Consider the following 125,401-nt stretch of genomic DNA (forward strand, 5'->3'; position numbering starts at 1 on the left):
TTTATATGCATTGAAAATAGAATTTGGATTTTCCATATTGCTGTAGACTTACGTATACTTACGATCATAAATAATTTCGAAGCTCTTAATCCCTATGTTGTCTAGAATTCTACTGTCATAAACTTTGCGTTTTGATCTTCGAATTTTTAAAAAGTTTCGCGCGAAAATTTACTGATAATTGTTGATAATTGAATTATATTCGTTCGGCTGGCGAATTATTCATCCGTTTGGCATTTGGAATTGCATTAGTATTTACAAATATATTCTATTAGCTCTTATTTTCGCTGCCCGCGTCTCGTTAGAAAGCTTGATTGCAATAATTGTCTACAGAGCTCCATTGTAATTTATATTGAATGCTCGGGCGCGATGGTTTTTCTTATTTAAACGGAAAACTTGCTAATTGAACGTCTCGACGAACTAATTCATTCGCTGATTTCGAAATGTTACGACCATCCGTGAAATCTCGAAAATTTCTTGTAAACGTAAATTACATTCACTGCGACTGTGAGGTAATTGAATTATGCTGTATGGCCAATACGTAATCACACAAAGATACATACAGTTATCTATATAAACTTCATGAAAAATACTTTTTACAAGAAAATAATAGCACTTTCGGTGGTAGCATAGTTATACTTGGTATAATAAAATCAATGAAAGAAAAACTATATGATATAATATTAATTATAAGTTTGAATTATTAACTTATCAAGGCATTTAAAAAAAGAGCGGCATTAAAATCCAAACATACCAATAAAAATGTGACAGTTCGACAATTAAGAATCAATGAAACTAATAAATTTCCAATATCATAATTTAAACGTCGCTACAACATTACGCAAGTATTGCTAGTCATTATTGAAAAAAGGGTAGGAATTGTTTTAAATCTCTTGGTGATAAAGTTGTGATCGAGAGTTATAATTAAACATGCTTATAGATCTTATACTTTGTAACTAAACCGTTCGACTGCTCTAATTTACAATAACTATGTCATAGAATGCCATTTGCCATCGAAAATAGAATGAATGTAAAAGAAGAATTATGTAAAATAATGTAAAATATGAACATTTAACATGAATAAAACTATATTTTTGTAAATAAATGAGTATGAGCTTATAAGACATATATTATACAAGCATGGTATAGAGCATACAGAAATATTTTTTAGATTTTGATTTATTTAAAGATACGAAAAGTAAGTAATTAATAATACATGTTTACCTTTATTTTGAGATTTTCTTTCCAAACAGTCATGTTACATGTCTGGAAACTACAAATAAGAAGGATCTGTATTAAAAGTTACTTCACTGAAAAAATTATTCGTTTTTTTCTCTTATTCACTATTTTGTAGACCTGTATTTTCAAAAAAGTGACATATTATTTTGGAGCATCAAAATTTGTCTTCATAAACTATGGAATGGTATCTAAAATTATAATTGAATCTTTATTAAATTTTCAACGGAACCGTAAGAATAGTTTTTATCAACATTCATTGAAAGAAAATACTTTTTCACACACCTGCATTTGTTTCAAATTCTAGAATATAATTTTAAGTTTTTTAAATAATTCGATTATTTTTACCTCGTCAGTTCTCTTTCAAAAAATGAATGTGCTAAATAGCGTAAATAATTTTGAACCGACTCAGTTCCCGTGTACATAAGTGAATCGCTATTAAATTGTCATAAACTTGATGGGTTTAATGAGTTATTAGTTTTCGATTATTTTTTTATTAATAATGTGCTTCAATTTACTCTAAAAATTTTTGGATTTTTTTTACTATAATGAGATAACATTGGAGGCGGGAAGTCGAACACTTTATTGAATTGAAAAATGTACAATCTACCATGATCCATGATCCATAGTAGGAGTGTACGATTACCCGAAAAAACTCGACTACATTGAATTTTCTTTTGAGTTCCCCATTTAAAAAAAAGAAAAAATCCATTCGACGATCTATGACCGGGTTATGTGTAGAAGCAGCTTAGCTGCAGTGTCTCTGTATTATTTCTACTTTCTCTTGTGCTTCCTCTGCTGACACCTGAATTAGAATTCATCGAATTCGGTAACAATTAAAAGTGTAAGTCTAGCGAAGTAGCGAAGCGGGCGTGGCCTGTGCTTAGCCATCTGCTACTGACGCTATAGCATTAAACGGCCTTCGCTATGCTAGATTTACGCTTTCTAATCATTACCGAATTCGATATGACTCTGACTGCACATAGCTACTTTGATCTCTTGTAGCTTCACCTACGAGTTCTTAATTCTCTATACAGATCGTAGTGCATGTAAAAAAGATCAGTACAGGTTACGACGCTGCAACGTGAACATCAAACAGATATAGTGATACTCGTGAAAAAAAAAATAGTAAAAAACATTTCATAAGTTAGAAGTGATTGTGAATTGTGTTTGAGTTCAAAGATGGAAAGTTTAGAGACATTGAAGAGTTTGCAAAAAAATACCAACTGGGAGATCGTAGATGAGCGGCGCAAATTTATCCGTCAAGTTTATCCTTTATTAATACAATGGTACTCGTACGGCCGATCCCCACGTGACGTTTTTCGTTCCGAAGACGTCGAGCGTCTTGCCATGGATTACATCAACTTTTTTGACAAAGACAAAGAATATATAATGAAACTTGGAGTGTTCATTAGAGTCGTGGCTTTACTTGGCTACAAAGACGAGCCCGAGCTCGATGGAGACGGCAAGCCATCATCGCGTCGCACAACACCGGTGCATCATGCGGTGCATCATGCGGCTAAACAAAATTTTTACTCAATAATCAGTCAACTATTTGAGATCTACAACCGATACGACGTAAATTACACCGACGAATCTGGACTGTCGCATTTCCATGTGGCCTGCAAATATGGCTTGGACAATGAAATCAAGAAATTCCTCGAGCTCGGCCAAGATCCTAATTGCCTCTGGCCAGAAACTGGAGATTCACCGCTACACTTGTATCTGAATGGTAAGTATTACGTGGACAACACGGAAATGATTGAAGTACTGCTCAGAAAAAGTGCTGATCTTAATTTGGCCAACAAGAACGGATTGACGCCACTGCACTTGATAAGCAAGAATTACATTTTTGATCCGGCAAAGTTTTCAATTCCTGACGTAGCGAAGTTGTTATTCGAGATCGCCGACGAAAAACAACAGCCGTTGCAGGTCGATGCCCGTGACAATTACGGTAACACACCATTGCACTTGGCTGTGCTCCACTACAACGTTTATGTAACTGAAATGCTGCTGAGAAGAGGCGCCGATCCGAAATTGGCCAACGACGAGGGATCGACACCTTTGCACCTATTTTACATGAGAAAGATTTATTATGATCGCGAGGATGCATTGGAGCCATTTTTCAAGATCTGCGACGAAGTCAATCAGTCGGTGCAGGTCGACGCTCGAGACAAGTTGGGTCGGACACCGCTGCAGTTGGCCGTGGCGAATCTCTGGCCAGATTGCATTGATATTCTCTTCGAACGTGGCGCTGATCTGTCAATTTTCATTTTTCCCACTGACAGTTATTCCAACGAGAGTTACAATAAATTAAGTAATGAAATTGCGTCCGATTACAGATTGAGACTAGCGTCCGGCGTGTTGGCCGTCGTCGAAAAAATTGAGAATAGAGGATATCAACTGAAGCGAAGTGACGCCTTGGCGATCATGAAATTTTTCGCTAAGTACAAATTGTTGGCGAATTCAGCAGATCTTGATAAATTTTGGTACGACAACGAGATGTTCATAACTGAAGCAAAAGAGATACAGATACTTCCGGGTCTGTCGCTCGATAAAGTGGTTCGACTGCGACCCGAGGAGGCGGCAAAATTACTCACATATGAGGACTACTGGAAGCTTGCTTGCTCATTTGATTTGGGTTTGCAGTCCAATAAGTATCGGGAGCTTAGTACTGATAATCTGGTCGAGAAAGTATCGAGAGGATTTTTTCGGAGTTGGGCCCTGGATCCTTTCTGGGAGCTGATACATTACCGACTGCCACTTGAGTGCTGTGACATGATAACAGAGGAATTGAAGAACGAGGATTTATATAATATTTGCTTGGCTGCTGCAGGAAAAAGCTCGTGATGTCAACATCAGCTTTTTTGTAGTATTTTTTTATATTTATTGTAATTAAATGTTGCTTTGTTTACATGTTATTCAAATAAATAAATAAATTTGAAAGAATGAGTTTCGATTTTGCTTTTTACAAAGAGGAAGCTATGTGATGGGTTTGAATATGAGTTTCTGAACCAGACCTTGTAGGACAATCTGGTTTATATATTTGTAAACTGGTGGCAACAATTGTTGCTAAAGCTGAGCGAACAATTAATTTTAATAATTACGATTAAATACTTTACTTATACATCAAATGTAAAAATTTTTTTCAATTTTTTTTTCAATTTCAAAAAAAATTTTTGTTGTTTCTGAGACGATAATAAAATCTGGTGATAAGCCTTTCCCTTAATTCCCTAGTGTAATCTTCGCTCTTACTTATTAAGAAGGTAGAAAAAAAATATTATTTTTTTTTATTTTTAACAACAAGTAAAAACCATCTTTGGAGGTTGCTCCTTGTCAATAAATTGACAGCGGTTTTTTTTAAGTGTAGATGTTCTAGAAAGTCAAAATAATTCTTCGAAGAAATCGTCGACAAGTTGGGATTTGAAACTGGTTCAAATATTTTAAAAATAAAGTACAAGCAGATTAATCGGTAACTTAATTGTAAACAATACGACCATGAACGATTTTGACATAGTTTGAAACACTGATCATGTTTATAATGAAAATTTTTCATTTCTTGATGAAACAAGCTGTAGTATCGGAAGATAAATTTTACTCATTAAGTTTTCAAAATAGAAGAACCCATCGTTTGATAAAAGAACGAAAATGGATAAAAGTGAGAAAAAATCTGAAGAAGCTGCTTCAAGAAATAATTTAAGTAGAGTTAACATCATTATTTCAGACGACAAACAACATATTAGTGATATTTGTCTGGAGGCCTTTACACCAGAATCGAGCATGATAACACACCGTAATACAATTCACAATAAACAAAACGATTTTGCATGCGTCAATTGCGAACAGAAATTTGAGTTCCGAAGTCATCTAAGTAGACACCAAATATCAGAACATAAACGCCACAAAGATTTTGCATGTGACAATTGCGAGAAGAAATTTGTGAAAAAATCAAGTTTGCTTACACACCAAAAACTAGTACACAAAAATCGCGAAGATTTCTCATGTAACAAGTGTGAGAGAAAATTTGAAAATAAGTCAACTTTACTTAAACACAACAGAATATTCCACGAAGTTTTCAAAGATTACTTATGTGAAAAGTGTGCGAAAAGATTTGGAAATAAACAAAGTTTACTTTTGCATATAAAAACAGCCCATGAGCGTCGCAGAGATATCATATGTGACAAGTGCGAGAAAAAATTTGAATTAAAATCGACTCTGCTCTTTCACCAAAAGACAGTCCATGAAAGTTGTGAAGATTTCACTTGCGACAAGTGTGAGAAGAAATTTGGGAAACGAGGCAATTTGATCAAACACCAAAAGACAGTCCATGAGGGTCGGAAAGATTTTGCATGCGACAAATGTGAGAAGAAATTTGGACAAAAAATAAATTGGCTTCGGCACCAAAAAACAGTACACTATGGTCGCAAAGAATTCATATGCGTCAATTGTGTGAAGAAATTCGGAAGTAAATCAGATTTGTTGAGGCACCAGGGAACAGTTCATGAGGGTCACAAGAACTATGCATGTCACAAATGTGAGAAGAAATTCGGACAAAAACCCCATTTGCTTTTCCATCAAAAAACAGTTCATGAAGGTCGCAAAGATTACGCATGCAACAAGTGCGATAAGAAATTTGGGGCAAAATCGAAGTTGAGTCGACATCGAAAAACAGTGCACGAAGGTTGTAGAGATTACGCATGCAATAATTGCGAGAAGAAATTTGGGGAACGAAGCACTTTGATCAAACACCAAAAAACAGTTCACGAAGGTTGTTACAACGATTACGCATGTGACCAGTGCGAGAAGAAATTTACACAAAAACCGAGTTTATTGTATCACCACAGGACAATACACGAAGGTCGCAAAGATTACGCATGTGACAAGTGCGAGAAGCAATTTGTAAAAAAATCAAACTTTTTCATTCACCAAAGAAACGTTCACGAAGGTCGCAAAGATTATGCATGTGACAAGTGCGAAAAGAAATTTGGACAAAAATGGAATTTGCTTAGGCACCAAGAAAGATATCACGAAGATTTTGCACATGACAAGTGCTAGCAGAAATTTGGACAAAAATCAATTTTGATTAAACATCAAAGAACAGTTCACGAATATCGCGAAGATTTTGCAAACGAGAAGTACGAGAAGAAATCGTGTACTTCATCTTTGACACCAAAAAACAGCCCATAAAATACACAGAAACTATCTATCGGACAATTCTCGAAATTTGTTAAGTTTACGTCTGTGATAATTGCGATAAAATTTTTGTGTACAAACGCAATTTAATTCTCCACATCTGATTTGCTTATCAGGGCAAAATTTTTGCATGTTAATAGACGAAAAAATGTACAAAATAAAAATCAACTCCCGTCATAAATAAGTTCATAACCAATTCGCATACTCAGTAACTTTTTATTAAGCCCCAAGCTTACTGAAAAAAATGAAATTTCTTGAATGCAAATGCTAGTAGTAGTATATTCCAGAATTATTCCAGAAGACTTATATTCTAGAATATATTGATTTTTGAAAGATTCCTGATCAAGTTCAGTAAAAGTTCCATAGGAGATCATTTTTTTACCACTATATAATAATCATGTTTATCATGATAGTACCCGTTTTTCACAATCGTTTGCTTTGCTCGTAACTCTTATCGTTCAAACGTTTTTCTCTCATAACTCTCACGTCAATCTCACGTCAGATGATAATCAAGTTTTTATGTACAATTTATTTTTCATACGAATGACTCGAACTCATTGCAATCACATGCTTAAAATAGTTCTTTAAAGAATAATGTACATTTTACCAGTAAAATAATTTTCTTGACAATTGTAAATATGTGTAGATATCTGCACATATGTTTTTTAAAAGTTCAATAAAAATTATGCCAAAATGACTTAGTCTTACCTAATATCAACTATCATTACACCTATGTAAATTGTCATTGTGGCGTTTTCAGATTTCGCGTACCATCAATTACAACTCTCTGTTCATTCTTCGGTTACTCGATTTCTCCAACTATTCAAGCAACTTCAGCTAAACCAATTAAACATGCACCAGTGAAAGATTTTGATCAATTTGCCGACCGTGATAATTTCTGTTAAAGGAGATGTAATTGGTAATAAAAATAGGATCTTACGGAATAAATCAACGTGAAAACCATTGAACAATTTTATTCAAACCAAAAAATGTTTTCTACATATCTTCAAAATTTATTAGAATCGCTGATGATTGTTTCATTCTTAATTACCTTGGTATTTTTATCTATTCACCATCTTATTTTGATACTTCGAATTCAATTTTTCGAGTTTTAAAAAATTGACTACTTTTAGAAAACGCGGCAAATGAAAGTTTGCGCGGGGGTGGCAGTTTTACTAATCCACAAATGATTAGAGATACTCAAAATATTATTATGAATGAACATTTTTAAATTAGCCTTCCAAACGTGTATGCTAAATTTTATACATTCATTAAGTTTTAATGCGTGAGAGATGCGCCGAATCAATATGGGCTTTAAGTTTATACTTGTATTTAAATGCCTTACTGCATGTATCTCATTTATAAGTGATGCTTTCATGTATGTCTTTGATGTGTTTTTTGAGATTGACCTGAGATGAGAATGTCTTTCCGCATGTATGTCATGCATGTTTGATACCATTGTGCTTCTTATCAATGTGCCTTTTGACACTTACTTTATGTAAGAACTTCTTTCCGCAAATATCACACGCATGTTTGATACCATTATGCATTGAATCAATATGGATTTGAACATAACTTTTAGATGTGAATTTTGATTTGCATATATCACATGAATATGTGACACCCATGTGCTTTGCTTCTATGTGGGTTTGGAGATCACCCTTTTGTGTAAACGTCTTTCCACAAGTGTGACATGGGTGATTGATACCGTTATGCACCGAATCGATGTGCCTTTTGAGACTACCGTTTACTGTAAATTTATTTCCGCATATATTACAAGCATGTGTTATACCACTGTGCTTCGCATCTATATGAACTTGGAGATTGCCCTTTGTTATAAATTTCTTTCCGCATATATCACATGCATGTTTGACACCGTTGTGCATTGAATCCACGTGGAATTTGAGATAACTTTTTTGTTTGAATGACTTTTCGCAAATATCACATGAATATGTGACGCCATAGTGAATTGAATCCATGTGAATTTTGAGATGATCTTTTCTTGAGAATTTATTTTTACATATTTCACATGCGTGGCTTGTATTATTTTGCATCGGAATGATCCGAGTTTTGAGCCTTCGCTGGTTGTTAAACTTCTTTGAAATTCTTTTTTTTTCGTGTTGTTCGATAGTTTTACTCAAATTCGATTCTTCAGCAACGTCACCGAAAAATTCCTGCTTTACTGTCCCTATGGGCTCCATTTTATTTACATTTTTAGTCTTACAACTATCGCTATCTTCTATACTCCAAAAAGAATTTTGAGAATCTTCTTCAATTTTTTTGGTTACCAATGAATTGATGTTAGGTTTGACGTCTTCACATTCAACGACTATTTCCACTTCCTCATCAAGCTCACTTTCAAGTTTAACGTCACATTTTCGAAGTGTATGGGTCTGTTGAAAAATAAAATCTATGTAAAAATTGCCATAAGAATACAATAATATAAGTACGCATAATTATTAACTCTTACTGCATTTCCTTTCAGAAACGGTGAGAGATGGAAGTTTTCAAGATCAGGTTTCTCGTCATTCATTTCACTATCATTTTCACTGTTCGGCACGTCACCAGGTTCCTTTTTCGCCCTGAAATAACTTGAAAGAGGTTAAGTATTTTGTTTCGATGTCATTATTTGATTCTCATAAAACTACCTGACAGCACTTTTAAATAAATCACTGGATTCCATCTGTCAGTTGGAATTAGCAAACCATTAATTAACGTTGATCAGGCCAACTGAACGGGAAAACTGAAAAAGAGCCAAAACTGCGCTCTGCCTATTGTGTATTGCGTGGCATGCAGGACCTCTCCGTGCGTCGCACTGCACCGCAAGGTGTTTGGTTATGCACATATATACCATTGCGATATCTCTAGCACATCTTTTCAAAATATAGCCGAGCTCTGCACAGTTCTATTCGGCAGTCTTTTTGCCATACAAAGCGCTTTGCGCGCCTAAAACTTGTTCTACATTCAAAAATTCATAACAATTTTTCTAATGCTGGATTTGTAAAACATTGCGTGAAATTGACATTAAGATGTGATTTTTTAATGCATTTAACTCATCGTGATTTTTAATCTTTGAATTATTTATTCCAATTAGACCCAAATTTATAAAGAGTGATTCCCATCTAGCAGTGTTCTAACTTTCAATAGTACAGCTATGTACACATTTGGTGGTGCTTGTCATTAATCATTGAGGAAATTTGTAAATAATAATGAAAATGTTTATTTTATACAGAATTGATTGAACAAAGGTGTCTAAACCCTTCTCTTCTGTACAAGAAAGACATAATATTTACAAATCGCGAGTTAACATTTCAAATATATTAACGCAAACGAAGTCATTAAAATTATATCTATTGAAGACATTAAATTGTGCATCTCATGACTAATGAACGGTAAAAATTTTTTTTATCAACAATATATTATTACGTTAAAATAAGAAATGAAAACCGAGTACTAGTATAATCTAAAATACATATATCATATGCAATATGAACTAGATTAAACTATGAATAATAGGATTAAAATTTCACGCCTATCAAAACCTTACATAGCTGTAAAGACCCGAACGTAAATACAGAATTCCTTTTTACTTTTTCTTTAAAAAAATCCTGAACTATCACGCTCTTCTTTGTTTTCCATAATTTTTATTAAAAAAAAAAAAAAGTGAAAATACAATTTTCGAAATGTAACACCCATTTAATGCGGTTATCTCGCTGCTTTATTTATTACACTACCGGAGTCCCTTGCTAAAGTCATAAGATAATACTTTCTTAGTATGTATAATAACAAAAATATCTATATGAAATTATAAGCATTATGTGCATTATTAATCAGGACTATTGTGCAAGCTACTTTCCAGGAATAAAAGGGGTGCTTCAATTCGACTCGAGGAAGGTTTTGTGTTACTTTTTTTCAAACTAGGCTAGATACATATTATATAGGATTAGAAAATATGAATTTCTTTGAATTCCCGCTCATTTATTAATGCGAAACGCGCACATTTGCACTCGTGCTAGGTGGCGCGCTTGCCCTGTGTGTCCGTGTGTACGTGTGGGTGTGTGTGTGCGGGTGCGCGCAAGCTCTCCTTTTTACACAAGCGCGCAAATAATAAAGTTCATAATAGCGGACTCTTGACAAAGGAATCGAATTTTCATAAACCGAAATGGATGTAGGTATACTTGTGTGTATAATCACGACCGATCGATATCAACACTAGCGCGACTCGCCGCGGCTGACCCACCGAGTTTAATAAATTATGTCGAGATCATGAAAATAAATAATTTATAATTTTCACCCAAATCCTTTGGAATCGATCATACGGCGATGAAAGCACGAGCTCAGTGTACAGGAATCCGATTGGAAAAATTGATGAAAGAGGAAAAAAACAGCTCGTGAATTCCCGTGCAGTGATTTTTCGTTCGAAACGCATCGCGCTAAATATCAAACGCTTTTTTGAATTATGCATCTAGCCCCGGCCAAAGAATGTACACTCGCACGTGTAAGCTCTACTCGATCTCGAGACTGCGCGTACGCGCTCGGAGCCCCCTCGTCACTCTGCTTTTTTTTTATATACGCGGAGCTTACAGGTTCTTTCTCGTCATTCTTGTTGCTATTGCTTCGTGCGTTTAATCGGTCTTTCTCTCTCTCTCACTCTTGAATTCCTCATTTTCATTATTTACAGAGCTGCCTGGAAAATCCTCAGTGATTTCGAAAACTGTTGCGTTCATTTTTTTTTCCTGTGAATGCACAGAATGAAAACACGAATGCTTTTGTTTATTTTTAATTAATTTACAGGCAAACTTTGCAGCTTGACACTGCAGAAATGAAATACTCTTGGTCAGCCAACTTTCATGTTTTAATAAGCTGTATATGGAATCAATGATTCAATTCATAATTCGGCTTTTCATTGCTGAATTCATTAACCGTATCGTTGATATGTTGTTTTCATTTACTGCCTTTTTATTTTTGAATCTTTTTCAAAAATATCGTTTGCTCGTATGAGAAGTACGCGTGTACGACGAGGTCTTTTTGATATTGATAAAATTTTCGCATATCAAAAATAAAATAAAATTCAAAAATTATTAATTTTGACTCAGACTTTTGTATTTATTATAAAAAGATAACGAATGGAAGATAGTAGATTTCACGATGCACATATGTTCGGCTAGACTAGCTCGCCACATTCAGTGATATTACTGCTCGTGTAAACGTGCGTCCAACCCTTTAGTTGAAAAATTGCAATGAATTTCATTATTTTACTATGAAAAAATTGAAATCATCTTTTACTCAAAATCGAAACTCCGAATTCGTTTAAAATATAAATTCCGGTGTTTACATTTTAATAAGTGAATGGTGTCGTATTTTTTCATCTTCAAAGGAATTACAATATGACCGAAATTAAACAATACAATAGTACAATTTGCAAATTGCTTTTAAGCAACATTACCGAGTGCAACTTAATTCTAGAAAATGATGCGATTCAGGGCAAGCCTACGAGACCTCCGCGGGTCAATGATGTTGACACGGACCTAATCGTAAGTACATTTATTTTTTTTTCTATTTGAATCTTAAAATTATATTTTGAATTTTTATTCAGTGGTGGCATCATCGGCTCTACCCAATCGTCTTGTTTGGACTAGCGATTTCTTTTATCACCCTATTTGTTTCATTGTGTATTTTCATCAGTCTTCGGTAAGTTGATTATTTATTTTATTTAATCCATGCATTTGTAAAAGCCATTTTTTTTGGTAAAGTCGATTGCAGAACACGCGCGTGAGAATACACATCAATTTCTTTGCTGCAGTGGCACTGGAGTCATTAGCTTGGCTAATTCTACTTTCCATTTTTGGATACGAAACATTTTTAATCAGCATCACCGAAGATTTACATATTGACGATGATATTGTAAGTATTGATCATTTATGAAATCGATATATTTATGAAAAAGATAACTCCATCGCATCGATCGATAAATCATTAATCGAAAAATTTCAACGTTCGAAACAGTCGGTACTTTGCAGAGCCCTCATGATCTTTGGAAACTATTTCGAGTTGAGCAGTTTCACGTGGGTTTCGATGGAGAGTTGGTACTTTTTTAATTTCATCTGTAGGACTCCTTACAAAGGATTGACATCCATAAAACCTCTACTGTTGCCTGGCTGGGGTAATTTGAATCGGTATTAAAATTGCCCAATCAGACGAAACTAATATTATTTTTTATTTTCTTCGAGGTGTCCCGTTAATTATCATAACAACTTACGTAATTATTTATGCATCTGCGGTCGATACGAATTTCTGTTGGGTCGACGTCGATATAAAAATGAACATCGTGGCCATACCAGTTTTCATCATGGTTTTGGTAAAATTAAAAATTGTCATGAACAAAAAAAGTTTTCTATTTTCCCTGCTCTCCTCGAATTCATATATACATTAATCTATTTTTAGATAAACGTTTGCTTGTTCTGCCTGAGCGTCAAAGTCCTGTTCTGCAAGCTCAACTGCAGCGTCACTCATCAGAGACAAAAAAACTTTTGGAAATGGTTTAAGTCAACACTCATGCTGGTGCCATTGTTCGGGGCTTACTACATATTTTTCAGCATAGAGCCTTGGTTACAAGATAAATATGTCAAAGCCTACTTCGTCAATGCTCTGCAGATCGTTTGCTCTTTCCACGTAATACAATCGAAAATAATTAATGAGATCTCTTTTGTTACCGTGAAATATATATCCTATACACGCTCTGGTTATTTTCTTTTTTGCAGGGCTTTTTAATAGCCACGTTGTATTGCTTCATGAATAACGAGGTAAAAACCGAGATCGCGAGGGCCTGGAACAATTGGAGATCCAAAAAGGAAATATATTGCAAGCACTGCGAGCGCTTGCGAGAGAGGCGCAAAGTCGCGAAGAAAAACGAGCGCAGCGGCAGCAGCAGCGACAAGTCGGAGTCCGTAACTTTGAGCTTGATAAATAACGTGTAAAAGAATTTTCACCACAGAGCATTGAAAACGTCATAACAATTCTAATAAATACTTTGAATGCAATGTGTTGTTGGTGATTTTTGTGACTCGAGAAAAAAAAATTGTATGCATGTATTCGGTTAGTTTGAATAGTTGATTCCCGGCGAGTTCCTGGACAAGCCGGACTCGTCGTGAAACGTCCTGGACGCTGGAGCAAGGAGTCGCGTAGATTTATGTATATTACATATATATGCATATCTCTCTCTCTCTCTTTGGGAGAGCGTGCGGTCACGGAAAAGGTAATTTTGCCTCGGCGCTCAAAGCGCCAACTCGATTACACACACTACACAGCAGCAGCAGCAGCAGCAGCAGTGGACTGGACGCGAGGACCAGTGAAATCCAATCATCCCGCAGCACTACTGCTCGTCGTCGTCGTCGTCGTCTCTATCTCTCTCTGTGCTCTCTCTATGTGCTCCGTTGCGTGTACATCCCAGCGTGAAATGCGCCCCGCGCGCACGCCTGTATATTTATGGATGTATAATATACAGGCAGTGGCGCGCATACCTACGGCGGCGGCTCTCACTCGACGAGCGAGCGAGCGAGCTGGCACTATTTGCATTCGTAACGAATACGCACATACGAGAATTAGCCTACGAGCAGTAGTAGAGCACTCTTAATTTCATGCGGAAAAATGATAAAATCGACGCGCGATGCAACGCGTGAGAGCTTTCGCGCCCGAGCTTGCGCGCAAGCTCTCGTGTACTCGAGTAAATGGCTTCTCTCTCTCTCTGCATAGATTACAACATCGAGTGTGCGACAACTTCAAAAAGATATCAAGAAAAAATATCGTAGAAAAATAAATACTCGATCGCGATTCACGCGCGCTTGCGATGCGCGGAGGAATTCGCACGGAAGAAAGTATTATATCGTATACACGACACGAGTTTGTATTAACGCGTGCTCACATTTTCCGCTCACTCCTCTCGTGCAATCTCACGGTACAGCCGCAAGAGAATCGGAAGCAGTAATAGCATAACGCGGAGAGAGAGAGAGAGTATGTAATATAAGTTAGTCCCCAATGGACGTGTGCGGGTGTATATGCTAATGCATAAATATACACATATATAAAAGCGTATATAGATTGTAAGCTACATACATACATACATACACGCACGCATTATACGTATAGGTATATGTGCTATATATATGCCAACTCTCTCACTCACTCGCTCACTCACTCTCTCTCTATCTCTCTCGACGTAAAGCTGCAGCGAACAAAGTCGAAGCGAAACTCGCGTCCCCAGGCTCATGGACTATTCATGCTTCATTATCATAGCGAATCACGAGCCATCAGCTTTTGATTGTCCAGCCCCAGACCCGTCCTCCTGCTGCTGCTGCTACTGCTGCTGCTCTCCTCGTCCTCCTCCACCTCCGCCCTCCTTCCCTTATTCACCTCACCGGGCTAATGTGCTACGTACGATACGTGTACGCTCGATTTTCTCTCTCTCTCTCACTCGCTCTTCATCTCTCCGAATCAGCACGACGTGTATATATATATGGATGATGGCACGATACGACGTTGCGTGCGCCCAGGACGTTTTCGACCATTATTCAGATCAGCGCGTGCACGGAAGTTAAAGTTCATCAGATCAATTATTTTCTGTATTCTAAGCAATCCTTACCCGTGAAATTGCTGTTATTTTGCGCCCCAGTTCTTTATTCTTTAAATAATATGGCAGACGTGATACCTTCTTCAATTATTTTTTGCTTTGACTTATACAATTATTTCGACTTGGCCACTTGCAGATTTAGAAAATAAAGGTACTCGCCATCTAGCGGCGAAGACTTCAAGTGGTAGAAAACTGGTGGATATTTTTTGGAACAGAGACATTTTCATCGGCAGGTCGTTTAAAGTTTAACATTTGCAACATAAGTGTGACAACAAGGTCGCCGAAACAAGCCAAATATTGTTAACGTATCTTAACAACTTTCAAATGGTCAGTTTTTTTAGCATTAGCTCATTATTAATATTCAGCCTTTTTACCTGGGTATTGATAAATTATTCATGCGAAATTTTCTGTTCATAAATTTGGTCGAAAAAGATCGCTCCGAGCTTTGGAAAAGCTTTTTGTCGGATTTTTTAAGAGTATCGTTGTTCTAAGCCAACGCAAATCAAAATTCACCTTAAACAATCAGAAAATGCCTTTTAAATTTTAAAACTATTGTTTTTAGCATAATTAAATGTATAGAAGTGACGTACGATCGATAACCGTTGGAACAAAAAAAAAATAAGCGAATAATTGCTCGAACTAGTTGAAGAGTAGTCGAAAGGTAACAAACTTGAAAAATATGTCCCGAGTGTCCCCAACGATCTAGCTCAAAATCAGATACTGATCTCGAGAGTCGCGTGCTCCGCTCGGAACAGCAAGGGAGTACTGCAGGGAGTATACGCAGCAATGCTTGCCGAGGTAAGGGCAAACCCGCGCGCATTGTGCGTATACAGTGTATACACAGTGTGCGGGCGCGCGAGCACAAAAAGAAAGGGGGAAAAAAAGCAGCGGATGAGAAAGTGATTTTCCTCGGTGAAAGGAGTATAGAGGTAAACGAGCTATTTGTTAGCCGGTGCTCTTATCAAAGTCGACTTTGTCATCGCGCAAGGATATACCAATCGTGCGTAAGGTGCGTATACGTGGAATGAAAGAAAAATAGTTAAAAGGAAAATCCAAGAGCGTAGGATACGAAAGAGTAAATAAACTATGGAAAAAGAGGTTTAAATGTACGAGTTGTCGTGCACCAATACAATGTACAGGATGCACAGTAGGTTGTCAGCTGTATATCGGTAGAAAATAGAAGCTTTTGACCTTTCTCGAACGTACATCTATATACATCATCAACTTTACAAAATTTTCATCCAAGTGCGCGCTTTACGAGGAACGAGGAGGAGCTTAAAGGGTGGCGGCAACTTTTTGCAAAATATTCATCAGAAACGACGCAAAGCCGTGCGTTTGTAAAATTTCACATATTTTGCACGTTTGACTCTCGCTGAAGCTCTTGTTCAAAGCCAGAGAACGCGCAAGAATAGCTGTAGGTATATACGCGAGCGGCGGGAGATTCAGCACTCGCATCCGGGCCAAACGCTTAGCCGTATTGTCTCTCTCTCTCTCTCTCTTCTGCGCTGCGTCGGAGGCTCTTGAATCCGCAAGTTTCACTCACTCACACACAGGCGCGCGCCTACGAATTCGTGCGTCCGTCCGTGTGTGCCATCCAGTTGTTCTCCTCTTCTCGCTCGCTCGCTCGTTTACCGGTACGGCTACGAGCTGGTGTGGTGGCACCATTTTGCCGTTATATACACCTACACAGCGTAGCGTAGTAGCGTACAGCCTAGCGTACACTCACATATATACAGTTTGGGAGCGCCAAGCGCGCGCAGAAAGCGCAATGCGAGGCGAGCTTGCTTCTGTAGCGCGAGAGAGAGAGAGAGAGAGAGCGAATTTCCGACGGGTTGCCAGGCAACGGCCCTTGCGCTCAGCTTCATTTATAATTTAACAGCCAATGCGGGCCACGCGCTCACGCTCGCTTTCCTCCTCGCAGTGTGGCGTATAGCTGGCTACCACCCCCGCACACACACACGCACACACACACGAGGCTCCTCTCTACCAGCACTACTACCAACCCCAGGTGCTGCTGCTACTGCCGTCGCTATGCTGCTGCTGCTGCTATTTCTTCGCACACGCAAGCTCACCATCATTGTGCGGAATTGCACCTAGCAGCAGCAGCGGCAGCGGCATTGAATGGAATTAGTATACGGCTTTAACGGCGCGTATACAAAAAATTTCCAACTCTGCGCAGTACGCACGTATGATATGTGTACCGTACTTGTATGTAAGCGCTGTAAATCTCCGAGTTGAGTGAAGCTTTTTCAACTTGCCATTCTTTTATATATCGTTGTTTATGTGCGCTGCTGCTGCACACCGAGAGAGAGAGAGAGCGAAAGATTCACGCGCAGTCGGAAAACGGAGAGAAGCCTACCCAAAGAGATATTTTGCAAGGGTTATATAACGCGATCGAGTGACTTTAATGCTCTCCGTATATGGTTTTCCTGCAACGCATTATTTTATTCATAATATCCTCAAGGATACAATAATACTTATTATGCGAGAGAGTACAATAATATTTTGGCAGCGCGTGTAGCGATACGGTCGTAAATCGTGCGAGCGCACACATCCCCCGTTAACTATTCATTCGTAAACGCAGCGAGCACATCGAGCATTGAATAGTAATGATTGTTAGTAGTGCAATATCCCGATCGTCGCGCGATGCTTATTATATGGATGAAAGCCGAGCTGTAACGCTAATTGTAGATTTCGCGTTTTACGAGAGTTGGGTTTGGATGATTTTTATTGACTTTTTACGAGAATTTTGATTTGAAAACGAGTGAAGTCGAGTGTTTCGTTTATTAGTTAATGTTATATTTAGTGCTAAGATTGTGATTTTTACTATTACTGATATTACAATTTTACACTCTTAGTATTTTTATTATTTGAACATTGAAAAATGACACCTGATAGGTGATAAAGGCTTTCCAATCAATCGATATTCATTTTTCTTTTGCTATAATTGTTAATACAACGTCCAAGTTAATACTAATTTATTAAAAGTAAATAAGTTTTGAAAATCAGTTCAGACTTTTCTAAAAATTTACAGAAATTTTTTCACATAAACAATGACAATGACAAAATATATCACGTAAGTCTCAATCATTTTGACACAATTTTCATTGAAATTTTAAAAAATACATGTACAAATATCTATACATATTTAACATTGTCAATTATCATTTTTTGCAACCGTCATAAACTGTTGTTTCGTGTTTGAACAAATGCGCATTTGGTCTTAATTTTTTTTTGTATTTTTATGTTACTCTTGTATACTGCTATTTGGTGCCTAATCAGATTTGGTTTTGCTCCAAATTTTTACTCGAAGCCTTCACGTGCAAAATCTCTATCGTGGACTGTCTTTTGGTGAGAGAGCAAATGATGTTTTTGTCAAAATTTTTTTCACACTTGACACATGCGTAATCTTTTCGACTGTCTTGTATATCACTTTGGTGCCTGAGTAAATTCAGTTTTTGGGTAAATTTTCTCGTGAACTGCTTTTTGGTGCCTAATCAAATTGGATTTAACCCCGAATTTTTGCTCACAGTTATCGCATGCGAAATCTTTGCGACCTTCGTGAACTGTCTTGTGGTGAGAGAGTAAATGGGCTTTCTGTCCGAATTTCCTCTTGCACTTGTTACATGCGTAATCTTTGCGACTTTCATGTATGGTTTTTTGATGCAAAAGCAAATTTGATTTTTGTCCAAAATTCTTCTCGCACCTGTCACATACGAAATATCTGCGACCATCATGTACTGTTTTTTGGTGGACAAGCAAATTTTGTTTTTGTCTAAATTTTTCTTCGCACTTGTCGCATGCAAAGTCATAGCCATCCTTATGGACTGTTTTTATGTGAAAGAGCAAATTACATTTGTATCCGAATTTCTTCTCACACCTGTCACATACATAATCTTTGCGACCTTCATGGACGGTCTTTTGGTGAACGATCAATTGCGGCTTATATCCAAATTTCTGATCGCATTTGTCGCATGCGTAGTTTTTGCGACCTTCGTGTACTATCCTCAAGTGGACCAGCAAATGCTGTTTATGCCCAAACTTACTTTCGCACTTGTTACAGACGTAATCTTTACGACCCTCGTGTACTATGTTCTGATGGTCGATCAAATGATGTTTACGTCCAAATTTTTTCTCACATCTGTCACATGAGAAATCTTTACGTCCCTCGTGGACTACCCTTTGGTGCCTAAACAAATCCCATTTACTTCCAAATTTTTTCTCGCACTTGTCGCATTCGTAATATTTGTGACCATCGTGAACTGTTTTTTGGTGTTTGATCAAAGTGCCTCGATTTCCAAATTTCTTCTCGCATTTGTCGCATCCGTAATCTTTGCGACCTTCATGGACTGTTTTTATGTGTCTGTTCAAAGTACTTTGTTCCCCAAATTTCTTCTCGCATTTGTCACATACAAAATCTTTGCAACGCCCATGTACTGTCTTTATGTGCGCGAGCAATCTGTGTTTATTTCCGAATCTTGTGGCGCACTTTTCACATAAGTAATCTTTGAAAACTTCATGGAATATTTTTTTGTGATTGATCAATTTTGATTTATTTTCAAATTTTTTGTCACACTTTTTGCACATGAAATCTTTGCGATTCTTGTGTACTGATATTTGGTGTCTACTCAAATGACTTCGAAACTCGAATTTCTGGTCGCAATGGTCACATTCGTAATTTTTTTGTTCATTGTGAATTGTGTCTCGGTGTTCTATCATACTTGATTCTAATGTAAATGCTTCCTGACAAATATCACAAATATGTTTTTTTTCGTTTGAAAGAACAATGTTAAGTTCACTAGCATTATCTCTTGAGATAACTTCGTCGAATTTCTTCTCATATTTATCCATTTTGGTGCCTAAATTAATTAATCGATCAATCTATTTAGTGTCACGGAAATTGAATGAATAGAATTTATCTTCTGATTTTATGGCTTGTTTCATCGGGAAAGGCAACATTCAAACTAATTTTACTTTACTCATGATGAGTGTTTCGAAGAACTATGTCAAAAACGTTTATGATTGTATTGTTTACAATTAATGTACCGACATACATTGGTTTATATATTATCCTTGGAACAATTTAAAATTCCAACTTAGCGACGATTTTTCGGCTTTGCCTCGGCGCCATTATCACTTGCATGCGGAAGTTTCATTTCTCCCCCTTGTAAGAAAATTTACTATTTTATCTCAAATGAGAATTCCATTATTTCAAAAAATTTGAATCAGATTTCAATCACTTGAAGTCTTCACCGCTAGATGGTGAGTATCTTTATCTGTAAATCTGCAAGTGGCAAAGTGAAAATAAGTATATAAGTCAGAGCACGATTATTTAAAAATTTATATAAACGATTATTTAAAAATGCTTATAGCTAATTTTATGATTTGAGTAATCCGTGGGACGGAGGAGCTGACGGTTGGGCTAAGAGAAATAGTTGAAATCATCTATTTAAAAAAAACTTAAACACTAAACAAATAGAGAAAATATTAAATAATTAAGTATATTCAAAAGAGGCACTGTCCTTCTACTATTCTCAAATAAACAATTGACTCGATTCTAAGTCTCGGCCTCGCTGTGAATGTGAAGTGAGAGAGAAAGAGAGAGAGCCAAGTCACGATAGTATCCGAACAGGTACTAACAAAAGAGGCATCGGACGGGGTCCGGGTGACTCGCTTTGCCTCCCTCACAGTCAGGGTACGCGTGATTCTCGGTACTCACTACTATAAAGAGGAAATAGTTAAAAATTGTCATTATATAGCAAAAATGCGTGAAATATTATAATATGGCCAGCAAACTTAACACTTTTGGTTGGTAAAAATCAGCTTGTAATGATCTTTTTATGTCCAAAAAACTTTTTGATTGGCCATGAACTAGCCATTAAATATTTGAAATTTTTACGAGGGTGCACTTTAGAGTGAAGACGAGTGATAACAAATCTAACAAAAAGATTTTTTAAATTATCCATTGAAATACTTTTGTCTTCTCAATCCATGTGATATTCACAGCAGATTTATGATACATGTATCAATTAATCATTTCATAACATTTGATAATACTTTTAATAAAAATGAATATGAAAATGAAGTAGCTTTCAAAAATTTCAGAAAAATGACGCAAGTAAAGAGGTCGCTACATCTTTGAAGCGAGAGTTGTTGAAATGAACAGGACATGGATGACGTGAAATAGCAGTGTAAGAGCGATTACATATTAAAATGCCCATCCAAATGCACAATCCATACAGCCAAGGCAACGGCAGCAGCAGCAGCGGAGGCATACGATGCGCGTAGCTGCCTTTGTGCATGAAAATAATGAGCTTGACAATATAATCTCGACAAAGCTTTGGTTGGGTAAAACCCGGTACTGCACGGAAAACGATGCAAATTGAGTTAGTTTTGCCGTTAAAGTAGGCGACCTTATCCGAAAGTACACAGGATGTCAAATGCGAAGCCTTTGAAATAATCATCTTTCGTATGCTATATCGCGGGACGAAACGCGCGCCCCGACTCTTGCCTATACGATGTAAACAACGAAAAAAGCTTCAAAGCTTTTTTGCATAAAAAAGCTGAGTGAAAAAAAATACAAGAAAATAATACGCAGAAGAGGTGAAAGACAATGAAACTGTGATGGAATGGAAATTTTCATGTTGCATCATTGACATTTGTTGATGAAGGCATAATTTTATGAGTTCAGCGCATTTCACCTCACTACATGATTTAATTTCAAAGTTTGAAATAGTACTGCAACATCCCACTAACAACTTACAAAAAGTAACAGTAATTTTAAGACTAAGTTGACTTATACAATTATTTTGACTTTGCTACTTGCAGATTGACAAATAAATATACTAGCCATCTAACGGTCGAGGCTTAAAGTAGTACAATCGTGTTTAAAGTGGTTGAAAACTGATCTAAATTTTTGAAAACAATAAAATAGTCATTTTTCGTTCATTAAGCCGTTATTGATAATGAGCATTTTTACCAGAACATAGATATTAAACTAATATTATGAATGAAAGTGATAAAACACGATCTTATCATCTTAGGAAACATTGAATTCTGGACCCAGGATTGTTGATTAATTGTGACAAATTCATGAAGGTAACTTTTAATTTTTTTCAGCAATTTTTCCAAGAAAAACTGATAAGAGCTTTTAGTGTATCTCACAAATAAAAGTCTTCGAATGACCACAAAAATACCCACCTACACTCGAGTACAAGTCTGGAGATCTTAACTCAAAAATATTAATGGTCAATATAATCAGATGATAAAATTTGCATGAATCGTTAAAATGGAATGTTTAAATAACAATGTCAAACCAAATTACGCACTAAAAATACTTATCGAGTCAGTTAAATATTTTTCAGTGCCAATGAAAAGCACGGCTTTTTAGCTTAGCGATGACTGCGACATTGCTATTTTTCTTTGCGCATTATCTCTTTCGCTTCGTACCGAATCCTTTTTGTCTAGGTTGAAGCTACGCTGAAATACTCTAATTTTCCATCACTTCATGTTGAAGTACACATTATTTACTCGAATTAGCACAAATAAAGCGTATAAAGCTCGAACCCAAGAGCTTGCATTCACGAACTTTATCGTATCGCGATTTATTTTTCGTAAATCTTCGATACCAACGAATATCGTACCAAAACAACTGCGTACTCTCAATCTCGTGCGCGAGTATAGGTAAATGTAAATCCGACGAAACACCAGTGCGTACACAGCAGTCCTATATTCAAATTCGATCCTTCGATTGCCCTCGCCGGAAGCTCGCAGCTCGGGCAGGTACATACGACGCACGATTGTTGCGGGTGAATTCCCCAAAGAGGGTGAAAAAAAAGAAGAGTCGATGACCATAAATAACCTCCGAGGCGCGGATGATTTCGATTGTAAATAAAAGTAAAGCCGGAAAAAAAAGATCTCGATCGAGAGTCAGTTACGCTTATTTGTGTATATACCGACACAAATCTCACTTATATAATAATACACGCGTGCGTCTTTTTGCTTTAGGTACATATAGATATAATATAGATCCTTGGCCTGCAACCCTAAGCATCGCACGGCATTTTATCTCATAACTGTTATATCTCCGACATAACGCGAAAACACTTTCTGCCTGCTGTATGCATGCTTTGCGCCCCTTTCGAACGAAGGGATGCGCGCCGGTCGGTGTATATACGCACACTCTACATCGCGCGAGCGAATTCCCCGATCCGCACACTCCGAATGTAACGAGGAAGGCGTGTCGTCGCTGCTGGTGAAAATAAAGGGCAGCAACAAGCATCGTATCGATAGCTCTCCGCTCTCTGCTCTGCTCTGCTCCGCGATCGTAACATATGCGTCGCATTTTAGGCCCTATGAATAACTTTAAAAAGGGGGAGATCGTGTGTAGTACAGCAGTAGTACAGCACGCTGTATATATGAGCATAAACTGGTCTACTTTTACGCCGGCAGTGCAGTGCTTATCGTGTTTTTGCGCGGATCATTGATTTCATATTGTTTGCGTTATGCGCGCGTGTAGGTATATATAATACACGGACACAAAAGCGCAATCTGTACACTATAGAGCGAGGGCGAATTTCTTCACACCGCAGAAGCGAGAATCGAGCGTCCAACGGTGTCTAGCTTATTTGTCAATCTTCGAGTTAGGAATGCCAATTAATGAATAATATATTTACTTACCTGTCGCGCGAAAATCAGATTACACTCCACTGTCATTGACCCTTATTTCAAATTAAACGATGCGTTATTACTCATAACTTTAATTCGAGAAATCTTTTGCGGAAAGTAACGGCATTTAAGTCGTTGTACACACAATTTCCGAGTATCGATAAAACATTCGCGAGCGCGATAAATAATCAATTTAAACCCATTAATATTATCTCGTCGCGTAAAACATGTACTTACATAAACGTGCCGGCACACAGAGACGTGTATAATTTACCTGCTTGTTGGTGCCCACGTGCAGCATATTTTTTTATTTTAATATACATTCGTAACAATCACGCGTGACGCAAATAAAATCTCGCGTACGCACAAACTTTGTATAATATAATTCGAGTATCCTACTGATGACGACGAGAGATAAAATTTATTATCAAAATTTGAAGCTAATTTTGCTACACACAGCGATACATCGTGCCGCACGCTCTGAAATTCCATTTTATTAAAAGGCTTATTATGTACGTAGGTAGGTGTGTGTGCGAGGAACGGAAAGCGAAGGGTTTGGAATTAGAATCCCCCGGATATTAATATCCCGCTATTTGTACGCGTGCTATTCGGAGAAATCATTGCGCGAATAAATTATCGCCGCACTTCTTCTTCATATTAATCGTTGCGATTCTTAATGACTTATCGGTAAAGGTATACGACCCTTTCCTTCGTATAGCTGTTGTTTAATTTAACGAACTCGATTATACACGCCGTAATTTCGATCGTATAGATAGGAAAATTTCTAGAAAATTTAAAAAAATGTAATCGTGCGTTTACGATTACGACCGTGTAATTTCCAAGTGTCGAGAATTTATTTTTTGCTCGGAGAGAGAGAAGAGTCTCTCTTGATTTGAAAGCCGGCGAAAAAAAAAGGACGAGCGGAGAGAGTCGCAAGCGACCTACAGGGAAATCAAACCCAGAAAGTCGCTCGTTCGTTTACCGATATCTATATATACACATTGGCCGAGCGTCGATCGAGCTTTGCATGGCATTGGCCCGCCAGCTACACGCGTATGGTATATATCTGTATGGGCAGCTCCGAAAGTGAAAAAATTGCCACTCCGAGTTGGATTGAGGTTCGATTCGGCGGAGCAAGAAAAGCACCTGTCTCCAGAGGAGCTCGACGATTTATGTGGTCGATCTCTGCCGCGCGCTGCACCGGCGCCGGGCCGCTTCATTGTTCTCTGACGAGTTTCCGTATCGACCAGTATAGGGGCTGATGGTGAAATATTCGTCACGACTGCAAAATTTCCGCGCTTGAAATTAAAATCAATGCGGGCTTTCACTAGGTTTTGTAATTTTTATTTTAATTCATTTTTTGGGAAATCTATATCAACGATTGCAAGAGCTTGAACGTAATGAAAATATGGTTTTCAATGTCAATGATGTTTTCATCTTTTCGAACTCATGATTGGCCTCCGATGCTTATTAAAAAAAGAATAATCGATTTATTGCAAAAAGCACGATTTCAAAGCTGAAATGATGAATTTTGATACCAATTTTTGTATCAAAAGAGATTCAATCCTTGGATTTAGACTATGAGTGTACGGGTACTTGAAAGATTCGGGTCAGGCCTATAATACTCAAGTGGAATCAAGTTTTTATGAAAATTTTATTACAGAGAATATAGCCGCTAACCTCTTAGATCAATGGTGATGTTATACTAGTGGAATAAACATCGTTAACAAATAATTTGAATAGTTATTATGCCCAAAACATCTTTGACAGTAGCTTGTCCCCATTATTTCGATATCATTCAAAGGTAAAGTGCTCAAAGGTAAACAATACAATCATAAACATTTTTGACCTCGACACACTGATCATGTTAACAGTGAAAACAAATAAGTTTGAATGATGTCTTCCTCGATGAAACAGGCCATACAACCAAAAGATAAATTTTACTCATTTAATTTCCGTGACCTTAAATAGACTGATCGATAATTAATTAAGACACCAAAATGGATAAAAGTGAGAAGAAAATCAAAGAAGTTGTCTCGAAAAATAGTTTGATTGAACACGACACTGTTGATTCGGACGACAAAAAAGGCTTTGATGATATTTGTCAAAAGTCTTTTTTATTAGAATCAAGTATGATAAAACACCGAGACACAATTCACGACAATCAGAAAAATTACGAATGTGACAAGTGTGAACAGAAATTCGAGTTCCGAAGTCATTTAAGTAGACACCAAGTATCAGAACACAAAAGCCACAAACATTTTTCATGTGACAGTTGCGGAAAGAAATTTGTAAAAAAATCAAGTTTAGTTACTCATCAAAAATTAGTACATAAAGATCGCGAAGATTACTCATGCAACAAATGTGGGAGGAAATTTGAAAATAAATCAACTTTACTCAAGCACAACAAAATATTTCACGAAATTTTCAAAGATTACTTATGTGAAAAGTGTGCCAAGCGATTTGCAAATAAACGCCGTTTGCTCGCGCATATAAAGACAGTACATGATAATCGTGATCGCAGCAAGAAATTTGAACAAGAACCGAAATTGATTCGACACGAAAAAACAATCCACGAAGGTCGTAATAGTTTTATTTTTAAAGTTCATAAAAATTACTTATGTGACAAGTGCGAGAGAAAATTCAGGGACCAAACAGATTTGACAAGGCACCAATGGGTAGTTCATGACGGTCACAAATATTACGCTTGTGACAAATGCGAGAAGAAATTTGGATTGAAATCGACTTTGCTCTTACACCAAAAGACGGTCCACGAAGGTCGCAAAGATTACACATGCGACTGGTGCGAAAAGAAATTTGGATATAAACAGCAGTTACTCCAACACCAAAGGACAGTACACGAAGGTCGCAATGATTTTCCATGCAACAAATGCGAGAAGAAATTTGGATTAAAATGGATTCTGATTCAGCACCAAAAGACAGTCCACGAACGTCGCAAAGACTACGAATGCGATTTATGCGAGAAAAAATTTGGAGTTAAATCTAATTTGCTTTTGCACATAAAGACAATACACGAAGGTCGCAAAGATTACACATGTGACAAGTGCGAGAAGAAGTTTGGACAAAAAGGGAATTGGCTCTTCCATTTAAAGACAGTCCATGGAGGTCGAAAGGATAACAAATGTGATAAATGCGAGAAGACATTCGGACAAAAATCGGAATTGATAAGACACCAAAGGATCGTCCATGAAGGTGGCAAAGATTACGAATGCGACAAATGCAAGAAGATATTTAGACGAAAATTCAATTTGCTTCAACATCAAAAAATAGTTCACGAAGGTTGTATAGATTACGCATGCGATAATTGCGCGAAAAACTTTGGAAGTAATTCAGATTTGGTCAAGCACCAAAAGACGGTACACGAAGGTCGCAAGGACTTTGCATGCGACAAGTGCGAGAAAAAATTTGGACAAAAAGGAGATATGTTGAAGCAGGAAAGGACAGTCCACGAAGGTCGCAAAGATTACGCATGCGACAAGTGCGAGAAGAAATTTGGGGACCAAAGTAATTTGCTCAGACACCAAAAAACAATCCACGAAGGTCGCAAAGATTACGCGTGTGACCGATGTGAGAAGAAATTTGGACAGAAACAAAATTTGCTCAGACACCAAAAAATAATTCGAGAAAAAATTTGTGCTCAAGTTTAATTTATTCAAACACCAAAGGATAGTACACGAAGGTCGGAAAGATCATGCATGCGACAAATGCGAGCGAAAATTTGGTCGAAAAATGCTATTAATCAGGCATCAAGCGATAGTCCACGAGGGTCGCAAGGAGTTTGCATGCGAATGATAGGCGCAATAAGAAGTTTGGACATAAACAGCATTTTCTCTTGCAGCAAAAGACAATCTATGACGGCCGCAAGGATTTCACACGCGACAAATGCGAGAAGAAATTTGGACAAATTTAGACCAAAAGTGAATTTGCTCAAACACCAAACAGTTAATGACTGTTGAAAAAAATGATAATTGACCATTTTAAATATGTATAAATATTTGTAAATGTGTTTTTCTAAAATTTCAATGAAAATTTTACCAAAATGATTGAGTCTTGCCTGATATCATTTGTCATTATTCATTGTACTGTTGTTCACAATCATTGTGGTGTTTTCTTTTGGGACAATTATCGCTCTCTACTAATTACTGCTCTCATTAAATTTCTTGGCTATTCAGTTTCTAGCTCTTTGGACAACTTTCAGCCCAGATTTTTTTTCACGTCTTATTTGGAGCCGCGAAAAGAAAAAAGTTCTTACCGAAAAAACCGAAGGAGTACTGCATGCCATTTCAGCTGCCACGCGGGCTGACAAGTCGCGTTTTTACACGTTCATCGTTGTATTTTAGCTAGTAAAAATAAAATTAACTCGCTGGACAATATAAACTTCGAAGCCTTCGATCTAGACTATTTTAAAAAATCTTAAAAATACGCTTATTAAGATATTAAATGTTGAATGTTTATTTTAAAAATATTGCAGGGAAAATTTTCGAAAATCTAACTGCACTAACGAAAAACTGAGAAAATGTCCAATCGAAACCATATATTACAAAAGTTTTTGAGTGCGTTTAAGCGGTTTTCTGACGAGTTTGAAATTAAGCAATTTCGCTTAAAGGTCCCGTGTAGCTGCTGCTCTGTAGGAATTTTATATTTAATTAAATATTGTTATGATAACGTATAAACAGACAAATCGGTAAACTTTTATTTCATAAACGTTTTTGACATAGTTCCTCCAAACACTCATCATGTTTATAGTGAAAATAATTTAGTTTGAATGTTGTCTTTCTCAAGGAAACAAACTATAAAATCAGAAAATAAATTTTAATTATTCCACTTTCCGTGGCACTAAATAGACTGACCGATCAATTAATTTAGGCGCCAAAATGGATAAAAGTGAGGATAAACCTGAGAAAGTTATCTTAAAAAATAATTTAAATGGATTTGACGTTGTTTTTTCAGACGATAAAAAATACGCTTGTGATGTTCCTCAAGAGGCATTTACACTAGAATCGAGTATGATAACACACCGAGATACAATTCACAATGAACAAAAAAATTACGAATGTGACAAGTGCGAGCAGAAATTCGAGTTTCGAAGTCAATTGAGTAGACACCAAATATCAGAACATAAACGGCAAAAAGATTTTGCATGTGACAATTGCGAGAAGAAATTTGTGAAAAAATCGAGTTTAGTTACGCATCAAAAATTAGTACATAAAGATCGCGAAGATTTCTCATGTAGAAAGTGCGAGAAAAAATTTGAAAATAAATCAACTTTACTTAAGCACAATAAAATATTTCACGAAGTTTTCAAAGATTGCTTGTGCGAAAAGTGTGCCAAGAGATTTGCAAGTAAGCAGAGTTTACTCTCTCACGTAAAAAGAGTTCATGAGGTTCGCAAAGATTACGCATACCACAAGTGTGAGGAGAAATTTGGATTGAAATCGACTTTGCTCATACACCAAAAGTCAGTACACGACGGTCGCAAAGATTTTACATGTGACAAGTGCGAGAAGAAATTTACACAAAAATCTAATTTGTTCTTTCATCTAAAGATAATACACGAAGGTCGCAAAGATTACGAATGCGACAAATGCGAGAAGAAATTCGGACGAAAATCAAATTTGCTTCAACATGAAAAAATAGTTCACGAAGGTCGCATAGATTACGCATGCGTTATTTGTGAGAAGAAATTTGGATTAAAATCGGATTTGATCAAACACCAAAAGACGGTGCACGAAGGCTGCAAAGATTACGCATGTGACCAATGTGAGAAGAAATTTGGACAAAAAGTGAATTTGTTCTTGCACCGAAAGACAGTACACGAAGGTCGCAAAGATTTCGTATGCGATAAATGCGAAAGTAAATTTGGAAGTAAATCCAATTTGTTGAAGCACCAAAGGACAGTCCACGAAGGTCGCAAAGATTTCGTATGCGACAAGTGCGAGAAGAAATTTGGACATAAACATCATTTACTTGTACACCAAAAGACAGTCCACGAAGGTCGCAAAGATTACACATGTGACAAGTGTCAAAAAAAGTTTGGACAAAAGGGTACTTTGCTCTCCCATCTAAAGGCAGTTCATGCTGTTACACCAGAAGACAGTCCACGGAGGTCGGAAAGATTTCGTATGCGATAATTGTGAACAAAAATTTAGACAAAAATCTAACATGCTCTTTCATCAACGGACAGTACGCAAAGGACGCAAAGAAATACAAGACAAATTTAGACCAAAAGTGAATTTGCTCAAACACCAAACAGTTAATGACTGTTGAAAACAATGATAATTGACCATTTTAAATATGTATAAATATTTGTAAATGTGTTTTTCTAAAATTTCAATGAAAATTTTACCAAAATGATTGAGTCTTGCGTGATATCATTTGTCATTATTTTTATTGTACCGTTGTTGCTCATAGTGCTGTTTTATTTTTGAACTAAATATGGCTTACTAAAAATTATTACTATCTTCATACAAAAATTATCCGACACTCCAAGGGGCTTCACAACGGATACGTTAAAATGCATGTTAATACAAATCATAAATACACATTTAAGTATTCACAAGATTTATGTTAATTTATAAAAATTTAATAAATAATTTATAAAAACTCTATCACGATCGACGATTCGTTACTTGGTCGCTGACCTCTTTATTATTGAAATTGTTAAACAATAAAAATTACTACATGTGTAGCTATTCGAGGAGGCCAAATGTGATCATTTTTATATCTTAACTATTTTAATCCTAAAGAGGTCAGGGTCTGACTAGCGAAACGTCGATCGCGACAGAGTTTTTATAGAAGAAGTGACAGATGAAGTTTTATTAAAATTAACATGAGTCTTGTGAATACATAAATGTGTGTTTTTGATTGTTGGTGACTTGAATTTTAACGTAACGTTCCCCTTGGAGCGTTGGATAATTTTCATATAATTGATTGAACCAACCAAGAGAGAAGATATTAATAAATATGAATACTCTCCTTTCTTGAATACTTAGTTTTTTGCTCTACCTGCAACTATCAGTCCAGATTTTTTTTCACGTCTTATTTGGTGTCGCGAAAAGGGTAAACTTTTGGTTGGCTACTGGATTTTTGATAAACCTCACGTAATTATGCTGAGCGAAGCGAAGTCATTCCTGCACTAACTCCCCTGACTTTGCAATGGTTTTTTGTAGACACGGTACCATGAAAACTGCTGGATCGATCTTTTTGAAATTTTCGGAAGTTGGTAGGGGAAGTTAGACGAAGATCTGATGACAATCGTTATCTCCATTGCTCAAGCCTTTATGCACTTTTTATGCACTTTCTATGCATTTTTTTCAAATCGTCAGAATTTGATCAAATTGGACGGAATTTTTTTCGATAATATGTGATGGGTCTTGAATGTGACAGTGGTAGCATTGTTTTTTCGTTTATGCATGTGAATGCACTTTTATGCATTTTAGATGCATTTTTTCGAAATCGTCAGAATTTGGTCAAATTTCGCGGTAATTTTTCCATAATATGTGGTGGGCCTTAAATATGATAGTGGTTGCATTGTTTTTTCGTTTATGCATGAGAATGCACTTTTAGTTCTGTGCTATGTAAGAAACTCATAAGAGAACGAGAAAAGGAATCGTCTCGCCGCAGTTCGTACTGATTTCGAGCAAATGCAAACAAGACAAGTGCGTTTGTTTATAATTATATCGTATTTTAGTTAACATTGTACTGATGACAATTATATTATAAATCGTGTTTCGAGTAACATTACTGAACGAAAAATGATTGTGTTAGCTTAAAATAATATCGTGTTTCAGTTAACGTTGTACTAATGATAATTATACAAGTGGCGACTCGATTTGTAGAATGCTGAGCAATTCCAATAAACTGAACATTCGTGATGAATCATCACGATATAATATCATCACTGATGATACAAAATCATTAAATTTTTATAATAACTTCATAATTTTACTCGATATAGGAACAAGACAACGAGTAAAATATTTCTTCAAGAATCCTGCATAAGTTAAAAAACGGAAGAAGTGATGAATTAGAAAAAGTGTTGGTTTAAATGAAATTATCAAATGGTTTCCAAGTTTCTTTCGAAGTAAGATATTGTTATTACTGATCATATCACTACAACGATAATGAACAAAATTGTATTGATAGTAGATATCAGATAAACTCAATCATTTCAGTCCAATTTTTATTAAAAAATAACAAATATATACAAGGTCCGTAATAAATAAGCAAATCCCAGGAAATTTCGTAGTATTAGTTAGGGAAATAAATCGAAAACCTCATATCTGACGTATTTTTTCGCAGGGGAATCCAGTGGTGACTTTGGATTTGATTTTGAACATAAGTTCAAAGACACAGACAAACGTAAATGTTTCTGCTCTTTTCGAATCTGTAATAAGAAGCAGGGTTTCCTACTTGTTAAATCGATGTTTGATTCGCTGTAGCTTTGAGCTTATGTTCAAGGTCAAATCCAGAGTCACTATAGAAAACATAAGTCGGAGATGAAATTTTTGAATTTTTCCCCCGCTTATTGTGCGAGAATTCCAAGGGTTTCTATATTTATTCCTCATCCTGTATATCCATAAGTATCAACTCATATGTACAATTGTCAATCATAATTAGTTCTCGCATTTGTGGCATGCTTTCTTTACAACCTTTATGAACTTTTTTCTGGTGTTTAAGTAAATGCGATTTTTGTCCAAATTTTTTCTCGCATTTGTCACATGCGTAATCTTTGCGAACTTCATGGACTACCTTTTGGTGCCGAATCACTGACCATTTTCGTCCGAATTTCTTTTCGCATTGGTCACACACAAAATCTCTCCGACCTTCATGTACTGTCCTTTGGTGTTTAATCAAATTGCCTCGAAACCCAAATTTCTTCTGGCATTTATCACATGCGTATTCTCTGCAACCTTCATGGACTGTCGTTTGGTGAGAGAGCAAAGTCGAGTTGTATCCGAATTTCTTTTCGCATTGGTCACACACAAAATCTCTCCGACCTTCATGTACTGTCCTTTGGTGTTTTATCAAATTGCGTCGATCTCCGAATTTCTTTTCGCACTTGTCGCATACATAATCTTTGCGATCTTCGCATGTACTGTGCTTCGGTGCTTTAACAAATTTGATTTGAGTCCAAATTTCTTCTCGCACTTATCGCAAGAGTAACCTTTGCAACTTTCGTGTACAGTCTTTTGGTGTATGAGTAAGTTAGACCTTTGTCCAAATTTCTTCTCGCACGTGTCACATCCGTAATCTTTTTGGCATTGGTGAACTATCCTTTGATGGCGAAGCAAATGCGATTTTCGTTCAAATTTCTTTTCGCAATTGTCACATGAGTAATTTCTGAAGTTTTTGGAAGTTAAATCTTTGCTGCCATCATGTACTGTCTTTATGTGTGCTAACAAACTCTGTTTACTTCCAAATCTCTTCGTACACTTTTCACACGCATAATCTTTCTCATCATTGTGAATTGTGTCTCGGTGTGTGATCATGCCTGATTCTAGTAAAAATGACTCCTGACAAATATCACAAACGTATTTTTTGTTGTTTGAAACAACAATGTCATGTTTATTTAAATTATCTTTCGAGACAACTTTCTCGGATTTCTTCTCACTTTTATCCATTTTGTGTCCAAAATTAAACGACAGATCTTTCTATTTATTGCTACCGAAAGTAAATGAGTAAAATGTATCTGTTTGGTGTTATAGCAAAGACAAGATTGAACAGTTTTATCAGAAAGACAACATTGAAACTAATTTGTTTTCACTATTAACATAATCAGTGTGTCGAGGGACGATTTAAAAATCGTTTATGATTATATTTCTTACAATTAAGTTACCGGTTTATCCATTCATAAGTTATCCTTACTATGTTTATTTTTACTCTTTTAACCATCATCGTCCATCAAAGAACAATTCTCATTATTGCTTATCAATTTTCCCTAATTGAATATCTGAGTTCATCGAACGCGAATATTTACATGGATTTTGTCCGTTTTTGCGGTGTTTCGTCCAAATAAAATTTGAGTAACAGTTTCGAAGATGACAAAAACTTTACACTTTTTTAATGCTCGTTCAGTTGCAATGGTCTTCAACGAGTTCAAATGCATATTAGCTACAACGGCATTTTTTTTAGTTTTCGCCATTCATTCGTCGCGGTGCAATAGTGTTTACAAGGCTCAAATAAATCAGTGATCTTAAGGTATTTTTTGGTTTAAACATTCGATAATGAAGTAAATTCATTAATTTACCGAGTCAGAAATATCGTATATTTTGAAGATTTTAAATGACAACAATGCGCGATGTTTTAGCGGATCTCCGAACTCACGATTCTCGTGTATTATATACGAGGAGCGCGTGATCGACGCAGCTCGTCTGCCATACTTGCCATTCGGAGTGCGACACCGGACACGCACTCCTCGATATCGATGACATGCAAAAATTGTTTATATTAAGACAAAAAAAAAGGAATTTAGCTGTGTAGATTTATATTAAGACGAGAAAAATGAATTTAGCTGTATAACTAAAAATATTATCTAGTCAAAGTGAATTATCCACATCGGTTCATCGTGTGTTTTTGATCAGCAAGATATACCGCCAGACCTATAAGATCTCAGCAGGCCCATCGTACAATAATACCGCTCATTGGCAAATCGCGTAAATTTTTCAACGGCAACCGAGGTGGTCTCTTGCCTATGATGATGATGAATCATCACGAAATAATATCATCACTGATGATACAAAATCATTAAATTTTTACAATAACTTTACAAAAACCCATATTTAATAATTTTCTGGCGCTTGTATGAAAGTTTATGTATTTGTCAATGGGTGCAGTTATGCGCTAAAAAAAAACCATACTGCGTCATGAAAAATGTGTTGCTTGGCTCAAGAAAAACAAAAAATCTTAAGACAGGCTAAAATTTAGCCTGACACAGTGCAATAGTTACCGCGTATCTATGTGGCAATGACTCGTCAATGGGCCATCCCAACTTCGTGTCCGCACTCCGAGGTTCTCGTGCACGAATCAAGCATAAAAGTCGAGGAGATGAAACATTTTACTTCGAAAATTACGAATATGTTGTCTTCGATCGCTGTCGGAGCACCTGGGGCTCAGGTCGGCAGTCGTCTACATCCTCTACGAGACTTTTACTTAAAAATTAACGGAAATTGTTCGTTTGCAATCGATAGATTTTTTCCGGCCTTGAGAAGTTTTTTCTTATACATAGATTCATACAAAATTTAATGTTCAATCAAAAAAGAACGTAAAAATTTGGGCGAAAAATCAACTTTGAGAATTTTTTTCAGACTGTTGCGGGGAATTTTCATCTCGAAAACCATTGAATTTATGAAAAATAGTTTATAGAACAAAAAATGTCTTAGAATTGGTTGATGAACAATCTCAAATTTTTTCAGAAATTTTGGAGCGCAATTTTCTGATTTCTGGATAATTTATCGAGAGCAATTTCCCAGAATCACCTCAAAAAATTCTGAAGATATTTGAGAATGTTCCTTGATCAATTCTAAAAATTTTTTGTTTTTTTTTTTGTTTTTTTTTCTTGGTTTACTTTTTATTTTTACATCTAACTCGCGAGCACTGATAAATAAAAACATCAGTCACTGCAACCGAGCAGACTATGCGCGGCCTAGTAGAAATTCGTGCGAGTCCAAGATCGATTTACAGGTTAACGTAAACTTTGACTGTTGACACACATACACACACCCACATATGCATTTTTTGCTATATGATTAGAACACGTGAGAACTTCGGAGTGCGAACACGAAGTTGTGATGGCCCATTGTCGAGTCATTGCCGCAAAGATACGCGGTCACTTTTGTACTATGTCTGGCTGAATTTTAGCCTGTTTCAAGATTTTTTGTATTTCATGAGCCATACGACACGTTTTTCATGACGCAGTATGTTTATTTTTTTTCAGTGTGGTTTTGTGGCAAAAAAAGGGATCATGGCACAAACCGAAGGCGAATCACAGTTCTTGAAAATTTTAAATAATTAAAAATGCAAATCCAAGTAACCCTAAGTAACCCAATCGAACCCACTCATGTGTTTATTAAATGATTATGCAAGCAAACCAAGTAGCCTTAGTAATCCAGCTTATGTCATTTTTAAGAAATCAATGTTGCAAATAAAAGTAACCCCAAGTTACAGAATCAACTCCACACCAAATTTCACCGTACGCCAGTGTCCAAAAACGCTTAATGCGCACTAAAAAGTGTGCGCAAACTGACACTTTTCGCCTTTTATTACATAAAAATTTGCGCTCAGCATACTGCAACCAGAGTTGCCGCTAGTAATATGCTGAATCGATCAAACATGCCCTAGTGAAAAGGTTGATTATTACTGTTAAGAGAGACTTGATCTATAATAAAAAAAGTTTTTACCGAAAAAACCAAAGTAAAAACCAATTAATAATTTAGTTTAAAAACAAAAAAACGTTTTCTACATCTCTTCAAAATCATTAAAAATTCTGATAAATATTTTATCCGTTCCTTAGCCCTTTTGTCAATATAAAATCCTTATACTAAAGCCCTTGGAGCAATGCGAAAGCATTTGCGCTAAAAACGAAAGTTTTTGTGGGTGTGACATTTTTTCTGATCCACCACTGTTCGCTTATTTAGATAAGAAATCGAAAATAAAAGTTCATACTGTGATTCTAATATCATGAAGCAAGAAGCCGTCCTCACTCATCGTTTCAGGAATGAAGTTTTCACTGCAAAGAATAGAAAGAAAGAGAGAGAAAGTTGAGTTTTGATTTTAGCATCGAAAGTACCCGTAAGATCGACGTTAACTTACATTATCATGAATATCCCTTATGCGTAAAATTTATCATTAAAATTCGCTTGATTTTAGTGTCGATTTATGGTGAACGTTAATCATGTCGTACGACGAGAGGGTGGCAAATTTTGAAATAAATATTAAAATTGTTTATTGTACAAGTGTATATGAATCTATATACTTGATATTTTTTGTGTCAACTCAATATTGCCTATCATGAGCTTTTTTTCATATACTCAGTATAAAAAGGACAATTTTTTATCGTATATGGTTGATTCTCCCGAAGTCTGCCTTTTGCATGTCTTTATGCCATATTCTTAAACTAGTGAAGATAAGCCAAATCTGGATCGGTCGTTCATTCAATATTGTTGTGTTTTTCATGATTGGACATAAATATTTCAATTTTTTAGTGCCAGTTGAATTTGCCGTGAAGATATATATGCCAAATGTCACCTCCGTGGCATGTCTACATCTCAAAATCAACTCGATTTGCATGTACCATGCATTCTCATTAGCATCTGGCCCTATAATAACTACGAGACCAGCTTCTATACATCCAGAGTAAAGTTTAAGTCTATTATAGGGCTTTGAAAAATGTCTTTAAAAAATTTACCACGCAATTGAAAAATGTCTCGGATTTTAATCATGCTTCTGAACAATTTCAAATATACCGCCTGCTTTGGGTCGCTAATTCATTTTTGATGTCCCTAGATACGTAAATGTCAAGTATTATAACCCAGCTTTCGATTGGTGTAAGTTGCAGATTCAAATTTTACATTTTATCGATGCAGCGATCATAATTCTATTGAAAAATTCACGTGTGTCAAAAAAACCGTCACCTCCGTGGACATGAATATTTCGAGCTATAATCATTCTTTTTAACCGCTCACCCCGTCAAAAGACTCGTTTTTCATGACAAAATTTCGGGTTGAGCGGAAAGTTCTGTGCGTTTCTTATTTTTCTTACATAGTTGATCAAAGCAGCGATTTGTCACCTCCATGTGTGTCACCTCCGTAACCGAAAATAGTAAATTTTAAGCATAAAATCGAATATAGTTTTCGTAAAACGAAATCTCAAGGCCCCAGATTCAATGATTATTCATATTTTATGGTTTAAAAAAGGTGTTCGATGTGACAAAAAAATTTTAACCATTTTTTCATTTTTTATACCCGAAAAAGCAGACTTCGGGAGAATCAACCATATAAATATGTGCAAGGATCTATACGTTTAATCGATGTAACTGAATTTTCGTTGGAGTGTACGTGTCTTAGAAGGTCAAAATAATTCTTCGAAGAAATCGATGCCAAGTTGAAATTTTAAATTTAATCAAATATTGTTAGGATAACGTATAAACAGATAAATCGGTAAACGCTTACTTAATAAACGTTTTTGACATAGTCCCTCTAAACACTCATCATGTTTATAGTGAAAATAAGTAAGTTTGAATGTTGACTTCCCCGGTGAAACAAGCCATAATATTTACAAATAAATTTTACTCATTTAATTTCTGTAGCACTAAATAGTAGGATCAATCGTTTAATTGTTACCAAAATGGATAAAAGTGAGACGAAATCCGAGGAAGTTGTCTCAGAAAATAATTTAAGTGGACATGACATTGTTGTTTCAGATGAAAAACAACATATTTGTGATATTTGTCAGGAGGAATTTACACTAAAATCAAGTATGATAACACACCGAGATACAATTCACAATGAACAAAAAAATTACGAATGTGACAAGTGCGAGCAGAAATTCGAGTTTCGAAGTCAATTGAGTAGACACCAAATATCAGAACATAAACGCCACAAAGATTTTGCATGTAACAATTGCAAGAAGAAATTTGTGAAAAAGTCCATTTTGATTACGCACCAAAAATTAGTACACAAAAATCGCGAAGACTACTCATGCAACAAGTGCGAGAGGAAATTTGAAAATAAATCAACTTTACTCAAGCACAACAAGATATTTCACGAAGTTTTTAAAGATTACTTATGTGAAAGGTGTGCCAAGCGATTTGCAAATAAACGCTGTTTGCTCGCGCATATAAAGACAGTACATGATAATCGTGATCGCGGCAAGAAATTTGAACAAAAACCGAAATTAATTAGACACGAAAAAACAATCCACGAAGGTCGTAATAATTTTATTTTTAAAGTCCATAAAAATTACTCATGTGACCAGTGCGAGAGGAAATTTGGCAAACGATGCAATATGATTCAGCACCAAAAGACAGTCCATGAAGGTCGCAGAGATTATGCATGTAACCAATGCGAGAAGAAATTTGGATTGAAATCGACTTTGCTCTTACACCAAAAGGCGGTCCACGAAGGTCGCAAAGATTACACATGCGACCGGTGCGAGAAGAAATTTGGATATAAACAGCAGTTACTCCAACACCAAAGGATAGTACACGAAGGTCGCAATGATTTTCCATGCAACAAATGCGAGAAGAAATTTGGATTAAAGTGGATTCTGATTCAGCACCAAAAGACAGTCCACGAACGTCGCAAAGACTACGAATGCGATTTATGCGAGAAAAAATTTGGAGTTAAATCTAATTTGCTTTTGCACATAAAGACAATACACGAAGGTCGCAAAGATTACACATGTGACAAGTGCCAGAAGAAGTTTGGACAAAAAGGGAATTGGCTCTTTCATTTAAAGACAGTCCATGAAGGTCGAAAGGATAACAAATGTGATAAATGCGAGAAGACATTCGGACAAAAATCGGAATTGATAAGACACCAAAGGATCGTCCATGAAGGTCGCAAAGATTACGAATGCGACAAATGCAAGAAGATATTTAGACGAAAATTCAATTTGCTTCAACATCAAAAAATAGTTCACGAAGGTTGTATAGATTACGCATGCGATAATTGCGCGAAAAACTTTGGAAGTAATTCAGATTTGGTCAAGCACCAAAAGACGGTACACGAAGGTTGCAAAGATTACTCATGCGATAAGTGCGAAAAGAAATTTGGACTAAAATCTTATTTGTTAAGGCACCAAAAAACAGTACACGAAGATCGAAAAGATTACGCATGCAACATTTGCGAGAAGAAATTTGGGGACCAAAGTAATTTGCTCAGACACCAAAAAACAATCCACGAAGGTCGCAAAAATTACGCGTGTGACCGATGTGAGAAGAAATTCGGACAGAAACAAAATTTGCTCAGACACCAAAAAATAATTCACGAAAGTTGCAGAGATTTTGCATGTGACAAATGCGAGAAAAAATTTGTGCTCAAGTTTAATTTATTCAAACACCAAAGGATAGTACACGAAGGTCGGAAAGATCATGCATGCGACAAATGCGAGCGAAAATTTGGTCGAAAAATGCTATTAATCAGGCATCAAACGATAGTCCACGAGGGTCGCAAGGAGTTTGCATGCGAATGATAAGCGCAATAAGAAGTTTGGACATAAACAGCATTTCCTCTTGCAGCAAAAGACAATCTATGACGGCCGCAAGGATTTCACACGCGACAAATGCGAGAAGAAATTTGGACAAATTTAGACCAAAAGTGAATTTGCTCAAACACCAAACAGTTAATGACTGTTGAAAAAAATGATAATTGACCATTTTAAATATGTATAAATATTTGTAAATGTGTTTTTCTAAAATTTCAATGAAAATTTTACCAAAATGATTGAGTCTTGCGTGATATCATTTGTCATTATTCATTGTACCGTTGTTCACTATCATTGCGGTGTTTTATTTTTGAGACAAATATCGCTCTCTACTAATTACTACTCTCCTTAACTTTTTTGGCTATTCACTTTCTAGCTCTTTGGGCAACTATCAGCCTAGATTTTTTTTCACGTCTTATTTGGAGCCGCGAAAAGAAAAAAGTTCTTACCGAAAAACCCGAAGAAGTACTGCATGCCATTTCAGCTGCCGCGCGGGCTGACAAGTCTCGTTTTTACACGTTCATTGTTGTATTTCGACTAGTAAAAATAAAATTAACTCGCTGGACAATATAAACTTCGAAGCCTTCGATCTAGACTATTTTAAAAAATCTTAAAAATACGCTTATTAAGATATTAAATGTTGAATGTTTATTTTAAAAATATTGCAGGGAGAATTTTCGAAAATCTAACTGCACTAACGAAAAACTGAGAAAATGTCCAATCGAAACCATATATTACAAAAGTTTTTGAGTGTGTTTAAGCAGTTTTCTGACGAGTTTGAAATTAAGCAATTTTTCTTAAAGGTCCCGTGTAGCTGCTGCTCTGTAGAAATTTTATATTTAATTAAATATTGTTAGGATAACGTATAAACAGACAAATCGGTAAACTTTTATTTCATAAACGTTTTTTACATAGTTCTTCCAAACACTCATCATGTTTATAGTGAAAATAAGTTAGTTTGAATGTTGTCTTTCTCGAGGAAACAAACTACAAAATCAGAAAATAAATTTTAATTATTCCATTTCCGTGGCACTAAATAGACTGACCGATCAATTAATTTAGGCGCCAAAATGGATAAAAGTGAGGATAAACCAGAGAAAGTTATCTTAAAAAATAATTCAAATGGATTTGACGTAGTTGTTTCAGACGATGAAAAATACGTTTGTGATGTTCGTCAAGAGGCATTTACACTAGAATCGAGTATGATCACATACCGAAATACAATTCTGGATGAACGAAAAGATTACGCTTGTGACAAGTGCGAAAAACAATTTGAGTTCCGAAGTCATTTGAGTAGACATCAAATATCAGAACATAAACGGCAAAAAGATTTTGCATGTAACAATTGTGAGAAGAAATTTGTGAAAAAAACAAGTTTGCTTACACACCAAAAATTAGTACACAAAGATCGCGAAAACTACTCATGCAACAAGTGCGAGAGGAAATTTGAAAATAAATCAACTTTACTCAAGCACAACAAAATATTTCACGAAATTTTCAAAGATTACTTATGTGAAAAGTGTGCCAAGAGATTTGCAAGTAAGCAGAGTTTACTCTCTCACGTAAAAAGAGTTCATGAGGTTCGCAAAGATTTCGCATACCACAAGTTAGAAAAAAAATTTGGATTAAAATCGACTTTGCTCATACACCAAAAGACAGTACACGACGGTCGCAAAGATTTTACATGTGACAAGTGTGAAAAAAAGTTTGGACAAAAAGGTAACTTGCTCTCCCATCTAAAGACTGTCCATGAAGGTCGCAAAAATTATGCATGCGATACGTGTCATATGAAATTTGGTAAAAAAACGCATTTGCTCGAACATCAAAAAATAGTTCACGAAGGTCGAAGAGATTTCCCATGCGACAAGTGTGAGAAGACATTCGGACAAAAATCGGATTTGGTAAGACACCAAAGGATCGTCCATGAAGGTCGCAAAGATTACGAATGCGACTATTGCGACAAAAAATTCGGATATAAAAGTAATTTGCTTTCTCATGTAAAAACAATCCACGAGGATAGCAACGACTTTGCATGCGACAAGTGCGAGAAGAAATTTGGAATAAAAGAGTATTTGCTCAGACACCAAAAAATAATTCATGAAGGCCGGAAAGACTACGCATGCGAGAATTGCGAGAAAAAATTTGGGCTCAAGTTTAATTTATTCAAACACCAAAGGATAGTACACGAAGGTCGTAGAGATTTTGCATGCGACAATTGTGAGAGGAAATTTGGGGAAAAATCAGATTTTTTGAAACACCAACAGACAGTCCACGAAGGCCGGAAAGATTATGCATGTGACAAATGCGAGAAGAAATTTGGGGAACGAGGCACTTTGATCAAACATCAAAAAATAGTTCACGAAGGTCGCAAAGATCACGCGTGTGATAAGTGCGCGAGAAAATTTGGATATAAAAAAGATTTGTTGAAACACCAAAAGATAGTCCACGAAGGTCGGAAAGATTACGCATGCGACGTCTGTGAGAAGAAATTTGGAGATCAAAGCAATTTGAAGAAACACCAAAAGAAAATACACGAAGGTTTAATAAAAACTTTGCCAAAAAGATTGAGTCTTACCTGATATCAACTATCATTACGCCTTTGTAACATTGTCGTTGCGATGTTTTCAAATTTCGTAACTATACTTATTACTACTCTCTATTTTGTGGCTATTTACTTCCTGTAGCCATTGATGCAAAGATCAACCGAAACTATTTTCAATCTTGTTCAGAACTGAGAATGGGTCGAGGATTAGTTGGCTACTGTATTTTTTGATATACCTCGTGTAATATGCTGAATTGATCCAACATGCAATAGTAAAAGATTTTGATGAATATGCTGAAATATTGATTGCTTCTGCTGATAGAGATGTGATTGTTAATAAAAATACTATCTCGGAAAGCTTCCGTAATTATTTTATCCTTTTCTTAGCCCTTTTATTAATCCAAAACATTATGTTATTTTAATGGCGTAAGCGACCAATGAAAGTTCGTACTAGGGCAGTATTTTTTCCAATCCGTCACTGTAGAGCTTACTTAGATAAGAACCCGAAAAAAAGCTCAAACTGATTTCATAACAAAGGATAGAAAGAGAGAGAGAGAGAGAGAGAGAGAGAGAGAAAGTTGAGTTATGATTTCGGCATCGAAAGCATACGTAAACGATCGGCGTTAATTTACATAATCAATGAATATCCCTCCCCCCAAACGCGTAACGCAATACATTCTCTCTCTCATGCTGCAAAATCTTGATTCGCCCGGACTTCAATTATTATAAAGGCTAAAAAGATAAAGTTAACCCTTTACGTACAATTATTAATTCACGCTCTCGTCATTTCCCTCGAGGTAAAACTTGCCTGGACCATCATACTCTCTTGCTCATTCTCGCAGATGTAGCAGCAGCAGATAATTATCTTTATTTACAAAAGTCTAATATAATAAACCGAAAAGACGAGCAGCAGTAGCAGTAGCAGCAACGACGGCGGAGTTGATCGCGCGCGCGGGGCACGGAATATGCTATTATTGTATTCCCACGAGTCCGTAACGTTATATTACCCGCGGTTTACGTTTACAATTTCAACCACTGCTGCAACGCGTTATAACCCTTTCTACGTTCGCTCTGTGCTCTCGGAGCGGTCAATGTTGTTGGCGAGCTGATGCTGCTGTGCTCGACGGCCCGTACATACATACGTCGTTCTGCTGAGCGTGGAGACGTTTCAAATATTCATCGGCTATTGCATTTGGGAAAAACTTTTTTTTTTGGCATATGTACTACCGCCGACTGGCTGGTGGTCTTTCGGAGTTTCGGGTTGAATTTTGGTCTCTTTTTCACCGACTTGCATTCGTGCTCGTCGATCGAGGCTTCGCGAGGAATTTCACGAAAAGATTTTTAAAATAAGCGCCCGTGACAAAAATCATTGCTTACACTTCCAAATTGTGTCACATACAGTTGTTGTTTGTGTTTTTATTACTCTATAAAGAAGCATTAGTAATATTAAACGTTATCAATTTCAAATTTTGCAAGCAATTCGAAACTTCAAACCAGCAAAATCATCGTGCGTCATTCTGCAATTTTTCATCGCCAAGTGCTCGCGTCAATAATCGACGATCTTTATACTTGATTTACAGCTACTTGATTGTTTACAAGTGCCACCGATATTCGTCAGTTCTATACTTGAAAAAATCTCTAAACAAATAAGCGTTATAGTATATATTATTATCTATCGATGTCACGATAAGATGACGGGTATAATTTGAATTTCGAAGCTATGGTCGCGCCGCAGACGCGCGTCTATTTATCCGCAGTATAGCAGCCAATGATCGTCGACACTCTCGCGGTGTTCGGTTGACAGAGCCGCGCGAATAAAACAAGCGACAATAGTAAACACGAGCCAAGGATCGAACGAGCCAAGCGAGCCTCAGTGTCGTTTCGTTGTCCGATATACAAACAGCTAATCGCGCTAACGGTTTAGAAAGTTACTCAAACTCAAAATCATGGCTCTCAAATCGATCAATTTGACTCTCGTTTTCTTCATCGTTTTTTCGACGTTCGCGGGCCCGCGCGACGTCCAGGCCTCGCAGCAAATGGCCGATTTCGTCCAATCGATACCCGAAGATGGTAATTATTATTCACGATTAAATTTGATCCTTTTTTTTTCAACGAGGGCCCCCTTTCGAGAGTAATAACACACGTTCGTTCGACGAATTTTCCAGAGCGAGGCACCTTTTTGGCTTACAGTATCGGACTCGAGATTTTGAGGAAGCACCTCGAGAAATTCAACAGAACGAACGAGGTTGACAAGTACGGCAACGCCTGGCGCGAGACGGCCAAGGAACTTTTGGTACGTATTTTAAATTCGATCGTGTTGATAAAAATTTTTAAAAGTGCGTCTTTTGACTTACTGTCCAATTCGAATCTGTGTTTCAGAAACGCGACGACGTACCCGTCAACTTCGCCAGCGAGGCCGTCGAGTACGTTCAAACCCACTTGGTGCTTGAATCCGACGAATATAAAAATCTGATATACACTAGTGAAAGATACGCAAAAGAAATACAAAAACATATAATACCCAATGATGATAATATTAGCGAGACATGCTGTCCTTTTTAATTGTGACGTCGATTTTTTAATCTTAAGTTATTGTAATTTCTTGGGTAGTAAGATTTTTTATTTTTATACACCTATATGATTCAAAAAAATAGAACAAAAAAGACAATAACATTTTAACTCAATAAAGTCAAAATCTGTTATATTTTTACATTAAAATAGTTATTATTTATTAACTAAAGATACATATTCATAATTCTTCCTTTATTAAAACTGGTGATCTAAAGGAATTGAAGAGGAACGTTGCCCCATGAGTAATGTACGTATAGACAATTATCAAGTAGTGCTCTTCCCATTTTACCTACAAAAATCAAAAAATAACAAAAGTAGAATCTAATTTTAACTATTATTTCAATTTGATATATGTTGAGCAAGTATAACTGAGGCATAGCGAATGCACAACACATAATAAGTTCTAAAAAAATTCACATGTGTCAATACTTTACTTTTCAAACAAAATCTTCAGAATTTTATAATTAACTGGAAATTGGGAGAAAATATAATCAGCTTTGAAAGGATAAAGAATATAATTTAATTAATGTATAGAGCTGTGGAACAATTCAACTATATAAGGTAAGAAAACGCAAAGTAAAATTAATTAATGACTCAAAAGATTAGGAATTAGTTTTTTAATTGGTTTAATTTTTTTCACTTTAACAACTAATGTATGCAATAATCCTAAGTACAGTTACAATGTGAACAAGTAACTATGCAATATAGTATGGCATCAGCTTTATTACCATGCATAAATATGATTTTGAACAGAACATCTCACTTATTTCCACTCATGACCCGGCTTTATCAAGTCTTAACTATAAAATAACATTATCAATTACATCGAAAATCCTGAATCAGTTGAAATGTAGAAAGTATCATTTTTGAGACCAAATTTTCATTATGCTAAATATAAGCTCCGTATATTTCGCGAAGTTCGTAAATTTTTACATCCATATCATTAACCATGTTGTACAAGCAAACATATTTAAAGTGAGAATTAATAATATTATACAAATTTGTCACAAAATACTTAAATTAGTTGGCAATGTTTTTGTTTTGGTGTAAATTATGACAAAACACCTACGAATTTCAATACAATTTAAACTCTACAGTTTCAAAATCATCATTCGTTAATTTAGATTAGAATTTCAATTATACTGCAAAAAACATTCGATTTAAATACTTGATATATTCCAGCTAAACAAGGAGGATAAATAATTTTTACAGACGTATGAACGACGACAAAAGTTTTGGTACATTTCAAGACTTTGTGAGTACACAACGAAATGTATATTGACTCTTACATTATGGTAAAATTATTATAATATCGAGTGTTGATCATTTATGAGAATGTATTTTCATCCGATAAGTTCGCTAGAATGTAAAAGAGTAATATTTTCACGATTTACGCACTCTTACATGAACATGCGATTTGCAGTAGCATTTGAGCTGGAGAATTGTAATAATTTATTTTCATCTCCTTATCATACTCATACGTTTAGCGACGATCAAGTCCAAAATCAGTCTTTTTCTCAAAATTGAGAAGCGGTTATTCATAGTCGCTAGTATAATTATATTTTATGGTGTATAGTGGCATTTATTCACTCAAACTACGTTTTATTGTTTCTCGTTATCGAATCTTGTTTTAGCTCATCTAGTACATTTTCTACGACTGTCTTCTCAGGAACATTTTCAAGTAATATTTTGATAAAATATGTTGAAAATTACCTTATAAATTAACAAAACAAAAAATCTACAAACACACGTGAAATTCAAACAATCATATTTTAATTTAAAAAACGTAACATGAATTTATAAGGTAAAATTAAGTCAAAAATATTCTGAATAAAAGTGAAAAATTGAAAAATGTTCCATTTGAAGCAAATGCAACTAATATTCGATAATTTCGTACAAATCTTTTGCAGCAGCTCTTCACTGCGCTTTTAACTGGTTGAAACTCAACATTTTATGAAATAGATTGAAAAGTTTGATGATTTTTTAAATCTGGCATTATTAGCCAATGAATCTACACCTACGAATTCATGATATTAATGATTCACCATCCACAATTTTCACGCTTGGACAAGTTAAAAAAAATTACACAAATCACTAGACGATGTTTTTACAAAAGCTTGATTTAGATTTATATGCACATTCGTCGTAGATACAGGTAGATAACTACGGAAATTCTACCATATAGTTACTCCGACTATTTTAACGACTACGGAATTATATATGCTATTCTATGATAATGGTTTCCATTATTTTCCAGTTTTTTCACACTAACGATAATATTGTTAATTTTTGGTACCATTGACATGAGACTGTTGAGTCACTATGATTTACACAATCGTCAAAGCTTCAGTCACAATACATATGATGATCATGATTTACTAGCAAGATCTGATTCATACAAGCTATCATATTAATATTATAGCAAAAATGTTCATTTGGATGTATTCAAGAGTAATAATTTTCATTTTAAAGCATAATTTATGTGTATAAAATATACAAATAAAAAAATGTGTACGACAATAACTGTGTAATTATATTAAAAATCCGTACTAAATCTAATCTATTTTCAGGCCTGCATCAATGTTAAAAATGAAGAATATTATTAGTTTTTAGTGGCACCTTGGAATTTTGAAGTTCCTTGAATTCGTTGCAGAAAAAATTATAATGAACATTAAAGTACTTAGTACAAGATTGATGTCAAAATTAAAAGCCATGATCATGTAAATAATGTTGCAATCATCAATCAATTCTTGACTAATAAATCATAGATTTTTCTAACAATTTAACGTGTAAAAATCAGTGAGTACTTTTCGATAGTAATTGACATGGCTTATAAGATATCACGATATCATATTTATGCGATTTTTGGTGTTTTTATGTTAAAAAATAATTACAAGTATTAGAATTTAGAACCTCTTATTCAATGTTTTTCAATGATACAAGACATCTTTTACTACATCAGCAAAGGTTTGTTAAAAATGTTCATTGTACTTTTTATGCAGTCTTACGAGGCTATCATAGATTCTCAATAAATCAATTCAGATCATTCAAGCGTTCGATACTTCATGATCAGTAATTATTTTTAAAACTACTCACATCAATATTATTGTTCTTAAAAATGTAAAATAAAATTTGTAAAATTTAGTTGTAAAATTAAAAGTTTTGATACGACGCGCAGAAATTTATTCGCGCCGTAAAATAAGACCAATTTTATGTGAGATAAAAATACATTCACACCTTGTAAATATATATATATATGTGTTTATGTATAAATATAAATGTAGGCAAACGATTCACACTCTTAAAAATATGTGTAAAATAACGTAGAGAGCAAATGATGTCAAATAATTATTTAAAGTAATTATTGCTTTTTAGTCATGCACTATTTAATTATTACTGTCAAGCAATTCCTGTAGATTAATGGATAAACGGATGATTGCCCTGAATACGTGAAAGTATATTTATATTCTATATACGCGTATTAATAATTTCCATTTGTTCGATAGTGTAGAAAATTCAGCTTTTTGTTATATACCACGACGGCGAAACTACAATCTTTCTTCATCTTATTCAAAAGACATAAGATTTGCGGGTAACGGCCTTCTGCCCATGGCACCTCGTACCGTCGCACGCAAATGTCGCAGCCATTGTTCTGAGCTATCTACTGATGTTGCTCGAAATTTGTATACGTTTCCTGTTGAAATTATTCAATGATTCGAGTTAAGTAATGTAACAATTTCAGCATATAGTAATAAAAGACATAGAAAAAGTAAAATGAAAAGCAATAAGTTACCTTTCTTTGGATCAGCTAATAAAAATGTATCAGAATGAACTTTATCATCCAATGTTTCAACAATCCACCCGAGTATCGATATCATTTTATATGGTTCTCTTTTGAAATCGCTTCGTTCACTTCTATTGATTGGATCAATACAACTGCATTAATAAGATAAAAGATTTTTGAAATTTGTTCGGTAATAAATCATTTAGCCGGAAAATATTACAAACCCTTTGAAGCATTTTGGTGCAAAATAAACAACCGAAGAAGCCCATAATTGTACCCAATAACGTTGCCATGTCGATACAGCTGGTTTACGACCATCTCGCAAAACAACTTTTCTTCTGAGCGATCCTTGCATGATACAGCGTGGCTCGATCGAGCTGTCAATATCACAGGGTAATACTTGACTGTTGTGAAAAAAGTATGAAATCGTTAATTTTATTGTAAATTTGAATTTAATACTAACTCCAAAAAGAAATATCTATATAACATTTATCATTTATACTAAATTTCACAGACATATGAATGAATGATATTGAAAATTAATTTACCTCTTTTTCTGTAACAATCTGCAATCCTCGCTCACTGCATCCGCAGGCGATCCAGGTGAATTGTGATCTAGATCTAGCAACTGAGCGCCTACTAAATGAGGTTCCTCCAGCACAGAATCATCTAAGAGATGCCTCGCCGTAATGTGAACAGCTTCCAATGGTACAGTAACGGATTTTCCAAAAATACTGCAATTACGCAAGAAATTAGTGATAAAATTTTTTTTCGAGCATTCTACTCGTTCTCATGCAGTGACTGTATATCTTCATAATTGAAAAAAAGCTTAAAGCTATGTATGAATATTTTTCGTGGATTTTAAAAACTGTAAAGGAATTTAACTACATTTTTTGTATTAACTTCTACTTTTTCATTGAATTTTCACCTAAAAAGTTTATTAGTTTTGCTTCATTATAAATTATAAATATATGCATAAAATAAAAAATTTGTTAATGAAGGACTAGACTTTGAAAAGAGGAGACATCTACTAAATATCCTGTTTCCTGAGATTATTATAGAAAATTGTTCGAAAAAGTTAATTAATTGTTTTATTCTGATATTCTCTAAATTTAAGAAGTTTTCAAAAACATATGGTCAATAACAACCAAAAATGTATCTGAAAAAGTTTTTTTTTAGTTCAGCTTAAGGTTTTTTTAATATAGATTGATTTGTATAACTAAACATGTTTTACAGCATGCTTGTAACTAGTTAAATTTACCATGGAAAACAAATATCAGCGTATTAATGTATTGTTAATAATTATTTAAATTAATAGCTACAACACGACCTACTAATTTGAAAAAAAAAAAATATTACACTAACAGGAATTCAAAATATTCACTTTCAATGAGGACAATTTATGAAATGAATGATGCTTTGCATGCATATTGGCTAGCCCAAAATTTGGGCGCTATGTTAAATTATACGGAGTCGTTAAATTAAAAAAAATAGCTAAAAATTATGATAGTTTGATTTACAATGTAATGCACTGATGTTTCTTGAATATAAATAATAACAGTGAATAATAATGCATAATCCTACAGAACGAAAGATAAAATAAAACATATTTTATAATGGCGCGCCTTACTCCCAAGGGACTCACCCAGGAGTGGTTGTATCAGGTCCGTATTTACCTCCTTGCTTATGAAAGTTGCGTGGGAGACTTGTACTACGAAATCTAATATAAATTCAGTAGATATCATTCTTTGGAGTTTTTTACATTTTAAAATTGTTCAGATCAATTTTTAACGCATTTGTGAGTTTTTGTATTTGAATGTGGGTAGAAGATATTTCTCCCACACTAAAATTTTCCAAAGAAAAAAAACGACATTGATACAGCGCAATCATTTGCTGAAGATAATAGTCGCTCTAAACAAAAATGTACATTATGAGAATGACAGTTTGAAATACTGCATAATGACAAGCTTGAGCGTTATTATAGCAATATCTATTCGAATCTAATATAAAATTAAGATAATTATACTGAAAAATTAATTTCTATTGATTATTATTAAAATAAACATTTAATTATCTTACTTCGTTCCTAAACTTCGGCATTTGCGATGACCAGGAACAAATTTTGTAGCTGCTGACGCTGTGTGCAAACGTAGCGAACCAGCGCAGCCTCGAGCTGGAGATAACGATAAAGCTGCTACACCTGTAGCGACGTTTTCAACAGATTCTTTGCTGCTACTCGAAGAGGGAATAGGTGAATTTGGCTCTAGTCTCATTGACAACCTGTAGAAAAAATTTGTGAGTGGAAAATGTATCACAAGATCTTATGATAGGTTTTACGTATTTAAGATTTCAAATACTGACTTGAAATGATCATCTTCGAGAAATTTTTGTAATTCTTCAATGTAGCGTACACTATTAAGATATCGCTGCACATCTGGTAATGGTATTATTCCAGGATATTCACAAGCTTGAAACATTGCTAATTTAGTTAAAACAGCATTCATTTTTGAAACACGTTGGTGATTATCTCCATTCTATGCAGAAAAAAGATTAAAATTACAATACAGTTTATTTAAAAATAATTAAAATTTGCATCAACAATACCTTTGAAGCTGGATGAGCCATATCTATATATACAAGATCCGTTAAAAATAATCCTAAGTAGGGTATACATGGCAGTTTAATGTTATCCATGTGTTCTCGAAGATTAGACCAATTGCTTTTATCATTAAATACTTCAGCGAGTTTGTCAAATGCAGCTTTGTCCTTTTTAGATAAATAAGCCCATGTTTTGTTGAGTCTAAAAATAAATTGAGGAAGAGAATATTAGTTTTTTGGATTAAATTGAAGTAATATTATTTTTGAAATAAAATTTTACCGATAAACAGAGGCACTATGCAAAGCTGAGATGATAGCAAATAAAGAATGTAAATTATTTAAATCATAAAGTTTCTTTGCAACCCTTATAAAATGAGCCAAAAATTCTGCTCGCATCTTTGGTGTTGGTGCATTTAATATTTCTTGAACAGTCCAAAAGCTTGTCTGTAATATGAAAATTAAAATAAATTAATCAATTTATTGGTAATTATTGGTAAACTTGACTTTAACATTAAAAATATTGTAGTACTAACATGATTAAATCGCCTTGTAAAACTAACAACATTTGGAGCTGTTATTAATTTGTTCTTTTTATTCCAAGAGCAATTGGATAATTCATGAGGTTCTATACATTTGAAGACGCAAGCATCGAGTAAGGTAAGTTGTGACGCTAGGTCGTCAGCTGAAATCTCAGTGGCAACTGTTGTATTTGGCACTGGCGAACTATTGTTACAGCGCCCTGGTAATGAGTTGGATTTGCTCTCTGCCGACCTGTGTGACAAATTAAGAGTGACATAAATGGATAAGTTCTATTTAAAAAAACCAAATTTTAATTAACAACATGCTAATAACAATATTTTGAAGTACACACCCATAATTTTCATAGCTGCTTGATACACTTGGTGGTGTTAGTTCTGAGTACTTTCTAAATGATTTATTTTTTTCTTTATGTTCTTTTCGATCTAAAAGACTCTTGTCACCTGCATTTAGATCAGCAGGTAACAAGAGTCTATTAACTGAATCGTTTGGACTATAGGTTTTGTCTGCGCAGTCATTGTTTCCAAACTATAAAATAATAATGAAGTAGATATTAGTTTTTTAAAATGTGTAAAAAAATTTTATTAATCTTAATACACACCTTAGAAAGTCGGAGACTTGTGACTGATTCGGTTAAAAAATCACGGGGCATTGGGGAAAAATGCAAATCAGCCATGGAACTGAAGCAACTAGCGGGCGCATGGCATTTTTGTTCAATTTCTGAAAATCCCTTGCTTTCTGCAAACAAAGAGAAATAAAAATGTTAAATCGATCAGACTTTATTGCTCACAGTTCATTCATTCATAAATTTAAAGCTTCAGTGTTATCTAACATAAGCCATAGAATTGAGCTAATCACTTTAGCACTGATAACTTGCACTGATATCACACGAGCAAGAATGTGAAAATATACAAAGAATGTAATAGCTGTCAAGATAAGTGCTGCCTTACTCTAAATTAATGTACCAATAATTTTTCCATAAAACCATCAAGATCACGAAATTTGGTAATTAAAAGACATCAAATTTGTATAACTTTTTTTGTTTACACTGCCATGATCAATGGTTTCAAAACAAAAACAAAAATGTCGAGAGAAGTCGGTTGGGTCGATAAAATTGTGCTCAATAAACGAAACGAACGCGACGAAGAGCAACTATTCGACATCCTGCCTCGCTATACTGGAAGCTTTGAGAAATCTTGCCCTGTCACCGAGTATAGCGACGAAAAGCTGCTCATGACAACTTTCCCGACCACTTATACATCATTTGTTCACTTTTTGTCGCCTCGCACTCACATAGGCGCAATATTATACACCAGCACATATACACATCGAACTACTAACCCTATATATTAAAGGCAGCGATAGCGAATTTTCATCGATTGCGTTGCATCGAATCTCTCACTTGTATACACACACACGCGCAAAAACGAACGTAAACCCCACGTAATATGGTTTCGATCGGAATTGGGGAAAAACACACGAAATTCCTCGTCGCTATTGCGAAGAACGGAGACTGTTTTGCCGACAATTATATTTGCATTTTATCGGCTATATAGCCTACGTATAATAAACACATCGCAGGCGGATCAGGCCTCGCGGACTATCTGAAAATGTCAAAAGACTTTCCCCGCAACGAAATCACAACAAAATAACTGTCGCTCGACTTTCTCCGCGTCTCGGCTTATATCGCCGCATGCATCGGCCCCGCGATCGTATAAGTGGCTAGGCATAAATTGATTACTTGGGTATTTTTTTTTCTTTACCTCGGAGCTATACGTTCTATATACTTGAGTCGTTTGTTTTCGTATAGTATCGCGACGAGACGGTGCCTGCGAGGGTGTTCGCACGCACTACAACGACGACGACCCACGCAGAGAAAATAGTGTAGTACTGTAGTGTATACAACACAAGGTCGACTATGTGCTGCACTTGGGGGTCCAACGCGCGACGATGGAGTATTCTGATTTTCCGTCGCGCAATAATATTTTTAGTATACTATGCGAGATCGCGCGCGCACACATGCACTACTATTTGCAGAGCAGAGTGCATAAGATACGACGGGCGACGACTCAGTCTCGGAGTCACGTCACGACGACTGCATTTTTTGCAGTTTTGGTACGCGCATGCGATTCGTTCTGTTACACACAAGCACACACACGATATATTATACACACGGGGCGACGGGTGTTGGTGATGTGACACAGAGGCAGCCAACGACGCACACATGCACGTTAAAAGACTGCACACACAGTTATATCGCTGCGTAGCCTACATAAACACACGCAGTGCAGCGCACAGACTCACCGCAGACGGTTGGGGCTATGTAACGAGAGCGATGATATTTGTATACTACTACTACTACCGCTGCAACTGCGATGCAATAATTGCACGGCAACGGCTTATATTATACGGAGTCACGACGACGCCTGGCGCTTATACTATACTACTCCACACAGTCCACTGTCGCCGCCGAGTTCTGTGCAGCTGCCAATTCAGCCGCAGCGGAGCAAAGTCACGAGCCCGGCAGCGCAGCGCGTCATCGAAGAGTTCGAAACGCTGCGGCGCCGTTTATTTTTGACAGATTATATCGCAGCCAGCTTATGCGTGCTTAAACGCTTAATGCTATAATACCATCGTTATGGAGTTATCTCGAGAACAATATAATGCGAAATCGAGCGCTTTTACGTTTTTTATTCGGAGGTTTGGCAATTGGGTTTCAAAAAGTTTCGAACATCTGCTGCAACGTTCGAAACCTTTCCCAATCTACATCTATACTCTATATCTTACTCGTGAAATCACACCAAACCATCTGTATATTATTTACATGATTATTATTAATGTATAGTTTATCACCACGGGTCAGCGCAACATTGAAATATCTTTAGCGAAATGTATACCATAAAGAAAATTGAAAGTTGATACTAGCTCGCGTTACGCATTTACTATAATTTTTTAATCGAGTTAATTTTAAGATACAAATTGTATACAATTTCAAAATAAGTTGAATCTACGTCAATAGGTGTTTTTAATGATGTATAAGAAAATTATGACGTTTGGAATGTGTCCATGACTTTCAATGTTTTTTTTTCTTTTCTTTTGAGGTATCAAAACTCTGGAGGTAATAGACAAGCGAATTGATATAGATTGTTGGAGGATATTGTCATACGTAAAAATTCGTGCGAAATATCATTCCACTTTACATACTTGATACTTGATCAAATCTTTTTGGAATGATGATCAACAAAATTAAATTAATATTATAACAATAATGTATTTTCAATTTTCATGGTAGTCATAAAAAAAAAATTATTTATGTTGAATCTTAAATTTTTTGTGCGTATAATTTTATAATTTATGAAGGATAAAAAAATTAATATCAAAATCTTTGACAGCATGCGCAATAAATAATACAACATTTTCAAAAAGGTAGTTAATCTTTACCTATTAATTAATTTATAATTATGTAACCAACATTGAATCTACAAGACGTGCCATTAAATAATTTTGAATTGGCCGCTTATCCAGCAATCAGCGCCTCAGCTGCAGACGGCGCAAGCTCATGTGCTGTGACTCGTACCGCGCATGTATCAAAACTCATAGCGTATTTTTCGAATGCCGCATGCTGCTAGCGGCTAGAGTCCAACCGTCAAGCACGTGTCGTCGGCTCTGCTCAGTACACAACCCCAGTCCCCACGTGCTGTTCTTAAGTATACGTCAAAACGATTTTTTTAAGCCCATCACAATGTCTTCCGTACAAGAAACATCGGCTTTGGATTCGTCTCCTAAAGTCGAGGATAAAAGTGCCGTGCCAGAAACTTCGTCGTCGCAATCGTCGCCGAAAATTGAGGAAAAATTTGTCGTAGAAGAAATATCGCCCTCGAAGACATCTTCCGAAATTGTGAATAGTGATGCCGTGCAAGAAACACTGGCTACAGATTCATCTTCAAAAGGTGAAGAAAAAGCTATCGTCCAAAATTTGTCCCCCGAGTCATCTAATCACGCGGATCCCGTGCAAGAAACATCGGTGACAGATTCATCTTCAAAAGACGAGGGAAAAGCCGTTGTGGAAAATTTGTCCACCGAATCATCTCAGCATGTGTCATCTGAATGTTCCATGCAAGAAGAAACATCAACCGCCGTAGATTCATCTTCTGAAAACAAAGAAAAGACTGTCGAAGAGGCTGCCGCGCAAGAATCGGCCTCAAAGTCACCTCCTGTAATTGTGGATAAATATGCCGTGCGAGAAACACGTGCTATCGATTCGTCTTCTGAAGAAGACTCCGATGAGGACTCCAGTAGCTCAATTTCATCGTCATCATCAACTTCTGAAGATGAAGAAGAAGCTGCTGCGCCAAAAACCAAACCTCAACAGAAAAAACAGAGACAAAAAAAAGAGAATGATTTTAAAGGTGAATATGATGATTTGCCACCTATTGAGGACCTTAATATATCAGTTCCAGAGGTTCTGGTTGATGAGATAGGCGAGGTAAGTTTTTACGTTTTCTTATAACAAAATAGTTTCAAATTAAATTATTAATGCTAGTGTAAATTAAAAAATGTGCTTATTGTCTAATTTTTTGATCGTATATTTTTATCCAGGTTGGATGGTTTGCTGATCAAATGGTTGTTGTTCGTTCATTACCAGGCAAACCAGTTGTCAATTTAGATACTGTACTTTTTCTCAAACGAGGAGAAATACCCCTCGGTAAAGTTTTTGATGTGTTTGGGCCGGTCAAAGACCCTCACTATTGCGTGAGATTCAATAGTAAAGAACATATTTCAGAGCGAGGTATAGAACCAGGCATGAAAGTCTACTTCTGCTCAAGTAAACCAGAATACACATCACTAGTTTTCCTTTCTGAGCTTACCAAGTAAGTTTAAAAATTATCTCAAAATACTTATTTTAATTAATACCATACATTTTGGATAGTGTTACAAGTGTATAATACCTAACAAATTGATCTATTTTACTTTTCATGCTTTTAATTGATTTTACATTTATTTTAAATGAGAAAAATAGTTTTCTCAAGATCAAATTTTTGTCTTTCATATTCAAGGTTTATCTAAAATTAAAAATAAAGTAGTCATAATATTTTATAAGAAAAATGACAGACCCATTTGATTTTACGTAGCATTCTAATGATTACTTCAGATGTAATTTTCAAGTCATTGTATACTCAAAGTTGTAAATTTGATCTTAAAATGATCATATTAGAATTAGAATATGTGTAACTGATATTTCATTTAGTATTCAGAATAAAATAATATAAATTATAATATTTAAAATAAAATTAATTTCAGGTTGAAACCTTGTGAAGATTTAAATGATGATGATGATCCGCAATTTTCTGATGATGAGGAAGAACAAGCATATATGGCTAGAAAAGAATCTTCTAAAACTATTACAAAAAGTAATAATACCACTAAAAGTAATAACACCACCAGAAATAATAACAATACCAAAGGCTTTGGTAATGCTAGAGGAAATCCTAGAGGACGAGGAGTACCTTATCAACGAGGTAAATAAAAATATTCATTTTATATAACTGTAACTATAATCCAGTTTTTTATGAATAATAAATTTATGTTAAAACTATGTTAAAATTACTAGGAAAAAAGCAAGGTGGCATGCCAAACACTTCTAGGGGTCTGCAACATCAAGGTCCAAATGCAAATAGACCAAATCCATTTTATCAGACAAATTCATGGTCTAGACAAAGATATCAGCAACAAAATAATTATTTCTGGCCGCAACAAGGATATCAAATGCCACCTGCTCCAATGCCATTACCAAATATCCAATTTCCAGTTACTCAATTCCCACCTGGACAATATCCAGCTAGTCAATATCCTTTACCTCAATATCAACAGTTTCAATATCCACCTGAATATTGGCAAATGCAATATGTGGTCCCTCAAAATAATTTACCACCAAATTTAGGGCTTCAACAGACTTTGACACTGCCTTTTGGTACACCACCTCCTAGGCCACAATCTCCTGCCCAATTACCTCCTGCTCAATTACCTCCTGCCCAACCAAAAAATCCTCAAGGTAAAAAATAATGTATTTATTACAAAATATAAAGTGTATAATAATAGCATAACATTTTTATTGTTTAAGTTTGTAAAATGTATTTTTATAATAAAATAATTTTTCATTTTTATTCTTTAGTTATCTATTAATTAATACCATTGAATTATAAATAGAATTTTGAATTTTGCTTAATCTAATTTTAATTTCAACTAGATAAAAAAGAATCTTCTTTGTACTTTGCCATTAGTGGTTCATCCAAAGATTTAGCAGCTACATCTATATCACTGTGTATAGCAGTAATAAGTTCATCTAAAAGTAATAGAATTTAATACATAAGTTATTTGCATATGAACTGAGTGAATTTCAAGTATTTTTTGTACTTACCAACAGAAGTAAAATTAAGCTCTGGACGGACATATCCCAATACTAAAACTTTCAATTCCTTCCCATAAAAATCATTTTCAAATTCATGGAGTAAGTGTACTTCCTGTAAATGAATCCATAGAAATAAATTTCCATTTTTTCATGTAATATGCAATAATATGCAACAGTATGCAATTTAGATTACCATCGATTTTTTTTCATTTTTGTAAAAAGGATTCCAACCAATACTCATCACCATTTTATAAATTGATTTTTCTAAAGAAGCCCACCCATAATAAATTCCAGTTTCAAATTCAGCTGGTAGTGCTTCAATGACTTCTTCTGGTAAATTAGCTGTAATTGCAATATAAGTTTTAATGAAACTTTTATCCTGGAATGCTCAAAATTTGAAAATTAGGGCAACTACCTGTTGGACATCCTAATGCCTTTGACCCTCTACCAAAACCTGCTATAACTTTTCCAGCAGCGTAGTAAGGTAAATAACTTTTGGCAACCATTGTTAAAACTTGAGTACTATTTTATCATGCACTTGATGCGGCCTGAAATGAAATAAAAAAGTTTAATAGAAGCACACAAAAAAATTTAATTTATCACATGATATTCAATTCAAGTAATACCGAAAATCATCATGAATCAACAACACTCACATTCAAGCTTTGATCAAATAAAATTTAAGTTTTATGTAAATCACTCAAAAATTGACCAAATAAGTATTAAAGACTTTAAAAAGATTAATTTTTAAATAATCGGTACGATAAACACGTAACGGCAAGTTATTCACATTTGAAACTTATTGCGAAATTGTTATTTATTTTTTGGAAATGTCAAGAGACCACCTTACCATACGAAGTGTATTTGACGTATCACAGCGATAGGTTATGGCTCGATTTCCTGCACATAGTTTCAAGTCTGTTAGCTTGATCGGTGTTATCTATTCATTTTATATATTGCACACACATTTTTATGAGTTATGTAAAATTCCATTCCGTACACGCACTTGGGTGTATACGCTGTGTATGTGTATGTGGTACGTCTAGTATGTCAAAGCTCTGCGTTTATATGCTTTCAAGGACTCGATTTTTCTTACACAATACCATCGACTTAAATCCGATCAGATGTGCAAAATGTTACTTTACAAAATGAATCAGCTTCGGCGAGCAGTCGATTTAAATGACATTTCGTTGATCGCGTATTATGCACGCGTAGCAATTTCGAGGATTTCGTTGCATCCAATTGCAGTGCGCTGGTGTGTCCATTTCGTATTGTCTGCAACTATATACCTAATACCTATAATGCAAAGCAGCTGATCGTAATTTTCGAACATATGAGCTTTATAGATATAAGCATTTAGTTACAAGGCATCACTCTGCATCAAAATTATCCAATGATAATCTTTTGGATTATTCTTTCTCATTGTTATATTTCTCACTACTGTACTTTATGTATGAAACGATAATTTATGCAAATATGCGCATGGAATTTCTTTGTAATTCTTTTATCTTTTATATTTTTATACTTCTGTTCTAAATTGGGAATATCTGTGTCTTTGTTGAGTCAATGATATTTTAGTGGCACAATGTTTTCAATAATTGATTTTTAATTTGCGCGAAACAAAAGCGGCGAACAAAAAAGCACACGTTCTCCGCCATTAAATTTCGCTGGACTTCACGTAACCAGTTTTTTCAGCTATTCGCCGGCGTAAAGTTTTTTTTTTCGCATTTTTGAAAACTTTTTACTACTCGTACGGAATACGATGTATTAACTCGTGCTACGTTTCGGACAGTCATGCTTCATGGATAAAATCGGTTGTAAGCCGAGCACATCCGAATTATAATCTATATATATCCCGCAAAACGTGATTATAAGCAATAAAACTCGTGCAGATAAGAATAAATCATCGATCGTATCGCACTTGTACATATACGCACAATCGTGTTTCGGTGTCATATAAAAACGGCTCCTCCACGCTAATACCCTCTATACAGCTTCTGCGTGCATTTATGGAACTTCGCGACGAAGTCGTAATAATAGTCGAGAGCTGGCACTTTTTTTGCTTACTTTTTTTATTAAAAAAATGAAATAAATAAAATGCATTTTTACCTTCCACCCAAGGACGCCGAAGCCGAAGCCAAGGTAAAAATGCAAATCGTTCAAACCCGTTTTTTAGTATAGAGACTCCCGCGCTGCGAATACATAATATTTTTCCAAATGGCTCTATGCTATGGGTGACCTTTGTTTTGACATTCTTTGGCAGAGATCATTGGGAAGAAATTCCAGAAAGCGGGTTTGAATATTTTTATTTTCGGCCTTATCAACTGTATGGAGTTATTTTACTATTTTTATCTTTGGCATACGTTGAAAATAATAAAAATAATAATGCCGGTGCATTATGTAAATGGATTCCAGATCGCTCTAAGCATTTATAAATATCACGATGTCATATTAGAAGATTTTGCGTTTGCTATGTACTAATAATTTCGTTTCCAAAACGTTCGCTCTTCTGCTCAAATATCAAATTAAATTTCAAAAAGCTAACAAAATCAAATGTCATCCTGTAATTATAAACCCATTCGTCACTCGTCGCTCGATATAACATTGTCAAATATCGATATAACATTGTAAAATCGAAAATTGTGAAAATTACTCAAGTCGTTAAAAATAATCATGAAAAAAAAAAAGAATAAATTGTCAGCAGTCCAGCGTAGCCGCGTGTAAATGAAAAAACGGCGTAAATTCTAAAAAAAATTTTCCACTGACGCGCGAAATTAGTCTTGCTTGTCGATGAAAAAAAAAATGCTGCAAATTGAAAATGAAACTCTCGAGTTGGCAGTAATTCTGTGTACCGATGTAATATAAGCTTCGTGCCTCGACAGTTTGCACATTTTCACGGTATAGTGCTTTTGTCGTGCTGCGAAAGTCGAAAATCGAAGTTCGCGAGTATAAAAGAAGTACGAGCCTAGCGCGCGTACAACGACGGTCATAAACTCGGCTGGATGCGCATCAATGTATAGTTATGTTGTTGCTCGGCAAAGGAAATAAAAACGACGTATTTTACCGCGTGGATCTTGGCAACAACGATTCGTCGCTAAAACGAAGTTTTCCGTCGGGAAAAGCACCAGAGATGACAAAAAGTTCGAGTGCTCGGGAAAACGCGCGGAATTGCGAGTCAACCGCTTGGCGAGCCACGTGTTGAGCAAGTGTCATATAGGGAGTTTATATATCGTTGACGGTCCGTTAACGGCACGCGGGTGAACACACCGCGCGCGAGCGACCGCTCCAAAGCGCCGCGCAGCTTACGTGCTGCTGTTGCAGCCTTTCTGCTCTGCCTCTAATGCTTTTCGCAGCAGCGGCCGTGTGTTCTTCGCGCACACATGTGTATTTGCAATGTAATATGTGTGTGTCCGTATGTGTGTGTTATATAGAGAGCACACGAGAAACGCGCGCGAGCGAGAGAGAGACGCTCTGCTCGAGTTTTAGCAGGCAGTACTAAACTACTAACTGCCATCCCGATATTCCCCGCGACACAAACACGGCACGGCACAAACACGACGTCGTATAGTCGTCCCCCGGAGTTGCGCGTCGAGCAGTCAGTCAGTCAGTAATCAGTATCAGGCCTGGACATCGCGAATCTCTCCTTCTCGTTGTCGAATGCGTCGGCGGCTGTCAGTGCAGCAGTAGATAGAGTTCGTAAACGTCGTGCATTCGTCACATGCCAATTCGATCAGAGACATAGACATAGATATATAGAGAGAGGAGCAGTCGACGCGAAGTTGCGAATCGTCGCGGTGTGCGAAGATTCTGTGAGACTGTGTTGTTCGTTACAAGTTACAACTGCGAGAGGGGCACTTTTTCGAAGAGGCCCGTCGTCGCGCGCGCACACGACACAAGTATATAACAATCGCACACACGCGAGTATCTGTGCACGTACGGCATTGCTTTTGCCTTTGGCTTATTTATTATTATCTGTATATCGGTGCGAGAGTGATTATTGTGCGACGCGACGTTCAAACACCATCGCTCGAGAGCTCCTCAAGTTTCTCTCTCTCTCTCTTCACGGGTGAAATTCTATATCCAACTACACACATCACACGTATCCACCGCCGCTGCCGCATTATATATACTCGTCAACGGCAAGACGACGACGACGACAACGACGACGACACCGATATTTAACGCTGCAAAAGAGACGAAATGTATCGTGACAATTTGTAGCGGCTTTTAATAGTTGCCATCCGTGCGTTCGACAGTACTACTACGCGTGTTGTGACGACGCAGTGCATATAAAAAAATTAAAAGTTGTCGACGACGACGATCGAAGCTCGCCGAACACAATTTTTCCGTAACTTTGGACGAGTCGAGAAAAAACCGAGTGAGATAGAGGAAGAGAGAGAGAGCTTTGGCTTGACCCGGTCATTATGAAGAGCTGAAATAAGAAAGAGGGAAAAGAGAGCCAGAGGAGGAGAGATAGATCAAAATTAATTGCCATCCGAATGGGGGACCAAATGTCATTCACAGCAAGGTGAGGACACGAGACATGTCTTTTTTGTCGTTCTTGTTGTTGTTTTGCATCTCTCGCAGATAGCGCATAATTTTTTGCCTATACACACATATCTCTGTGTGAGTGTATAACGTATGCATGCATGTTGTTCCCTTCTTCTATCCTACGTGCATATGTGCGTGCGCGCTTGACTCTCTGGCTGCGTACGTGCGCCAGAGCAGATCGCATGCAGCAACGGATGTATATATATCGTGTTGTTATACACTTATATATATATAAAATACGGAGCAGAGAGTTGCCACCGTGTGTGTCTGTGTGTACCGCATATTATTGTATACATACACACATGTATGCCACCGATACGTATCGCTGCTACTTTATATTTACGTGCACACGAGGACTCTACCTACTACCACTACTCAGCTCGCATGTCCTCGTGCTGCTTTTTCGAGAGGTTTTTTCACCCCGGCTGTGTAGTGCGACGTTTTCTTTTTTTTACTGGTCTGCGCGCGCGCGCGTCTGGATAAATGGAAAATCAGACTTATACTTTAGATGTAAATAACAGACATGCAGCAGCTCGTATAATACGTGTGTTACATATCAAATTATATAGATGTGACCCGATGGCAGCATAATATGACACACACAACACCGCAGCGGCATATATAGGTAGTAATATGTAATCGAGAGTTATGCTACATAATTGGGAGGTAAGCTCGCGAGCGCGAGAGCACATGTAAACATCACGCGTAGTAGTAGCAGTAGCAGCGCGAAAATTGCGAATCGGAGCAGATGTAACAGATAAAGCTTGATAATCCTAGCCGAACGTGCCTCGATGTACACGTATAGCTGCTCCTTAAATTTATAAGTAACTGCGAGGTGGTACAGCTATTCTGACAAAAATGCGCACTTGTCCTCTGCTTCGATACACCACGCAAGTACTCGTAATCGAATACGTATAACATGATGGATCATCGGAGATTATTAAATCGACACACGTACTGGGGCTCGTCTCTATCTCTCCGATCTCGTTAATGGATCATAATACGAAACAAATACGAAATGAATATCCCGAAATCGTATAACTTTCTAATCTCGCGCGGCACAATGACTTAATTGCCGCTTCCATTGTCTGTGCGCCGCGCGGCACCCGATTCATCGTCGTTTCTGGTTTTTAATTGTAGGACGCGCCGCGAGCATCATTATGTACTCGGATTACACCGGACAGGAAAACTATACTATTACTCTAAAAAAGTCTCCGCGCGCACCATATTTGGCCTTTCTTCCTTAATGTTCTCGGCCGTTCCATTGGTATGAGCGAGATAGATAGTTAGAGGCTGCGCTACTGTACGGTGGCCCAGTGGTCTTATAAGAACCGAAACCCCTTGCCCGATTCATCAGTACAAGCCGAGTCTTCGAGCAGTGCATAACGCGTCATTTTTTCTTCAAATCTCATCTTCCACGAGTTCCAGAGTTTTAAACTGTAAGTACCTTAGCTAATAACGCACGATAAACTCCGCGCGGGCGCTTTGCAATATTACTATGACAATTGTTGTTGGATTAATTTTAACTATGAATTATCGACGTTTATTATTTATTTTTTTTTATCGTTTTAACTTAATTATCGAACGATATCATTGGGAATAGTGTCGATCGAAACATCTCAACCTCCAGCAGCGTAGATTTTTATTCGTCCGTGATAAACTACGCAGCAACAGGGTGTACGCGCTAATGTTTATATGTAGACGCGGCGGGCCCCCGCGCTTTTATTTACTACGCCTCGCGTGCGCAAGTGTGTTTGTGTGTACCTTATAGGCACGCGGCGCGAGTTTGTGTTTTTTCGTCTCTCGAACGCGTCACCCACACTACTGGCGTGCACGTGGAGGTATACATCGCTGCGCGGCCTTCTAACTCGAACTTCGTACTACTACGCCGGGGATCTAGCTGCAGCTAATCCCGAGATTATTTTTTTAATTTCTGTTCATTGCTTATACGACCTCGTTCTTCGCGCGGTTGTAGTGGCTATATCTATCGTCCTGCGCGCGGGGGTGTTTCGGAGAGCAGCCGCTCAGCTGATAACTTCGCATTGACATATCTCTAGAAGCGTCGCGTTTGATCGATGCCGCGCGTCGGTGCATACATTTTCTTTTTCGCTCTCTCTCTCACACTGACGACATCTGCTTCTAGATAAATATAGATAGTTGTTGATTACACCAGATTCGCATAGTAGTAGTAGTAGGAGTAGAGAGAGAAGCCCTATCGGCGATGAGCGCATTACAAAGCTACGCAGCTCGCGCGCCTGTATGCGAAGCAAAAATTGAAACACCGGCGCCGCGTGCGAAGCAGAGACAGAGAGAGAGAGACCTTCCCAAGGTCGCGGCCGTACTTGCTTGCGACCTTTGCCACGCTTTTATTATATATAGGTATATGAAACTTACTGCGCGAAGCATCTCGTCGTGTTTTTCCATGAAAAACCACCTGATTTCTGTCAAGTTTATCTCGAGGTGTCCGCTCAGACACCTAATTAATTATATTTTATAAGTTTCTTGGCCTTAACGCGTTGTTACGTATTACGTGGTGATTTATGTTTTTCAAATGCAATTCGTAAATATTTACTGCATTGTCGAATAGTTCGATTTTTGGAAAAATACTTCTCTCCTTGTAAAATCGAAACTCTTTTTTTCAAGCAATTATTGCTCCAAAAATGTTGAAATTCCTAGGCCAGAAACTCGTTATTTATCTCGATATTGCGAAACCGAGACCGAAGAAAAAAAAACACATCGCTATATTTTTTAAAAATAAATTTCGATACATCGTGTGGTGGAGGTGTGCTCTCTCGAAAGTGTCATGTATGTACTTTTCGATACACGCAGTAGAGAGAGGAGCGCCACACGTGTTTGACTTCTCATTGGTCGATCGACGCCGGATCATTGCCCCCTTCGATTTCATCTCCCGCACATGTGTGCTCGCGTGTGTAAGTGTCTGAGTATGCCGCGCCGCTCTCCGAAAAAGCGTCGCGTTTCTTAATCAAAAAATATAAAAAATTTTTTACCGAGTAACGTACACGAGATCCAGACGTGTACTAGTCGGCTTCTCGGCGCGGGCCCACGCGCTGCACGTGTTGGCTGTACTTATATATATACTGTGCGCGTCCACCCGCGTAATAAAAAGTCAACGCTCCGTCGGTACGCATAGAGGCCTCTATATATCTCGATCTCACCATTGATATTTTAAATCGAATCGTGTGCCCGCGCGTGTGTTTATATATAGAATACGGAAAGATATCTTTGACTCGCGAATATTAAATTCAAAGCTCTCGGAAAAAACTGGACGAAATTTTGGTACGTATTTTTGCAAAGCCCTGTTTGCGTATCCGGAGTTAATTAATGTTAACAAAGTGAACGATTCAAACGTCAGAGAGTAACGATACGAGATCGAATGTATTGTTGTTATTTTGAAGCGTGTCTGCCAACGTCATTCCCGTCGATACGTCTGCTCAATAAAAAAAAACAGCACACGTGTCTTCCCCAACTTTAATAATTGTACCATCGATATTATTGATTTCTATCGTGAATTATTGAGAGACGTTTTTATATAATAATAACGCACTCGAAAGAGAGACATTTTTTTGTCTCGCATAAATTTTCATTGTTAACTTCAGCAATTACCGCATTCTAAAATTTAAGCTCAACGTGTCAACGATCGAATGCGCCGATGAAACATTATTATTTTATATATTTTTCTTTCATAATGTATTCGCTCGACCTTCCTGAAATAATACATCGGTCGACACTCGAAAGATTCTCATTATCGATAGGAAAATCAATCTTTGTCATCCAAGTACTACAAACAAATTAACCTCGCCGGGGGTCTCTCTCGTCGTCACATTTTTTTATCTTCGCGGCTTATGCCGTTTCTTCTCGATATAAGTTATTCCGCTGCGCTTGCGCGGCTTTTCAAAAGTGTTGCAATTCTACTTACGCCGTCGAATACGTGTGTGTTGTTACATTAGGTAATTCGCCCTGTAATACAGCGTGTTGAGCGTACTTCTTTTCTCACCTATCTATCGCACTTTTTGAAATTACAAAAAAATTTCCATTACCGGCTAGAAATAGAGCGGTTCGAGCTAGAGTTATACGCTTTCGTAAAGTTTGTTTTCGCGACACAATCTCTCCAGTTTAAGTTATCAAACACATGTGGGTTGCTCGGAGATGTCTGTGATTTAATTCGGTGATATAGCTGTAATGATCGTCGAAACATTATCTCGTTTAGATTTGAAATTATACACAGTTTAGAATGTAAAGCGTGCATATCATTGAGATATTTTTAATGCTCGATTTAGATAAGGAAATTATAAATTTAATTGCAGTTTAGAATTATTACGTTTCGAATTTACCACGATTGCGTGTGAAATCATTTAAAAGCTAACAATTAGTTTCTTCGTAACTCGAAAATCTGCGCATACATTTTATCCAATTTCATTCGCGCGAAAACTACAGAATTTGAGCTAAAATGTGTCGAATAACCAGCAGTCCACTCGGGTCAGATTCGCTTTCTATAGGCGCAATTTTTCTCTTTTGTTTTGAATGTTACTGGCACGTGTCAAAAAATCCAGTTCACATCCCGTATAATTGAAAGTCGATTTAAATTTATTTGGATCGATCTCGATACACGATCTCGAGTTTTGAATTAATTGGTCGCGCTCGTAAATGGCAACGTGCGTACAAAAGAACATGTTTGTACATCTAAAGAGACGCGCGTCACTTTTACGTACATATGTACATAAGTGTTTAAGCGAGAGTAAAGATTTTATTTTCGAAGCAGACTCGCGCCGATGATGTTTTGTCAATCTCGGGGCACGTGTGCGATGTACATGCTCGATTGCCTCGAATTTCGAGCATCGCCGATCGTATACTGGAAATAAGAAATCGTGGGCTCTTAGGCAAAAATCAGATACATAAACTAGCGAAAAGTTGTTTTAGAACTATTGTATGTAGCATTTTTTAATGCTTGAATTCAACGGCTAACAATATTTTGATGAATATTCAAGGACCCATCAATACCTATTTTTGCAGCTTTTTCTATCTCTGACAATGAAATTAATCGATGTTTTGTTTTTCTCTCCTCCTGTTTCAGCTCCAGAACTCATTTATAATTGGTGGTTTTTCGTGAAAAAACCTTGAACAACACAAAATGGTTTCTTCGATTTCGGTCAACGGGGACGCCGAGGGCCTCAAGAATGCGCCGCTGAGACTCGAAGACGAACAGCACACTTCTCGAATCTTAGCCTCTCTCTACACGATGAAGAAAAACAGAACCTTGTGTGACGTCATTTTACACGTGAGTACATATACATACACAAGATATAATTCGCTTATGTTTGCGGTTAATATTATCGAAGCTCTACTCTCGATGATGCACGATATAATTGAATTTTAATATGTTTTCCACATACACACAGGTTGGTAAAGGACAAATTCAGGGTCACAGGGCTATTCTTGCCGCGGCGTCTCCGTATATTCTCGAGCAATTAACCGAAAAACCGACCCACGAGTTGGTTGTTACGATACAATTAAACGACGATCTTGACATCGGAGCAGTTAAGAAGCTCGTCGACTATGTCTACACATCCAGGTAATTTAATACATCCTTTTACTTTTTTTTCCTAATAACAGTTGTAGATTCGATCGCAAATAGTCCGATCTCCTCGGCTGAAAAGCAAATCAAAAGTTCATATAAACGTATCTCTTGTAATCGGGTAAAAACACAGTATACCTCCCGCGATTATTTACGATTGGCACGTGCATAGTCGCGAAAGCAAAAAAAGCATCTTTTTCCTGATCTTATCTGCTGATAAGAATCGCTTTGCCACGATATCAATTATGCAACTTCAAAATTTCCACTCTATTAATAGATCGAAATTTTTTCAAACTAACTCGCGTTCCAGTGTGCTTTTTTCGATTTCTAATTACTGTAAATTATGCAAGTTTTCAGCTGCAAGCGTCGAATATTCGTAGTTTTATGAAAAATGTTGCAAAGTTTATGAAATAGCTCGGAAACCGGTGCGGCTTGTAACGCTATATAATTAGTAAGATGCAATTTTGTTAAACATGAAAATGTTAATCGTTCACGCAACAGGAAGTTAATGTAAAAAATGTATAGTTTTGTCTATTTGCACACTAATATTAATAAAAAAAACTCTGACTTTTTTAGATTGGAAATACAAGAAACGGAGCTCGAGAAGGTCTACGTCGCCGCGCGGGCCTTGAAAATGGAAGGCGTCGCAGCCCAGTGCGCGACTAATCTGCTGGAGAGATTAACGCCCAAGAAAGCCCTTGACATTCGCGGCATTTCTCGTATCACCGACAACGATGCATTCGTCAAGCAGGTTGAAAACTACATCCGCCAAAACGTAAGTTAATGTTCATTCATTCAATCGTTTATTTGAAAAAGTAACCGATGATTCACGTTATTGCGTTATACCTTACAGCTCGCGGAAATTTTCGAAAGTCAATCCTTCACATCGGCTCTGCGCGTGAAACTCGAGGTGCTCTACCAAACCAGCCTCGAGATGGACCTGGTGAACGAGACGAGCCTCGGCTACCTGGTCCTCGACTATCTCAAGCGCTTCCTCGAGGAGTGCAACTGCAACTTCGACCTGCTGACGGAGAAGAAGCACCTGCTCTATCTGGCCCTGGACAACAGTCTGCAGGACTGCTCGGAGATACCGAGCGGCGACAGCACCGAGACGGATCTCGTCATCGATTACAAGAAGCTGTCGCACAAGACGTTCACGCTCAACAAGAACAAGAGCACGAAGAAGCTGAATCCGGCCTCGCCCCGAGTGATCATCCTGAATCGCGACACGATCGAGTCGCTGGAGGATAATGTCGAGCTCGACTGGAACATGATCGGCAGCATCAAGTCCGGCGAGCACACGTATCTGGCCGTGGTGACGCTCAACGGCCGCGTGGCCAAGCTCTCGATACGGCTGCGCCTCAATGCCCCTACGTCCCCTTCGCACGGTGCGGGTGGTGCCGGCGCCGACGAGTTGCACAGCTCCAGCAGCGAGCCCGAGCTCTACTGCTCCATCTCGCCCATGAAGTCGGGCAAGTGCTCGTTCGGCTGCGCCGAGTTCAACGGCGCTCTACTGGTTTGCGGCGGCTACGACCGGGTCGAGTGTCTGAAGACCGTGGAGAAGTACGTGCCGGAGTCCAACACCTGGGAGCCGCTGCCGGCGCTGAACGAGCCGCGCGGCAGGTTCGACATGGCCGTGCTGGACGGTAAGGTTTTCGTGGTCGGCGGATCCAACGGTTCCACCGAGCTGGCCACCGTCGAGATGTTCGAGGAGGGCCAGAACAAGTGGAAGACCATGGCCAGCCTGGACTTGGCCAGATCTTACGTGGGCGTTTGCTCGATGGGCAACAAAATATACTGCGTCGGCGGATGGAACGGCAATGTAAGTATTATTTTATTCAACGTTGACTCACCCCAATGAAAATATTTTATAAGTTCTTAGGCAAGATTTTAAAAAGATCTTGATAAAATTTTAAGACATCTGGTAGCAAGTTCTTATATATAAGATCTTGATAAAACTGGAAGACTTCAGGTAGCAAATTCTTAAGAGAGTTTTTGATTTCATTACTAGACTTGAAGTAACAAGTTCTTATATAATTTGAATTTCATGATTGTGATGAAGTTTTACTATTTTATCAAGATCTTATACAAGAACTTGCTACCAGATGTCTTACAATTTTATCAAGATCTTTTTAAAATCTTGCCTAAGAACTTATAAAATACTTTCATTGGGGCAGTGATGATTCATCGACAGCAAATTAACGAGATATTTTTCAACCTCTAGACCGGAATCAAACAGTGTCACGTCTTCGATCCCGAAGCCAACGCGTGGACGGAAATCGCGCCTCTGAAAACCGGTCGCTATCAAGCCGGCGTGATCGAGCTCGACGGCAAAGTGTGGGTGATCGGTGGTTGCGACTCGTGGAACTGCCTGACCTCCGTGGAGATCTACGATCCCGCCACGAACGAGTGGACCGAGGGCCCTAGCTTGCGCCAGGCTCGTCGCGGTTGCGGCGTCGCCGTGTACGAGGGCCGACTTATGGTCGTCGGTGGCTCGACCGGCACCCACAGTCTCACCACGACCGAGATCTACGATCCCCTTGACCGACAATGGACAACTGGACCTAGTATGACTACGCCAAGATCTAACGTCGGTGTCGCCGTAATCAGTGACAGGTAAATTTTTCTCGATTGCAGATTATATTAGATTGTTTTTTTTTTTTTTCAACTTTTTTTAACGATTTTATTTCGATACGTTGTAGATTATATGCAGTCGGTGGTTATTCCGGAAAAAGCTTTCTTAGCCACGTTGAGTATCTCGATTTTTATACGAACGAGTGGACCAATTTAGTCCCTAAATACGACGGCATCAGGACACCGCCGGAGTACTGTCCCTCGTCGGGCTCCAGCGCTCACGGCAGCGAAAAGGACATGCCACAGTCAACGTCGCACAGCGAAAAGCTAAGTAAAGCCAGCTCCGCGATCGAAAAGATTGTATAAATTAGTTACGTTATTTTATATTGGCATTAATCGACGTGAAAAAGTATATTTCATAATACCGTTAAGGCACTAGACGAGACAAGTACAATTTTAATGATTAATGCATAATTATAGACGCCAGTGTCGTCTGTGGTTTTCAAAAAAACCACCGTTTCAAGTTTTTGCGATCCTTGATGCTTCTGCCTTGTGATTTTACACGATAAAAGTAACTTCTCCAAACAATCATGTACAAGTGGAGATAAAAATTAATTTGATAAATATTAATTGAACCTGAATATTTTTGCAGTCTGAAAAATACCGATATTTATACTAAAAAATACAGTAATGTATTATTTCCATTAGTGATGAAGCATTTCTTTGATTCTTTTTTATTGATAAAAATCGATTTGAGTATTCTTTCATTTATAAATGATCGAATCTATTTTTCTGATAACTATTTATAATTGTAGTATTAAATGTTTAGTGATTAATTTTGTATGACTAAAGTTTCAATTGATTATCATGAAATTTGGTTTTTCTTGAAATTTTAATGAAAAGTCATAAGATTCTAAATTATTAAAGCGTATGTATATATTTTAATATTCTATTGTATTAAATTCCTATGGTCCATAAACTGCCATAACAAAATCAAAATGATTTGTAAAAAAAATGCCAGTTTTCATTCTAAAATATTATTCAACTCAAGCTGTTGAACTATGTTCAAACAAATTATTGTATCATCAGCATATTTTTTGCTACCCCAACAAAGATATTATTTCGCATCTGCATATCCAATATTATTTCAGTCAATTCACAATACAATTTCTTTCATCAAATCCACAATGTCAAACTGAAAATTTGATGATGCATCAAGTATTGATATACTGAAAATTTTTAAACACAAATGCACCTAGTTATTTACTTTGAAAAGTGTTACACTGCCACATACCGAAAATAGGATTTATTCCTGGTGAATAAAAACAAACTGCACTAAAACAATTGTCAAACTTTTACTGTCATTTATTGATGTCAAATAAATGAAAAACTGGGTCCAACATTCAATACTTGAAAAGTCTTAATATACCGAAAATAAATCTTCTAAATTTTCAGTATTTCATCAATACATTCTTGAAAATAAAAAAATATATGTAAAAATTATAGAAGCAGAAAGTATCAAGGGTACTGCTACTTAAATTGATTACAAAATTTTGAAATGTGAATGAATTTAGTTATTTATACGTTCAAACATTATAAATTAATTATAATTTGTCAATTTTTAATACTAAGAAAAAATTGCTGAGAAATTTGATTGTATTCTGTCCAAAATGTTATAGACATTTTACTTTGTAAAATGTTTAATCACCTGAGAATGAGGACAGATTTTCTAATTATAAAATATAAATTTGACACTTAATTAAGACAAAATTTATTCAAATGAAACTTATTCGCAAATGTTAAGACAATTAAAGATTGTATCGAAAAAAAATATTGTAAATATGGTGTGAATGTCAAAATGTTTTTGTAAAGCAAGTTAAAAAAATTATAAATGGTGAAGTATATAATAAACTTACAATTGTTAAAATAAAATTAATGTATACATTATTACCACCCGTCTATTTATAGATGATGAACTGAAAAGTGTTGCGCCTTTTTAACTGCGTAATTAATGCTTTGCACGTGAATTCAAATTTCAATTTCTTATTTAACTATCTTTATTTATTTACACGAAAATATTGTTTTACTTAAATCTGTAAAGATCGTGCAGATCGTTTATCGACCTCACGCTATTACAATGATTATTGCATTAATGAACATAATAAAAGTTTAATAAACAAAATTTTATTGGCAATGAAAATATTTTATTTTTATAATAAGTATAGATAACATTTTGATCAGGAATTAACAAACTATTTATATAAAATGTCCTTTATACAATAACTATCATTAATTAAATCTTTCAGTTCAATGATGTTTAGAATACATTATTCATTTGAAAAAAAATCTTGGCCAAATAAATAATAAATGTATTATGCTGTAAGTAAATTTCTTATAATTTTTTAATACATTCATTCACAATTTTTTAACTGTAAAAGGAAAAAGTTTCTACAATTCTCCATTAAGAAGTTTCTTATCAAATAGAAATTCGCCAATAGCTCCATGAGTAGCCATCATCTTTCCAAGTGTAGAGATTTTACCAGCCAAGTCCCGTTGGCCCTTGTACTGCTCATCCAAAAAGTCAGCAGTAAAGTAGTCAACCAGCTGTAAAAAAAAGGTTTGTTAGAAGAGTTAAAAATCAACAACTTTTGTTCTACATTTGATAGAATTTTAACTTACATGATAATCATTGAAAGGAATATCTTTGGGAGACTCGCAAGTCATAATGATGTCACGAATGCTTTTGGTGACTGAAGTTTCGAGGTTCAAGGCATCAGTAAGAGCCTCTACACCACTGTTCCATTCTTCGCGCAGGGGTTTCAGTGGGAACTTGAGCAACTTGCTTACATCGCTGGTCAACTGGCCACGCATTAACAAGTACTCTATGACTTTAATGGCATGCTCACGTTCTTCATTAGCAGCTTCAAAGAACATTTTGCTGAAGCCAGGACGATTGACAGTGTCCCTTGCAAAATGTGCTCCCTGTAAAATAATAATAAATTGAATTATTTTCTGATTATCTACATTATGAGAATCTATTAATACATATAATTGAACAATCTTTTCAACTCACCATAGCCAAATAAGTCATAGAAGCCTGAATTTCAGTTTTTACTTGAGCCTCAAGGACTTGGATACATGGGTTAACCATATCCTTCCATGCTGTAGGAACATCAGCAGGCTTCAAATTACCTATAAAATCAAGAATAATTATACCATCATTTTTAGGTTTTTTGCAAATATTGTTTTATAATAATTAATAGCATTGTGATAAATTATTGTAAATTTATCAAGAAAATATTGGAGATAAGAAGTTTAATAATTTGATCGATCCCATTTTAATTTTTTTAAGATTCACTTAGCAAGATATATTATCAGATATATATAAAGATAGATATCTTTATATTGATATCTTTGTAATATTCTTTAAATTTGTTATATATATATTGAAATAAATACATTGAATCATTTAAAGTGTTTAAATTGCTTTGTTAATTTAATATATGCACTCGTCATATGTTGATAGTTTTATTTTGACTCAGTCTGTGAATCATATTAAATTCATGCAACTCTTATCAAGAAACAGATGATTAAATCATTTCCAAAGAGTGAGACATTATGTTACATTGATTATGAGACCTAGTATAAAACTCATTCATTGTCATTTAAAAAAAGTCAAATTTGAAAATCTCAAGTATTGCACGATACTATGAACGAGGAAGAATCTGTAGAATGTTGATGTTTTTCTCTTTCGAGAGCATGTTCATCATGATTTTTTGAGCCGCATTCAATCTTATCATTGTGGAACTGATAAAACCTTACAAAAAATGTACGTAATGTAACTGAACAGTATGAAATATAATATGATTTCTCTGTTTTCAATCACATGTGTATACTTTTACTGGATTTCAATAAAAATGTTATAAAGCTCAAAATGGAGTTTCCTGGATGAAACGTATATTTTCTAAGCAATTGATATACGACTGATAATAACAGTATTATACTGTGTTGTCCAAATAGAACAAAGTCAATTGAATAATGAAAGAGCACGAAAGACAATAGTCGCTGTGCGAGCATTCCAAACTCACGAAGGTCGCCGATCTTCGTGGAATAATTTTCCGAGCGCAACAATAAGCGAATCTCTCGCCTCGCGACAAAGAAAGTCCTGTGTGTTTTGAAATTGATACTCACATTTGAGGCTGTCAGCACTGATCGGAGCGAGGAAGCAGGCGAGAGCCAAGAGCAGAACGCAGAATCTCTTCATGATGATGTATATCGATGTATGTGCGGTCACTGAGCGAGTTGCGATCGAGAAAATTGACTCGAGGTGTGCGTTAATAATCGTGTACGGGGGTACAATTCGTTCGAGCAACGATTCCGCAGTAGTCCAACGTAATCCGGGGCGCGAGCGCGAGAGAGATTTTAGAGTGAAATTACGGTGAAATAATGTCACGGGAAGGCAACCTTTACACACACTGGCGTAGAAGGATGACACTTGATCCCTTATCGACTGTCGAGCTCGGTTCTACGAGCGATAGTTGATTCGTGATAGACCGTCAACGAGCTATTGAGACGTAGACCGCAAGCACGGCCATTAACGCGCGGATCGAAAAGCGACAGTACTCGACGTTCGCAAAACAATGAACGCGCTGAGGAAAACTACGGGAGTATTCGTACGTATACAGCAGCAGTCGGGCGACACACTATGTTCAATGTAGTATATTGGTAAGTACGCAGTCGACTTGTTATTTCTCTCTTACTACTGCGTGTTAGCGGCCTGGCCAATGTTCGTATTGGTCGGGACGGGATAGCCCCGCAGCTGCGCGCGGCGGGAGCTTTTTCCCCGCGCGTTGGCCGCCCCGTCGGGCGGGAGTGGGGCACGGAAGGAGAGCCCAGCACCCTGGAATGTTCTCTGTGGATAAGCCCGAGCGACGTTGCCGTTTCCTCCGACACTCGTCGTGAAACGTTTAACCGTCGTCGTCGTCGCCGTCGTCGTCGTCTCTCTGTCTCGTCGCGATTAAACGAAATTGAACTACGATGAGTAAACACGTCGACGCCGGTTGTTGCCTTGTCTCTATATATCTATGGAAGAGACAAGCTGGATCGTGTCTTTCCGCCCAGCTGCATGACGATTCTATTTCTATATTTATGAACCCATGAGTCGAGCACATGCTCGCATAGACTCGCATCCGTATGTGCTTTTGCATCATCTTGTGATTTTACGCGTAATTTTTTTTCTTTTTTACTATATATGTGCGCGATCGATGTATTATATCTTTGTTGGCGACCGAAGCTTTTCTTACAATTAGAAGCGCAAGTCGAGCTTTTGTTCGTTAGTGATTTGTCATGCTCCATTGTTCGACGCTCGGAGTCGAAACGATAATATTTAAGTATGACACAGATTTATAATATATACGCCAATCTCTGTGAAAAAGTACAACAACGGAGTAGATTTTCCGATCGAACTTTATTTTTACGTTACTCGCGCGTTTATCGCGTTATTATTTTTCAGGAAAACCCACGATTTTTTTAACTGCGTTCCTACGATCGATCGTATCTCGGTTTAGTTGCGGCGATTATACACATTTGTTTTTATCTGAATTATACGTATCAGCGTATAGACTATCGTACCGCACTTTTATATTATATGAAGAAAACGGTTGTGGGGCCGTTTGCGTCAAGCACATCCTCGATCTTTCCATCGATCGTTTTGTATATTTTCTAATCGTAACGTTTTAAAAAAAGAGATTAACGTTACGCAACGGCGCAAATTATATTTCGATGCATTGGGCAACGAATAAATATTTTATTGGTAACGACACTCAAAGTTATAATCATCGGTACAATATTTGTTCACGTAGCCGGTGATAATCATCTGTACGTGATTCGGATTTTTGTCGTAACCACGAGTAAAGATCATTCAAGAGCCTTCACCTTTCATACTTATATATAGCTCGTATTTGAATTGACCCACTTTTATAACAAAAAAAATTTTATGGATGAAGATTAATAAAAACGTAAAAAAAAATGAGTTGAAAATTTATCTATTACGATGTTGACTTTACTGGTATATTTATTCAATCGAATACCATTGATTCAGCATTATATTTTTCTGTATGATGCAACATGAGTGGAAATGTGTGTAAATAAATACATTGACCATGTGAGTTATTAAGCGAGCTCTGAAGTTCTACTCAGCAAAACTTCTTAGCTGACTTTAAAAAATATACTTCTATTGTCTGCTTGTTCTATATTTTTCAACGAGAAAATCGATATAAATGATGAAATAGGCGCTGTACGATTATTTTCCAAAATAACGTATATTATCGTAGGGAATTGACAATTTACGGTTGCTAGAAATTTAAATAAAATCTAACCATTTCTTTATGCATTTGTAAAAACTAAATAAGTTGCCGCACACGCGAAACGATTTCTGCTCGCGAGAGCTGGCAACGTAGCGAGCCACACTACACTACGCATTTACTCCCACCCCTGTCACAGAAAACGGCTGAGAATTGCGGTGCTTGTGACTTTTCTGATCATTGTTTAGCACAGCGTCGAAGCGAGAGTATTCACGCTATTTGCTAGACAGCCAATAATTTTCCCTTTCGTCGTTCGCAAATCGTTTGATCGAAAATAAGGTATGTATCTTTAATATACATTAACTATAAACAGTCGAAATCAGTGCTACGATTTGCAATAAGTTTCGTTTTGTTAAGTGCGAAATTAATCGATTTTTAACTGCGACCATTCACGCGTGTGACGTTCAGTTTGGAGAATAATTCATTACACATTTTTTCGCTATTATGCTGTGTGCTCTTTGTCACCCGTTATTTATCCTAAAAAAAGTTTTTTCATACTCTTGTTTTTACCATGACGAATGAATATTTTTCCGAGTATGCACAGGCCAGTCGGAGCTTATCTACATGATAATGTGAAATGGCAACCAATGATTACATTTTCTACCATTCAATGTAATGCATATATAATAATATTATATAGAATGAGCTTATCAAACTAATCAGACTATGTGCATCAGTTTTAAACACTTCATTGTCGCTTCAAAGAATTTAATGTTGACTCATTAACTGATAGAAACGAAGGATGAATCTGTGATTGGTTGCAATTTATACATTCGATAAAGTTGGAGAGTATTTTTTAAAATAATTTATCTTATTTCATCGGTGAGCACTTATAAATTTAATCTCAATTTTAGATTTCAATCAAATATTGATAATATGTATGTGACATTTGTATCGTATTGAATTTTGAAATAAATGAGTTGAATAAATTGCAGAAATAGTTGATGATTTGAAATTAGAATTTAATATAAACACAAGATTTGATCTGATTTGGACGATATTAAAAAATGTATAGTACTTATGATATTTACAAATTTTTAACTGAAACTGTTTAAAATTATTGCAATCATACTATTAATAAGAATACTTATATCTTCTATTAATAAAAATTTTTTTGTTTTTTAACAAGTTTGATTCAATTTTACCAAATTTTTGTCTTTTTTTTCAGAAAAATGTTTTTAATCGTACTTCTGTGTGGATTGCTGGTAAGCTCTTCAACTGCTGAGTTTTGCTATGATGAAGTTGAAGCTGCATGCAGCCCTAAACCAGTATCTTCTTTGTTAGGTACTTATTATGAATTTAAGTAAATCAAAATGTTTTAAAGTTAATTTGAAAATATTAATTGAATCATTTATAATTTTCAGATGGACCCAATTTACCAAACTGTAATGCCAAGTATGGAGCTATTGATTCTTTACAAACTGACTTGCAGGCATATGCTAATGGCCAGCTAGAATCAAGCTTTGAATATTTGTTGATGTCTACCCATTTTGGCAATTATGAAACCAACCGTGCAGGTTTTCAGAAACTGTACAGAAAATTATCTGATCTTGCATGGCAAAAATCAATTGACCTAATTAAATACATCAGCACTCGTGGTGGAAAAATGAACTTCAATCAACTACCTCACTTGAAGAAAAATGTAAGTTATACTTATTATACTTTTAAAATACTGCAGTTTAATAACAAAATAATTCTTCTGAGAGTAGTTTTTAAGCTTAAATATACTAAAATCTATAAAAAAATATAAGCATGCAAATTGAAGAACAATTTTTAAAGTTTATTCATTTTAAAATATTTTAGAGCAAAGAGTCCCACAATTTGGAAGTCAGTGAGCTTCATAGCTTAGCTAAGGCTTTAGACTCTCAAAAACAACTGGCCAATGAAGTACTGCGTCTTCATAATCTTGCCAAGAATCATCAAGATGCTGCTATAGCTCACTACCTCGAAGAGGAGTTCTTGGAGAAACAAACTGAAGAAATCCGTAATCTTGCTGGTCACACAGCAGATCTCAAGAATCTACTCAACCGTGACGCACCACTTGCTGTCTTCCTCTTCGATGAGTACCTTCAAAAAGCTCTGTAAATTTTTCTAACTGAGTGCTATAAATTTTTTCATAGTTATGATTTTGTGAAAAATCTAGTTGTATTTATTATAAATTGAAAATTTTATGAACAAATACATTATAAGTTTGTGTAAAGTTTTGTCTATAGCTATTTCTATAAAGCACTGAAACAAATGAAATATTTGTTTTATTACTCAGTTGAACTGATTGCTGGATTATGCGCAACAAACTTAAGCACATTGGTTTTCTAAAATTGGAAAATTTAAGTAAATCATTGATGTAAAATAATCCTGATTCCAAATAAAGACGATAAAAAACAATTATTTTATTATTTGCGTTACATTCCAAAGCTTAAAATGAGTGATTCTTCTTGATTGCACTACTACTTTAAAAATGAAAATACGAATTTGATATATCATCAAAAATGTTGCTAAGTAATAAAGAAAAATGCTACTTACAGTTAAAATTACTGCTTACAAATTCAAAATTGAGAACAATTTTTGTTTTTAAAATAGCTTTTTTTGTATTAGCATTCAAGTACTTGAATCGATTTGAATTGACTTTTTATTAATGTCTGATCTTTGAATAACTTCTAAGTTTCATATTTTTTTTTTTCACTCTAATGTTTCTAATTTTTTCACAGTAAAAAATTAGTAAATAAATAACGGACTAATGCGTTGCAATGCTAAATTCTATTTTCTCTTATTAAAATTATAAAAAGTTTTCACTCTTAATACGAGGAACAAAAAAACAGACTTGATGAGGTGAAACCGATCTGAGATTCATCTCGTTCGCACATCTTAAAACATAACAAAATAAAAAAGACAGCGATGAAATACCAATGTACAACTTTTAAATTATTTGTATTGAAGACTAAAAACTTCAAAAATTAATGTAGTCACGTTTTTTTTTATTGACCAAAAAATAAAAAATTTTATAATAGGTAATTCGGCTTGATATTTATTCGCGGCGACCATACGGTGTATGCGCGCGAGTACACCTCTGGAAACAATAATATTATGAGTTATTGAAGTCATCGCGGCTGTAGCACAAATTTCACATGCGGCCGCTAAATAGACACACTCAAAATTTAATTAGTTTAGTGATACATTCAACTTGGTGAGCCGAAGTTTTCCACCAAGTCGTCCGTCGCAGTTTTTCTCTGTCTTCGATATTGCTCAATGCCACCATGGCGATGGTTTCAAGATTTTCTAAGATCAAGTTTTCCTGCAGTGGACTGGTTTTCTGTCTGTTGTGGATTCATTTTATACGTTCTACTGCATCGGAATACTGCTACAGTAACATCGATTCGGCATGCCATGCCAAGTCGTACACAATATCAGGTGAACAGATTCTCACGTTTTACAGAAACTGTTAGTATAATTGATTTGTAAAAATAGTAATTTAAAATTTGCCCCCGTCTCTGTGCAGAGAGCTCGGATAGCTTAGACTTGGAAGATTGCAATGCCAAGTACGGTTCGATCGACGAGATACAAGACGATTTTTTGGCCTACGCCGACGATCAGTTGCAAACCAGCTTCGAATATCTGCTGCTGTCCGCGCAGTTCAACAATTACGACACTAATCGCGCAGGTTTTCACAAACTGTACAGGAAATTATCCGATGTCGCGTGGGAAAATGCATTGGCCATCATCCGATACATCAACAGTCGGGGCGGTCAGCTGTCGTTCGAGAACATCTCGAACAATGGAAAAAACGTGAGTTTACTTTAGCGTCGAAATTTCATTCGGCCGTTAGGAGAGAAATCCTATGAAATTGTTGCAATTTTTAGAAAGAAAGATCGCTCAACTTCGACATGAGTGAATTGCACAGCCTGGCCAGAGTCCTCGACTCCGAGAGTCGATTGGCCAACGAAGCCCTGAGACTTCACACTCTGGCCACGGATCACGAGGACGGCGCGGCGGCCCACTTCCTCGAGGAGGAACTCATCAGGAAGCAGAGCGAGATGATTCGAGATCTCGCTGGATACACCAGCGATTTGAAGAAGTTGCTGAGGCAGCGCGACGCACCCCTCGGTGTTTACTTGTTCGACGATTATCTCCGGACCAGTTTATAAATTAATTCTCTTTATTTTTTTGGTATTCTTCGGATTTTTTTTTTGTTTCGGTAAAATCAATTTTTGTACTATGATTGCAAAATATTTTGTTGAGTAATTTTCATTGGTGCGTAGGTAATTTGTACCGTTGAAATTCAAATTAACTTGGATCTATTAAAAATTTATTTAAAAAATATAAAGATTGTTGAGACGAGAATATTTATTTAGCAAATAATAAGTGAAGGTTTCGGATTTTTCTGAATGCTCTTGGATCTGGTAAATTCTAGTTATTTAAAGCTTTGTCGGAGTAATAAGTAAGTTGGTAGTTGTTTTAATTAGTCATCAATTTAATTGCTAATCAAAAATTGTTTTGAAACTATTTTCTTTCGATTTTTCTCTTTTTTGATTTCTTTATCATCATTGGTTTTGTCTCAAAATATTAGCAGCTGTGTGAAACAAATACACAATGAAACTTGACTAAGCAACTCTGCCACTGTTCAGAGACTCCAATTTTGTTTTTTTTCGAGTTGCCTAATTTTTCTTTAGTTTCAAGTAATAGAATTTTCATCTACAGACTTACTGCTTATTGTAGAATTTTTCATTTTATTTATATAGCTATGATAAATAATTAATTTATGATTTATTTGTATGAATGATAGAACTTGATAGAAACTTGAGCACTCCAAAAGTCTCGAATATTCGGTAAAAACACTGGAATTTTTACGATTCGACTCGAACTCTCTCGAACTACTAGTCCGATCATATAAACAGCTTTTCTTTTTCAATTTCATTAGTTTCAAGGAGATACCGAAGCCAAGGTTTAAATTGAAATTTTCAAACACTTTTTCCTGAATTTTCATTGAATAATTTTCCATGAAACATCGTTGATGACTGAAAATCCACAAAATGAAGACATTCACGTAATTTTTTTCGAGAGATATTCTGTAGACTTTTTTCAAATGCAAAAACGTTGTAATCAAGATTCAAATGAAAAATTTTAAATTTTCATGTAGGCTCAACAAGACATAAAGCTCTGTAGTATATATTCAGTCTTACAATTTTTATAATGCAAGAGATTAACAAAATTGTTAAACTTAAAGAAAATATAGTTATCATTCAAATGTTTGTACACAGTTATGATTTATTTGTATTCAATTCTATTGCTTTTGGGAAAAAGATAATTGAATATCTATTTCTAGCGAAAGGATTGCATCAACTCAACTTTAACTGCTAGACCAAATAGAATTGAGTTTAAATGAGTAAAAATAGAGTTCAAAGTTGGTTTATAATTTTTTTCGTTTTATTTAAATTAAATACTATATTACACAATTTTCTTATCAAAATATTTATAACAAAATGATTGAAAAACCTTTAAAGTCAATCACAACAATTTTTAACCAAACCAGGATTTCAAACAATCAGTTCTATCATCTTCAGTCTTATTTTTCTGTTGTCTGATTTCCATCTCAGTTGGTTTTTGTTTAATAACAGGAGCAACAAAAGTATTTGTTTTGTTTGTTGCTTTTTTCAATTTTTGGCTCCTATCTACATTCGTAGAGAAGAAGTTAGCTTCCTTCTTAACCTGTTCAATTTCTGCTCGCATTCTTTGTTTGTGGACGGCTCGTTCATAACTCAATCTTTCACTGAGATGAATCCAATTGAACCTGGAAAAATTAAAATTTTTTAATTTATTTAAATTTCAAACAATGTTTGCAAATAGATCCAATCTTGCTTTGGTATAAATCTTACTTTGGTAAATATTTGATGTTCCATATCATGTCATAAAATTTGCTCTTTTTCCTACTTGATATCTGTGTATTGTTTAACGTAGCTGCCACATGCTTAGCGACTCTTTTACTTTTGAATTCGACCCAGCCTTCAGTGAAATGCTTTGAAGGCTGCTTACGTTTCTTTTGTTTTTTACTTTCTTGTTTTGCCAACTCTGCAAACAAACGATGATGAATTAATAAATAAATAATAAAAGAAAAACTATGCATAAAAATTATGAATGGTTAAAGTAATGTACCTTTGTCAGCCAATTGCAAGTATACACGGCCTACTTCTCCGTAAGCAGAAAAAGTTTCACGTATAGTAGTCACATTCATGTACTTTGGAATGCTTGATAAATAAATAATTCCTTTCTTTTTTGGTTTTTTCACTTTTTTCTCGGTTACTTCAGCAGAACTAGGTTCATTGGTGCACGAGGTTTCCGGATCCATTGTAATTGATTGATGACCAGTTGTGAACGGTAATTATTTATTGCAATAATTGTAATTATTTCACGAGTAACTTAAATATTTAGTACAATCAACTAAGTCTCAATATTCACTGTCACTGAGGTACAAATGTAATAACACACAATGTTACAGCGTGCGTGTGTACATAACCTACATCGGCTTTAAATGAATATGAACGTGTTTTTGTAACTCGAGATTAGATTTTGAAACTGACATAAGCACATGGAAGCACATGTATCGTGCTATCCTTTTCTAATTTTCGGTGGCAAGATCAGAAACTAATCGAATCATCCGAGTTCGTCGACTTCGTGAAAGCAGGCTTTTTTTAAATTCACTGACTTTTAAATAAAGTTTTCACCGGTACGAAAATGATAAATAAATTTGTCGATTTAAATGTATGCAAAATAGGAGAGTGGGAATTTTCTACCTCTCTTCGCGAAACGCAAGAAAGAGATAGCGGTCTATAGAACAGTATATTATCTCTCCCTACTCTTTCTCACTCAGGGTCTTTAACTGTGTGTATACGACGAATTGCTTATTGCAGACAGACTGCGAATGTCAGTGAGCAATCATTCCGTGGGGCTGTCACCTGATACATCCATAACACAAAATACAGTCGATTGACAAAGCACGACGATCTATATTCGCACTTGTCAGTTGTCACGCATTTTAATTTAAACTCGCGATTTTGAAATCAATGTGACAATCTTTTCAGTCGTCGATGCGCATGAGAAAAGCGCGTGCGTGAGAAAATTTCCTCTCAAACTCTCGTCTCGATCTCAAGTGCTTCCCGTTTCAGTCGTTTCTATTCTAGTCGAGAGACTAACGTGGAAAGCATCGCACAGCATTCACAGCATTCCCGCAGCATTCGCAGCAGCAGGTCGTTTGCTTCAACAAATAAGTTTTTACGCTCAACAATCGATACGCGTCGTTAGCAAACATGGATGTTAAAAAAATCATGGAATTTATGGAGCTGATCGGGCGCTTGAAGGTAAGAGTGAAAACTTGATTTTTCTATTTTTGTGCGTTTAACGACGTTTGACATTCTAGCACGTGGTTAAAGGGACGGTGACACTTGCCCAAAAATCTAGTTTCCAATCCCGTTTTCTTAATATTCTTCTGAGAGTTTCTTCAAAAGGCTCTGTGGGGCCTTTAAGAACATTAAGTTGAAGGTCCCAGGAAAGTCTTTTAGAAAAATATTCTATAGAAGTTTCAGAAAGCTGGTGTGATAATTTGATTTTTGGGCTGGCCTTGCTTGCCATCTCCTCAATAATCAACAACCTGAATAATCGTTTGCTTACTAAATATTCTTATTATTGTTTTAACATCGTTCAATCTTAAATTGTAGGATTTATTCAAATGTTCATCAATGATGAATGAATTTAGTAAATTGATGATTTACTGATAGATGATGATAACAAATGATTATATCGTCTCTGTTTAAATTATTTGTACTTTCATAACATTGGTTAAAGAGATGTTGATGCAACCCCAAGAGTCAAATTTTATCTAGTTTCATGAAACTCCTACCAAATAATTTTCTGAAAGACCCTGCAGCTACTTTTACTTTGATATTCTATAAGGTATCGTAGAGCATTCAGGAAAAAAATTTAAAAGAAGTTTCAGATATCAGAATTCTTTAATTACGTAAATTTCCTATGAATGAAAAAAATCAAAATATTACTTGAAAACATGTAACTTATTAAAGTTATTGAATTATTTGAATATGTTGCACCTACCTAATTACAAAATTGTAAATACTCTATTGTTTTTAGCATATCAAACGAACTGGTTGGGTTATAAGGAATATTGGAGATCCAGAAACTATATCCGGACACATGTACAGGATGGCCATGCTTTCTTTTCTTATTGATCCAAAAGAAAATTTAAATAAATCTAAGTAAGTATATTTAAAATAATAAATGTAAATTCTGAAAGATTTAGTATTAATTCAATTTTTATCACATAGATTAATTGAGATGGCGTTAGTTCATGACTTGGCTGAATGCATAGTAGGAGATATCACTCCTCATTGTGGAGTATCTCCTGAAGATAAACATAGAATGGAAGATGAAGCTATGGAGAAAATTTGTGCAGACTTAGGAGAAAGAGGACAAGAAATGCTTGTGTTATTTAGGGTAAATATATTAAAAATATAATCTTTTAGTAAAATTTTTTATAATGGATAGTTCGTAAAAATATATAATTAATTTTACAGGAGTATGAAAAACAAGAATCACTGGAAGCTCGATATGTGAAGGACTTGGATAGAATTGATTTATTAATGCAAGCTTATGAATATGAAAAAAGAGACAGCATTCCAGGAAAGCTACAAGAATTTTTCACCTCTACTCGAGGAAAGATAACTAATCCCTTTTTAGAAAGTGTAGAAAAAGAAATTAACAATGCGAGAGATAAATTACTTAGCACAGCAGAAGAAAATGAAAAGTGATAGTTGAACCAAAAATTTTTAAAATGAAAAAGCTAAAAAATTGTTTTATTTTTTAGTAAATATAATTATATAATCTAAAATAGCATTTAAAGGAAAAAATAGATAAAAAATTATTAGCTCAGTCAAAGTTATGATTAAGTATGTATTAATTTTGAAAGTGTTCAATTAGGATTAGGATATTTTATTTACATAATATAATATCCTAACTGCTTTTCAAAGCAAAGTTAAGATTCATTGTTGATTAACAGATTAAATATTGAGTTTGATGTCATGAATCAGAGTTTTATATCAGAATTTATTCATAATATTGTTTAAATTCTTCAGTTTATCATAATTAATTATTTTAATTAATCTTTTTCTCAATAACTCATTGTACACAAAAGTTACAGTAATAAGTAACATAATTAAATCATATAATATTTATATTTATATAAATATATTCAATATTAAAAAAACTTTAATATTTAATTATGTGTTCACATTTTAAGATTTTTTTGTATCTTAAAAATGTAATTTTCATATCTTTGTAAAGCTCTTTTCATATTCAAATACTTAAATACTCAAAATTATTGCGCAAGTATTACTAATTCTTTAAATTATTGAGATGTAAAATTTATTTAACCACGTAAATGAATGATTAAATATTATTTTTTTCATACACTTGCAGAGTTTTCTTTAATTTCAAAAATAAACAAAAAATACACAGATATATAAATACATAAAAAAAAATTATATTAATATTTTATGTTCTCAAAAAAATAATTGCATAAAATTAACATTATTTCAAGATTTTAATGAAATATTTTTTAATTTAAATATAGTGACTATTTTTACGAAATTTTTATGCACAAATGATAACTTTATTTGCATCGGAGGTGAAGCATAAGGGTATTAACGTTTCAAGTATGAACATTTTCAGTACTTTCCATTATGTTTGAAATTTTTATAAATGATGTGATTGAATTCATAAACTTCAAATTAATAAATGAAGTACAAGTGATAGATGTAGCGCTAAAAGAAGAAGTGAAGTAACTATACTTCAGTTGCTATGGTAACGGCCTTTTTTGTAGCATAGTCGAACGTGATTTTTGGCTCAGTTATCAGCGAGCGATAAAAGGATATGCATAAATCGATATGTGATACATTTAATAATGATTTATTTGTAATTCTGATGAGTATGGTTCTTTTAACAGTCGATAACGAGATGTATTTTTACAATGATTATCTTCGATGTTGCAATTAACTATCTACCAATATATCCTTAGCTATGCGCTCGATTTTGTTCACCGATTCGTCATCGTTCGATAATTCGCAGATAAATCTGTGCTTCTGGCTGCAGTCTTCACCCCGGTACATGTATGTTCTCGACGATGGTTCGTACTCGAGTTTCAGGCATCTGTATAGAAAGTAAAACAATGATTCGACCGGTTTTAAAATCGATGTTTAACACGTCTTAAGATTTTACCTTCCGTCGCCGATGACATTCTGCTTGGTGTCGTGATGCACGGGTCTGGCGCTCGCCGCCCAAATCCACAGAAGACCCGGGTTCAGACCGCCGGTCCAGTAGCTTTTTCGGATTTTCTTGTCGCTCTGCAGCATCGCCACGACGTCCTGATTCTCCTCGATGGATTCGAACTCGACCAGATTGCCGCCCATCGCTCGGCACAGGCTCGCCGATGACTTCCAATCGTATTCGCGATTGCTCATGTGGTAGCAGAATTGACCGACTCGAGTGAAATTTTTGGCACACGGTTCTAGAAAATTATAAAACAATTGATTTTGATTGAATTTTGATACTCGTGGGATCGTGTTATCAAGGATTAAAAGAGTAGTTACGCTTGGCTTTGTTGTTTCCAGATATCACATAATATAACAATTCCTCTGTTCTTTTCACTCGTTTTTCCAAAAAGTCCATTTTATAAACTAATTTTTCTATTGATCCTGCAAAATAAAGAATAAATCAACTTCAATTTTAAAGAAATAGAGACAAAAGAACATCCCCGTATGAATTGAAAAAATGTTAAGTATTAAAGTCTAAGTAATACTCAATTACACATTTTTAATTTCAATGTAAATAAATGCTGTAAATTATAACTGATGCTTAAATCTTCAGATAAACTTAAATTTTAGAAATACTCGATCATAAATACTTATCTTCATTGCGCAACAAAGTATCGCGAATATCAAAAATTACGTTAACAAATCATACAACTAATTTTAGTTTTCAACGGATTAAAATTTTTCCTTACGCGAATTATAGTTCTTGAACGTTATTTTGATTTAAAATATTTAGAAAGTTGGTTTTGTTTGTTGACGGCACAGGGTGTGACGAAATTAACATATTACATCACATCGGCAAGAAAACCCACTATTACCGCAGCATTGTGTATGACGCGCGGGCGCCGTTTACCATGTTTAAATTGATCTTCGAGCAAATATTGCGAATATCGTGAGCGCTTGTACGCACTTAGTCTTGAATTCTTTGCATAATAAAGGAATAATTAACATTTTGAAGACTCGCGTTACTAAATATATTAATTTGATTAAATTCTAAGTCATTAATTGAACGTTGAACCTTCTTAAAATAAGTGTACGGGCGTAATGAAAATTTCAGCGGGCAATGAGCTGCAGCAAGGAAAAATTGCGAAATAAATTTACCCAATAAATAGAGATCCGTTTCAGAAACTTGTTTGTTGCCATTTTGCGATGGATGCACTTTGTTCGGATTCGTAATTCTCAGCGTTGAATCGCCAAGTTTGATTTCTCGCGATCCCCTCGAACTGCCATTAGACATTATCCATTCTTCTAAAATTTCGCTCCAAGGACCGATAGCTTTGTTATCGCACACTTCTGTATTGACATCGGTAGACGTTTCTCTCTTTGCAATTTGTAAAGCTACAAAAGGAAATTCACATACAGTATTTTATTGAATTTTTTTTCCCACAACATTGATAAGTTTTGAGCATTATGCTCATTTTGTTTACCATTGTTATTGTTCGCCAAAGCAGCTGCACAAAGTAGTAAAATAAACAATTTTCCCTTCATTTCTCACAATAGTCCTGGAATGGAAAAATTTTTGGTAATTGTTCGAGTTTCTTTCAAACGACAAAATATGAAAATTGATGAGCAAATTTTTTTTAAACTCAGACAATGTTTTAATAGTTTACTTCAAATTCTCCAAAACAACACACCTTTTTTATTTGTAATTATCTTTTTATAAATTAAGTCCTTACGAAATCGCTATGTTCTCCAATTAGTATTTTTGCGATTTTTATCTTCGCACGAAAGAAATTGTAAAAGAGTTATATCAACAATAGCAATTGTGTAAAAAAAATTATGTAAAAAAATTCATTACTGTATTATACTTTCTTATTATAATAAACAAATGATGTTTTAATGTACCATTTACAGTAAATTATTAATATCGAATTATATTGCAATGAAAGAATTATTGATTTGATGGACATTTCACGAACATATGTTGAAGCATACTTGTTGTTTATAATGTAGAAACTAAGTATTAAGTTAAGTAAAATTGAAGAAAAACTTACTCATGTAGAGATGAAAAGATTTGATAAAAACTAATCAACACTTGTAACACGACTTGACTCGTCGCGTGCACACACGAAACATAATATTGAATGAAATGTTGACCTCAGAAATATTCTTTTACCTACACTTATTAGTTTCTGGGGCACTTTCTCCTGTTCTCTCTTTCTCTCTACACTCTACTCTTTTTAACATCTTTATATATATATAGGTTGTATCATCGTCACCGCTGCGGACCCGAAAAACGAGTACTGAACTAATTGCAGTAATTTGCAGTGATTTTTGAATAAAAATATTCCAAATAAGTGGGTTTTCTTCGTACATCTACAGAAACTCAGAGTTAAAATTACAATTTATAATTATTAATTTACGTTTTTATGGACACTGACAAAAATCGTTACCGGAAAAAGTGCATTGAAGTATGTTTTTCTGAGTACAAACAACTTGTTGTAAAGTTAAATTATTGGTCTAAACAATGGAAAAAGTATTAAAAATGCATACTCAAAACGGATTCAATTCTATTTTGAATTACATTGTAAATAATTACAGGACACCGGAATTTCAGGTACATATAGGTAAATGAAATAATTATAATTTGAGAAAAATTGACTAAAACAGATTTGTTTTTCTTATGTTGTACATTCGTTAATCCTATATTTCCTTTGAAATTTATAGTATCAATAAAAATAGTGAAAATCTGTGACCATGCATAAATTTTATCGAGCAATGGTAATTTACATTATATTAATTTTGTTTTTTTTTATAATACATTTGTCGAAAATCAGATGTTTTCAAATAGGGAAATCGCGGGATACTCTAGGCTTGGGGAGATTCTTGAAAGTGCACGAGAGTTTAAATGTGCTCATAAATTGTTTATTATGGCAATTTTTTGATTTTTTTCATTAATTGGAGTATTAAATTTGCTTTCTCATCTTAAAATTAATGCTCAAGTATAAATAATATGAGAAAAATTATAATGCTATGAAATTTTTTAATTATTTTTTGTACTTCTGTCTTTTTCACTTATTATTTGCTATACTTTTTCGGATAGAATATTCTATACACCTAATATCGTTTTCAAAATTGAAAAGTCCTCATTACTTGTTGAACTGTTAACATTTATCTAAAAAAGATCATTTTTTCTCACGTTTTTTGTCTATTTATGTTTTTCTTAAATTTTTTAGAATGTCACAGTACTTTATGGGCTATTTGAACTACATGGCTCACGTAAATTTCTCCAAAACGTCGATAATTATCCCTACGACCGCATTTGGAAAGTGATAAAATGTCCTAGGCGATGAAGTTCTGAAAAAAGCTAATCCATATTTATGAGCTGTTATTATGCTAAAACGCATGTAACATTAAAAAAACGCAATCATTGTAGTGGAAAATTATATTTTCTTATTATTTAATTATACAAAGTTTAAGTAAAAAAAAAGAAAACAATGTATTTTACTGAAAAATATAATCAAAACATATTTGTACAGTATCGAGAAATCGCATTCAATTTCTCGTGTGGAAGCTCAAAAGTAAACGGTTAAATTGAGATGTTCCTCGTTGGATTCGTAAGGCGCGGCTCGAGTCTCGGTCGCGGCGTTCTCGTTGCTCGCGGTCTGCAAAAAAAATGTTTGAAAAATCGATCGATCAACAACGACTTTATTCCAAAATTTGACATTGTAATATATTTACTCTGTCGTCGTCGTTCCAGGAGAGCTTCTTCACTCGCCTCGACACGTACTCCTCGGGCCAGGTGGGCGCCAACGAGTCCGGCGGATCGCCCGAGAAGGTGGACGAGCTCTGAGAGGCCGACTCGACGTTGTTGAGATTGTTGCGGGCGCTCAGGTCGTTCATGTTCTGCACGAGGCCGCCGACGTTCGGTATGTTGGACGTGGCCGACAGAGCCGGCGGCTCGGACGCGGGTGCTATCTTGTGCCTTGGATAAAATAAAATTTGCCTATTCGCTGCGAAGCAAGAGGAAATAATTCTTCAATGTTTTTAGATCTAGAATTACAATCGCTATTGATGATAAATGAATTTACTTCTTCTGGTTGCGTTGTAACTGTCGCTGTCATCCCCAAAGACAGGATTATCGATGTCGTGAGACTCGAAATGATGTTCCTGAGTTACTTCCAGAGTGTCGCGTAAAATGCTGGCCCCGAGTATCTGCGGCGTTGGATTCAGGGCCGAAGGAACCGGAGATTTTTCTTTACAACCGAGGGCCGCCGAATTTACCGATCCCTCGCCTTTCGGTCGTCTGCTGAAATTAATAAATCAATAGCAGAATTTTTATTAATAAAAAAGGACCATGTTTGAAAAAATAAGTTCAAAATTGTTTCAAGGTAATAAGAAGCTCTTGAGTGAAGTACGAATACGAATTATGAAGATGCCATTAATATTATGAATGAAAATGTCCTTACTGTTTGTAAATATATAATATAAGAATCAATATAACTACTCCAAGAAGACCGAGTACGGCGCCGAATACAGCCACCAGTAATACACTACTCCCAAGCCAAGTTGGAGCAGTCCGAGCCGCCTCAAGGATGGTTCCGGTATTTGGTAAATGAACTATCACAGGTATCATAGTTGATCTATCGGAAAATTCATTTATAAATTAATTGCACATGAGAATGATACTGAAAGATTTTTTAAATCTTTCAAAGCGATTTTTTTTTATTCATCAGAGATGGTAGCGTAGCTTTACGTTAAAAAACATTCGGTAAAAAAGTCAGAAAACGATTTCGAATATAGTAGCTATCAACATAAATACCTAGTAGGTTTTCCAGTATCTGAGGCAATCGCGACCAAACGAGCTATGGTACCATTTAACGGTTCCACCGATCTCAATATCAATTCTCCGTTGTCACGAATTTCAAAAGAGCTGCAAAGAATAGTCACATTATTTCATATTTAGAGGTAAATAATGTTAAAAGAAAAATTAAAATGTCGTACCGAGCATCGGGTCCTCTCAAAGTTAAAAAAACCCGATCTCCTCTGTCGCCATCAGCAGCTTCGAGCCTCCCTATTTCACAGTATTTTGATGAATAAATATTTAATTTAACTGCATTTATTTACCGAAGGTTCAAAAAAACTTACCAACTATCGATCCTTCTCTTAAAGTTCTTGCGTGAAATTCGTATCTTGGATGACGAAATCTAGGTTCCCACTCGTTGACATCTTCAATGGAAACATTAACCCTGGCAGTGTCGTTCTAGAAAATTTTTCACCAATGTCATTTTCCAAACTTTTTATTAACTTTCAATATTAATTGTAAACGATTCTTACATTATGTTTATCCGTAACGTGAACTAGAAAACTATGTTGAATTCGCCGTTCGTAATCTAAGGTTCCTTTCAGGATCAATTCTCCAGAATTTGTTATGGCAAATCGTTCCATGTCTTCGTCGGCTCCAGCTAACCAGAATTTCAGATTCTGATGGATAATAACAGTATCGTCATGAAAAATTAATTATTGGAAAATAATCGAAAAGAATAATAATCACTCACTGGATCAATTTTATTAACACCCGTCGTGAGAATAATACTTCCAGATGGAGTATTCTCAGGAATACTCGCGTGGTAGTCTTTCAATACGAATCTCACGGGTATTCGGCCCTCTATAAAACCTGTATTAAGTTTTTGCGTTTATTAAGATAAAACATAAAGATGCAACGATAAAAAGTGATATTACCGTTCGTCAAAATATCATCTTCGCTTCCTTCGCGAGTTACGACGACGGTAGCCAGGGTGTAACGATCGGAGTTGTCGATCTGAGTAGCCTGGAAAGAATATTTAAAAAATCTGATTCTAGATATCCTGTTTCGCGTCTCAGAAATCGATCAATCGCACCTTTATCACAAGCGTAGCTCCTGAAATGAGTTCGTGATCTTGCAAAGGTCGATTTATGACAATATCGGCGGTTTCCGGATTCAGCGTGAGAAATGGTAAAATACCCCCTTGAATGGAATATCTCACGGGCGAACCGATACCGACGTCCTGATCCACGGCTTTGATGGGAGCAGGATCCACTCGGAGGATTTTTCTCTGAAAGTCGTACGATATGATTGTATATTTTTAGAAAGTGATACAAATCGGATATACGAAATCGAACGTACGGTTTTTATGTGTAACGGAACACTGATGCGGTACTGATCATTGAGGAACACAGGATTTTGATCGTCCGCGTCGATCACGTTCACGTAGAGGACTGTGGTGGAAGACTGTGGTGGATTTCCCTGGTCCTGAATGATAAATCCCAATTATGTATAATCGTTGTGGATATATGCTAATACAAGATTTTCTCTCACTAACCTGGGCTTTTATCCCAACGGAAAAATTACTCAGAGTTTCGTAATCCAGTGGTTTTCTTAATACTAGTGTACCTTCTAGTGCGTTTGCAAAAATGAAAAAATCCTAAACAGACAAAACACGTTAATACTAATGTTATTAAAAAAATTAAAAAGTAGAATAATGATATTGTGGTGTATATGGGAAGGATGTTGAATTATATTTTCACTCGGATACCGATGTGGAAAAAAATATGATACAATGAAACACAATTTTTCACGCACCGAATGGGGCCCATCGAGGATACTATATTGTACTGTCGAGTAAGGTCCCGGTTGATCGGCGTCGATTGCTCTGACGCCTTGAAGAACTCTGGTGCCAACGACCGTGACCTAACAACATAATGCGATTGCTTCAATTTATATTTTAATCTTATTCTCACTTCGTTAGTTTGTTTTGATCGTTATAAAATTTATAAAATTTATTCAAAAGTGTGTAAATTGACGATAAATTATTCCAAGATTCAATGAGCGATCAATTTCAATTTTTATACTTTTTTAAACTTTTGTACCTTTTTCAAGCACTTGTTAAATAATAAAAAAAATTCTGAATAATTTTGAATTAAAATAGGTAAATATTCATATATCATCAAATCAAATAACTTTTTTCAAGGAATTTATATATTTTAAGGAGTAACATAAAATTTACATGTACCTCAGATATGTTGAGAACGTATGGAGCATTGATGAACTGAGGCGCATTGTCGTTAGCATCGGTTACTCGTATGTTCACAGGAATAATGAAGCCCTTTAATTGAAAAAAGAACCATCGTAAATAATTATAATCAAATTTGAATGCAAGTTCGATAATAAAAGATTATCAGGATAGAATAAAGATGAAAATTTACGGGATCGAGAGTCTGTTTGCGTTCGCATATGACATTAACGTAAACACTGGCGGGTCCGTCGATACCTTCCTTGTCGAGGGGCCTCGCGAGGGTGAGATTTCGAGAATAGGGCGAAAACACCACGGGACTGTCGAACTCTTTGAGTCGCAGCTCGATGTCGCCTTTGGGGCCGGGATCGCCGAGAACAGCCAGAGGACCGACGATCTCGCCGACCTTCATATCCTCGGACACGAAGAGGTGAGCCGCCGTCGCTCCATTTTCCAAAAAGCACCTTGTGTCTCGAATCACTGCTCGGAGGGGAAAAAAATAGTTTAAACTTTAATTTATCCATCTGTTCAATCCTCGGTTTTGCGTTACTAAATATTCTTGATCAGACTTACATTGTCCTGACGTCCAGTGAAGTTGTGAACTTAGTGCGAGTAAAATGATGAAAATTATGTTCTTCATGTCAATCCAAAGTCTCCATTAAAGTCTCTCAGCATTACGATGATCATCTGTTCATTGGAAAATACTAAATACTTATTTGCAATCGTTTTTATTTATTTTAGTATTTGATAATAAAAAGAGATTGTTGAATTAAAAATTACTGAGGTATGCTAAAATAAATTTTGATCTCCTCGAAATTTTTACCACTCATATGAGAATGTCTAACCGATCTTTACAATAAAAGACTTGAAATTTTTTAGCAAAATTTATTTTTTTTTTTAAATAATATTGAATTTTCATTATGAGTTATAAGCTACGGTATTTATTGATTGAAGAGGCGATTTTTTAACCCCGTTTCAAAGTAAATAGCTAGATTAACACGCAGGGATCCGAAATGAATCCAAGAAAATCCACGTAAAGTCTACCTTCTTATATGGATAATCTATTGGGGGTTTCAGTTCAAATTAAATTAAATTAAAACTGTAACTTAATTGAACTTAGACAAATACGGCTATACTTAAATCGAGTATTTTTCAGGTTTTTTTTGTATAACAAATTAAAAGACAACGCTGATAAGTATAGCAACTAATATCACGTCTTTATTGTTTAGGGCTCAATTGTAATGCGTGTCAACAAATTCTTCATGCATAGGCTGGCGCGGGAGTCGTATAATATTTTCTAGCGTCGCGACATGCATATATCGCACTCGCTACGCTTGAGCGCAAACCATAACGCTGCAATGCCATAGATGAAACGCATTACTACGTACGATCCTCGCATCGTGAACTATCATTATAGGTTGCTTTGCATAACAGCTAAGATCACTCGGCAACTTTATTTCCATTTTTTTCTTGATAATCGAACGAATTACGGTGAAAATCGAACATTTTTTCCGAAGTCGCTTGAGATGGGGTCAGTAACTTTTTTAATTTTAGCAAAAATCAATAATATTCTCGAATTTGCTTGGGCTGAGACTTTGAAAATTAGGTATGAAAAAGCAAAAGAAAAAATATCGAATAAAATTTGGACCATTCGATTTAACGGAGAATCGTCCATGTACATATAAGCATACAATAAAAATGCGTCAGCAAACATTTCGTTTCGCTTTTACTATTTTTTAATTGAATATAACTAAGGTAACATTGTATTTGTACAAACATATAATATTTGCACAAAAATAACAAAAATGTACGTAAATATACAATTTAATACGTCTTTTGTAAGGTGTGACAAGTATAAATAAAAATATGTTAATTCACACTCGGAAAATCAAAAGCATTGAAAATTGCCTCATAAAAAATTAATCCGTCTCATCGTTCTATCAGCACATCCTAAAAAATTTCAGACCGATTGAAAGAGCAGCTCTCGAGCTATCGCGTTATAGAGAAATACACAAACACGAGAAAAAGTAGGGAGGATACGGCTGAGCTACGTTTAGCATAGTTACCATCTAGCTGAATCGGCTTTTTAAAATAAATGTAAAATGTATAAATCAATTCTAAATAAGTTAAGAAATTGTAACAAACCGATAAACTTAATTCAACTTTTTATTTGACACATCTTATTAATCAAAATTTTGCTTTAATTAAATTTTAATGTACGCATTGTTCAATTAAAAATGCGAATCTCGGTAATTTTAAGTTTAACGGAAAAAATGAATTTTTTGCGAGAATTGTCCATATACATAAGAAATAATACAATTTTATTCACGTTACTCCTGTGGTCAGATGTAGCTTCGATTCATTTCAAAAAAGGCAAACTTTTGTCATACAAAAGCGTTAATAATAAATAGTAGAACAAAAAAAAAAAAAAAAAGAAAAATAAGTAGGCACGACAACTGCCCATCGCCAATATATAAACTAAGAGAGAGAGAAAAGGTTTAAATCTGCAAGGAGATTCTCACGAAGCGCTTCATAATATAATACCATTTTTTTCCTTGATTTCGGACCGGACGTCAAGCGTGAATCAGCACCGTCTTGATGGGAAGACGGTACCCAGTGGTGGGCCTATTACGCTTGGACGCACACTCGATGCAACTGCGAAACCTTACTCGCCATAAGAACTAAATACAAATATACAGCAGGCGCGCAGGTATATATATACGCCGTGCAAGTGAAATGCACCGAGAGACTCTTTTATAAATATCATTTTTCATGCACTTGATAAAAATTATGGAAATTTTATTGTACAATAAATACCGAGTGATATTTAAATGCAGATTATCAATTTATCAATTTTAACATGGTATAATGTATGTTTAATTTATTTTTTCTCTGTGAATATTCAAGAAAAGTCGAAAGAAAATGAAAACTGCGCAGTCAGGATCGAGATTGATAAAAGAAAATTCGTACTTGAACCGTGGGAATATATATATTACGGTCAAGTAGTTCGCGCGTTATTCGAATGCACTATACAACACTCTCGGATAAATCCGTTCGAATCAAATTTCGCACTCGGATCGTACACAAATCGGATGGATCTTTTCAATTTTACTACACTTTCGAATCGAAAAACTAGAAATTTTGGATTTCTTACCTGTTTCAGCTCCCTTGATTCATGATAAAACGATCGAGTGATAAGCTCTCGCGCGGTAAATCCTGTCATTTACACTTCACCGATTACACACACGAATCCGCAGGAGACATCGGTTACAATGTTTTTTTTCGGGCCCGAATTATTACATTATGAAGTTGCTTATGAAAAAAAAAAAAATTGCAGCCAAATTAGCGGATTATATAAATTGGTACGTATGTGTGTATGGTGCCCCGTTCGTTTCACCGACGCGATGCGTGACAGCGAGAGCAACGAATAATATATACTGTGGGCAGACAAGAGAGAAATGAAAACTTGGCGAGGCACAAAGTTAGCAAGTGTGTGTGTTAGTGTGTATATAGACGACGCGCCGAGTTCTCTCTCTCTCTCTCTATAGTGCAAAAGAATGGGGGAACAAAAGGAAACCGATGGAGATACATTGACGAGTAGGGGATACAAAATAACCAGCAGCAGCCTACCTACCTATTCACTGGGAAGCGAGCCGAGCTGCGGCAGGTGTTTGCCAGACATTACGTGCTTTACACACGCATGCATGCCCATGCGCTGGGAGGGATTTCATATTATTATATACATACATGTATATACGTCGACTTTATTATCTTACGCTCATTCACGCTATCCCTTCGCACAGTACAAACACAGGTAGTTCTGCGCAAATGAGTTTTAGAAATTAATCGATCCGATTTTTCCGTGTTAACGACGAGGAACGAGCTTTTTTTTTATGGGTCGTCTATGAAGCGAGTCGAGCAGTCACGTGTCGCGATTATTAGCGAATAACCGATGAATTGGGTCTGATAAATATTTACCTAGTAACTGTAAATGAGTAATATTTAAGCAAATGCAAAACATTTATTCAATTTTCATACTCCGAAAAGATACCGAACCAAAATGAAAATATAAAATTTCAAAAGTTTTCCGATATTTTTAATGAATATTTTTCTTAAAAAAAATAACAAGTGGACTTTAGATATGACTTTTTACGTACGCGTACACCGCACAGTACACTCCTCGGGTGGATATCTTCGCTCCGATTGTATCCCTTTATATCCAAATTGCCGAAGTCCTAATAGTGCGCGAGAACTGGGTCGTTGCGGCCGTTATTTTTCCGAACTGTTCTATTCGCGTGCGTTGGTTTGTTTTGTAAAAAAAAAAAGGAAAACGCGATCTCTCATCAGTTGACGCTTTTTAGCGTGACACTAGCGTAAATTCGTCTGGGTCATCTTGTAAGATCGTATGTAAGATCGTATGCGAATCGATCGATTGGGAATCACTCGTTTAATCTTCTACAGTTAATATATAAAATCCCAGTTGAAAAAAATTGCGTAGATTTCTGCGTGGATTATCCATGTAGATTTTTCGGTCATCTCTTAAAAACTAAATTTCACGCACGAATCCGTTTTCAAAGAACAATCGAAAAATCTTGGCGGATTTTTACAAAAATGATCCCCACAGATTCCCCTATGGAATCTATGCATTTTCCACATGAAATCCATATACTTTCCACACAGAATACAAATGGAATCTTCATGAATAATCCACGTAGAAATCCACGCAATTTTTTCAACTGGGATGAGACAGTATCCTTCGTACTGAATCTTACTTAAGATTGTGCATAAGATCTTGTGTAATATCAAATATGAAAAAACGAATCACAGAGTCAACCTGATTATTATCAGTGGATCCAGGGCCGGTATATTACCCTATCGGTTAAAAAATTGTCAATTTTTTCGTCGAAAATTATATTCCTGATTTTTTAATTCTGTTTATCGAGTCTCATCGAAGATTTTTCTATAAAATGTACTCATTCAACACAGATTTTACATTACGATATTTTGGAAAAATAATGAACCGCAGATATTATACCTTTTACTTATTCAGTCATCATATAAAAAGACCTTATTAAATTTCATAAGGGTCCCTCATTATGCACGACCCTGAAAGTCCTCCTCCGACCCTAAACTACTCTTTACCATAAAGTGCCAAGTATGATCTTGGTGCTGTAAACTATACGATAAAAAAGTATATCTTTTTTTAAAATTATAATTTATTAATTTTACTTATTAAAATTCGAAAGATTCTAGTTTTTAGTAATAAAAAGATCATTTTGATTCGACCAGTATAACAAATTATCGTGTGCGCTAGAGGTTTTTGAAAAAAAATTTTTTCATGAAACTATGTAACAGTACATTAAAATGAAATTCAGTGACGTCAAAAAAAACTTTTAGAGTTATTTTATTAAATAGTTTTGAGCAATTAAAAGTTCTAATTTACTTAATTGCACAAATATTATTCGAAAAGTTTGAATATTTTCGCATTCGATAATATCGTTGAGTCAGTTACTTCAAACGATCGCAACGTGAATTTTTCGCTAGTGCCCAAAAATTAGTTCGTTTTTACTTTGCAAAAGGGTTAAAAATATTACTGCAGAATACAGGATGCACCGATTACAATGAAAATCAACAATTTTAGCCCACGGAATAATTTTGACCCAGTAGATTTCTCTATAAAGAATCGGCCATACATTGCATTACAGCGATCCGCACCACAAGCGAGCGCGCGTACTGCAGAGCGCAAACCTGCGGACTACTACCCACATATATACAAATGTGCAAATTTGCAGAATTGCAGTTCGCACTTGGCTGACTATATATATCGTGCAAGCGCACGCGCATTATAGCTCCTCAAAGTTTCGCATTATATATACATAAACGAGCAAAGCGAGCGCAGTATATATCTCGTATGTACACGGTCGTCACACAGTGTCCACTTCGAGCAAAGTGCATTATAGAAATAGCCCTATACTCTCCGACTGCTGCACTGTGTTGGTTTTGTTTTGGCGAATAATTCTGCGAGCTTTCGCTCTCTGTCTCTGGTACATCCGAGTTACTACGAGTCGCATCCGAGATATGTCGTTACTTTTGCTGTGCACGTAAACACGCGCCCGTGTGTGTGTGTGTGTGTCCTTGTGTACGCGTAGTACATGATCGAAGGAGTCAAGGGCTAGGGATTATATACGCAGCCACACAGCTGAGCAGCGTCCGCAGGAACTGCGCGCCCCCGTAGATCGAACTCTTATATAGCGCTTCTGCGAAGCAGCGACAACCGTCACAATCTTCAAAATCAGCGACAGACAAGTTTGTCGTCGGCTCCGTCGGGTTCGTCGTCATCGTCGTCGACGCCGCCGTCGACGTTGCCGAGGAGCAGGAGGGAGCATGGCGGAGTCGAGCAGCGAGGCCGCCTCGTCGAGCGCTGGCGGAGCGGTGAACGTGGTGCCCGTCGTCGCCACGGCCGCCACCAACACCACCACCACCAGCACCGAGTCCGGCAGCACCCAGCAGCATCAGGCCAGCGCGGCGACCGTAGCAGCCCCCAACGAGCCCGACAAATCCGAGGAGTTCCTCGAGCCCCAGAGGAAGCATCGCAAGCTGATCGGCGGCCAGTGCGCCTCCGATCAGGAGGGCTCCTCCGCGGCGGCGAGCTTCGGCGAGCTGAGCAAGTCCGAGCAGAAGCTGGAGCACAGGCTCGGCGGCATACTCTGCTGCGTCGTGTGCTTCGATTTACCCCGAGCAGCTGTCTATCAGGTAATTCTCAATGCCAAATCATTTTTAGTTTTCATTAAATGATACGATTATTTGTTTGTTTTCGATTGATCATAATTCCATTGCGCTACTCCGATTAGCAGTCAGTTATTAGCTTCTGCGCAGTTTTCGCCTCGTGCGTACGCTTTTGCTCCTAATCCTATTTTATATTACTAACTTGCAATAATTACATCTAGGCACGAATGAAAAAAACGTGGAAAAGCTGCGCGTCGTCGATACAAGCGTTCAAAACCATTTCATTTTGTTTCGTAACTCGATCGACGTTTCGAAAGAAACGTCAACACAAAAAGTCCATTATTTTGACAGCACGTCAGGGGAAAAGTTTTGTTTTCATGTTCAAAATGATATAATAACAATGGCGCTTGTGTCGTAACCCGTAAATGTAATATGACATACCATTCAATATCAATAAATGTTCATTTTTATCATAGAAATTTATTCCCAAGTCGTTGGCTACGTACTTTTTTTTTTTACATTTAGATAAATTTTCAACAAAGTCGTTATAAAAATTTTTTCAGACTATATTTACAACTATGAGGCTCGTTACCAAATATCACAATTATTTTACTTTATACAGGGTTCCAGTTGACATGAATGATAAGTTCATATTTACAACGCTAAATTTTATTTTTATGTTATTTTTATGTAAAACTAAAAATGATTTAAAATAAAATAAAAATATAATTGATAAGTTGTGTATTCTTCAATCCTGTTAATTGATCATCCTAGTTCTATACATACAATCTATGCTATTATTTTTCATTACAACGTCATTTTATGCTGATAAAAAAGCCAGAAGTGATTTTAGATGGATCACGGGGCTCTGTTCTAAGTTGATCAATGGCATCAAATTAATTTGATGCAATTAATAACTCTTTGTAATAATTTTTTTAGATTGGCCTTTACAAATAAACATTTGATCATTGTTACTTTGATATTTGCAGTGTACCAATGGACATTTGATGTGCGCTGGGTGTTTCACTCATGTTCTAGCTGATGCTAGACTTCGTGATGAGCTGGCTACATGTCCCAATTGTAGAATTGAAATAAGTAAAACATCAGCATCTCGGAATCTTGCTGTTGAAAAAGCTGTTTCAGAGTTGCCAGCAGAATGTCAGTATTGTACAAAGGAATTTCCAAGAAATTCGTTAGAGCGACATGAAGAAACCCTGTGTGAAGAAAGGTATGGCAGCTTGATTTTGTCACAAATTTTGTTCATTTTTCTTCAACACACAATTTTATGATTTTAGGATATCAAGTTGTAAATTCAGCAGAATTGGCTGTCCATGGCGAGGACCTAATCATGAAAGACCAGAACATGAGGAACATTGTGTTCATCCGCATCGTACGGGAGCAGATGTGATGGATGCTTTGCGTGACATAGATGCTAAAAGTTTAGAAGAACGAAAACTTTTCGATAATGTCTTTGAACTTCTATCATACGAAAAAATAACTTTTAATGGTAAAATACAAGTAAATTTGTTATTGTAGCTAAAACAACTGAATTTAGCATAGATTTTTATTTTATATTACTTTAATGATTTTTGTTTATAGATTTGCAGATGAAACCATATCGAACAGATGAGTTTGTACACAAGCTATTTTATGAAACTTCTCGTTTCACAGCTTTTAACAATCAGTGGGTTGTTACTGCAAGAATCAATAACAGTCAACGAGATCCAACTCAGAGTGCTGAACGTGATATGACTTATCAGGTTTTTATAACATTAATATTTTGAAATATCTTCATTATTTATTTTTAATTACAAATTTAATTTATTATTTTTAGCTAATTTTGAAAACTAAAACTACTTGTCCTCTACCCATGCATTACCTCATCTTAAAAGGACCGTTTGGTGACATGAAAGTACAACCACGAATTCACAGATATGATTTTACAGACCAAGACAATGAAAGTCCATATATGCCCTTACCATTGCCTGATACAGCTGAATGCAACAGATTATTAGCCGCTAAAGCTATAAATTTTCGGTAAGTTCTAAGTAATAATTTTTAAATATAATTCATGGATTGTGTTAAATGTTTTTATTTATTACATTCGACAGACTTATCATGTTCTTGGCTTCAAAGTAAAGCGCCACTGAATGTTGTTTCGAGTTCACTTGACTGAAAATCTTCATGTCATGTTTCTCAGATGCAAGACAAAAACTGTATGCTTCAAGATACTTATGAAGAAAAATATCAAATATGTATCAATGTATAATTGATATGATGTGGTGCACATATGTGGATGAAATTATTTATTCTGTACTAAATTATATTATACTATAGTAACGAAATAAATTAATAAATTTTGAATTGTCAATGAATTTAGCAATATAAAATATAGTTACTCAGAAAAAATCACAAAATTGTAACAATATATGAGTTCAATTAAAAAATTTGCAAGTTTAAATATGAGTATGAGCATGATTTGTAGAAACAATGTAAATGAATTTAAAATAATCTTGCACATTCATATTTTTGATTTTTTTTACAATACTGGTAAAAAAAATTAAAAAATTTTTTTAAATATTCTGCAGATGTCATGCAAGAATTAAAAATGCTTTAATAACTTATTCCTTACATATTAGTTTTGTTGATTTTCTTGCATACAGTTTTCATTTTGAAAATATTTTCTTAATTTGGACAAAATGATGATTAAGCATCTTGTAAATATTATGTGTTCAATTTGTCTTTCTTCAAAATAATCTGTTAATATGTACCAAGTTGACATGAAATATTAATTTTAAAATGCAGTAAAAATGATAGAAACTAATATAACTCAATTTTTATATAAATTAAATCCTTCATATAAAAAAAGTTCAAATGAAAACTAATATTTTATTTCTTAGGACATCAAGTAAAACTTGAAATTAAAATATATATCAATTTTTGGTTCAACAAATCATGAGTTTGCCAGTTAATGTCATTTAATTTTATTTCTTTTAAACTGATGATGTATGATTAAAGAAATTTAATAAACAACCAAAAAATGATAATATCTTACCTTTAATTAAATTAATTGCCTACCAATAATATGTTATTACTTTCTTTACATTGATTTAATAGATTTGAGAGAACGTGATCTTGAAGTATTATTTGAATATTTCGAAGCCTTTACCCAATTATACTTGAAACAATATTATTTTATTTAATAAGGGAATAGGTCATGAAAATTAAACGTACTTAATTACCAGTATTTTGTTTAAAAAAAGTAAGTTAATGCATTTGCAATTAATAAATAACATATTAAGTCGTAATTCACATACATTAAATTTTCAACTTTATCGTTTTACCTTTATCAAAAAGTATTAACAGTACTAACAGTTTTTTTTGATTATAAATTATCAACTATTCATTATGCAGTAACTTTTTTTGGTGATGATATTAGACCCATCAATACACAATCTGCCTCTAGTAACGTTACATCTGTGGTTGCTCCAAGAAATTTTGTGGACAGTTCTAGACTTTTGACCTTTAGCTTTACTTTTGCACCTCTCACGTATTCACTAAAAAATTTTAAAACAAATATGAAAAGTCACACAAAAATATTAATACCTTTGTAAAATTGTTTACCTGTTATTTTTTACTGGCTTTGAACATATACAATGAAACTTCCAACCAAAATCAATATATAAATCATTGTTAACAACTTCAAAAATTTGTCCAACAACAATCATATTTTCAGGATCTCCTAACTAAAATCAAAATATGATTACTATCAATATTTTTCTGTAGTTGTGTGATTTGAAAAAACTCACATGAATTAAGTTACTATGTCGAAGTAAACTAGAAAACGATGGCTTAGAAGTTTTAGTATTAATCAACTCATTACTTTGGTTCTGATTACTTTGTTGTTCTAAAGCTCTTGGAGTTTGAGTACCAAGTGATGCAGAAAATCTTAGTTTAGATCTCGATTGCAAAACATGATTAATCACACGACGTGATAGTATATTATGCATTTTTCGTTTTATTCAAATGCTTCTGCCAGTTTTATTTAAATACTTTCAAGTTGACTTTCTATAATTCAATGATTATTGTTACGAAAACTTGTTATGATCGAATCAGCACGAAGCAGAAGATTCAGATATGACAAAAACGATAAAGCCATGCCATGCAGACTGTTCTGTAAAGTGACCACTTCGTGACGATTTGAAAACACCGTACCGAAGCCGGTGCGAATTTCTTATTGATAGTATAAAAATTTAAAAGTCGATGAAGTTTTATTTTTTCATAATAATTTTGAGTCAGATCATCAGAGTATCCGAATAAAAAATAAAAATATATTGTATTTTTTTAATTGTCTATTAAAAATTCGCCGTCAGGGGGTGATAGATGTCTACATCTGTTTCTAGCAGACAACAGTAAAAGTTTTATCTGTCAATTCTGCTTTGGTTAGAATATTGTGTAAATGTTCCTTTAACATTTATAATACCGGAGTCATTTTTATTGTTCAACATAACATTTTGACACATTTTGTAGTTTATCATAGTTTACATAAGATGAATTCTTTATTGAAACCCATTACGCAAAGCTCGTAAGTAAAATTTATACTTATTACAAATATTTAATTCAAACCATGAAAATTGACCTCAATGGGACAAAAATAGTTCTATAGAAACAAAAGTAAATCTATAAACTTGATGAAAAACTATGGTTAAAATGAAGTAAATTGTTTAAAATTGAAGTCAATTCATATCAGTAGAGCAAAAGCTATTCATTTAAAGCACACATTTGTTTTGACATTCAGGTATTTTTGTATTATTTAGAATTCAGAAACAAAACAATGGATTCTGATAAATATCTTTAGTGTGTGTTAAATTTGAAACAAGCTTAATAGGTAATTGAATAATGCCTAAAGATATAATAGCTGCTGGATGGATAATTTTATTTGTTTCATAATCAAGTTTTCAATCAATTCTTCTAAAGTTAGCGTTGAATGGATTTAATGCATAAACAAATCGGTAGTCATTTTTCTAGAAATAAATGTGTTTGCTTTCAATCTACTGTTATTGAATCATGCATAAATTTACCAAATTTTTGAGTTATCTTCAATTAAATTAAAATAAATTTGATGAACTTGGAAATTCATTCTAAAAAATATCTAGTACAGTCAATATCAAGCTTATGCGACACAATACTTTTAGATTTAAGTGCATATTATGTCTTATACGAGTTTTCAAATGTTGTTTTAAAATCTCTAAATTATAAAAGCTAAAATATTATACTTTCTTATGAATAAGGCCGCATTTAAAGAATATAGTTTTTTCAAGCAATGAAAACAATAATTAAAAATAATGTATTTAATACAGAAAAAATTTTGAACTTAGAAAAGTTATTTAAAATTCAAGTTTTAGATAATTTTTAGATACATATTAAGTCATTTAAAAGCTTGAGTGATAAATTAATCATTGTTATATCATTTGATTTAATGATGGTTAAATACCTTGCACATGAATGCAATGTTGTGTAAAAAGAAAATTAAATTCAGATAAAATATTATAAATAAAGCTAGTAAATATAGATTATTCAATTGACTTTTTATGGTTTGCTTTGTTTTTATGGATTAAATACTAAAAATTATTTCTAGGGAGGGCTTGGAAAATAATTTCTTTAATATTATTTGTAACTGTAGCTCTTTTTATTATTAAAAAAAATTGTTAGAGAATTCAATTTTTGAGAATTACAGACATAAATCACGATCTTCATGGTGGAAATTGCTAAAACACTTGAAAAAAATTAGAATTAATATTTAAATAAAAAATTTTCGAAATAAATAACGTAGTTTAATAAAAAATTATTATTTGTATTTGATATGACTGTATCAATAACCATGTCATGCTGGAATTATACCTTTTTTAATTATAATTAAAAAAAAATTTGGTACGACAAACTGCGAAATTCATTTAGTCGTCGACACAGCGAAGTAGGGGCGACGTTTATGCCTGTTCATGTACTATTCTTATTATCGCGTATGTTAAACATAGAGGCGGACCCCTATACGCTATATTTACATTTTTTACTTATTACCGTATTGACCGACTCACACTTTTCTGCTTGAAATGAATACTTTCATAGTTTCGAATTTAAAGTTAGGAGTGTGATGTTATCGTTTTAAATCCCAATATATTTGTTCATAGAGTAATTCAAACCATAATTTTATTTTTATATATTGAATATACCGCTTGTATAGAAATTTTAATAGTGAACGTTTTGATTGATTTTAAAAAAAATTCTAGGTTCACCAATTTGGTTTGGAATCATCTTATACTGCGCACAAGAATGAAGTACGCTTTTCCAAGACCGAGAGAGGTAAAACGAGTAGTCCACCAAGGATATTTTACACGATTGGCTACACCTGACGGTCGAAAAATTCTCATGAGAAAAATTCTTAAAGGTCGTCATTGTCTTGGACATTAGCTTAATTTAAATAAAAATGTTTATTACTTATATTTATTGTCATTTTTAAATCCCGACCCACTTATTATATAACTTTGGTTATAATTTTGGACGGTATTTTTAGTATCTGGAAACCTGAAAGTTGATGTGCTGTTACACGCTGTTGATAAATTCCATTCGTTCGATTTTAATTTGTAACTGATCACATTTTAAATCATGTGTAGTACGGGCCGCCTCTCGGCATTGCAATACTTATTAACAGCAATAATAATAATAGAACATTATACGGTATGGGCAGAGCCCCTTTTAAGGGTTTCTTACGATTGCAGAATCAAACCGGAACAAATCTATACCTAATAAACATCATTAACAAAGTAACTTTTTAAATGAAAAATTTTTTCCAAAAAGTACATAAGATATGTGTTTAGCAAGTACGCTTTATCAATGAGGCAAGATACAAAAAAGACATCGAACGTATTGCAATATCTTTCTTACATAAATGAGTTCAAAATTTTCGGGAACTTGAAAAAAATAACGGATGTTCTTTGAAATTAAAAAATTTAAGTAAGGATAAGCAGACTAAAAATTTTAAATTATCGATTCCATAATTATACACGTGTACAAATAATTTCAACATTTGTATGTATTTGCATTATCTATGTGCGTACTTTACTGCAAACTGAGTTGCTACTTTCTAAAAATATTTCATTGAAAACGTTATGCGAAGAAACGAAGTGAAAGAAAACTTTTTTTCGCCACATAATTGTTATAATTTACTAAATGAATGAATCTTCTGCTACAATTTAGCATATAACGAGTGAAGAGTTTACTGAAATTGTATTTACATTTTGTTACGTCATGGTTCTGATAAGCTAACATTTATTTGTCACTGGAGATACTCGGCAAGCATCAATTTATATACTTATACATCATTCAATGTTTTTCTCAAACACTAAATTTTTACATCAGTTATCTACCGAATTCATACTACAATATGTATAAATTACAACGTTTTTTATTAATAGATAATAAGTAAGTGACCATGCTTGTTATAATTTACATCTATAATTAAAGCTGTAATACAAAATTACATGCAAAAGCAACGCAGTATCCCATAATTAATTTTTATTTAATTTTTTCACTCTCTTTAATTTGTTTTTTTTCTGTTTTTTGAGTGCGTACAGAAGTATTTTTTCAAAAATTTTTCTATTAATTTACAAACATTGTTGTTTCTATTCACACGACAAAAACATACGATATATTTAAATAAGCCGCATGGTTTTTACGGTAAAATTCAATATTTTACGTACTCTATCGTCAAATTTATTACCAAAATTTTTGATGATATTAACAATTCGGATAAAAAATAATATTTTCATTCACGGATCTATTGATAAATCATTTTGCAATTTTTTTTCTTACGGAAGCTTTAAAGTAGCATCAAGAGTAGCGACAAACTATATGATACTTTAGGTTAGATTGGGAAAAAACTTTCATGCCGACATAATTCGAAAGCCAGATATAATAAGGGGATTGAATTTTACATTTTCAAAATTTTATAGTATTCCTAAATACTTGTACTATCAAGAAAAATCGTATTATTAAAAATACCGAAAATTCAATATGCTCTACATTTGATAAGTTTAAAATAAACCAGACCAGATTTGTATAAGTTCCTATGTCCATTAGATAGAGCGATTTTTAGCAAGATTCTGAGTAAGATCTTTTTCAAAATCTGGTACGAAATATGGGTAACATCATGTCTCAGATCTTGATAAGCTTTTTCACCTTTTTGTTTTTCCCAACCTGGGGCATCAATATACTATTCTTGGACCAGTTGATTTATAGGAAATAATAAGTACATTTTACGACTATTTTTTACAGATCTACTTCGAAATATTTGAGGTATAATTTTTCTAGTGCTAGTACTAATTCTGTTAAAGAAATAAACAAGGTAAAAACGATATACTTTTCAATTTTTCAACAACCAAAAATTATAAAATAATCCCTAGGCTTTTTTTAAATTTTAGCTTTTAATCGCAAATAGGGGTGAGATAGCATGCCGTATTTTGAAAACGGCAAAAAAGCTTGGCATTAAAACGGTCGCAGTTTACAGCGATGCAGATAAAAAATCGATGCACGTTGAACTTGCCGATGAAGCGTATCGAGTGGGACCTGCTCCTTCGAGTCAAAGTTACTTGAAACAGGATAAAATAATAGAGATTGCAAAAAAATCCGGATGTCACGCCATTCATCCCGGCTATGGATTCTTATCGGAAAATGCGAATTTCGCTGAATTTTGCAATGAGCAAAAAATTATTTTTATCGGCCCACCGGTACAAGCGATCAGAGACATGGGAATAAAAAATAAGGCAAAATCAATAATGGTCGCAGCGGGAGTTCCAGTAATCGAAGGTATACTAAAAGTTACTATAATTTTCTTAAATATTTTTCGCTAATGTACTATTTTCAAAGGTTACCACGGTCATGATCAGTCGGATAGTAATTTATTAAAGGAGGCTCAAAAAATCGGTTTTCCTCTAATGATCAAAGCTGTTTGTGGTGGTGGTGGTAAGGGAATGAGAATTTCACAAACAGAAGAGGATTTTTTTCAATCGCTTGAATCAGCCAGAACTGAATCTCAGAAAGCCTTTGGTGATTCGTTGGTACTCTTAGAAAAATACATAGCAGAACCCAGACATGTTGAAGTTCAAGTTTTTGGTGATACTTATGGAAATGTTGTTCATTTATTTGAGAGAGATTGTTCTGTTCAAAGAAGGCATCAAAAAATTATTGAAGAAGCTCCAGCGGTAAATAAATAAACTAATGACAGTCAGCTTTTTTTACATTAGATTAATTGATATATAAATAGAATAGATTCTAGTAAGATTATCACTTAATATTTTCTGTAAACCCTGACATAATTTTTTTTAAAAATATTCAGTAGACCTCTCAAAAAATGAGTTCAAGTTTTTGCTTGACAAGAAAATAAAAAATTTTTCGTGGAAAATTGTAGAAATTTATATTTACAGCCTGGAATATCTGAAGAAAATCGAAAAATTCTCGGTGCCGCTGCCGTCAAGGCAGCAAAAGCCGTAAATTATGTCGGAGCTGGTACAGTGGAATTTATCATGGATAGACACTCAAAAGACTTTTATTTTATGGAAATGAATACGCGTCTGCAAGTAGAGCATCCAATTACCGAAGCAATAACCAGTACAGATCTAGTTGAATGGCAGATAAGAGTGGCCGCTGGTGAAACGTTACCCGTAAAACAAGAAGATATCAATTTACGAGGTCACGCTTTTGAAGCTCGCATCTACGCCGAAGTAAGATACAAAGTGTAAAAAATTACGTAAAAACATTTTTGAAGTGAAATAACTTCGATTGTTTTTCAGAATCCTCAAGAAGGATTTTTACCGTGTCCTGGAAAAATTAAACACTTAGCCCCACCGTTATGCGATGAAAATACGAGAGTGGAAACTGGCGTCAGGCAGTTCGACGAAGTATCCGTACATTATGACCCATTAATTGCTAAATTAGTTGTTTGGGGCAAAAACAGAGCTGAAGCTTTGAATATGATGAAAATCAAACTTTCGGAATTTAATGTAAGTTAATTTTTCATTTAAAATTATTCCTATTTCAATTCGATGTTGTATAGGTTGTAGGCTTAGAGACGAACACCGAATTCATTCGACGCATTTGTTCTCATTCTAAATTCAGCAACGGCGAAGTTCACACTGGATTTATCGAGGAAAATCACGAATCTCTATTTGTGGAAAATCCAATTCCTGAATCCGTCGTGGTTGAAGCGGCTCTTAGTTTAATATTGAGCGACGAAACAGAAGGATTCGATTCTTCGAACGACCGTCTTAATCCATTCCGTACTGAAACAGCATTCAGGCTAAACCATACCTTGAATCGTAGAATATGCTTGGAAATGAAAGGAAAAAAATTTATCGTAGACGTAAAATATACTGAACCGGAAGGGTATTCCATCAGATTGAACGAATCAGGATCATGGAGATCTGTGACTGGTGATTTGAAAAAAATGGATAACATATTAGAATTGAGATCATTTATTGACGGAAAATTCAAAAAATCGAGAATAGTCAAAATGAAAAATGATGTATTTCTATTTATGGATGTGAGCTTAAAACCAAATATACAAACACGTTTACATTTTTGTAGATATACTGCTATACGCTTGCATTTTTTTTATTCAGGACAGCCAATGGCACTTCAATCTTCTTCAACCTGAATTTCTAAATGAATCAAATAGTCAGACGGCTTCGTCGCGGGGTGCCGCTGTGAGTCCGATGCCGGGTATCGTTGAAAAATTGTTTATAAAGAAAGGCAATAAATTTCAAATTGGCGATCCACTGGTATCAATAGTTGCCATGAAAATGGAGGTAAGATAGAACATGAATGATCGATGCGAAAGATATCTAAAAATGTTATGATTTCTAGCACATCATCAAGGCTGATACTTCAGGGACGATTCAAGAAATATGCTGTGAAACTGGTGAAAAAGTTGATAAAAATAAAGTTCTAGTCAAATTCGAAGATGAAGTTTGAGGATGAATGTATGCGAGTGAAGAAGAAGACTTTGCGATTATGTTATTTCTTGTGATGAAATGATTCAATACTCTTTTTATAAAATATTTGGTTAAAATGAATTCTGTTAATTATTTTCCTGTTAAAAATGTTGGCTGGATGTTTGGTGGTATATATTTGTGCGTATATTGTTCAAACTAGCAGTAACTGTATTCAGTGAATCGATCACGTTGTCGTGAGCAATGAATTCGAGCGAATGAGTACGGGTCCATCGATCAACGTTTATGAACTTCGAAAGTCTGCGAAATACCACCGATCATCGCAGCTACCTTGAAGCTGTATAGCGTTGAGCCTGTGGTTTTTTTTATTAGTCTATTAAATGCGCACGAACAGTGGTAATTAGAAGAAGTGTCGCTCCCACGCGAAAAACTCGTTAAACAAAACAGAGAGCATCAATTAGTACGCGAAATCTGGAAACACACCACAAGGACATTATAAAAAGATGTCATGATAGTTGACATGATTTGAGACTCGATCATTCAGGCATACTTTTTATTAAAATTGTAGAAAAACATATTTACAAATATCAATACATATTTTACATTTGTCAATCATTGTTTCTTCTCGCAATTATCGTTTGCGTAATCGTTTCTACCTTTGTGTATTTTCTTTTGGTGTTTCTTCAAATTGCTTTGATCCCCAAATTTCTTCTCACAGACGTCGCATACGTAATCTTTTCGACCTTCGTGGATTGTTCTTTGGTGCTTGATCAAATTTGATTTTCCTCCGAATTTTCGCTCGCAGTTATCGCATGCGAAATCTTTGCGACCTTCGTGGACTGTCCTTTGGTGCTTCAAGAAATCTGAACTATTTCCACATTTGAGCTCGCATTTGTCACACTCAAATTCTTTGCAACCTTCGTGGACTATTTTTTGATGTTTTCTTAAATTGCTTTGAACCCCAAATTTCTTCTCGCACTTATCACATGGGTAATCCTTACGATTTTCATGGACCGTTCTTTGGTGCTTCAACAAATCCGATTTCGTGCCAAATTTCTTTTCGCACCTGTCGCAAACAAAATTTTTACGACGATCGTGCACTATCCTTCGGTGAACGAGCAAATTACGTTTACGACCAAATTTCTTTTCGCATTTATCGCAAACAAAATCTTTTGCTTCGTGTACTGCTCTGTGCAAAAACAAGGTCGATTTTCGTCCAAATTTCTGCTCGCACTTGTCACATGGGTAATCTTTGCGTCCCTCGTGGACTGTCTTCTGGTGTAAGAGCAAAAGCCATTTATATCCGAATTTCTTCTCACAGTTATCACATGCATAATCCCTGCGATTTTCGTGAAATATTTTTTGGTGTTGTTTCATGTGGCTTTGAGATCCAAATTTCTTTTCGCATTTGTCACATGTGTAATCTTTCCGACCTTCATGTACTGTTTTCAGGTGAAAGAGCAAATGCGATATTTGCCCGAAGTTCTTCTTGCAATTGGCACAAGCAAAATCTTTGCGACCTTCGTGGACTGTCTTTTGATGCTTTGATAAATCTGATTTACCTCCAAATTTCTTCTCGCAATTGACGCATGCGTAATCTTTGCGACCTTCATGGACTGTTTTTATGTGTCTGTTCAAAGTACTTTGTTCCGCAAATTTCATCATGCATTTGTCACATGTGAAATCTTTGCAACGCTCATGGATTCTTGATATGTGACGGAGTAAACCTGATTTATTTTTAAATTTCTTTCCGCAATCAACACATAAATTATCTTTGAATACTTTGGAGGCAAAATTTTTCCTACCGTCGTGTACTGCCTTTAGGTGGATTAGCAAATAAGATTTTTGTACAAATTTCTGCTCGCACTTGTTGCATGCGAAATCTTTCGGACCCTCGTGCACTGTTTTTATGTGCGTGAGCAAACTCTGTTTATTTCCGAATCTCTTTGCACACATTTCACATAAGTAATTTTTTAATACTTCGTGGAATATCTTATTGTGCTTGAGTAAATTTGATTTATTTTCAAATTTCCTCTCACATTTGTTGCATGAGTAATCTTCGCGATCTTTGTGGACTAATTTTTGATGCGTAATCAAACTTGACTTTTTCACGAATTTTTTCTCGCAATTTTCACATGGAAAATCTTTGTGGCTTTTGTGCATTGATATTAGGTGTCTACTGAGATGACTTCTGAATTCAAATTTCATTTCACAATTGTCGCATGCAAAATTGTTCTCTTTATTGTGAATTGTGTCTCGGTGTGTTATCATACTTGATTCTACTGTAAATGCCTCCTGACAAATATCACAAATATATTGTTTTTCGTTTGAAAGAACAATGTCATGTACTCTTGCATTATCTCTCGAGATAACTTCGTCGAATTTCTTCTCATTTTTATCCATTTTGGTGCCTAAATTGAATGAATGATCAGTTTATTTAAGATAAATAAAATTTATCTTTTGGTATTATTATGGCTTGTTTCGTCGAGAAAGACATTATTTAGACTAATCTAAACATGATCATTGTATCGAGCTATAATGTTTACAACTAAGTGGCCGATTTATCTGTTCATACATTACTTACAACATTTGAAACAATCTACAATACCAACTTGACGACGATTTCTTCGAAGAATTATTTGGACCACTCAGGATATTTACACTTCAAAAAAATCTAGTGGCATTGATTTAATAGACCCTGGCACATATTTATAAGTTATAAAAAAAATTATCCTTCTCAAACCAAGTATTTGTATGAACAATGTGTATGAACAACGTGAATGAACAATTTTAATATTCATTTCAAAATTTGCTGTCCTCTCGCCACAAAGTGATTGGCGTACTCTATAAATCAACCCTAAAATCAAGCGAATTTTAATGATAAATTTCATTTATAAGGGATATTCATGATTATGTAAGTTAACGCCGATCTTACGGGCACTTTTAATGCTGAAATCAAAATTCAACTTTCTCTCTCTCTTTCTTCCTATTTTTTGCAGTGAAAACTTCATTCTTGACACGATGAGGGTGGCTTCTAGCTTTATAATATCAGAATCACAGTATGAATTTTTATTTTCAAGTTCTTATCTAAATAAGCGTACAGCGGTGGGTCAGAAAAAATGTCACCGCCATAAAAACTTTTGTTTATAGCACAAGCAATTCCAAGAACTTGGTGTAAGGATTTTGGATTGACAAGTGTGCTAAGGAAAGGATAAAATAATTATCAAGCTTTTACTGATTTTTATGGGATGTAGAAAACGTTTTTTTGTTTTTAAATTGAATTATTACTTTTTTTCTCTTTGGTTTTTTCGATTTTCTTTTTTTACTATAGATAAAGTCTAACAGTAATAATCAATCTCGCACTAGTGCACGTTTGATGCATTCAGCATATTATTAGTTGAGGTTTATCAAAAATCCAGTAGTCAACCAAAAATTTGCCCCTTTCACCGCTATAAATAAGACGTAAAAAAATGATATGTGCACGAATAGCTAAAAAGGAGTCAAGAAATTTTAGGAGGATAGTAATTAGTAGTAAGTCAAAATTAAAACATCCCCATAACAGTGGACAACGGCATTATGAATAATGACAAATGATATCACGTAAGTCTCAATCATTTGGGCATAATTTTTATTGAAATTTAAAAATAACATATGTACAAATATCTATACATTTTTTTAAATTGTCAATTATCATTTATTCTCGCAATTGTGTCATGCGTCGTCTTTACAATCTTAATGAACTATTATTTAATGTTTAAGCAAATGCAATTTTTGTCTAAATTTTTTCTTGCATTTTTATGCAACCTTCGAATACTGCCTTTTTGTGCTTTATTTAATTTGATTTTTCTCCGAATTTTCGCTCGAATTCATCGCATGTGAAATTTCCCCGATCTTCACAGACTGTCCATTAGTGATTCAACAAATCTGACTTACACCCAAATTTTATCTCGCATTTGTTGCATACAAATCCTTGGGGACAGTCATGGATTCTCTTTAGATGGGAGAGCAAATTTCTTTTTCGTCCAAACTTTTTTCCGCACTTTTAACATGCGTAATCTTTTCGGCCGTCGTGTATATCACTTTAGTGCCTGAGTCAATTCAGTTTTTGGGTAAATTTTCCCGTGAACTGCTTTTTGGTGCCTAATCAAATTTGATTTATCCCCGAATTTTCGCTCACAGTTCTCGCATGCGAAATCTTTGCGACCTTCGTGGACTGTTCTTTGGTGTTTTTTCAAATTACTTTGATCCCCGAATTGCCTCTCACAAATGTCACATGCAAAATCTTTCCGACCTTCGTGTACTGTTCTTTGGTGCTTCAACAAATCTGATTTGCATCCAGATTTCTTCTCGCATTTGTCGCATGCATAATCTCGGCAACCTTCATGAACCATCTTTTGGTGTTTGATCAAGTGCTCTTTTCGTGTGTATTTCCTCTCACACCTGTCGCATGCGAAATCTTTCCGACTTTCATGGACTGTTCTTTGGTGACTGAGCAGCTGTACTTTTTGTCCAAATTTCTGCTCGCAATTATCGCATGCAAACTCTTTGCGACTTTTGTGCACTATCTCTTGGTGTCTGAGCAAATTCACTTTTTGTCCAAATTTCTTTTCGCATTTGTCACATGCATAATCTTTGCGACCTTCGTGTACTGTTTGATGGTGTCTCAACAAATCTGATTTACTTCCAAATTTCTTCTCGCACTTGTGGCATTCGTAATCTTTGTGACCATCGTGAACTGTTTTTTGGTGTTTGGTCAAAGTGCCTCGTTCCCCAAATTTCTTCTCGCATTTGTCGCATCCGTAATCTTTGCGACCTTCATGGACTGTTTTTATGTGTCTGTTCAAAGTACTTTGTTCCGCAAATTTCATCATGCATTTGTCACATGTGAAATCTTTGCCACGCTCATGGACTGTCTTTACGTGCCTGAGCAAACTTCGTTTATTTCCAAATCTCATCGCGCACTTTTCACATAAGTAATCATTGAAAACTTCGTGGTATACTTTTTTGTGACTTTTTAAATTAGATTCATTTTTAAACTTCCTCCCGCATCTGTTGCATGTGAAATCTTTGCTGCCTTTGTGTATTAATATTTGATGCCTACTTAAATGACTTCGGAACTCAACTTTTTTGTCGCACTTGTCGCATGCGAAATCTTTTTTTTCATTATGAGTTTCGTCTCGATGAGTTATCATGCTTGATTCTAGTGTGAACGCCTCCTGACGAATATCACAAACGTTTTTTTCATCGTTTGAAACAATAATATTATGTTTATTTAAGTCATCTTCAGAGACAACTTTTTCAGATTTTTTCTCACTTTCATCCATTTCGGTGCTTAAATTGAATGATTGATTCTTCTTAGTGTCACAGAAATTGAAAGAGTAAAACTAAGGCTTGTACCATTACGAAAGACAACATACAAACTAATTTATTTTCACAAGAAACATCAACAATTTTAAGAGGGACTAAATCAAAATCGTTTATGATGATATTGTTGACAATTAATTTTAAAGCTTCTTACTAGTTTTAAAAAAATTTAGGAAACATACTTTGGATTATTAATTGATTGAAATTAGACATTAAAACCATTTTCAGCCGACTTTCAATCGTTGCACGAATTTCTGCAAGAACAAGGGAACAAAAAAATGTACCGTGGCTAGTAATTAACAATTTGTGAAATTTTATTTAGTCAACTAAGCACCATCACGACAGTAAACGAAGGTGTAATGACAATTGATAGCTCGAGATTCAGATAATACACAATCATTTCGGCACAATATTTATTGAAATTTTGGAAAAACGTCTATATGAGTATGAATATATATTTATAATTGCAAAACATAACTTTTGTTACATACTTGTCTCAAGATTGTTCCTTGCGACCTTCATGGACTACCTTTTTGTGCCGAATCACTAACCATTTTTGTCCAAATTTTTTCTCGCATTTTTCACATGCGTAATCTTTGCGACCTTCGTGGACTGCTTTTTGGTGTGCTGTCCAATTGCTTCGAACCCCAAATTTCTTCTCGCATTTGTCACACGCGTAATCTTTGCGACCTTCGTGAATTGTATTTTGGTGGATGATCAAGTAGACTTTATTTGCAAATTTTTTCTCACACTTATCGCATCTGTAATCTTTTCGACCTTCGTGAATTGTTTCTTGATGAATGAGCAAATTTGAATTATTCACAAATTTCTTCTCACACTTGTCGCATGCAAAATCTTTGCGACCCTCGTGGATTATCTTTAGGTGGGTGAGCAAATGGGATTTGTGTCCAAATTTTTTTTCGCACTTGTCGCATGCAAAATCCTTGTGACCCTCGTGTACTCTTCTTTGGTGCAAAAGTAAAGTCGATGTTAGTCCAAATTTCTTCTCGCACTTTTCGCATACGAAATCCTTACGACCTTCGTGTACTGTCCTTTGATGCCTAAGTAAACCTGTTTGAGTCGAAACTTCTGCTCGCAATTATCGCATGGGTAATCTTTCCGACCTTCATGAACTGTTTTTCGGTGTCTGAGCAAATGCCATTTGTGTCCGAACTTCGTTTCGCACATATCGCATGTGTAATCTTTGCGATTATCATGGACTGATTTAATGTGCAAGAGCCATCTCGATTCTTTTCCAAATTTCTTCCCGCAATCATCGCAAAAGTAATCTTTGGAGACTTTGAAATCTTTCAGATCTTCGTGTACTGTCTTTTGGTGTGTGAGCAATCGATGCCTTTGTCCCAATTTCTTTTCGCACTGATCGTGTACGGTCTTTATGTGTAGGAGCAAACTCTGTTTATTTCCAAACCTTTTTGCGCACTTTTCACATAAATAATCTTTAAAAACTTCGTGGAATATCTTTTTGTGCTTTAGTAAAGTCGATTTATTTTCAAATTTCCTCTCGCACTTGTTGCATAAGTAATCTTCGCGATTTTTATGTGCCAATTTTAGGTGCGTAAATAAACTCGATTTTTTCACAAATTTCTTCTCACTCTGGTCGCATGCAAAATCATTACGGCTTTTGTGTTCTGATATTTGGTGTCTACTCAAATGACTCCGGAACTCAAATTGTTTTTTGCACTTGTCACAAGCGTAATCTTTTCGTTCATGGTGAATTGTGTCTCGGTGCGCTATCATACTTAACTCTAGTGCAAATGCCTCTTGACAAATATCACAAACGAATTTTTTTTCGTGTTCACTTACATTATCGTTCGAGACAATTTCCTCGGGTTTCTTCTCAATTTTGTCCAATTTGGTGCCTAAATTAAACGACGAATCAGTCTATTTAAACTGAACGAGTAAAATTTATCTTTTGGTATTATTTCATCGGGAAAGACAACATTCAAACTAATTTATTTTCATTATAAACATGATCAGTGCGCCGAGGGGCTACGTCCAAATCGTTCATGATCATATTGTTTACAATGAAGCTACCGATTTATCTGTTTTTATATTATTCTCATTAAATTTGAAAAAATTAAAAATTATAACTTTGCGACAATTCAACCTCCTAAAACTAAGTACTTACTGTAAATATCTAAACACATATAAATGCCGGAATTTTCACTATATTTTGTTGTCAAAAATGAAATACGAATTTTCCCTTTAATAACCAAACCCTTTCATTAATATAATTTTTTATGAGGAAGCTCTTTGCCAGTAAATTGGCAGCAGTTTCTTCAAACTATTTGGGCACATTTTTTAGATACCTGCTTCTTGAAAACATTGAATGTTGGTGTAAAGAAGTTGTTGGATTATACACTGAATCCCTTAAACATTGAGCTATAGTTAAATTACACATAAAAGAATTGCACATAAGAGCTGTTTGTAGTTCTTTAATCCATTCGTGTTGAATACTTCTCATTGTCAGCTTTCCCACGAACCATGTAGATAAAAACTTTTTAAATTTGATGATAACATTGAAAAATATGTAACTTCCAAAGTCCAAGCTAATAAATGAATTTCTTTGTTTTTTTTTTTTTTTTTTTTTTTCATGTAAATACGATACGAAATATTTACATAATTTATTTTCATTCAGACATTAAAAAGTATTACAAATATGCTCATCATATCAAACTTTTTTCATATTATTCGATTAATTTTACATTTAAATATATTGATACGGGCAATACGAAAAATGTACAACATTTACATTGCTCGACCAACGATGAATCTCCACTCGAGGTCTGCGACCACTGAATTAGTCGCCACGCAAATGTTCCACCAATCTTCGGCCGTTAGATCCCCCAAGACTATATCGCAACTTTCAAACGACAGCCGGAATCCCATCATGAACCTTAAACACACCCTAGTCCATTGCCACATATATTCATCCGAACCATCGAATAGATACTGCACCAAGAGACTTTCGTAGTTTCGCTGTATGACAAGTTGCATGGCTGTCACTCCGCCTGCATTGGGCCTCCACAAATTGGGCCTCTCCCCGTGTATCATTAGGATCGCCGCCGCCTCGTCGTGACGTCTGTCCAGCGCCAGGTGTAGCGGCGTGTCGCCGGTTGCCCGCCAGCAGACATTAACGTCGTGGCCGTGCGCGATAAAATCGTGAACGGCGTGGAAGGCTCCGGTCATGCTGGCCGCGTGAAAATGAGTCATGCCGCTGTAGTCGCTGTAGTTCACCTCGAACTTGCCGTATATTTCAAACAGCTCTTTCACGAGGTCGTCCTCCTTGCGTCTGGCCGCGTGATGGATCGCCGTGGTGCGACGCTCCGTTCGAGGTTTGTTCAAAATTTCGACGTCTTCGTCCCTGTAACCGGTCCACATCACAAATTCGATGAATCGCGATCGCGCGTCGTGAGCGTCGACTTCGTCTCCGTAGTCGCAATATAAGCAATCGATGAGAAGAAGATCGATCTCTCCGTGTTGTGGGAAAATCGATTTATAACAGTCAATTCCGTAGAAAGAAGCGATCGAAGAATCAAATTCACGGAGAAATTCGTGTCGGCTTTCTTCCCTGTTCCACTCGACGCGCTTCAACATTGCTTTTAAACTTTCCACTGGATTTTGGGCCATTGTGAATATTCTTTGTGTCTTCCCGCACTACTAAATTTTTTTCGCGAGAACCACTTGCCTCGGTCGATGTGCGATCTTTCTCGATTTTGGCAGGCGTTGTACGTAACGTATACGTAACTGACTCTACATTAAACTATGATTTTTTTTCAGTTCAGTTTTATCCATTTTGGTGCCTAAATTAAACGACGAATCAGTCTATTTAAACTGAACGAGTAAAATTTATCTTTTGGTATTATTTCATCGGGAAAGACAACATTTAAACTAATTTATTTTCATTATAAACATGATCAGTGTGTTGAAGAGCTATGTTAAAATCTTTCATGATCATATTATTTACAATCGAACTACCGATTTATCTATTTTTATATCGTTCTAATTAAATTTGAAAAAATTAAAAATTATAACTTGGCGACAATAGAACCTCTTAAAACTAAGTACTTACTGTAAATATCTAAACATTTTAGTTATGAACAACCATTAAATTTTCATTGAAATTAATCTTCATAGCAAAAAGTAGTAATAAGGAACAAAAAGTCATGTTATTTGTATTAAATTGTTGATTTTTTAAAATAATTATCTAGAATTTTTACGGTGTGAATATTCAAAAAGTTTATTAAACTTTACGTCAGAAAACACGTTTTTACAGTTATTTAGATAGATTTAGTCTTTTAAAATGTAAAATCATGTTGCGAAGAAAATGTTCAAAAAGTAAGCTATGAAAAGTATTGAAAATCAAATTAAATTGCTCAATAATTTGTAAGTTCCAGTCTAGTCCACGACTAGAAACGCCTCGCTTTAAAATAAATACCACATTATAAGCACATTATAGTTACACCAAGGTAAGAAAATGAATCAGTGAACTGAATTTTTTCTTCTTTTAAATATATTTATTTGGGAGATATGGAATAGATAGTACATATAAAATAACATGCAAAATTACAAAAAGAAATAAATGTGTTGATTGCCATCGCGAGCTTTACACTGTAGTCGCCAAAAAAACGTTATATAAATTTTCGTTAGTGAACGATTCATCGAGGATTATTTCACAGCTTTCGATCGACAATCGGTAGTCAAGCAGCTCCTCGAGAGAATCCGCCGCCCATCGCCGGAAAAAACCTTTCGTTATTCTCTCGAACGACCTCATAAGAGCAGCCTTTTTTATGGCTTCGTCGCTACTGTAATAATCGGAATGTGTGGGTCCCGTCTCTTTGCACCAAACCTGTTCAGGATCGCGCACCGTCGTGAAGTGTACCCACTCGTCGAACAATTGCATGATCGTCAAGGCTAGACCACGATCCATCTCGTATCCCCGCTGCTCGAGAAACGTCAGTACCAGCAGAGCACGACCCACTCTGTCCGCCTTGGTCAACAAATCGTCGTCTTCGCGGTAACCGAGCGCCTCGTGGAAGTCGTTCCTGCTAGGAAAAACAAACGCGGCTAGATCCGCGCCGTTGGCCAAGAGCAAGTGGACCTCTTGCGGCAGAAGATTCGCCACGGCCAATTGCAGCGGTGTACGGCCTTGGTCGTCCACGGCATCGACCTCCAGCGGCTCCTTTTGCTCTTGGCACATCTGGAAAAATTTAAACGCCGTGTTTTCCTTGAGATCGTCCCTGCTGCAAAGCAAATGAAGAGGCGTCTGGCCCTCCTCGTTGGGCAGATTCGGGTCGGCTTGATTTCTCAGCGACAATTGTACCATATACCGGTTGCAGCAGCCAGCAGCCAGGGCCAAATGCAGTGTAGTGTTGCCCCTCTTGTCCTGGGCGTCGATCCGCACCTGCAGATCCATATCGAGGCCAACCTCGAAGAATTGCTCCGCCAAGCCGCCGTCGACGTCTCTCTTGCAAATCAAATGCAGAGGCGTCGATCCTTTATCGTTGTATGCGTTGGGATCAGCGTCTCTTCTCAGCAGCAACTTGACCAATATCAAAGAGCCACCGGCGGCAGCCAAGTGCAGCGGCGTATTGCCCTCCTTGTCTCGGGCATCGACCTCCACTGTCGTCTGGACGGCGTCGATCATCTTGAAAAATTGCCTGAGCAAGCCGTCGTCCTTGTCTCTCTTGCATATGACGTGCAGAGCGGTATATCCCTCATCGTTGCCCAGATTAGGGTCGGCCTGTCTTCTAAGCAATGCTTCAGCCGCCCTTCTGTTGTTGTTGGCCAGTGCCACATGCAACGGTGTGTTACCTAATTTATCCTGTGCATCGACTCGCAACGGCCGATGTGACTCTGACAGGATCTGGAAAAATTTGTCGGCCAAAAAGTCGTGGGCTACCGCCGAGGCAATAACGTGAAGACTCGAGAGTTCCCTCTGAATTCGTTCGACTGCTCGGCGTTGACATCCAGCGTCCGTCCGACGTCTTTGCAGGCCTCGAACAACTTGCTAACCAAGCAACGAGAACCGCGCTCCCTCCTGTAAACGATATGCAAGCCCGTCTCTCCCGCTCCATTGGCCAGATTGGGATCTGCCCCGTTTTTCAGCAGAAACTCGGCCATCCTCCAGTGACCTCTGGTCAGAGCCTCGTGCAGCGCCGCTTCGCCCGAGCTCGTCCGGGCGTCGAGCGGCAGCGGCAGATACTCGTCCCTACAGAGCTCGAGCAAAATCTCCGCCTGACCGTCGCAGTCGCCTTTGCGGCAGATCACGTGCATGGGAGTCGATCCATCCGCGTTGGCCAAGCCGGGATCTGCGCCTCTCCTCAGCAGCATCCGCATGACGCCGATGCAGGCCCCGGCCGCGGCCAAGTGCAGCGGCGAGTCCAGCGTCTTTTCCGCGAGGACATTGGGATCGGCCTGGCCGAGCTCCCGGAATAACTCGACGATTTTTTCTAAGCCGCGCCTGCAGGCCACATGAAACTGCGACAATCCAGACTCGACGTCGATGTAATTCTCGTTGTAAATGTCGAACAATCGCTCGATTATGTAAAGCCCTCGACGAACATCAAGGCTGCCGAGAGGAGAAGATCGATTTCTTCGGGCTGAAAGATTTCCCGGAGATTCGGATAATCGCCCTTCCAATTCCTGATCAAGAGATCAAGTTGATGGATGAATGCCCATAGATGCTCTTTGATCGACCAATCAACGACGCTTTGCCGTAAGCTCTTCAAGGGATTTGCTACCTGAAAAATTTTCAAAAAACCGATTTTTTTTTATTACATTTTTGAAAAGTATATGGGCTATTTCACAACAGGTATTGTAGGCCAAAAAAATGAAGTTGAAACGAATCATTTACTCTTCAAGAATACAATGAAAAATGAAAATCCTGAACACCGCAGCCCCCTAGGTCCAACCCTCATGGATCTACAGGGGCTCAAAGTTGGATTTTCATGTTTTGAGGATATTCTGCTTGTTACTCTGTTTTTTTGGGGTGCTTGTGAAAAAATTTTTAAGCCATGTTTTTTCATATAAAATTTGATGTAAAATTCAAATCTGTACTCAAAAATGACATTCATAACCTCAAAACCCCTTAAAATTAAAAAAATAGTGTAAAAGATCATGAAAGTAAAAAAATAAACATGTTCGTATACCTCAAATTAGCCAATATTGTAATATGTTCATCGGTACGTCAAAATAAAACTTCTGATAAAGTTTGGTAACTGAGTCACCATTATAGACAATTTGGTAGCTTGTGAAGAGCCAAAATGTCTATAATGATGACTCAGTTACAAAACTCTATCAAAAGTTGTATTAGGGTGTATCGATGAACATACAATATTTGCCAATTTGAGCTATACGAACATGTTTATTTTTTTACTTTCATGGTCTTTTAAACTATTTTTTCAATTTTAAGGGGTTTTGAGGTTATGAATGTCATTTTTGAGTACAGATTTGAATTCTACA

General features: G+C 35.7%; 19 protein-coding genes across 31 annotated transcripts; 10 read left to right on the forward strand and 9 right to left on the reverse strand.

The window, feature by feature from the left end:
- Positions 1-7,865: 7,865 nt before the first annotated feature.
- LOC106652787 (zinc finger and BTB domain-containing protein 41-like) lies at positions 7,866-9,190 on the reverse strand. Its single transcript, XM_014371926.2, has 3 exons — positions 9,075-9,190; positions 8,897-9,008; positions 7,866-8,819 (listed from the first exon to the last, which is right to left on the reverse strand). The coding sequence occupies exons 1-3, from the start codon at positions 9,107-9,109 to the stop codon at positions 7,866-7,868; spliced, it is 1,101 nt and encodes a 366-aa protein (XP_014227412.1). The 5' UTR covers positions 9,110-9,190.
- Positions 9,191-11,813: 2,623 nt separating this feature from the next.
- LOC106652786 (secretin receptor-like) lies at positions 11,814-13,403 on the forward strand. Its single transcript, XM_014371925.1, has 7 exons — positions 11,814-11,960; positions 12,023-12,117; positions 12,180-12,330; positions 12,433-12,589; positions 12,657-12,784; positions 12,871-13,098; positions 13,188-13,403. The coding sequence occupies exons 1-7, from the start codon at positions 11,814-11,816 to the stop codon at positions 13,401-13,403; spliced, it is 1,122 nt and encodes a 373-aa protein (XP_014227411.1).
- A 30,911-nt stretch (positions 13,404-44,314) lies between these two features.
- Positions 44,315-45,197, forward strand: LOC106652896. Its single transcript, XM_014372061.2, has 3 exons — positions 44,315-44,555; positions 44,651-44,778; positions 44,865-45,197. The coding sequence occupies exons 1-3, from the start codon at positions 44,432-44,434 to the stop codon at positions 45,045-45,047; spliced, it is 435 nt and encodes a 144-aa protein (XP_014227547.1). The 5' UTR covers positions 44,315-44,431; the 3' UTR covers positions 45,048-45,197.
- A 468-nt stretch (positions 45,198-45,665) lies between these two features.
- On the reverse strand, positions 45,666-54,803 carry LOC106652942 (ras-specific guanine nucleotide-releasing factor RalGPS2-like). Of its 9 annotated transcripts, none has more exons than XM_014372139.2 (13): positions 54,280-54,803; positions 52,577-52,713; positions 52,310-52,503; positions 51,972-52,209; positions 51,719-51,882; positions 51,445-51,640; positions 51,202-51,374; positions 50,920-51,120; positions 50,486-50,560; positions 49,389-49,574; positions 49,065-49,244; positions 48,850-48,992; positions 45,666-48,750 (listed from the first exon to the last, which is right to left on the reverse strand). In XM_014372139.2, exons 2-13 carry the CDS (start codon positions 52,649-52,651, stop codon positions 48,623-48,625), a joined length of 1,953 nt encoding a protein of 650 aa, XP_014227625.1. In that variant the 5' UTR covers positions 52,652-52,713; positions 54,280-54,803; the 3' UTR covers positions 45,666-48,622. The 9 variants fall into 9 exon arrangements, with proteins under 9 accessions (XP_014227625.1, XP_023314989.1, XP_014227621.1 ...); XM_023459221.1 differs by lacking the exon at positions 54,280-54,803 and adding an exon at positions 53,739-54,136 and having other exon boundaries at positions 48,850-48,971; XM_014372135.2 differs by lacking the exon at positions 54,280-54,803 and adding an exon at positions 53,739-54,134.
- Positions 54,804-55,579: 776 nt separating this feature from the next.
- On the forward strand, positions 55,580-58,075 carry LOC106652875 (H/ACA ribonucleoprotein complex non-core subunit NAF1). The gene is made up of 4 exons (XM_014372033.2): positions 55,580-56,461; positions 56,575-56,846; positions 57,277-57,494; positions 57,587-58,075. The coding sequence occupies exons 1-4, from the start codon at positions 55,595-55,597 to the stop codon at positions 58,036-58,038; spliced, it is 1,809 nt and encodes a 602-aa protein (XP_014227519.1). The 5' UTR covers positions 55,580-55,594; the 3' UTR covers positions 58,039-58,075.
- A 98-nt stretch (positions 58,076-58,173) lies between these two features.
- Positions 58,174-59,739, reverse strand: LOC106652879 (riboflavin kinase). Of its 2 annotated transcripts, none has more exons than XM_014372038.2 (5): positions 59,235-59,739; positions 58,800-58,932; positions 58,578-58,726; positions 58,394-58,496; positions 58,174-58,318 (listed from the first exon to the last, which is right to left on the reverse strand). In XM_014372038.2, the coding sequence occupies exons 2-5, from the start codon at positions 58,888-58,890 to the stop codon at positions 58,215-58,217; spliced, it is 447 nt and encodes a 148-aa protein (XP_014227524.1). In that variant the 5' UTR covers positions 58,891-58,932; positions 59,235-59,739; the 3' UTR covers positions 58,174-58,214. The 2 variants fall into 2 exon arrangements, with proteins under 2 accessions (XP_014227524.1, XP_014227525.1); XM_014372039.2 differs by lacking the exon at positions 59,235-59,739 and adding an exon at positions 59,041-59,227.
- Positions 59,740-61,847: 2,108 nt separating this feature from the next.
- LOC106652901 (influenza virus NS1A-binding protein homolog) lies at positions 61,848-72,590 on the forward strand. Of its 2 annotated transcripts, none has more exons than XM_014372066.2 (7): positions 61,848-62,912; positions 68,028-68,231; positions 68,353-68,525; positions 69,105-69,303; positions 69,382-70,350; positions 70,753-71,144; positions 71,231-72,590. In XM_014372066.2, the coding sequence occupies exons 2-7, from the start codon at positions 68,085-68,087 to the stop codon at positions 71,466-71,468; spliced, it is 2,118 nt and encodes a 705-aa protein (XP_014227552.1). In that variant the 5' UTR covers positions 61,848-62,912; positions 68,028-68,084; the 3' UTR covers positions 71,469-72,590. The 2 variants fall into 2 exon arrangements, with proteins under 2 accessions (XP_014227552.1, XP_014227553.1); XM_014372067.2 differs by lacking the exon at positions 61,848-62,912 and adding an exon at positions 64,031-64,374.
- Positions 72,591-73,266: 676 nt separating this feature from the next.
- LOC106652906 (ferritin subunit) lies at positions 73,267-75,885 on the reverse strand. The gene is made up of 4 exons (XM_014372071.2): positions 75,294-75,885; positions 74,176-74,294; positions 73,782-74,084; positions 73,267-73,706 (listed from the first exon to the last, which is right to left on the reverse strand). Exons 1-4 carry the CDS (start codon positions 75,364-75,366, stop codon positions 73,551-73,553), a joined length of 651 nt encoding a protein of 216 aa, XP_014227557.1. The 5' UTR covers positions 75,367-75,885; the 3' UTR covers positions 73,267-73,550.
- Positions 75,886-77,634: 1,749 nt separating this feature from the next.
- LOC106652903 (ferritin heavy chain A) lies at positions 77,635-79,849 on the forward strand. The gene is made up of 4 exons (XM_014372069.1): positions 77,635-77,743; positions 78,633-78,748; positions 78,829-79,106; positions 79,268-79,849. The coding sequence occupies exons 2-4, from the start codon at positions 78,637-78,639 to the stop codon at positions 79,547-79,549; spliced, it is 672 nt and encodes a 223-aa protein (XP_014227555.1). The 5' UTR covers positions 77,635-77,743; positions 78,633-78,636; the 3' UTR covers positions 79,550-79,849.
- Positions 79,850-80,590: 741 nt separating this feature from the next.
- Positions 80,591-82,710, forward strand: LOC106652902 (soma ferritin). Its single transcript, XM_014372068.2, has 3 exons — positions 80,591-80,872; positions 80,961-81,247; positions 81,322-82,710. The coding sequence occupies exons 1-3, from the start codon at positions 80,719-80,721 to the stop codon at positions 81,604-81,606; spliced, it is 726 nt and encodes a 241-aa protein (XP_014227554.1). The 5' UTR covers positions 80,591-80,718; the 3' UTR covers positions 81,607-82,710.
- Positions 82,711-82,904: 194 nt separating this feature from the next.
- LOC106652905 (activator of basal transcription 1-like) lies at positions 82,905-84,317 on the reverse strand. Its single transcript, XM_014372070.2, has 3 exons — positions 83,612-84,317; positions 83,335-83,527; positions 82,905-83,249 (listed from the first exon to the last, which is right to left on the reverse strand). The coding sequence occupies exons 1-3, from the start codon at positions 83,802-83,804 to the stop codon at positions 82,979-82,981; spliced, it is 657 nt and encodes a 218-aa protein (XP_014227556.1). The 5' UTR covers positions 83,805-84,317; the 3' UTR covers positions 82,905-82,978.
- LOC106652907 (HD domain-containing protein 2) lies at positions 83,816-86,934 on the forward strand. 2 transcript variants are annotated; one of them, XM_014372074.2, is made up of 5 exons: positions 83,816-83,833; positions 84,622-84,813; positions 85,598-85,722; positions 85,792-85,960; positions 86,041-86,934. In XM_014372074.2, the coding sequence occupies exons 2-5, from the start codon at positions 84,763-84,765 to the stop codon at positions 86,272-86,274; spliced, it is 579 nt and encodes a 192-aa protein (XP_014227560.1). In that variant the 5' UTR covers positions 83,816-83,833; positions 84,622-84,762; the 3' UTR covers positions 86,275-86,934. The 2 variants fall into 2 exon arrangements, with proteins under 2 accessions (XP_014227560.1, XP_014227558.1); XM_014372072.2 differs by lacking the exon at positions 83,816-83,833 and having other exon boundaries at positions 84,454-84,813.
- Positions 86,935-87,054: 120 nt separating this feature from the next.
- On the reverse strand, positions 87,055-89,494 carry LOC106652785. Its single transcript, XM_023459224.1, is given in 3 exon segments — positions 87,055-88,028; positions 88,111-88,215; positions 88,933-89,494. Coding segments are annotated over 3 exon segments (756 nt in total). The 5' UTR covers positions 89,069-89,494; the 3' UTR covers positions 87,055-87,513.
- A 1,829-nt stretch (positions 89,495-91,323) lies between these two features.
- On the reverse strand, positions 91,324-98,246 carry LOC106652783 (protocadherin Fat 4). Of its 2 annotated transcripts, none has more exons than XM_023459219.1 (18): positions 97,978-98,246; positions 95,397-95,510; positions 95,017-95,303; positions 94,824-94,916; positions 94,394-94,501; positions 94,134-94,235; positions 93,938-94,063; positions 93,672-93,866; positions 93,514-93,601; positions 93,330-93,448; positions 93,109-93,255; positions 92,920-93,034; positions 92,776-92,845; positions 92,594-92,704; positions 92,241-92,414; positions 91,863-92,077; positions 91,513-91,784; positions 91,324-91,436 (listed from the first exon to the last, which is right to left on the reverse strand). In XM_023459219.1, the coding sequence occupies exons 2-18, from the start codon at positions 95,461-95,463 to the stop codon at positions 91,347-91,349; spliced, it is 2,379 nt and encodes a 792-aa protein (XP_023314987.1). In that variant the 5' UTR covers positions 95,464-95,510; positions 97,978-98,246; the 3' UTR covers positions 91,324-91,346. The 2 variants fall into 2 exon arrangements, with proteins under 2 accessions (XP_023314987.1, XP_014227409.1); XM_014371923.2 differs by having other exon boundaries at positions 91,863-92,080.
- A 2,461-nt stretch (positions 98,247-100,707) lies between these two features.
- Positions 100,708-103,900, forward strand: LOC106652866 (cysteine and histidine-rich protein 1 homolog). The gene is made up of 6 exons (XM_014372021.2): positions 100,708-101,576; positions 102,539-102,777; positions 102,845-103,056; positions 103,149-103,309; positions 103,384-103,586; positions 103,661-103,900. Exons 1-6 carry the CDS (start codon positions 101,208-101,210, stop codon positions 103,686-103,688), a joined length of 1,212 nt encoding a protein of 403 aa, XP_014227507.1. The 5' UTR covers positions 100,708-101,207; the 3' UTR covers positions 103,689-103,900.
- A 963-nt stretch (positions 103,901-104,863) lies between these two features.
- Positions 104,864-105,665, reverse strand: LOC106652892 (28S ribosomal protein S28, mitochondrial). The gene is made up of 3 exons (XM_014372058.2): positions 105,359-105,665; positions 105,174-105,295; positions 104,864-105,106 (listed from the first exon to the last, which is right to left on the reverse strand). The coding sequence occupies exons 1-3, from the start codon at positions 105,557-105,559 to the stop codon at positions 104,956-104,958; spliced, it is 474 nt and encodes a 157-aa protein (XP_014227544.1). The 5' UTR covers positions 105,560-105,665; the 3' UTR covers positions 104,864-104,955.
- Positions 105,666-105,747: 82 nt separating this feature from the next.
- LOC106652897 (39S ribosomal protein L34, mitochondrial) lies at positions 105,748-108,047 on the forward strand. Its single transcript, XM_014372063.2, has 2 exons — positions 105,748-106,134; positions 107,837-108,047. Exons 1-2 carry the CDS (start codon positions 106,100-106,102, stop codon positions 108,015-108,017), a joined length of 216 nt encoding a protein of 71 aa, XP_014227549.1. The 5' UTR covers positions 105,748-106,099; the 3' UTR covers positions 108,018-108,047.
- An 816-nt stretch (positions 108,048-108,863) lies between these two features.
- LOC106652870 (methylcrotonoyl-CoA carboxylase subunit alpha, mitochondrial) lies at positions 108,864-112,585 on the forward strand. The gene is made up of 9 exons (XM_014372026.1): positions 108,864-109,028; positions 109,881-109,950; positions 110,027-110,411; positions 110,472-110,806; positions 111,029-111,325; positions 111,395-111,604; positions 111,658-112,143; positions 112,223-112,408; positions 112,467-112,585. Exons 1-9 carry the CDS (start codon positions 108,991-108,993, stop codon positions 112,572-112,574), a joined length of 2,115 nt encoding a protein of 704 aa, XP_014227512.1. The 5' UTR covers positions 108,864-108,990; the 3' UTR covers positions 112,575-112,585.
- A 747-nt stretch (positions 112,586-113,332) lies between these two features.
- Positions 113,333-114,955, reverse strand: LOC106652782 (zinc finger protein 271-like; the record flags this gene model as incomplete). The annotated part of the gene is made up of 2 exons (XM_023459213.1): positions 114,902-114,955; positions 113,333-113,863 (listed from the first exon to the last, which is right to left on the reverse strand). Coding segments are annotated over exons 1-2 (585 nt in total), but the record flags the coding sequence as incomplete, so codon positions are not given.
- Between the last annotated feature and the right edge of the window lie 10,446 nt (positions 114,956-125,401).

This window comes from Trichogramma pretiosum, unplaced genomic scaffold (assembly GCF_000599845.2).
Source record: "Trichogramma pretiosum strain Unisexual culture from Peru unplaced genomic scaffold, Tpre_2.0 scaffold58, whole genome shotgun sequence".
Taxonomy (NCBI): domain Eukaryota; kingdom Metazoa; phylum Arthropoda; class Insecta; order Hymenoptera; family Trichogrammatidae; genus Trichogramma; species Trichogramma pretiosum.

Coding starts and splice junctions, on each gene's coding strand:
- LOC106652897 (XM_014372063.2), top strand. CDS start 106,100: ATGAATTCTTTATTGAAACCCATTACGCAAAGCTC. Junction 106,135..107,836: donor AAACCCATTACGCAAAGCTC/GTAAGTAAAATT, acceptor AAAAAATTCTAG/GTTCACCAATTTGGTTTGGA.
- LOC106652875 (XM_014372033.2), top strand. CDS start 55,595: ATGCTGCTAGCGGCTAGAGTCCAACCGTCAAGCACGTGTCGTCGGCTC. Junction 56,462..56,574: donor TGGTTGATGAGATAGGCGAG/GTAAGTTTTTAC, acceptor ATTTTTATCCAG/GTTGGATGGTTTGCTGATCA. Junction 57,495..57,586: donor AGGAGTACCTTATCAACGAG/GTAAATAAAAAT, acceptor TAAAATTACTAG/GAAAAAAGCAAGGTGGCATG.
- LOC106652866 (XM_014372021.2), top strand. CDS start 101,208: ATGGCGGAGTCGAGCAGCGAGGCCGCCTCGTCGAGCGCTGGCGGAGCG. Junction 102,778..102,844: donor GAAACCCTGTGTGAAGAAAG/GTATGGCAGCTT, acceptor TTATGATTTTAG/GATATCAAGTTGTAAATTCA. Junction 103,057..103,148: donor CGAAAAAATAACTTTTAATG/GTAAAATACAAG, acceptor TTTTGTTTATAG/ATTTGCAGATGAAACCATAT.
- LOC106652905 (XM_014372070.2), bottom strand. CDS start 83,804: ATGGATCCGGAAACCTCGTGCACCAATGAACCTAGTTCTGCTGAAGTA. Junction 83,528..83,611: donor CTTGCAATTGGCTGACAAAG/GTACATTACTTT, acceptor GTTTGTTTGCAG/AGTTGGCAAAACAAGAAAGT. Junction 83,250..83,334: donor AACATCAAATATTTACCAAA/GTAAGATTTATA, acceptor TAATTTTTCCAG/GTTCAATTGGATTCATCTCA.
- LOC106652870 (XM_014372026.1), top strand. CDS start 108,991: ATGTATAAATTACAACGTTTTTTATTAATAGATAATAA. Junction 109,029..109,880: donor TTTTTATTAATAGATAATAA/GTAAGTGACCAT, acceptor TATTTTTTACAG/ATCTACTTCGAAATATTTGA. Junction 110,412..110,471: donor GGGAGTTCCAGTAATCGAAG/GTATACTAAAAG, acceptor CTATTTTCAAAG/GTTACCACGGTCATGATCAG.
- LOC106652942 (XM_014372139.2), bottom strand. CDS start 52,651: ATGGCTGATTTGCATTTTTCCCCAATGCCCCGTGATTTTTTAACCGAA. Junction 52,504..52,576: donor CAAGTCTCCGACTTTCTAAG/GTGTGTATTAAG, acceptor ATTATTTTATAG/TTTGGAAACAATGACTGCGC. Junction 51,641..51,718: donor CATAGTGCCTCTGTTTATCG/GTAAAATTTTAT, acceptor ATTTATTTTTAG/ACTCAACAAAACATGGGCTT.
- LOC106652892 (XM_014372058.2), bottom strand. CDS start 105,559: ATGCATAATATACTATCACGTCGTGTGATTAATCATGTTTTGCAATCG. Junction 105,296..105,358: donor GACATAGTAACTTAATTCAT/GTGAGTTTTTTC, acceptor TTTTGATTTTAG/TTAGGAGATCCTGAAAATAT. Junction 105,107..105,173: donor AAGCCAGTAAAAAATAACAG/GTAAACAATTTT, acceptor AAAATTTTTTAG/TGAATACGTGAGAGGTGCAA.
- LOC106652903 (XM_014372069.1), top strand. CDS start 78,637: ATGTTTTTAATCGTACTTCTGTGTGGATTGCTGGTAAGCTCTTCAACT. Junction 78,749..78,828: donor ACCAGTATCTTCTTTGTTAG/GTACTTATTATG, acceptor TATAATTTTCAG/ATGGACCCAATTTACCAAAC. Junction 79,107..79,267: donor TACCTCACTTGAAGAAAAAT/GTAAGTTATACT, acceptor AAAATATTTTAG/AGCAAAGAGTCCCACAATTT.
- LOC106652902 (XM_014372068.2), top strand. CDS start 80,719: ATGGCGATGGTTTCAAGATTTTCTAAGATCAAGTTTTCCTGCAGTGGA. Junction 80,873..80,960: donor CAAGTCGTACACAATATCAG/GTGAACAGATTC, acceptor GTCTCTGTGCAG/AGAGCTCGGATAGCTTAGAC. Junction 81,248..81,321: donor TCTCGAACAATGGAAAAAAC/GTGAGTTTACTT, acceptor TGCAATTTTTAG/AAAGAAAGATCGCTCAACTT.
- LOC106652906 (XM_014372071.2), bottom strand. CDS start 75,366: ATGAAGAGATTCTGCGTTCTGCTCTTGGCTCTCGCCTGCTTCCTCGCT. Junction 74,295..75,293: donor CAGTGCTGACAGCCTCAAAT/GTGAGTATCAAT, acceptor TTGATTTTATAG/GTAATTTGAAGCCTGCTGAT. Junction 74,085..74,175: donor CTATGACTTATTTGGCTATG/GTGAGTTGAAAA, acceptor ATTATTTTACAG/GGAGCACATTTTGCAAGGGA.
- LOC106652783 (XM_014371923.2), bottom strand. CDS start 95,463: ATGAAGAACATAATTTTCATCATTTTACTCGCACTAAGTTCACAACTT. Junction 94,917..95,016: donor GCAAACAGACTCTCGATCCC/GTAAATTTTCAT, acceptor TTTCAATTAAAG/GGCTTCATTATTCCTGTGAA. Junction 93,867..93,937: donor TTCCGTTACACATAAAAACC/GTACGTTCGATT, acceptor TACGACTTTCAG/AGAAAAATCCTCCGAGTGGA.
- LOC106652901 (XM_014372066.2), top strand. CDS start 68,085: ATGGTTTCTTCGATTTCGGTCAACGGGGACGCCGAGGGCCTCAAGAAT. Junction 68,232..68,352: donor TGTGTGACGTCATTTTACAC/GTGAGTACATAT, acceptor ACATACACACAG/GTTGGTAAAGGACAAATTCA. Junction 71,145..71,230: donor GTCGCCGTAATCAGTGACAG/GTAAATTTTTCT, acceptor GATACGTTGTAG/ATTATATGCAGTCGGTGGTT.
- LOC106652787 (XM_014371926.2), bottom strand. CDS start 9,109: ATGGAATCCAGTGATTTATTTAAAAGTGCTGTCAG. Junction 9,009..9,074: donor TTATTTAAAAGTGCTGTCAG/GTAGTTTTATGA, acceptor AAGTTATTTCAG/GGCGAAAAAGGAACCTGGTG. Junction 8,820..8,896: donor CGTTTCTGAAAGGAAATGCA/GTAAGAGTTAAT, acceptor ATTTTTCAACAG/ACCCATACACTTCGAAAATG.
- LOC106652907 (XM_014372074.2), top strand. CDS start 84,763: ATGGATGTTAAAAAAATCATGGAATTTATGGAGCTGATCGGGCGCTTG. Junction 84,814..85,597: donor AGCTGATCGGGCGCTTGAAG/GTAAGAGTGAAA, acceptor TATTGTTTTTAG/CATATCAAACGAACTGGTTG. Junction 85,961..86,040: donor AAATGCTTGTGTTATTTAGG/GTAAATATATTA, acceptor TTAATTTTACAG/GAGTATGAAAAACAAGAATC.
- LOC106652786 (XM_014371925.1), top strand. CDS start 11,814: ATGACCGAAATTAAACAATACAATAGTACAATTTGCAAATTGCTTTTA. Junction 11,961..12,022: donor ATGTTGACACGGACCTAATC/GTAAGTACATTT, acceptor ATTTTTATTCAG/TGGTGGCATCATCGGCTCTA. Junction 13,099..13,187: donor AGATCGTTTGCTCTTTCCAC/GTAATACAATCG, acceptor TCTTTTTTGCAG/GGCTTTTTAATAGCCACGTT.
- LOC106652896 (XM_014372061.2), top strand. CDS start 44,432: ATGGCTCTCAAATCGATCAATTTGACTCTCGTTTTCTTCATCGTTTTT. Junction 44,556..44,650: donor CCAATCGATACCCGAAGATG/GTAATTATTATT, acceptor CGAATTTTCCAG/AGCGAGGCACCTTTTTGGCT. Junction 44,779..44,864: donor AGACGGCCAAGGAACTTTTG/GTACGTATTTTA, acceptor TCTGTGTTTCAG/AAACGCGACGACGTACCCGT.
- LOC106652879 (XM_014372038.2), bottom strand. CDS start 58,890: ATGGTTGCCAAAAGTTATTTACCTTACTACGCTGCTGGAAAAGTTATA. Junction 58,497..58,577: donor AAAATGAAAAAAAATCGATG/GTAATCTAAATT, acceptor ATTCATTTACAG/GAAGTACACTTACTCCATGA. Junction 58,319..58,393: donor GCTTAATTTTACTTCTGTTG/GTAAGTACAAAA, acceptor TATTACTTTTAG/ATGAACTTATTACTGCTATA.